Below are 112,956 nucleotides of genomic sequence, written 5' to 3' on the forward strand. Positions count from 1 at the left end.
CACTTGCAAGCAATAGCAAGTTTGTGAAATATTGCTAGAACAACTTGTACCACACCATCTGCTACATGTGGAGAACTGAGAAATCAGAGATCTGTCTGGGCTTTGAAATTTGATTTTTAAGTTAGTTCTGACTAACATCTTTTGAAGTAACTTCATTTCAGTCTTACCTTCTTCAGACTGTGTCCCCCTGTCTACGTGAAAAGTACACAGGAGACATACATACGGCAGGAATTATAACACATCAGTAGTCTGTGTTATAATCTCCCTTCCATTGAGGTAGAGTCCTCTCATCTGCAAAGTACAGTATGCAAAAATCCCAACTTCAGGTATAAAAGCAAATACTGAATGCAACTGGATCTGCAGGAATAATTTATGTATCTTGGGAGAATGATGCAATAGAGAACACGCCTACAATTTCATGTTCTGCAGATCTTCCTCTAGACACTCAGATGAACTATCCTTTATTCCCCAAATAATTAGTTAAGAGTTATTTATATGTTATGGTCCCACAAGATTTCTGATTTACAGTACAAAGAGTCAGGCACTGAATACAGTGATTATATTCGATCTGCATAGGGCATTTACTGACAGGAAAGTCTGCGGGCAAGTGGCCCTGGCCCGAGCTTGCTGCATTACACTGGGATGAAAAATAAAGAACATTTTAGTTGGCCCACAAAGTGCAGTTGTTAAACTGACCCTATTTTCTCTCCTTCTTTCCATTTTCCTGCATCCAGCCCTTCAGTTTCACTGAATTTCAAAGGGGTAGTGTTATTTATGCTTCTTCCTATTTTAGAATGTTTTTATCATGTGGCATAGCACTGCAACTGCCTTAGGGGAGCTTTAATGATAATTTTATTTTTAAAAGTATAGGCTTATCTTGCCTGACCTTGATGCACATAGTGAAAGGTTACTAAACTCCTCCTCTAGAAAACAAAACAGGGAACAAATGTCCTGCGCCTGCTGGATCAAAAGCTCAAGTGTGTCAGAGCCTTCCGCTGCCCCAAAATATATCACCAAGGCAACTGTAGCAGTATTGCAAACAGGTATTGCAAAGGCTTCCCAGTCAGGATTTAAATAATCTGATTTTCCTGCAGTATGTTTTCTACAACACTCAGCAAGTCTTTTCAGAGATGAAAAGCACGCTAACACCATTCCAAATAGTATCTTGGTACAGTAGGCAGTTATCACTGCTCTTCAGAAAGAAAATTAGAGCATGTCACAGTTCAAAGCTCATATAAGGAGCTGAGTAGAGCCCATGCAACTTGGAAGTTGTTGGCTGTCATCAGTTGCACCCCTTCCCTCAAACAAACTACTGACAGGATAAGGAAATAAGCTACTTCCCTGTTCTCTCTCCTGTTCCTTCTCTGAAAGGGAAAACAAGCTCACCCAGAAATGGCACCAAGTATTTCTTTTCCTTTCTGGTTGCACTGAACTGTAAGAAGTTGATCATAACTAGCATTTGCTACAGCTTCTCCCTCCGGAGAAGCTGTCCCTGTGGTACTAGTTAATTCTGAAGTAGTGTACACAAGAACACTAGCGTTTGAATAACCCTTCTGCTTACACTTTTCCCTTCTAGTACATTACTGGCAACCAGCGTGCTTGATGATCCATTGCTTGCTTTTATAAGTCACAGATTACTTGGTAGGAATGTTTGCAAAGGGGCGCTTTGACAGGCTAATTGCAAAAGGCTGCAAAATCCATTACTATCTTTTACATCTCAGAGAACACTGCTCCACGGCTAACAAATCACACCAGCGTATCAGTTTGTGTAGGACTTCTCTGATCAACTTCATAGCAGTGCTCAGAGATGTTAACACTATGGTGAGCTGAAACCCCCAGGACTCTAGGTATCTGTTCATACGATAGAATAGTAGGGTGCCACAATACAGATCTCCTTGTTCTTTCCAAAAAAAAAAAAAAAAAAAACAACAAAACAAAACCATCTTCAAATTCCTTGCATCTTTCAAAAATACATCCTAAAGTAGGTAATGCCTGTATACCTGTAGTGTTTTTCCTACACAACTGTAACATATCAAACATGCTTGGGACAAACTGGTTCGACTCACTCTCTCAATTTTTCAAGGACAACTACACTTCAAGTTAGTTGCGTAAAAAAGCTCATCTCAGGTTTTTGGTAGCCTAGCATAAGAGACTTTACACTTCACTGATTTGACACGAGCTGTTCTTCAAAACCCTGTAGCAAAATGGTTCTGAGGCTGAAAACATTGTTTACTTCCATCCTTTTCATAAACAATCTGGAAGAAGCAATCCCTCAAAAATGAACCTTGGCAGGAGTACATAGCAAGGTTCACATCACTCCTGACACAATATAGTATGAAATCTGCCAACCTGCCCCTTAAGGCAAGGGCTTACACCTGCAAAGGTCTAGCATAGTCAAGAGGTTGTCTTCCTCACATCAGTGAATGTATCAAGGAAAGCTAAAGAAGGTAGAGAATCCAGGCTCATCCTTAGACGGGCTGGTTTAGTCACCGGTCCAAGAGTGCTAGCCAATAATCCTGCGCTTCTCCATCACTCTTCATACAGTGTGAACACACGTCCTAGAGACAGGATGGAAGGTTCAGGTTCAGAAAGAAATTACTAGAAAAGTAATATCGCCAGCAACCACAGCATCTCGGCTAAAAAAAGCATAGCACTTAAAGGTAGCAGAAAACCAGGTTAAGTAAAACAGAAGAACAAGGTCGGTAAATGAAAAATAAGAATAGAAGCTGAGAGAAAAAAATTCTCTCAGACAAGGGGAGTCAGGGTCAGAAGAAAAAATTTTCTCTGAGAAAGAAAGTGAACTCCAGATACAGGAACATGACAAAAATCTTTGGTTATTGCCCAAGACAATTATTTAAATAAGTACCCAACTTCGGCTAGCATTTGGTACAGATTATTAATAGTGAGTTCTTCACTCATTTCTAGTAAAATGCGCATGGAATCAGGGAACAATTTAACATGGCTGAGGTATTCACCGATACAGGATAGGAGTTTGCAGCCTGCCCTAAATCTCTCAAAAACTGGATTGCCAAAAAACTCCACCCCTTTTACATAATCTAACATTAAAGAGCTGTATCTTATTTTCAAGAGAAACATCTTTCTTTACTGTCGGCAAAGAAAATAACAGAAGCAACAAAAACCTAAGTAAAATTATATCCATTAACCTTACTGCTGAAGCAGATAACCTAAGCAATATAAATACTAATTAATTTAAAAGATACAATTGCTCTTATCACAGAGAAATGTTCCTTTTTATGTCACTGAACAGTTTTATTCAGAGCACGTTGGCTTTCCAGGTTCATTCTTGTTTCTAGTTCTAAGGAAGACAGGGTAGAAGGGCTGGCAGAGCACATAATTTGTCTATTTGGTGCACATGCATGCTTAAGAAAGCTTTTTCTCTCTCCATTTCCCTGCCACTACATGTAAATAATTCTCCCTACCTTCTATCTTTAAAAATTAGTAGGGTAGAGGGAGGAGCTAGAAGGATTTGTTCAGGATGCTGTACTATATTACTACTAAAACATGCAGCAATAAATGAAAAGATGCGCTTGAGTCAGTCTTTAACTGTGTTATTCTGAAGTAATTACACATCTCCATGTGCTGTACCGTACTTCCCACAAACGTCCTTTCTGTCCTTGTCTTGTGAGAGCAAGAACAAAACAGTCATCTTGGTACCAAAACACAAAATGACAGTTTGTCAGTAGCAGGAGCGCTCTTGCCTGCTAAGTCACACTTAGATGTATATACAGCAATTTTGCTCTGCTACTAAAGCCTTAAGACTTCAGCGTACTGAAAGAACCAGGGTACATGCAAAACTTCTGAGATCTGCTCCAAACATTGTGCATTTACAGTGTTAGTTAAAGGACGCAATAAAATAGTAATCCTTAGTTTTAATTGTAGTAATAGCAGGTCAGGCGTTTCAGCAAGCATGGAGTTCTGTTTTGGTTTTAAAGTTGGTACTGCTCCCTGAACTCAAGGGCTGTGTTAACGCTGAGATTTTAAGAACCAGATTCAGTGCTGCGCTCTTGTTTTGATAGATACTTACGTGTCAGCAGTCACAGCAGATGATATTTACATTTAGACTGCTGGTTGCATGTTCCTTAATCTTTTTGCCTATGCTCATTCTATTGAGCAAAAGAAAATATGTATTGTCAGAAGCAGCCTTGCTCTATAAACATTGAAATCTCTCTCCACTTAAAGACAAAGCAGCCAAACTCTTCAGAGCAGACTCAGTTCCTTGGGATTAGAGCTGTATCCGCGCATCTATTCTCAACATGCTTGTCAATACCTTCCAAAATTTGTGCATTATATCAAGATGTTGCCAAATAGATATAATAAACAACCCGTAGTTACAACGGGGGATTTGAAGTTGTGGGGTCCTCCTAAGAGAGACTGCAGAAGCTAATCACGTTGCAGCAAACATTTCCGGTATCAGTTTACAGCAATAAGAATAGAAGCGGACAGGCAAAAACTTCAACTGAGAATCAGATGGCAGCTATAACGCCCCAGTCAAAGCAAAATTGCTTGCTCTGTCAGGAGCTATATAGCAACAGAGACTTGCAGATCTAGAAGGGCAAGTTGTTAGCGCCTCAGTAAAGAGAAAGACAAAGCACATGTAACGTTTACCCTTGTAAACAAACCCAGAGCGAGGAACCGCTGCGGTGACAGCTACCAAGCAGCCCACGTTTTGATTCCCGGCGGTGACACCTCGCTCCTGCGGTGGACGGCGGGCAGCCCCCATCCCCAGCTGCGGGGGAAGTTTCTCCGGCCCCGGGGGACGCGGCGGGGACTGCGAGAGGCGCCTCGCCCCGGCAACTCTCCCCTCCCCCAGTTCAAAACACCACCAACCACCGAGGAAGGGCGATCCGGAGGCCCCCCCCACCCCCCCCCACCCCCGGTGAGGGGCGAGCGCCGGCCACCCCCACCCACGCACCCCCCCCCCCAACCCCCGCCGTCCCCCCACCCCCTCACCGTGCTGGGTGAAGATATTGAAGCCTCCCTCGGCGGTGCGGCCGGCCGCCTCCCGCCGGCGGCCCGCCGGCCTGGCCGCGCTGCTCCCCCGCGGTCGCTGCTGCTGCTGCGGCGGCGGCGGCTGGTGCTGGAGCCCGGCGCCCGGTTCCCCGACGCGGCCCACCTGCTGCCCCATCGCCGCGCTCCCGGCCGCGGCCGCCGCTCACATCACATACCGCCGACCCCGCCTGCCCCGGCCCCGGCCCCGGCGGGCTGGCGGCCCTCCCGCTCCCGCTGCTCCCGGCGCGGCGCTCCGGCCTGGCGCTCACGGACTCGCCCCCTCAGCCCCCGCCGCCATCTTAAACCACAGAGCGCCGGGAGAGAGGGGGCAGAGCGGCTCCCGCAGCCACCTCCGGTCCTCCGAGGGAGGCCGCCCACGCACCCACCCCGCCCACGCACCCACGGACACCCGGGCGGGGGCGGGCGCTTCGAGGGACGAGAGGAGCGAGGCGCACACGCACACACGCACACGCACACCCCGAATCCCCGGGTTACTTGCCGCATCGCGCCCGCGGAGGGTCCTCCCGTCTCGGCCACGACTTGGGGCCAGGCGCGGGTGGCCGGGCCGAAGGCCGCGGCCACGGGCCCCACGCAGCTCCACTCGTGGCGAAGCTGAGCCCCGGCCCCATGAACGCGCTTTCCTTGCAGGCTAAAGCCGGGCGGGTTCACCTAGAAACCCAAGCAGGCGTGAGGTGTGAAGCCAGGGCGGTGTACCTGGCAGCGGGAGGGCGCGGCGGTGGGCCTGGCCCGAGCCCTGCACATCTCCTCCTCCTCATCCTCCTCCTCCTCATCCTCCTCCGTGGCTCACCAGGCCCCGGGCAAACTCGCCAGGCTCCCGCTGGGACCTGCTCTCCTGGCCAAGGGTGTGGAGGAAGAGGAAGGCACTGCTGTGTGAATAACGCCAGGCACGTTGGTGGCCAGGCGTGGTTGGCAGCAGCGTCTTGTCATCGGGCGGCTGCACGTGCGCTCTGTTCTGTCACTAATTGGTAAACTGCCTTCTTTCAGCTTCTGTAATATTAGAATAAGGCTCTGCAATCCAAAACAGAAGGGCGGAGGTTGCATCCTGAGAGATAATGGCGCTTGTTGCAGTTTAGAGGACCGAGGCACTTGGAAGTATTTCGCTTTCCATGCTAGCTACTATTTTCAGCAATGCTGTGGCGATACCGCTTCATTGTGGATGAGCCACAATGCTGTTCATCTCAGGTGCCCTCACTGAGAACTGACGTGCCAGTGACAAATTGGCTTGGTAACACTCAGAGCCAGCCAGCTTCCAAGGAGCCACAACAACCTGGTGCTGTCCTGGCATGGGAGGGTGAGGAGAAGCTGCTCTCTGAGCTCCGTGAAAGTCAGCTTTCTTGCATGAAATCCCTAGTGACAGGAATTCTGAGGTTGTAGTCTACCTTCCCAGGGTCATGAGGTGCTACCAAAATGCGATCCATGCTGTCACATGCACCTTCCTGCTGCAATAATAATTCTGCCTAAAGTAGGGTTGGCTCATCCAGCTGGGCCAGTGTGTTCTCTGACACAGGCTGGAGTGAATGTGAATGGGAGTGAGGAGCATGTGGAGTCAGAAATGCCTTCACTCACTAAATTAATGGATTAAGAACATTGAGGAGATCAGGAATTACAGACTTGCTAATAACACACAACAAAACAGTTCCTAAAATAGTGCTGGGAACATCTGGGGTGTAGCACGGGGTACTCATTGCCAAGTCCAGGACCTTGTATGGGCATGACTACATGTATATGAGCAGAGGGTGCCTCTGCAGGATGGGCAGTCTCGTGCAGAAATGGCCCACACAGGTAAATTCTGCCATAGAGACATTTTCTGGTCTCATTCCAGCGAGAATTTACAGGGTTTGGCATTTATAAATGGCTTGCCTTGTAAACAAAATACATGTTCTCTGAAGACAGTAGAGACAACAAACAGAACTCCCTCATGCCATTTGCAGTTCCCATGTAGGATAGAACCACTCTTTAAAAATCAACAAAACTACTATTTTTCTTTCCTTAATGCCTTTTACTCGTAGATCCTAAAGAACTATCTAGGGGAAGGTCATTAGCATTTTAAAAGAAGATGCCAGTGTCAAGAGACCATTATACATAAGTGCACTAAGGAGAAGTGGGTTTAAACACTGTTTTTATTCCTCAGATCTCATGAAATCCCTCATTCTCTCTACCAGCAGCTTGTGCGCATACAGCAGCTTGCTGCGGGTTGCATTAATGTCAGACTGCATGGAACTTGTCTGACACACAGACACGTCTTAACTGAGGATGGAGTCGGGCAGGAGCTTTCTAAAAAGGCCTGTTGCAAGGAGAACAGGGCTGCAGCATGGTTACCATTCACTGTTGTGTAATGGTATTTTAAGATCGTGTTGTACCCCATTAAAAATGCTTCAAAACCAGTGCCCCAGCCATTGCTGGTTGTGTGCTAAGCAAGCCATACCCTCAGACCATACCCCACTTGGTCCTCTCAACAACATTGTTTATATGGTATCATATAAACAGGGGATGCCAAGCCCTGCTTAGTGACCGCTCTCTAGAGTGCCTGCTAGAAGAGCAATGGGGATATAAAGAAGAAACTCCCCAAACGGAAAATGACTCTGTGCTACTGAGTCACCGATGACACTGAGCTACATCATTCCTTATTGTTAAAACGGGGGCTAATAAGTATTTACTCCAGAGTGTTGTGGTTATTAACCATGCAAACATTACAAAGTGCTTTGAAGAGGTAAAATCTGTATCAGTGCTACTTATTATTAACAGCTGTGATGTTATCAGCCTCATGAAGTATCAGGAATAGGTTGTTTTTCAGAAGGTAATTTCTTTTGAAGAGGTCTGGCACCATGCATTAATGAGCCATCAGTATCAGTTAGTGTCCTCCTGGCGATCTTGGGCTTCCAGTCAGTCTGCCATCTCATGAGCTGTTCAAGTAAGGGATAAAAAGGACCAAGGAACAAAGGCAGCATTGAGGTTACAGTAATGTGCCTGATGAGAAATGTGATATTTCTAGAAACGCTTCTGAACTGACTTTAAATATTCACCATATATTCATTTCTTGAAGCTTCTTCTAAGCACTGACAATGCATTGCTCCACATCCACAGCGTGCTCCAGAAATCACACAATCAAATAGTTGCTGGCTGAGCAGTCTTATGTGCTCTGCATTACATGTCATGAGCCTACTGCTGTCATCTGCCTGAAGTAAGGGTTCTGTGCCAGAAGAAGCCTCTGGACAAATTGGAGACTCCCGAGCCTAAGTGTTGAGTCAGCTGGGCAATTTCTGTTTGTAACTGAGGAAAAAATAACTAGCAGTACTCTGTTGGTGGCTTGAAAATGATTTCTAGGAGTAATCTTCGCTATTCTTCCAGCTCATATACCTTCTGTGTATCTGAGCTATACAGAGAAACAGATTTGTGTTAAACATCTGACTGATATTTAGAACAGGGATGATATTAGTTAAGGTACTTCTTAACTACCTGGAACAACAGAGGCACATTTGGAGAGTTCTCAAAAGTAAGGGATACATGTGCATAACATGTCAGGATTTTTATTCTTTTATTGCAATACCAGAACAAGTCGTGGAGCTCAGGACAGCGGTAACTCGACTGGGATGTCTGCAAAAGCCATGTGTAATGTCCACTAGATGGCCCGTGCCATTGCTGCCCCGCGTCCCTGCAACACCCCTGACTTCACCCGCCTGGAAACCAGGCAGCCACCTCCCCGCCTTAATGGAGGGGTTGTGGGGAAAAACTTTAAAAAAAAAAAAAAAGAGAGAGAAAGAAAGAAACATTTAAAAATCTAATAAAGGCTTTGTGACACAAAGTTAGTTACTCTGCAATAAACATTGAAAGCTTGTAAGTGCTGAGCCATTTCAAAGGAGAATGTTGTTTCTTGGTGCAACGTGTATAAGCACTCACCTTTTCTTCTCGGATTGAGAGCTCTTAAAATCTGCTGTCTGCACAGATCTTTCATGGCATAATGGGTAGTGTTTCAGTGTTGTCTTAAAAGTTACTTTGAATCATTACTCTGATTTAAAGTAGAATTTATGTACAGTGCATGCAAGATAGCTTGGGGTACTCACATGCCTGTTCAATGAGAGTCTGTGAATACAAAATCTTTCTGGGGAAGTACGGTTTTCTAAGAGATTTTGCCCAACAGCACAGAAGGGTTCACGTGCAGCCCTTGACAGATGAAATTTCCCCCGTTAATAGCTGTTCTTTCTTCCACCTGAGTTAAAACAAAAACTCCACACGCACCCCTTCCCGCAAATGCTGCATCCATCCCACCACCCGACTCAACCCTGTCCTCCATGCAACCACCCTTTGGTTATCTCTTTGGTGCTGCTTCAGCATTATTCTCATTCAAACAGCTCTTCTGGCACTGCCAGCTACTCTTCTAAACACAGATGCCTACCAGGAGAGTGAGCAAACGAAGGGTGCTGCGGAGGGAGGAAAGGGCCTGGGTATACGGTGTTGTAGTGGAACAGATGAGTGTGTCTGTGTGTAGAGACAGCCAGCTCACAACAGCATCTCAGGCATCCTGATTCTTCTTTTATTTGGTCCTGTGTTTTTGTGTTAGGTGTATTGTGTAACTAACCACCCTCACGGATCGTAACTGCGTGGCCGGTCCTTGTGTCCATATTTATTAACTGTAAGCAGCAACACATTAACTGTGCTAAGGTTTTGCAAGAACTACACCCGTCATGGTATAACCCAAAACCTTTTCACAGCCTCCTTCAGAGTAAAGCCAGAGGTGGGGAGACACAGAATAATCAGATTATAGGACTTCTTCAGTAATTGTCTTCCTGTCTGATATATTTCTGCAAGCCATACAGCTGCATTGCCCTTCCCCAAGCAATCTGTTTAAGGCACAAAAAGTTGTTGAAGGGTATGCTAATAAGGACATTAAGAATGTTGTTTGTTTGCCTTTTTCCGTGGAAAATGTTGCCTCTACCAAACAAAAATGATGACAAGTCTCTGCATCTGCTGGGAATTGCAAATTAGTACTCAGCTTGCACAGTGTGATCACTGATAAAGTACATTTGCTGAGGTAATATGAGGTCCCTCGACAGTGCTGGTGATGATTCAGGCTTTTAGGCATTTGTCTGCAGGTGGGTCAGTAGGAGTGTTTTGCCACCAGAGATCCTGGGTTGTCTTAATTCATGTTTAAGAGCCTAATTTTTTTTGGTTCCTAATTTGAAAACTTACTAGCTTGTTGGACAGCAAGGGGGTTCTATAGTTTGCAGATGGAAGCTTTTCTTCCCGTGTTTTCTGTTTTCACTCCCTGAGAGATTTGTAGCCAGAAAGCTGACATTTAGATAAGGGATAGCAAATGCTTCAGAGCCAATACTATGCTGCAGTGCCTCCATCAATGCCTCTGAGACCAACCTCATCCCACCTTAGATTGCTCTGATGACAATCGTACTGTATTTGAATTAGAATAACCACCATGATAGTCCAAAACAAAATAAAGGATACATTAGCCAAAAAAAACCAAACCAAACCAAAACAAAACAAAAACAGATGACTTATTTTGTATTTCTAAGACATGCAGCTGAAATAAGATGGAATTAGAATCGTAGAATCATTTAGATTGGAAAAGATCATCAAGACTCCAGACTTCGCAGTGCTTCCTCTCCATGCTCTTTGCTTCATGTGCTACTTTCCCCCTATACCTCCTTCACCTCTATCTTCTTGCCTCCTCACATTGTCACTCATGCTCAGAATATTTTGCCAGCCAGTGAGTTCCTGGCACCCTCACTTCCCTTTTCTAAATCATTCTGAAAACTGTGCCTTCCAAAGTTGCCCTTGTTACAGTAATTAATCTCTTTGTGATTGCACTGCTGGTATTGTTTTCAGTTGCACACACTTCTGAATTTAGTCTTTGATCTTGTAAGAAAGCCTGAGGGTACAACTTCTTGCAGGGTTGGTGCTCTGTGTTATAAATTTAGGGTGGCAGTGATCCAGCCTTGCTCTGGACCACTTTGATAAATGCCCTGGCCGTGAATGGTGTCATGCTTTATGCAATGGTCCTAAATAATTAAATCACTTTTAAAAGTCCAGGTTTGGTGTAAAATATTGTTATTGTTTCATTCTGCAAAGTCCAGATAGAGTCTTCCTTGGGAGGTTTTTTATTTAATTATGCAAGAATCGTGATTACTTTATCTTTCAAATGACATTGTGTTCCTTTCTCACAGTTACATAGTATTAAATATCCACGCTTTTCAGCATCCAGCTTTAATGTTACTTCTTTAAAAAAATGCTCAGTAGTGTGAAACTACCCAAAGAAAAATGTAATTGTACAACTGAAGCAGGAGAAGGCATCGCATTTTTGTAAAATGTTTCCGTGAACGCGCACGCATGTGTGCATGCACAGAATAGACTGCTACCCAAGAGAGCAGCATATACATTTGTAATGAAATCTCACTTAAATTTAAAACTTGTTCCTTCTGTTAAACATGCAAATATTTCCATTCTCTTTGCAAATTCTGCCTCTCTGCTCATTACCAAACCTTTCAGAAAAGACATAAGCCCAAATCTTCCTCTGATCAGGCTCCTAATGTGTTTTGTGTGGTCTTTATTTAGACTGTAAACTTGCTGAAGTAGGAAATGTCTTATAAAAAAACAACTACACTGTCTCATTTCACATCCAAATTCTTCTCCCATACCAGCTGTGTGTGTTTGCCTAGCAGCAAGTCTTCTGTTAATGAATGACTCGTTCTCATTAGCTTGTCAGGCTGGATATGTAGCCTGTAGTTCCCACTCACATAGAGCAGCACTCCTTCCCTTGTAGCTTCTGGTAAATCAAACAATGAGATATACAAAGCTTTGTGTCTCTGAGCCTGACCTTTGTACTTGTAATCATTAACTAACACAGAATGCCAAAATAAAGTAACTAGCTGCTGGTTAAATGTTTTTAACATAAGCAGAGACCTGTGGACTGCCTGGTGTGAAATGGATTGTTGCAGGCTTTACCATCCGCTGCCACTTCTAAACCTTCTTTAAAAGAGGGGAAAATTAATTCCCTGACCAGCAGAGCCAAAGGAGTTGGGCTCGATACATTTGTTTTGTGAAGCTGAGGTCCAGAGTGGATTCTCTGACACCTGGGAGGTTTTCAGAATGAGGCCCTGAGCAGCCTCATCTAACTTTGAAGCTGGCTGTGCTTTGACTTAGGAGACTGGACTAGATGAGCTCCAGTGATCCCTGCCAACTTAAATTCTTACTCTAATAAAAGTTGAGTTCATCTGCACGTTTCCTCCATTCAGAGCATTAATTAAAACTCTGTCCTCTAACTAGGCTGAATTTTTCACAAAACTCATAGGAACTGAATGTTTTTTGGCACCTTTGTCTCTCTGTCTGATTTGCATAAAATTGGCCTACAGGTTCAAAAGTTACTGTAAAAGATGTAAAAGACTGCTGGGGCAGACAGACAGACATACACACCCATCCTCACACACAGGACAACTGTATAAGCCTTGTTTTCTTAAGAAAACCTTTCTTCCCTTTATGTTTGTGCAGAAATCTTGTCAAGTGTGCATCTAATGAGGCCTGAAGTCATGCTACGTACTCCCAGCTGCAGCCAACCTGAAATAATACCTCCCCAGAGCCGGCAGCGCATTTCATACAGCTGAGGCATTTACTGTGCAATCCGAACTATGCAGAGAAGTTGAGACATTTAGGAGTGAAACCCGGGCATCTTCTTCCTGATAGTCGGAGATTATATCGCCGTGCTCGCACGAGTGTATGTCTAAGTCTGCCTGGTGCCTTGTCCGTCTGTGCCAGCAGACGCGGGAGTGTGTCTGTTACCTCTCTGTGTTGTCCTCAACTTTCTCATACCCGAGAGTGACAGAAAGGGGAATTTGACCTCAGCGTGCTAGAGACCGCCTGGCTGTCTGCCTTTCCCTTTTTGTCTACTCCTTCTTAGGATGTAGTCACACTACAAAATTACCTTGAGTCATCTGTCTTGGAAGTTTTTCCCATGGGTTGCTTGTGATAAAGGGCAGACATACTAGGCTCATTAATAACCTGTGCTGCTAGGGAAGACGCTGATATGGCGTGAATCCGCTGTGGACTCCACGTGCTTCTGAGACTTCTGTCTACCTGAGACAAATTCACATCCCACCCCAATGCATCTTCAGCAAGGGACCAGTTCTATAGCTTTAGTCCACAAAGCTTGCCTGATCAGCTGAGAGACTCCTTTAGCAGCCATGGCAGCAGATTATTCTGTTTCCCTTTCTCCCACTTTGCAGAGAACACACCTATCTTTCTCTGCTTTTGATGGCGCTGGAAAATATTACTTCTGTGTTCCTGGAAAAGAGCTTCAGAGCACTACTATTTTCTGCCTCACAGGGAAGCAGAAACTGTGAAATTATCAGCATCCTCCCTTTGTATGTTCCCTGGAGCTGTTATACTGTGCAGTCTGAAATAGAGATCTGGCCCCAGGGATTTGCTAATGATGCATTCAGTCTCAGCATGGCACATGCTCATTCCTGGGGAGTTACTGAGTTAGCATTTATAGTTCTACACTTTTCCTCTGAGTAGATGAAACCCTCTGATTTTCCCTCAGTGCTGAGGTCTTTCTTGCGTGTTGGATTCTCTTCTCATGACAGCTTACTTGGAACGCCCCCAGAAAGCTTTCAGCCTGGATCTTTCCTCCTAAAATCATAGACTACAGTAGCATTGCGCCAGTGATTCTCCCATAACTTGGTGCCTGATCAGCAGGCAATGGGAAAATGAGGTCTTATTAGACACATTTTCAAAATAATAAAACAAAGACTACTGCGCTGAAGATGGGTGATGGTTGTTCCAGGCTCTGGAAGACTTTTGCAACTGGGTGAATAGGGTCACGAATAGGAATCGAGGAGCAAGCAGTCAGTGAGGAAAGCACGAATGGAAAAATTGTGGGGAGTGAGCATTGCTGGTTGTTTTGATGGTGCTAACATGGGTCCCTACTGTAGAGAAATGGCGGTGGTAAAGGATGAAGTGAATTCGCTCCAGGTTTACCCTGTTTTCTGGTTGGTTTGTCAATTCATGTTTCTCCAGCCACTTTATGCAATGAGGGAATTTTTTTGTGTGGGCAAGGGTTGAACCAACAGGAACACTTTTACTGTATTTCATATTAACTTGCTAGTGAAGACAAGACCTCTCTTGCATGACCTGCATGCCTGAACTCAGAATCCCTCTCCTGGGCCTGCCATCTTCAGATTTAAATCCTTTAAACAAGCTCAAGTTTTCATCTCCTCATCCGTATTTCCAAAGCATGTAAGCCTCAAGGCACTAGGCCAACAACGGAATAGTGCTGAGCACAAAGATGTTTTTGTAACCACATCAACTCAGCCCCGTGCAGATCAACTGCAGTAAACCCTGCAGATTGCTTCACCTCCCAGTGTAGTCCCATTATAGCCTCCCATTTTTGCTAGTCCTCAGCTGATAGCAAAAGCTCATTTTTCAGCTTTGTAACTCTGACTTTTATTTTTTTCACTTTCAGTGAAATTTTGTTGAGAGCTGCCAGAGACTCAGCTGTGACATAGATCTATCTGAATTCAGGGTTTTGGAAGTGTTCCTTCACGCCTGTCATCTCCCTCAATAAGCACTGCATTGTACCAAGTCTGTACATTCTTTACTGCTCTACTTGTTGCTATGGCCAGAGGTGCCAAGTTTCAGTCCGATTCTTTTGGGAGACTAGACAGAAATCTGGATTTTCTTTCTTTCTGCTTTGTTTATGCTTCTGGCCTCTACAGTGTTCTCCCTTACCATCACCCAAAACTTCTTTCCAAGGCAGGAAGGTTGGAAGCCCCTGCCCTCTCCAGTCCCTCAACTTGTTTAACCAGCAGCGGTCCCTCCTTGGCTTGAATCATTGCAGCAGAGAGCAAACACATGGATGGATTCGTTCTCTATCCAGGTGTTTCCAAAATCAGGGAGAAGCAGAAAGGAACAGATGGGAATGGCCCTGAGCAGAGAAGAGGGAAGATTTTGGCTACAAAAGCATGGCGTTGTCGGTTCATATCAAGCTTGGGAAGGGCTCTCGCAGAAGGGAGAGCAGCAGGATGCACTGCCTCATTGCTATGGAAACAGCCAAATAGCTGGCTGGGCAGATTTAGAAATGTCTCCTGCTTGGGATGACTTTCGGTAGATGTCATCTATCTTTGTCGATATTAAAACAAGGTAGAAAATCAGACATTTGTCTGGCACTGAATGCTGAAAATGTGTTTTCTTCCTTAGTTTACAGTGGAGAGTCTAGTTTACAGTGGAGAGTCAGTCTTCCATTCTCCTCTGAGGAACATTTCCTGGTTTTGATGGGGATTATTTTTCTCCAGGTCCTCATATTTTGGGTGTCTCTCATTACAAAGATCAACCATTTTTGGCATTATGATTCTAGCTGCCATTTTGGTGCTCCCAAACTTCTCCATGGCGTTCCCCATGTGTCTTGCAAGCACACTGGCTACCTACATGACATTTCTCTGTAAGATCTCTACTTGATGATGACCCTAAGGATCTCGTACCCCCTTAAAGAGGCTGATCTATTCTCACCATAGCACCTCATTGTTTTTTTCCCCACACCTTTCAAGTCCGATACCTTTCCCACAGCCTCATAATGTCATTTTTGAAGACAGTCTAAGTGATTACAAAAAATATATATATTACAGCTTGTGTATGAGAGCCCCACCCTAAGAACAAGTTTCTGTTTCTACAGCAGGGGAATGGAGACAGCCGTGGAAATTTCTGACATTAGAAAGGTGAAAAAGTTGATTACTGCACACAGAAAGTTATTAGTCCCCATAACCTGATCTTTGCAAAGTACCGAATAGGTAGGACCGTGTGATTACCTGCAAACAACCATCTTGGGAATCATCTTGGACCAGTCATTCCATAAGCACTAATTCTCTTCCATGTCCATCAGCAGTCAGTGCGTTTATACTGTAACAAGTAAATGGGAAACAACAAAATGGTAGAAAATACTGGCTTACACTTTTCTCCACCGAAGCACCTTAGCAGCTACAGCAGGAGAGCAATAGCAAACTATTGTATTTACTTAGGAAAAAGAGAAAGGATGCATATTTTTATGAAATATGGAGCGGAAGAGATTACTACTACAGAGTAGTAAGCAGTCATTAAGCCAGGTGTAAAATGTCTACTCTTGCAGCTGCTGTGTCTTACCTTCACAGAGAAGGGTCCCAGCTGTGTAACACAGCTGGCGATCTGTGGAGTCCCAAGGAATATGTGCAGTTGCTGCTGTAGGAACGGGAAGGAGATGCTGGCCAAGTTCAGTGCTGCGTTTCCACAAAAATATTTAGAAAGCCCTTATAAGCAAGAGAGTCAATACTAGTAACTAGACCTGTTTGTTCTGGAACTAATCTCTCCAAAGTCACCCTTCCAGGGCTGAATGCACATTTAATGCCGTGTGTTCCTGCTGAAACAACTTCAGAGACACTCTCATTGAGGCTGTTCAATATTTTCATGCAATTTTATAAAGCAGCAGAATAAGCTGCAAAATAAATCTGAGATTGGTTTGAGCTGGTGTCACAAGGAGAACGATGCTAATATATAATGTGGTTGGGAACCAGGTGAAGTTGTTTCTGAGCCTAAAAGAAAAAGAAAGCTGGTATGTCACAGCGGGCAAAGAGCAGTTCCAGAAAACACAGTTCAGCTTAGCAGAGTTAGATAGTAGTTATAACTATACAGATTCAATACCCTTCATGATTTGATGTTTAGCCAGATTAGAAGGATCTTCTCCTTTTTAAATATACCGGAGGAGTAACCTTCTCAATTTAAACAAACAAAAATCCAGCTATTACACCAGCCCAGCTGGCAAGATTCATTCTATTACTTCAAAATGTTAGGGAAAGGAAAAATTATTTGCTCCTCAGAAAATAATGCAAGTTTTCCTTTTCAGCAATGGAATCACGGCAATTAGGTTGGCTGTTGCACCTCCTCATCGTGGCAAGAAGCTCAGCACTTGAATTTCTGAGATGGAGAGGACGGCAGCAACCAGCCAGCTGGCAGTAGGGTGTAACTTTTTTTTTTTTTAAAAGGATGATTTCAGTTCAGCAGCAAGAAATGATGTGATGTGTGAGTAGGGATACCACTGCCCTCTGCTGAGAGAGATGCGATTGTTTCTTTCTGACTATTTCATCTGCCAGCAAAACTAGCAACTTCATTGCTTGGAAACTAACTGAGTGAAGAATTGCTCGCTGAAGTTGGAGTTTATTTCCTGCTGCTTCTGTGTTTTCTCCAAAGTTTGCTGATATGAATCTCTTTCACCAAATATTTTGAAAACTCTACGCCTCACAAAAAGTAAAGAGGAGAAAGGGTAATTATATGCAAAATCTTGACATGATGATAGAAGGAACTGTGAAAACTTTAACCGGAGTTTTTAAAAAGCAATCTTTATGATTTATAAACACTTCAAGCATCCTTAACAATGTGATATCTGCTGGAGCTAGTTTTCAGTTTTCCTGCCAAAATTCAATCATGCATCATCCGATCAGGCTGAAGTCCTCTACAGTTTCCTAAATTTACATTTTTTTTTTAACTGCAGCACTTGCCTGACTGAGTTTTGGCCTCTGTCTTACATCCACACCATTTTTTATGGTTATGTAAAAAGGAAGATCATTCATTGCTACATTTATACGCGGTTTTACATTATAGATCTAACATTACTGTAATTTTGTTTTGTTTTTTTTAGAAAGAATTTAAATAAAACTTGTAATAATATTTTTAACCACTTGAGGGAGCTCTTTCATTTCTGCATTAGGATGTTGCTATTCTGCATGCATCGGAAAATTACAAACCATACTTTTAGACAGCTTATTATAGGACATATTACACTTTACTGAAATATGTGGAAGTATTGAGGAATTAATCTCTCTGGTCAATAAATGCAGGCATCAGAGACAGCCACATCTGCTTACTCCCCGGGCTGGCTGACACCAAAAATCTTAAAATAGAAAACAGAGTTACACCGAATTATAAGTAGGCAGCCTTAATCACATCTGGTTTGCAGCAGTGCCAAAAAATGACAGGAAGGAACGGGACCAGCCACAGATTTTTACAGAGAACTTGTGAAAGCTCCAGCCCTCTGCTCGCCCTCCCCTGCTGTCCCCAGCTCTCCCTAACAGTGGCCAGTATGGGCCATGCCACTGCCCCCCCAGTGCCTCCCCTGGGCTGCCCAGGCCCCACCAGTCACCGTGGGGTGTATCGTCCACCCTGGGCAGCACATATGCGTTAACAGCAGAGGCTTTTCTATATGTCCTCCCCAAGGTGATAGGCATATTGCAGGCTTGGCCAGTGGCCACTGCATGGAGAGTGTCTGCAGCCACCAGCCACAGTGACCGCAGGTAATGTGTGCAATTGTAACTATAATTTGCTATGCAGACAGCCTGGGGCGGGGGGGGAACAGAGAAAGACAGACAGACAGGAAGAATGGAAGAGTAACAGACAGTGTCTTCTATTAGGGGAACGGGAAGGGAAAGAAGGGGAAAGGAAGCAGTGCTGCAGAAGTCAAGGTACTGCCTGGCACTGGGTAGGTGAGAGCAAGTGAGGCTGAAACAAAAAGTTGGAGTTTCAGGGCCACAGGTTCGCATGTCAATAAATGGAAATGATCACGCAGTGATTCAGCCAGGAGTGCTCAGGAACAGTCGTGGTTAGGCAATTGTTGAGCAACGCAACCTGTAGGATTACTGTAAAACACTCCAGAAAATCAAGATTGCAATCACTGTGGTGACAAGCAGAGTAAATGATGAAACAGCGCAGCAATTTGGACCTGGGAAGAGAAGCAGAAAATGGGTGTCAGTGGCAGGAAGCAGAGGTGCCTTCTTCCAATTTCTTGTGTAAAAGAAGGGAAGAAAGGTAACAAGAGCTTCGCTTTTCACCCTTGGTGAGCTGCAGGTAAACAGCCTCTAAACATAAGGGGAGGTAGCCTGTGAAACAGCTCTGCTAGGGAAAGAGCGAGCCACCGCTGTGCTGCTTTGGCAGGGGAGATTTGTCAAGAGGTACGAAAAAAACCTGGTGGCACCTATCCACAGCCTCTTTAAGGCAAAATAAGAAAAGCAAACTGACTAGCTCTGAAAGTTAGGTGCACTTTTCCTTCTATTAAAGGTAGCTCATTTTCCTGCCACCTAGAGTAAGGGTTTTACTAATTTGATGAAACAGTTTCATCATCAATTTTTTGAACTTTTGGAAAGTCTTGGATGTGGTAATTTTGTTTTTTGCTTTTTGACTTGCTCACCCAGCCCATGCTGGCACCGCAAGACACTTCAGTGTAAACAGCTAGCACAGCATTTTCAGCATCAGGTCACAAGCGATCGTGTATAGCCTCACTTGACAGTATCTCTAAGCAGCATTGTGTTAAAATCGACTTCTTAAGAACGGGGAAAGTTATGTAAAAATTCCTGGTGCTATCACCCATGCAGCTATTTGCATTTCAGCAGTGATAGGATTTTTTTTTTTTTTTTAATCTTTTAATTTTAACAACAGTTTTCCTATTAAGCACCATGAAAGATGGGTGCTGGGATAACAGTGTGAACACACATTGCAAACTGAATCTGTTTCAGACTTTTTCACTCAGTGGCTCAGCTCTGAGTCCCCACAGATTATTTAAGACAACTTCTGAATAGTTCCAGCAGAGTTACACATTTAAAAGAGTGTGACTCAAGTGTGTTTTGGTCAAACCAAATTTGTTTCATTAACGGGTCTGGTAAGGTGAAATGTGATAGAAATGTTTTAATATCTCATTGTAGCTTCGTACTTCGGTTTGGGACAACCTTTCAAGGTGCAGCTGGGTACGTATCGTGCATAGCACAGCCCTGAAGTCATGAGGAGAAGGAAAGACACGTACTTGCCAATAGGAAATTAGTGGCTTAGTTCTCCTGACTTTGGGAAAACTTTCCCATTTACACAGTGAAATGCAGCTACTGAGAGGTTACCAGAGTTTGTTGGCTGGTGACGTGTTGCTGTGACTCACCATCCGTCACGAGCCTGCGTCTGCTTGGGGAAGGAGACAAAAGCGAGGGTGCAAACCCCAGCCTTTCGCCCAGATTTTGACCCTCGGGAGTACAGGTTGGGACTGAAGGAGACCTCACCAGCCAGCCCCCTTCTCAGCTCCCCCCCAACCAGTGAGCTGCAGGTCAGGCTCCCCCGGCAAACCTTGTGAGGGTGAACAGCCCCTCGACACAAAACCCCTCTTCCCAGGCGACAGGGAGTGCTGCTCAAGTTGGCAGGCATTCCATTTGTACTTCCCTGTAAAAATATTTGCCCTTGCTCCTGTAAAGCTGTTTGGAAGAACCTCGCTGGGGAGGACGCGTGTTTGTACCCGGACGCCGAGGGAAGCGCTTGTTGAGCAACTCGGCCTTCCTTCTCAAGGACGAGGACAGATAAAGCCACCGGGTCCATCGGGCCTCCCAGCCTTGACTTCTGTGTCCTGCCGGTTCCCTGAAATAAATTCTCCTTGTTCTGAGGGAGAAGTGGGGGGGTTGCCCCCTCAGGGCGAGGGCCGGCCGGCCCGTGGGTGCTGACTGAGCGAACCCAGGGCTCCCGGGGGGGGTGAGGGTCAGCTCTCCCTCCGATTCGCTTTGCGCCTCAAGGGGACCGGGATGAGGTGGCGGCCAGCGGCCCCGTCCCGCCACGACGCCTGATAGGGAAAGGCGGGAAACTCGGGGAAGGGGGGGAGATGGCGGGGGGGGGGGGGGGGAGGGGGGGGGAAAGGCGGGAAATTGGGGGGGGGGGGGGGGAAATGTGCGTCCCCCACGTGCGCCTCACGTGCCGCCTCCCACCCGGCTTCCCACCGCCCCCGCGGCCCCGCCCCACCCCCTCACGCGGAACGCCTCCCAGCCAATGGGCGGTGCCGCCGCTCTTCCTCCCTCCCCCCCCCCCCCCTCTCTCTCCTTTCCCCCTCCCCCTCCCCTCTGCGCGGTGACGTGCGCGAGCCGCGGGCGCGCGGCGGAGGCGGGAAGCGGCGGCGGGGCGGTCGGCGCGCGCGCGCGCGGAGGAGGCGGCGGTGGCGGCTGCTGCTGGTGCTGCGGGCTCGGTCGCCCTGAGGTGACGCTCCCGCGGGGTGAGGGCGACCGGTCCGGCTCCGCTCCGCTCCGCTCCGTCCCGCCGCCGGCTTGAGGCCCGGCCGGCCCCCCCCCCCCCCCTCCTCCTCGCCCCGGCGCGGTGCTGCTGAGCGGGGGGAAGCTGTGCCCGGAGCCCTGCCGCGGGGCCGTGAGGCTCGGGGAGGGGGGAGCGCTCCGCAGGCCTCCGGGCGCCCTCAGGGCTGGGGTTTGGGTGGGGGGAGGTGCGGGGGGGTGTCGTGGTTGGCAGCGGGCACCGCCGGATAACACTTCCGCGCTTGTTTCCAGGGAGTTAGTGGGGAAGGGAGCTTGACTTTGGGTTCTGGGGTGTGCTCAGAGCCCCGGCAGCGCTTTAAGCAGCTTCCATGGTTATCTGCAGGTTTCGGTCTTTTTTTTTATTTCCCCCCCCCCCCCCATCTTTTTCCCTAACGAGTGTTTTGCGCGTTGCGGTTGAGCTGTGGAATGACCTTAACTTTGTTTTGGTACCTGCCTGATTCGTGAGGAATTCTGCGGATGCCGAGGATGTAGCACACCGGGTCTGGTAGTTACTGTAATGCCCAAGGGCGGGAGGAAAACCTTGGAGGTCCGGAAGGTTATTGTTATTAATAACCTTATTATTAATAATTATATTTATTATAATAAAAATATATTAACAATAAGGTTATTATTAAGCATAAGCAGTATTGGAGGTGGAAGATGTGCCCTCTCTGCGCTACCAAGCCTTTTGAAATGCAAAGGTGTACTTCGTATAGGGTGTTGTCTTTCTCCTAAGGCACGCTTATAATTACCTGTGTTTCGAAAGGGAAGATGGAGAAACTCAAGGTTTCTGAGACCTTTTACGAGTACCATAATGCAGTCATGCCTGTAAAATCAGGGAGTTTCTGTTGGGCAGTCTGATAATGGGACACATTTGTGGTTCTGGATGTCTTGTAAGTGCCCAGAGTGGGGTGAATGGAGTGACTTTATTAATTGTGAGGAGCGATTTCCTTTTTTGAGGGGGATGGTGAACGTTTTGGCGATTTCCTGGCATTGTGTCGTGATTGATTTAGCTCTAGCAGAGATTAGAGGGCAGGCCTGATGCCCTCTTTTATGAACTGATGTGCCGATAGTTGCTTAGGTACAGTAGTTGTACCTCTCTTCATATGGAAACTAGACTAGGAAAATGTTTGTTTTCCTAGATTTTTCCCTAGCACGGTTCTTGTCTTAGTGTGAAAAAGGCTTTTCTGTGATCACTTAGCTTATCTGAATTCAGTTACTAAAGAGTTATTCAACTCCTTAAGTTAATTGCTTTAACTTTTTCTTTTCTTCCCACATAATGATTTTTCCTTTCCCCATCCTGAAATGCTACTTTTAACTCTTTTCTGCTAGCCTTGCAGTATGCACTGTGGAGTAGAGAGGAAGGAGTGCCTTCTTCACCTCTTGAAGAAGATGAAAATTGTATTGAAAAAGGAACTAAACTTGCGGTCCTCTGTTAGAGCTGGAAAACCTGCACCTTCCAGGACAGATGTGGCTCACGAGAACAGCTTAACTTGGATCAGAAGGCAATACAGAGGCTCGCTAGTGGCCCAAGGAGTAGCTTGTCAGTGCGTGAATTTATAAGGCAGCTGTTCTGTAGACCCTATCATATGATTAGAGTGATCCATTCTTGTCCTTTGATAGGGTTTTAGGCATCTTCCTTGTGTAAGAGGAGAAAGACTGAAATGTTTGCCTGTCCAGGATGAGCACGTAGTTGTAAGGCCCAGGTGGGCAAAATGATCCTTTGCTCTTAACATGATGCGGCTGTATCTGTACTGGGAACCTTGTGGGAAGAGTCATGTCTTCATGTGTTTAAAGACAAGAGGGTTATTCAGGAGAGTTGCAGCAGTAACAGGGCTGGTAGGAAGTGGATATGTCCTGCCAGCTACTTTTCTGTGACGGTGAGCATAGTTACTGTAGGAAGACTTACCATATTCTTGCCTGGTTCCTTCAGTTCTTCATATAAATGCTTTTTACGTTATGTAAATTATGATAATGTGAGCTATCAGGTGTTATACAAAGCCAGCTGGGAAGTTTGTCATTTTTATGGTCTTTGTTTTATAGCATGTAGACCTGGCTGTGATCTCTTGAGACAGAGAGAGCCAAGAGAGACAGTGCTGCAAGAAATGGTGTTGGTGATTGAATTAGTGAGTTCTTGTTTGGTGGTACAAAAGGTTTTTTTCCCCTATATGCTGTGATGGCTGAGAGGAGAATGGGAGACTGTTCTACTAGAGGGATAAACATAGGAAGCCGAGTACTGAAAATGTCTGATCATAGTCTTATTTCCCTTTTGCAGAAGTGCCATCCTCAATATTCTGAGGAAATCCATTGTTAAATAATGATGTTCTGCCTTCTTAGTTTTTCTGTAAGAGCATGAATTTTCCTTGCCTGTCTCTAACAGCTCATCTGTGCTGGTGCATGTATTCTGTTCACTAGCAATGAAACACATGTCTAGTTAAGAGTTTGTGCCAAGGTGGAAAAAATATATAACAAAGAAGCGTTGGTTTGAAAACGTTTTATGCCTGTGTGGTTTTCTACGAGTCCAGCTCTGAAAATTGCCTCTGGTTGTAGCTACATCTCTGAGAGCTTCTTGAACTGAATTTTGTGGGGACTGTGCTGGAGTGTCACTTTGTGACCAAATTAGAATCTCCTCCTCCCTTTTTCATTAACTGAGGATTTCTTATTTTCAGCCTGGCTTTGGTGGTTCAGGTGTCCCCTGCTAGCAGCTCTGTCCCCAGCAGTGACCTTTGTCACTGAATCTGGCGTAGTTCGAACCTGATTCTCTCTTCCTGTTTTTCTGTGGTTTGCAATGCAACTGTTGTCTGGCCAAGCAGAGTACAAGGATCTATTGAGGAAGCTGCTCTTTCAGTAAGAACTGAAAACTTGACAGTAAGGGGCTTGGCTCTGGAAAAATAATGTGATTCTGCAAAGCAAACCTGCCAGATCTCTCGGAAGACAAATTTTGCTGTCCAACAGACTATCAGAAAGCATTTGCAAGGGCTTTTTGGCCTTTTAAAGATTTCGCAAGCACTTAAGTAATTTCAAATACTTAGAAGGTCTGTAGAGACAGGAGGAAGCTGTGGGGTGATACTCTGGTAGTGGTGGGGAGATTTGTTTGGTTACTTTGTTCCTTTACTGCTTGCAACAGGGGAAAGGAAGTGTGATCCACAGTAAATGACTAATAGAAATGTGTGCTTAATTTCCCCTACCCTTGCTCTGAATTCATAACGGAGGGAAGAAAGTCTTACTTTAGTGTAAAGAAGGATATGTATATTTATTCTTGAACAATGTAAAGAGCAAATGAGTTTCTTTTGTCATTAATTATCTGCTATTCTTTTCTGGTCTAGCTAGGCAACAATGGCAGGTGAAGATTGTGTAAGAAAACGCCAGTCTGGCTCCGCTACCACCTGCAAGACTCCTGAGAACGAAGAAACTCAGAGGAGACCTGAGAGTGAGAGGTCGTTTCAAAACTCAAGCAATGGTGAGACTCTTTCGCTTGGGATGAGTTGTGTCTCTGGCGTGTGATCTCCTCTAAGGTGTCCCTTCTAGCTCATGGCTCTTGCTGTTCTTCAGCAGGTTTAGGATGTTTGAAGTGCTGCCTGCATAACTTTCTCTGAGGGACTGTGTGCTGCAGTGCTTACAGGGATCTAGAGTAAGGAAAGGGATTAATTGTCACAGGACAAATGTGTGTGATGAGGAGATGCTTTAAATGCTGTAAATTGTACAGATGCATCTTGTCAACAATTTTGAGTAATCCTGTTAAACGCTTTTTATGGGGACTGCATCTTGCTTCCTTTACAAGCTTTAGGTATGTGACTTCCTCAAGACTGAACAAAATGGTCTTTAACATACCAGGCTGAGCTGGTGTATCCATCCTGACAGACAGATGGAGATAGGATGCCACAAAAAATGTTTCTCTGCTCCTGCGGGGCTCTGTTAATGTCAGAACAGCTCTCTTCTATCCAGTCTCAACCTTGGCTGCCATAAAATAGAACAATAAACAGTTGGGTCTGTATTCATTTGTATTGTGATCACCTTAAAAGTTATGTGGCTTATAGGTGGCTTTTTAGAAGGGTCACTGCTGCCTGTGTCCAGTCCCTTGAGTTGCAGGGACAGTTGTGTGGCTGTATGAGTGGTACTTCTGCCTGTGGACTCTGTGGACACGGTGACTGTCTCTAATTCCTGGCTTATGTTGTACCACATTCCAGCCTGGTGATAAGGAGGTTAACAGTGACATTGCAGCTTGTTTCCTTTCTCTTTGGGAGACAGAATAAGCAAAACAGTGAAACTAGTTCATCACAGTGTGCCATGTGAGTCTGAGTTCCAAAACCCTGGTCCCAGTGACTCAAGGAGGTAATTCTTACTGGTATGCTTCTGAATACTGTCCGTATTTCATAGTACTTCTTTAAACTGAAACAGGAGTTGGAGCAAATTTAAGTTTAAGACAAGTCAGGTTTCCTCTTGAAAAAAATACATTGGAGGGAAAGCCATCCCACAGGCTACTTGGAGAACTGGGATTGTAAACTGCTGGTGGTCATTTTGACTGAATGATATGGGACTTTTTTTTTTTTAGAAAATTTCTTGGAGTTGATGGTTACTGGAAAACAGTTACAATGGGTTTAGAAGCAGACTCCTTCCTTTTTAACTGTGGAAACACCTTAACTGTTATGCGTGAATTTGTGCAAGCTTCTGCGTGAAGAATAAATATAGCTGTGATAATTAGCGCTTGATAGGTGGGTGTGCCTGTCTTTAATAGCCTTTCATTTTAATACCTCTGAGATGTGGTATAATGTCACCGCAGGTGATATACTGTGGGCACGTAGCAAGTAAATATTCTGGGGCAGATCTCTTCAAAGTATACTGAGCTTTCGCGTGTGTACGTGTGCCTGATGTGTTGGCTTAGAACAATGCAGTGTGTTTTAATACAGTACAAACTGCAGTGAAGGACAGCAAGGACAGTGGGGAAGAATCCTGGTTACTTAAGATTAGGTGTCTCTTACCTTCCAGAGTTGCTGCCAATTCAGCAGTGTCACCAAGACCTAAGTGTTACCATTTTTTGCAGACTCTTTGCTCAGCACAGTGATGGGGACAACAGGAACGCCACAGGGAGGTAGGAGGCGTGAATCTGATGCCTGACCACATTATGGGCCCAGGAGGAAGGTGCATCCCTCTGGTCAGGAATTCTTCCGTACAGTGGGGTTAGATCAGCATCTGACACAAAGGTTGAAGCTTTACAAAGTTGAAGTGTTCACCTGTTCCACGTAGCCTCTTCTTGTAGCTCAGTATGCTTGCATAACTGGGTAGGGCTTTCTGTGAAAGAACAGCTGAGGTGGAAGAATTTCTCAAAAGAAGTAGCCAGACTTCTATTGTCCTAGCTATTTACTTCTGAATAGCAGTTTTTAAGGCATTAGCCCTGATTTGTACAAAGGCAGCAGGAGGCTAATGAACTGCTGTCTGGCAACATCCTTATTACACTGTAGCATCTTAACACTGGGTGTTGTGTAGAATTTTAGACAAGATCTGTGTTTATTGCAATCAGAGCATTCTAGCCAGGTTAAGACAGTATCTTGTATGCAAGGAAATATGTAGTGTCTTTGTGGCAATTATTCCTGCAGAAAAACTAAATTGCTAGTGTGATTTCCCACTCTCGATCCTCCCTGATTAGCAAACACAATCTACTTTTTAACTTAAGAGTTAATGTGTCAAGGACCAATTGAGTTGTTTGCAGAAGTGTATGAACTTTCTACAGAAACTTCTAGACCATTAGTCCTTTCTTCATTAAAACTCAAATGCACTGGCTGATCTGCAATGGATTAGAGGAATAATTTTAATCCGTACATTGGCTTTAGAACTACATTAGGTTTGACTCTTTCATTTGTTTAGTTTAGGTTTGTTTTTTTTCTTGCCTCTTCAATGCTTCTAAGAACTGTCTCATTGCTTGAATTCTAAGACAGAATAGTTTGTACTTGGGTACCCCCAAATTTATATCCATGTGGAAATATTCATAGCTTTGAGGTTGCCAGAAGAATTCTTCCGTCTCTTGATGTGTCTGTATCTTATAATCATTTAGTCTGTAATTTCACTTTGACAGAGTAGCTGAACTTCAGTCTCATATATCACTTCTCCTTGAATCGTTTCCACTGTCAGAACTAAACAACTAATTTGGTTTTGTCATAGTCAACAGCTGATCTAGGCAGCAATAATCCCCTGTCAAAAGCTGGGCTTCCCTAATAAGATTAGTCTCACGTTTTCAGCTGGAGATATATAAGGAAATACAAAACTCTTCTGCTTTATGGGTTATTAGTATTGGGCAATACCAGTTGCAGGAAAACTTACCTGGAATGAGCATAATAGAAACTGCATGGGCAGATCTTAAAAGGTTAGAGAGGTCATGATGCTTAATCGTGTATCTGAGTGTCTCTAAAATGCTAAGATTAGACCATTAAAAACAGTAAACTGATGGTTTTGGAGTCTGCCTGTGTTTCCTCAGAAATCAGAAAAGGATTAGAAGTGTCTCTGGAGGCTGATCTGCAAACAAGCTTTGTGGCGTATCGTTGGTGTGAGTAAGCTTGTTGGGCAACGCTGATCTTAGCATTGTTATCTTCCAATGAAGAGGTTACTATTGATCATTCTTTGTGCAAAAGTTCATGACACTGCATGAATTGTGTGTACCTACTGATAGATGGAGGAGGAGGGAGCTCTGAAACAGGGAGCAATTTGGAAAGCTTTAGGGTTTGCTGTATGACTCACAGCAATAAGTGTTCATTGTATCAACAGGCTATTTCTTACGGTTTAGTGAATTTGGTACTAAGCTGCTTGAACTGCGTATCTTGGATATGTTTCCAGGAGAAGAATCAAACAGAGCTGTCTTGTCTGAGACTAGCTGGATTCTGGTAATTCTAGGCTCTCACTTTTTGCAACCTGTGGGTTTAGGGAAGGCTGAGCAGTTTTTTTGTGAAGAGCCTGAGGACGTGCTGGCATCATATAGAGAATCCTGGTGTTTCTTCCTTCTGGTGAAGAGGCTGTTTAGGTCCCATGTCCATGCAGAAATGACTTTAACTGAACTCCTTGCCCAGCTGCAGCGCGGTGACCTATGGCCAATGCATTCTTTAAGCAGATCAGATGAGTTCTGGGAGCAATCTAGTTGTAACTTGCCTTTGCTGAGTGGCCAAATGAATTACCATAAGTAAGAATAAGGCTTATTAGTATCAAATTATTCACATATGTTGTGTTGTAGCAGATATGGAAGACTTCCCCTCTTTACAGTAGCCTTGAGCTAGGTTGGCTTTAACATTGTTTTCCTACAGATAGCATCTTCAGTGTTTTTAGAGAGGGAGCCTTTGCATCCAGGTATCTGACAGTAATGAAGTCCTTCTGCCTACATTGCTTTAACCCCTTGAGTGGTAAGTTGTCTGGTCAAGAAATAACGAAGATAATATTTTTAAACACTTTTAGAGAAGAGCACTACTGAGTACTGTTTGTATCTGTGGCTTTCCATGAAGATCCTGAAGCTGAACAGATCCTGTTATTAAGGGAAAATGCTTCTGAACTGTGAGTGGTGTGCTTGGCTGTTCTGAAAAGTGTCTTTTTTTCTGAAGAACATGTGGCAATACACTGCAGTTTGTTCGTATGCTTTTCCTAGCTCCTCTGCAAAGAGGCGTTTTTGTCTTGAATGCTGTGCAGTGATTTAGATAGTCTCCCAGGGTTGTTTGAAGTGTTCAATAATAAGCTTATTGCCACAATACAGGAATGGCTTGAGTGATGATGGCTCAGAGCACAGGGCTGCAGGCAGCCTCTGTGGCTGGTGAAGTCACTACAGGCTGGAACTGTAACACTGCATGCAAGCCACGGCTTTACTCAAATGACTTATTCCCACTTGTGTCCTTGGTGGTAATTGCAGACTCCAGTGGTTAAATAAAATTAATGCTTCTTAACACAGTTAATTTTTGAGAGCTTGCCTAGTGCTGGCTAGTGTCTTATGTAGAAACTGTTTTTGTTGGATCCCAAACTGCACCATTAACATCATATGAACGGATGCTTCTCTAGTCATCTCAAGTGTCACTTATCTATAACATTTACAAGAGTAGGTTCAAAAAGGGACAGAGATCCTTTACGGAAAGTAGTTTGTAAGTCTTTTGTGAAACTGAAGTTGCTCAAGTTTTCAACAGTAAGAAGCTTTTTCAATCTTCAGGTGATATTTTATTAGGCTGATTGCCTGTGGAAACAAAGCTTACCTATTTAAATTGCTTATTTTTTCATTTCTGACACTTGAACTTGCTGGGAATTGGGCTGTGCAGAGGTGTCACATCCTACGTGTAGCGGTTTCTACAAGCCCAAGACAAGTAGCCAGCTACTGTTGATGGGAAGGAAGCACAACTCCCATTAAAACTTCTCCTTGTGAGCAAAGCTCTTTTAAAGCAAACCCTCCTTGAGTCTCCTGTGAAATTTGCTACTATTTCATACTAGTTTTCAAAGGTTTTCTTCCTTATGACTTTAACTACGTTTCCTCTGAGGGCATATCCCATCTCGTTTTAAGTGCTAAGATGTGCTTGCTTGTCCTGTGCAGCCTTGACTCCAATTTTGTAATGATGTTGCAATGCTAAAGTGATACAGAGGGATCTAGTTTTCATTTTCAATGTTAAATGAAAATGAAGATTTAGACTTCTCAGCAGTGCACAATTCCTTTCAGACTCAAAATCATGTGCCGATTCTCTTCTTGAATGACCTCAGAGAACATAAGTAGCAGCTTGCACAACAGAAGATGAATGATTCACGAAGATGATGAGTTGTTCTCTGGTATCTGCCTTGTGATGCAGCTTGAGTTTATGGGGCGATGCAACACAGCAGAATAAGTTGTTGTTTTGGGGTGAGTTTTTTACAGGAGACTGTTCTGGAAAAGAAGCAACAAGCTTACAGGTAGTTTTACTTTGTTATATGAGCTGCATATACTAAAGACACAGAGATCTTGATTTTAAAGCCTTTTGAAAGATGCTGTGTTTCTAATCTAGCCTGTGCATTACATGCTGGTGTGTGGGTGAATAAATAAAGTGATAGGAGGAACACTGCATACAATTTAGCAATTACAATGTCAGCAGCTCAGATACTGGCCTCATTTCCTGTACAACCATTAAAGTTGTACGTTAGGTATCTGTAAAACTATATCCATCTTTAAGGCCTTGTAAGTTAAAAAGGGTGTTTTATTTCCAAAGTGAGCCACTCCTGGGTAGTTATAATAACTGAGGCTTTGAATGCAAGATCTGACAGGAAATACATGGTTAAAGTGGTTATTTATTTATAGCTTAGCTTACAAAGGAAATAGTGCAATCCCTTAAGTGTCATGTGTCTTGTCCTCTTTGACCGTGTTGGATGGCTTCAAGCAAATTTGACAGAGTCTTGAAGACTGGCATCTGGATATTCTTACATTTTTCAGGAAAAGGCTAGTTGTACTTGACCTCAACAGCTCTGTCTAGCTCTGCTTTCTAGCAGGTAAACACAAGGTGGTTCGTAGGGTAGTAGTAATGGGGGTATGGGGTTATGAATATAATTGTGAAGTGGTGCAGTAAGGGAGTAGAGCCACTGAGATGATATGAAGGGGATACAGTTCTGCTGCTTGTGGACAACTTGATTATTATTATTATTATTATTATTTTTTAAATTTATTGGAGGAGAGGGAAGGGGGAATCCATTTAAGACCAGCAAAGTGCATGAGCTGAGTGGGACAAGGGATTCCGTAGTGCTATCTTACACTCTTCTCTCAAATTGTTTTCCAAACTGATGCAGTTCAGAGAGTGTAACAGCATGAGGAGCTTAAATGCTGATGTAATTCTTTTTGTCTTGGAGGTGAGATGCTTAGCAACCAGGAATTCTATTTTTGTAAAAATAGATCTTTGCATGCAGCCAAAAATTCATGGTGTTAAGCAGTTTCCTTCTTTGTTGTTGCATTACAAGGCTGCTAAGTAATAGGCTGTTGCTGCTGCGACTGTTCCTAAGTTTATAGTTTGTGTAGCAGTTTTTATAGACAAAAAATGATCTTCCTGCTTGATTGCATGGCAGAGGGAGAAATTAATGCTAACAACTGAGCATAGCTTCATTGAAGATGTTCTCTTGTTTCATTTAACTCAACTCCAGTTCCAATACTGGAGAAATCTCTGAAGCAGGTCTGCCTAAACTTCTTACAACTGGCTTGCTCATAAGAGTACCTTCAGAGTAGTGTGCATCACAGGAGCACTTGCTTCTATTAAAACATCACACTGCATTTTGTGTGCATAGGCTGCACATGTACAAGGAGAACAAGACAAGAAGGCCGCATTATGAACTGTGATACTGCTATGAATCTGTCATCTTGTCACACAGCAGCACAATATTGACACCTCTACTGCAAATCTGTTAGCTCATGCTTCACTGGAAATGTTACTAGAGAATCACTTCAGTACTCTCTTTTTTCTAAAAGTCGTAATGTTGTCTTAGATGCTGAACATGTAATGCTTGCCATGTGTTACTGCGTAAGGTACTGTTGTAGCTGTAATTGCCAAAGGACATGCAGAAGGAAAGGTTTGTTGCTATCTTTTTTCACCCTGTCTAGTATTTTAGGGGGCGTGGATATTGCTGCTTTCATCTTGCTTTTCCTTCATATGCAAGACTGTTTTAAGTAACTTTATCTTCTGTGTTGTTGTTATTGGAGAAGTGAAACATCAGCTGGCTTGTCGGAACTCTACAACCATTGCAGACAAACTTTGTCTTAAAATTCAACTAGTCTGAAATGTCTGATTTGTGTATGTTCTGCTCAATGTAATAGAGGCATCTCAGAGGTATATAGTTCGTTATGCAAAAGAAAGGTGATATTTGAGGCTTTACATATTAGCCAATGGTATTGGTACTGATAAAAGTCAGATGATGTTCATGGCATGGTTAGACCTGACTGCTTAAGAGATGAAACATATTGGGGAGTGCAGTCAGACTGATATCTAGCACTTCTCCTGGGAATGAAAAGAGCAGCTTGAACCTTCCAACTTGACTTTTAGCCTGGTTACTTTATTTTACAGATAGTCATGACTTGACTGCCTTGGCAATCAGATCTATTGGCAATACAGAGACCTCTAGACAACCTAATCTTGTGCCTAGTTCACTGTGCATAAGATAAAGCTCTGATAAAAGATCAGCACGCTTGGATATGACCTTCTAAGGGTTGTTCTGATTGCTGCTTCAAGGCTGAATATGTTTAGGGACCTTGGGAAGATTTGCAGAGTTGCTGATGGAAAATAAAGCTTTCGAAAATCCAGCATGTTATCAGCTGTTAACTACCTTATAGCACTGTGATCCTAAATGGCTGTTTAAAATACTTGGTCATGGCTTATGAATTCAGAAGTCAGAAGCGCTAATGAAAAGTCAGTGACTAAGCTACTGTATGTTGTCCTTTCTGTGCAGCTCGCATCACTGAAAATGCAAATGTTAAATGTTTGCTTTCCTTCCTTAGGCCGAGTTGATGTCGACCATGTGATAACAAGGAAAATGCAGCTAATAGCAGAAGCTGAGGTAAATATACTCTAATGCTTGCTTGTGGGGAGGAGTGGGATAATTGATGCAGAATGCCTTTTGGAGAGTCCCTAGTCCTGGAACACAAATATCCCTATTCAGTCATAGCTTGTGTGCAGTGACTTTTATACATCCTTCTTTCTCTCCTCCTTCTCTCTTATGACTTTGCACGAGAGGAGTAGTATTATCAAATGCAGTTTGGTCTTACTTGACCCCAGTAGGTTGAAGTCCAAAGATAAGAATGAACTTTGAGGCTTGTAAATGAAATGGAACTTCTCTCACCACTAACTTTTGGCAGTGTGGTTATCAGCTAGTCTGCTTGCATATTTAGTCTTCCAAATGCTCTGTGTCCTGCTATCCATTGGATAAAAGGCTGGCGTGTAGCCTGTATCCCACAGCTGCTGTTGCTCTGGCTGTGGAGGTGACCTTCCTGAGCCTTGGTCCCACTCTTTCCGTCAGTGAGCAATATTCTCAAAGAAAATAGCACTGGGTGTATCTAACATCATCTGCGTCTGTGTAAGCTGCCATTGTCTTAGCTTATGTTAAAGTGATTTATGCCCAAATTAAATGAAGTTAGCTAACAATGAACTGCACCCTTCTTGGTAAGCATTGTTTTGTAACACACGTTCTTCAGGGCAAATCGTCCTGCACTCTTGCTTCATTTTGGTAAAGATGAAGTAATCTAATCGTGCCAGCCTTATGTGAACATTAGGGAGTGGATACTTGGAGAAGAATATCTTGCACCTTTGAGATGTTTTCCTGTTTAAAAGTCTTTTTCACTTTTATAGGTGGGATGTAATTTATAACAGATGCAACTAAAGTGTACTTAAATGCCTTCTGCAAAGGGTGTACTGCTTTTTGTGATGAAATTCTTAAAATTCAGCACATTATATGGGTTGTCATCTCTGAATTTTTTGTACGTTGTCTTCTCTGAATGATTCTTACTGAGAACATGATAAAGCAAGCCTCATATCATTTCTCTGCAGACAAAACAGCTGCGGCAAATCACTGTTGGCAACAGATACTTGCATGAGAAAGCTTTGGCTGTTAAGCACATGTAGCTTTGTAAGTTCCAGAGGACACTAGTTGACTGCAAGGGGAAACATGGTCTGGGATTTCTTTCTTCAGGAATGTCTCTAGTTTCTAAATCTTTTCTGGCCACCAGCTTTGAGACATGCTGGTTTGTAGACAAACTTGTTTGTATCTGCAAAGAGAATTGAAGAAAACCAGCAGTGGCCCTTTAATTACCGAAGTTTTTCCCCAAAACATGGGGAGTTCAGGTTTTAAACCCCGAGTTAGCCAGCTTGCAAATTTGTTTAACATGCCGCAAAGCCATAATAATGGGTATAAGGCTAAGTAAGAACCTTCATGTACTGTAAAATTTCTGAGAATTCTGGAGCCTTTTTGCTGTGTGAGCCACAGAACAAAGGCTTGGATTGCAGTTTACCTTTTAGGTGACAGGTATCTGAGGTCTAGACAGAGGTTTGACTTCTGAAAAGTGCTGGTCACTGACAACTCCCACTGGTTTAGATTGGATTTGTAGGTGCTAGGTATTGTTCATGCATCTGCAGTCCAGTCTGAAAACCTAGTCCTTTGTTCATCCTGAACTGAGTTGAGAATGGTGTGTTCTGTCACTGGGTCAGGGCTGGATGTTGTCATGTTTTAGTGACTGAAATGATTAAATCTGTTAGAATGAGTAAAATGCTGGGGAACTTTTGCAACTTTATAAGTAAGCTACAGGCTTACTTTCCTCAACTTTCTCTGCCTGCTCATGAATTATTGGCCAGCTTCTGCTTTTTATGGAATAGCATTTTTTTTCAAACTTGCCCCCCTTTTTGGTTTTGAAATGATCTGACTTTTTTTGTTTAAAACTTAATGGTGACAGCTGATCGGATCTGCCCAGTTCCTTGTCTGAGACTTCAAGCACATTTTAGGAAACTCTTAGTTAAGTGCTCTCCATTGCGGGAAGCTTCAGCGAAGCCATCTGTGCATCCATGCCCTGGTATAGTGAAGGCTGGTGGGAGAGACATTCTCTTAAGTGTCATTTCTGTGGTGACTGAGTGGAATGCACTTGGCTTATTGAGCACTGACAGTTACTCTGGCAATTGCTCAAGTAGATGATTGATCTTTGAATGGCAGTAGTAATAGCTGATAATACAGCATGAACTGTTGTGCAGTTTTTTTGTACAGAATTACAATTACTGTAGGATCTATGTTCTGGTTGTATTTTGTTTAATGAGAACTCAGGCCCTGCTCTCCCAATCCAAACACCTGCATATGTTGACATCAGCCCTGGAGGGTTGTATTAGCAGGAGGCAATCTCAGCAGAGTGTTAACTAAAGGGAAGAGATATCTTAAGGGAATAATTTCTGTTAGACTCTTGCTGGGAGGAGATTAGGCTGAAAAAAAGGGGAGAGACTTTAAAAAAAAGGCAGAGTTTTGGTAGGAATTATTAGTGCTTTGTTTGGCATAGAAATTTGAGTGCTCCAAGAGGAGCAGGAATTTCTATTTGTCTTCTTTGGTAGAGGTAGGTGCATGCATGCTGTAAAAGCAGGCTGTGCCAGAGAGCACTGGTGTCTCCTGTTCGTGGTTGTAGTTCCAAAGTAGTCAATGTTGGGTTTGTATGTTTTTTTTCTTTTCTCTCCTGTTTTTAAAGGAACAAGTCCACATTTCTTCCAGATACAGTCCTCTTCTCTACCTCCCAGAAAAGCAATAGCTAAGAGTAGCCATCTCCTAAGTGCTTCTGTTAAGCACTGGTGAAGCTTGTTTATTCTATGCTGGCAGCTGCCAAATAGGGGAAAAATGTTAATCTGCTCCTCCTCCTACTGCAGCTTCTGTTTCAAGAGATATCTCTGCATCTGACCACTATGAAACAGGAGGAATGTAGAGTTCTTATCCATCTCGACTTCAGGGTCTTCTGGTTTTATGTGGTATTTCCTGCCAGAGAGTTAAACTTGCTTGCTTGGCTGTTGTCACATTAAACAGTAGCACATCTCATCTATTAATATATTTTGTTAGCCTAGAGGGCTTTTTAGCTTAGTATCTTGGGTGATCTGCTGTATAAAATGAATCCAAGTCTGCTTGAAAAATGAATGATATATCATGGATGACAAGTGTCCATCAGTGGAAATAGACTCCATAAAACATAGTTGTGGAAAGAGGTCCATGTAAGAGGTGAGCATATCACTGCTGCAGCTCAGAGCTAACAGATCCTTTCAGCTATCTGGCTTTTCCTTCTTTTCTTAGACCTTGTGCCTGTTCCTTTTTAGCAAAAATTTGCTGCTCCAGCTTTCTTTAGCATAGTAGTTAGGCACTGAAACATAAACACCTACTGACAAATGAGCTCAAGTGTCACAAATGCCTTTTTGAGGAAGCATCATTTTTGTGCACAACTTCCAGGCTCTTTCCCTCCTTGAAAATAGATTTCTTGGTTTTGTTACTTTTCAGCCTTAAAGATTAGAAAGTTAGGTAGCAGTCAGGAATACTGAAGGTGATCAGGGAAAGATAAGTGTTTCTTAAGCAGATGATCAGTAGGAAGACTACATGAAATAATATGTAGTTATAGTGTAGGAAGACTTGGACCTTGAATTTGGAGGCAAACTTAAAAAATCCCAGGCAAAAGGATGGTCAGACAAATATTTTTGGTAGACACTTGCATAAAGAAAGCAAAATACAGTATGCAATTAGATTTGAAGTAACTTCTTGAAACTTGCCAATCTCCTGTTCTGAAGATGTCTGTCTGGCAAAGCATTCTCAAAAGGCTTCTGGTTCAGGAACTTGGAGGTTAGCTTTCAGCCATGCTTCGTCACTAGGCTCTCAAGTGTTGGGAGAGCCGTTTGGTGTCTGAGGGCTTGACATTAAGGAACTGAATTCTCAGAAGTCTTACAAATCACTGTCTTCTGAATCACCAGAGATCTTAGGATCTTTAGATTGCCGAAGTTCTCACTGAAATAGAGCGACTGCATATAGCCTTTTTCTTTCCTTGAGGGAATTAATTTTGCCTGCTGTTTTTCTAGTCGTAAGAATAATACTTACACCACTGGAAATCTCAGGGTCCTATATACATATAAAGAGTAAGAGAATTTGTACTGCAACAAAAAGCTATCCAGAGCTCAGTGTAGGACTTTATGCAGAAATAAGTAACTTTGAATATTTTATCATTAAATGTCTTCTAAATGCATCTGGTTTTAAAAGCTCTGCTTGGGGTGTGGGAGACCAGGTCTGTGAAAGTTCATGTTATGAGACTGAATAGCAGATCCAACTATGTTGCGGACAGGAAAATACAGGAATGAATTACACATGCTAGTCTTCAGGCAAGACAAAAGGGATATGAAAGCATCTTAACATTTTACAGTCTGCCTTTTGAAGATGAATTATAGCCCTTGTCTGGCCAACTTATTGGGCAAGTTAAGCAACATTTTCCTTTCTAGAAAGGAAACTCTTTATTAGGTGAAGCAAGCAGTCTTTGACCAGGGTGGCCTATGCTTTATCCACAACTGATTATCTCCTTTTTTTGCACTGTATCAGTACATTTTTCCAAAAAGATGGTTGAAGGGGGGATGCTCATTGTATGTTTTTTCATGAACCCTTAGAAGTCAAGGTCTCTAGTAAACCAGATGCTTCAGAAGTTGCCTTAGTCTATTAACATGAGAGAAGAAAAACATGAATAGACTAAAAATGGTTCAACTTTGTCATAACTGGCTGTAATAGAGAAGATAGCCTGTATAAAGCTCTCTGAAGAAAAGGGAGCGTAGGAGATTCATCTGGGATATTTGATCCCATGAATTCTTGCACTTCAGTCTTGCTGCCTGCCGGTCTTGTCCCTCTCACTGCTCAGTCTTAATGCTTATCAATTTTACCCTCTTTGTTGCTTCAGCGAAAATTTTCTGTGCATTCTGTAATTTCAGTGGTACATGAAAGTTTTCATCCAAACAGTGGTAGCAGTGGAAGGGTAAATTTGGTCCTTCTTCCTGCAGTCACATCATTGAAATCACTTCTGCATTATTCATGAGAAATCAATGATTGCTTAGCCACAGGCATGAAAAGGTCCATTTTCCCCTCAGTAACACTAGATGGCCTAAAGTAAATCTTGTTGTACTTATTTTGTATGCTAAGGATGTAACTTTGGCTAAAATTGGGAAATGTTTTCTGGGGCTCATGTATTAAATTTGGCTCAACCTTCTTGGCTCCATAAAATATGAAACATCTGCCACTCCGGACATATATGTGAAGATCAGTATGTTTACTTTGCTCCTCTGTGTTACATCTGATAGAGAAGATAAACATTATTCAAAGTCCTCTGGCATGAGGTGAGTGAACAGGCCAGGATAAGCCCCTGGTCTTGTCCAAGTTGGCTCCAACTGCTGGCAGATGGTACAGGAGCGTTTTCTTGATGCCTTGCTCTGTCCTGCTCCAGGTTAAAAGGGAATACAAGTATTTTATCAAAATGTATCCAGAGTTAAACAACTTTCTCCTCTGTTTTCGCTCTGTCAGCAATTGAAGCCAGTTTTCATGAAGGAAGTGGACAGTCACTTCACAGAGTTTGTGAACAGTTTGGTGGCAAAATCAGCACTCCTGGATTCCTCATCTTCAGCCTCCCTCTTCCCAGCTTCCGGCTCAGAGAAGGAACTGCACAAAGCCAAGTCAGTCAGTTTTAATCTGTTGCTGTAGCAAGGTTGTGTTTCCTGGAAGCCTTATTTGCTTTCTTGTCTCAAATGTTCTCCTCTTCATTTGCAGGACCTTGAGGGCCCCTCCAGAACATGGGAAGATTTTTACTGCCAGGAGATCCCTCTTGGAGTGAGTAACTTAAGTTCACATTTTCCATTAAATTGACTGAAAATACCCTTGATAGCAAACTAACTAGCCTTTGCTTTGAAGTATTCTCCCCACCACCACTCGCGGTCCTATGTTTAAACAGATTAGTGTACGTGGGTTTGAGCTTCTCTGTTGAGACTTCAGTCTCTTGAATTGGGATGGCAGTGATGTCATCTTACCTTACTGGGAAAGCTGACATACTGGAGGTGTGATGTGCTATGCAAATGGTCTGATAGCATTTGAATCTCTCCCGTAGTGAGCTGTTTGAAGTGAGTCACATCAGGACAATCTACCACATGTTCATCGCTCTTCTCATTGTCTTCATCCTCAGCACACTTTTAGTAGACTTCATTGATGAAGGAAGGTAAGCATGCTTTGCAAAGACAAGGGACCAGGGCTGGGAAATGCTCACTTCCAAAGCACCAGAGTTCCATGAAACTGTGGCATGGTGCAAAAAGAAGAAGGAATCCTTCCTTGAGCTGTTGTTGGAAAGGGGGTTTTCAACGTGACGTAATTAAAATATATGCTGGGATTCCTGCTGAGGGGTTATGGTCATTTCAAATCAGATAGCTAGATGTTAGGAAAAGACCTACAGGTTGGTGTATTCTGTGAGAATTATGGCCAGTGCAGTTCAGCCTAATGTGCTTAGTTCATCATAAGTCTGGCAAAAGAGAGGGGTCTGCTTTAGTTTTGTATATTTAATGAAACAGTAGCTTTCAGCTGCTTGTGTTGCTGGAAGGAGGACTGTGCCTCAAAAAACTTAAAATACTTCAGCAGTCCTTACTCTGTTTGAAAACAACAGTTCTGGAACACTGTACTTGTGCTTAAATAAAAATAGAACTTTTTGTTCTTCCTGGGGAAAAAAACTCAAGGGTATTGGCACAGCCTTTGTTAAGATTGTGCTTTGCAGGTAGCTGGTTGTGAGCAAGATTGTGAAAGACTGCTTTCCTCACACTTGCTTGCTGCTTTAAATAGTATTTTTTTGGCAAGTTCTATCCCGTGTACACAAGTAGGATTACATGTTTATCTTGCTGCTTATCTGATCTTCAGTGTAAAAAAAATAGACCTGTATCTTGATTATAATCATTGTCCCTGTTGTCTAGGTATAAGAACAGGCTTGTGCACTGTTGAATATCTTTTAGCTGATCCTAACTTAACAGTGTATAGACATTGGGGGAGAATAGGTATTTACCTCTCAAATCAACTGGATTCTCTGATTAGTTTAAAAAAAATTGCTGTGTTCTCAGCTATCTCTGATAATTTGGATCCAGTTTGCAATTGAGCCTCCCCATGAGAACAAATAAATTACCTTGGTGTTATCTATACTGCCTTTTCTTCTGACCTTAGTTCAGAAGAGCTGCTTGTGCATAGGAGTAAGCTCTGGTGACTTTAATAGCCAGTAAGGTTGAACTTTTGGTTATGTCCTTATGTTTTAAGCTTGATTAATGAACTAATGTACCTGGTGCACACCATTTGGGCATATTCGGACGGACCATCTAATGACTCTAAGACTTCTGGGTGACTTGTAAACGGAATCCACATGGAATGCCTACAGATTTCACAAGGCAAAATTAAACTAGGTTTAAGTGCTAAATGTTAAAGTACCTCAGGCCTATAGAGGTGGGGAAAAAGTCTCTTTAGGTGTTAAACTCCTGGGAGGAACTGATTCTTAATATAATAGTGATGATGTCCTGGGAATGTTCCCCAAAAGCTCTTTTGGACCCTGTTTCAACAGTGGATCATTTAGTCATGTGCTTGTTAATGCAGGGATGAGCTTGAGCATACTCTAAAAGCACATGCTGGCTTTAAAGATGTGCTTAAGCCCTGTGGGATTTGAAGGTGAGCTCTGCCTGACAGCATTGATGGCATGAGTTCTTCATCTCTTAATTTGTAGTGTGCTTGTGGGTGGTCACTTAAATCTGCCACAGACAGCGCTCTGTTTCTGAGCTGAAAATTGCCACAGTCATTTCTATCTAAACCATCAAACAGCTGTGATCTGGAAGCTTTGTATTTTGTAGCCACTTTGTGGAGTAGAAGTATTTCTAATGAAATAATGGACATTGAATATTGTCTCTTTCCTTGTGCCTTCTAGGCTGGTCCTAGGATTTGATCTCTTGGTCTTTGTTTTTGGGAAGTTCCCAGTCGTCTTCTGTACCTGGCTGTGCATGTTCTGTGCCACGGTTTCTGTTCCATACAACCTTTTCGTCTGGTGGGCCCAAGGCTACTGCAGTTCCTCCCATCGTGTAATCCGCTCTGTTTTCTATGGGATGTTGTTCACGCTCTTCCAAACAGCTGGGCTTGGATTTGGACCAACCTATATTGCTGTATCATATGCCCTGCCTCCAGCTTCCCGTTTTATTGTAATACTGGAACAGGTAAGTCCCTACCCAGTATCTTCGTAGGTACTGAATCTTCTTTTCAAAATGGAAAGAGTCCTTTTTCCTAAGGAGTCAAGTGTTGCTTTCATTCATTAAATTAAGTCAGGGCTGTGGATGGAGTTTGTCTTTGACTTGGAGAGACAGGCAGCAAGTCTAATGTGAAAAAGTAGATAGTAAACTTCATTTTGACCTGGAAACCACTTGGGATTTTTTACCCTGTATTTAAAATTTTACTGTGTGTTTTTTTTCTGAATGTACTTCGTGGCTGAGACTTTATTTCTAGTTGTCTTGTGGTTGCTAAATGCTTAAAGCCAATTCTAAGAACCTGTTGTGCCATAGTTCACAAGGAAGCTGTAACATTCCTCTTAAACAAACAAACAAAAAAAAAGGCACGTATATATTCAACAAGTGGTTCCTGTTTCCCTTCCAGTTCCCAAGAAGCAACTCTTTGTGTTACAGTCAGGACTTCATTGAAAGTGGAATTTTCTTTCTCAGGGGAAGTAGGGGAAGAGTGCAGGAGTATGGAGGTCTGGTCAGGCCATCAGGTAAAAACAAGGATGGTCAGAGATGAGAGTGTAGGCTTAAAGAATTAACTTTGAACTAGCCCTTCTTTTGGTCCTTCAGTGTTAAACAAAACCCCCTGCTCAGCAGCCATGGACTGTTTGTGGGGCACCATCTTATTCCAATGTAGTGGTAACTGCTGTAGAGCACATCTAACTTAAAGGAATTGATTTCAAGACCTTGAGACATACTGGCCTACTGAAATGGATAGGGTGGGGTTTTTTGCTTCAATTTTAAGTTAATTGGGTAGTGACTTACTGGTGTGCTTTGGAGTCCTTCTGTATGCCATGGTCCTGTGAGTGTAGATGAGATGTGTTTTGACTCTTCTGAGCTATGGTTGTTACTGCACGTTTCACCTTGCAGTGTTTTAAATTCATGTCAAACAGGTCTGTGGGCAGCAGAAGCAGCCTTTTCTTCATAAAAGGGGTAAACTGGAGAGAAACCAAGATGTTGAAGGAGTTGCCTTAAAATGCTTGATCCAGTCTTTATTGGGAAGTTGGGAAAGTGAGAGTATTAAGCTGATATTCTCTTGGTCTTACAGGTTCGCCTTGTTATGAAGGCTCATTCATTTGTCCGGGAGAATGTGCCCAGAGTCCTGTCCTCTGTAAAGGACAAGTCCAGTGAGTAACTTGCCCTACGTTTTTTGCCAGCAGTGAATAACCAGTTCTTGTGTTCCCTCTATTGATTTGAGCTGCCTTCATGCATTGGAGAGGTAGGATTTGAGTAGGTGACTTTGGACCTTCAGCATCGTCATTTCAGCCTGAACCTTTTCATGTGGTAGTAGGCAATGAGCTGGACTATTGTTCAGGTTTAAGTTGTCTCTGTGCCTGAAGTCTTGCTTCAACAGGACTTCTCGTTTCTGCTTTTAGGACAAAAAGTTGTGTAGAGGCTGCCTGCACAGCCCAGGTTCAGTGGTCTAGTTGAAGTGACAGCAATTGTAGAAGGACAGAAGCTCTTTCAGCAAGGCATGCCAGAGCTGAGCATGAACCCACCTGTTGATACAGGCCTTACAGCATCTTCTCTAGGAGGAAAAGAAATGTGGTATCAGGGCGTAATCACTGCGCTACCTGTTAGTCACCCTCACTTGTTACTTATGCTTCATGACAGGGTGACTCCATCTGACAGGTCTCGTTTGTTTTATTCACTGCAAATCCCATACCTTTAGTTCCAGACTGAGGGGTTTTTAAGGTCATAAGGGTTCTGTGTTGTGAAAGGGTACTGGGGGAACCAAACTGTCAGTGAGCAAAAAGATTGCAGTGTTCGTGTGATTGTTTATTTTTATTTTTCTCCCCTCTTCCAGACACAGTACCTATTCCCAGAATTTCTCAGTACCTCTACTTCCTCTTTGCTCCCACCCTCATCTACAGAGACAACTATCCCAGGTAATGTGAGCAACAGAGCAACACCAATAGGACATCAAAGTAGTCTAAAAACTGAAGCCAACATTAAGCATCCCTGGGTGTAATCTGTGCAATTTGAGTTAGAGCTTTCATAAAGACATGGTTAAGTCAGCAGCCTGGCAAGGGCAGGACTTGGTCATGAAAACTCACTCTAACACTAGTAGTATTTTGACTTTACAGTTCTGATTTTATTTCTTTGGGAAGTGCACTTGAAGTGAGACAAATTAAGAACTTGCTACTGAATATCTAGTGATAACACAGTTCATGCAGAAGGCTTGTATGTTTTTTCATGTGGTGATAGTAAGCAGCCCTGTCTCTTAAGTTTGAGGAGGTAGGCTGAAGCCTTTAAAACTGGGAACTCTCAAACTTCTCTGTACATTGCTGGGTTGCACTTTGACAGTGTCAAATCAGCAGTCCTTTGCATGACTGTCAGGCAGATCGCCACTGCCTGCGTAACTGCGTAATGCTGCCCTCCAGATACTTTTCCATTTATGGAATTGCCGCAGTTGTCCTGCTGTAGTTGAAAGTGAGGAACCAGCAATTTAGGCAGACATCTCTTGGATGTCAGGAGTTTAAGATCTCTGGAATTCAAAAACCATTTTCTTTTATCAGAGTATGGGTCAGTGAAGTCAATAACTGAAGGGCGGTTTTTGCTGCTTTGAGGTCCTATTTAGTTATGATACCATGTGTTCTTTTTCCTAGGAATCCCACGATAAGATGGGGCTATGTAGCTACCAAATTTGCACAGGTGAGTAGCGCAGATTTCTGAAGAATGCACTTTCAGAGATCATCGAAACTGTGTTGCTGAACAGTTCTCCCTTTGGCGTTAAATCACAGTTTACTTGGTGTGGGCTTAACAGAAAAGAATATTTTAGTGACTAAAAAAAGAAACAGTGATCTTGCTGCACATACGGTGGTGTCAACGAAAAAAAAAATCCTTGCTTAAACAAGCCTTTAGATTTTATTCCATACAAACAAAAGCTGCATATGGTGGGGAGTGCAATATCCATGTTCTGACCCTCTTTCTTTACGCTGATGTTGTCATGCACTGGCACAGCTACCTGTCTGCAGATATTTGGAACAATTTCTAAATAATAAGGCCTAGAGTCCAAATCTTCAGTGTTTATTTGAGCTTCAGATTGACCTGATGGTCACATTTCTGGACGTGAGCTTTAATAGCTTCTTGTGGATATGTTGCCAAGTAATGGCTTTGTGTGATTGAAACTTTCACTGTCACGCAATGCATTCATGTTTTAAAAAGCAAAACGATAAAAAAATGGAAAAAACAAAGCGTGAAAAGGCCTTTGGCTGCTTGCTGTTTGACAAAAGAGGGTGACAAAGCGCACACCTGGCTTACAGCAGTCAGAGTATTTAAAGCTGTGGCTTACATTTTGACCTCAACTTCCAGAACATAGGTTCATGAGCCAGAGAAGGGCTGAGATGATTTGACCTGCAAACATCTCCTTTGGAATAAAAGAAAACTAAGCTTTAATATTAGGTTTAACTACAATAAATATTTTTCAATTATTTCTGCCCTTGTCTGGGACCTAGATCACAGAGTACTTTCTCCACTTACTTTGGCATTAGCATAAATCTTTTGTGTCATTATTTCTGGGTCGATAGAAATAGGAGAAACTGAGAGCTGCTGTAATAAAAAAGAGAAGGTGATTTTGCTCCCGACTGTCAACATGCTAGAGAGATGGCTGTGGCTTGCTTTCTGCCTGGACCCGTAGGGAAGTTTATTAGCAGCAATGTGAAATAAATTATGTTGATTGGTGTTGGCAGCTGCTGTTCCTTTCCTAGAGCTGTCAAGTGGTGATGTGTTAATTGTGCATTTTTCTATATGGAGTCAGACATTTTTTTTTTAAATTGTTTTTCCAGGTGCTTGGTTCACTTTTCTATGCCTACTACATCTTTGTGAGACTCTGCATTCCTCAGTTTCGCAACAGTAGTCAAGAAACCTTCAATCTTCGAGGGCTGGTCCTCTGCATCTTCAACTCCATTCTGCCAGGTAAGACCCGGATTTCTGAGTGACTGTATCTTTATGGAAGAGGCGGAAGGGAGGGGAAGTCCTTCGAATGAGATGCTTTCTGGACAGGCAAAGATCAGCAAAGGAGGTCTTGTGGGCAGACTTCAGCATTACAGTGTTAAACTTTAGAATCAACAGCACGAAATAAAAGCTGGGATTGAATTTAACTGTCTTCTGAGCCAAGCTCTAGGCTCTTTGGCAGCCTTGCTGTTGCTCTCTGGGGTAAGCATCACCTGGTGTGGTGAGAAACTGAAATGCTTTTACTCTTTCATATAGGTAGCACAAAACTCATATGTCAGTGTCTATAAGAACAATCTTGACTATTACATGTTGCTGCTTATAGCTGAGAGAAAACATTACAGAATTGGTCTGACTCTACCTTGTTTCTAGGTGTACTGATTCTCTTCCTGGTTTTCTTTGCGTTCCTTCACTGTTGGCTTAATGCATTTGCTGAGATGCTGCGCTTTGCAGATAGGATGTTCTACAAGGTAAGAAGCAGGAGTTATAATTTATAAAGCAAGCTTTATAAAGCTTCTAGAATTCATTTTCCTAATGAAAAGGAAAGAGGAGGAAACTGAAGATTATTGTTTTACCAAATGAAGCATCCGCAGGGTTTTGCTTGTTTTATGCTGTTAAAGCTTAAGTTTGTTGCTGTGCTGCAGAATAGATCTGATTTCTACTTGACAGTCTGAATTATTTTTAAGGTAGTATGCCCTGCACATGAGCAGAACCAGGCACCAGACTTACCCAATAGCTCTGTTAAGCACTAGTTTTATTCTTTTATCATCCACTGCAGTTTGGGATAAAACCAAACTTTGATATACAAAATAGAGTGTTGAAAGTGCAACAGAATGCATTATTTCGTGGTATAACTTGTTATATGAGCTTGGTATGATCATGATCAATATTTTTCTACTTAATACCCAAGAGACCTGTAAAATGGTTTATGCTTAATAAGACTTACACTGTTTTAACTGTGCTTTCAGGATTGGTGGAACTCCACTTCCTATGCAAACTACTACCGAACATGGAATGTGGTAGTACATGACTGGCTCTATTACTATGCCTACAGGGACTTCCTTTGGGTGAGTATCAAGTAGATGTATTCTTTTTGTTAATTAAACATTTAACCACTTATCAAGACAGTACGTTTGTCAAGATGTCACTGTCCACTGAGAAGCACAGAAATGTCTTGCCTCAGCTGCTGTGGGTGTAGCCACTGTGCTTTTTAGAAACCCGTTGTTCATTTCCAAGTCCTTACTGCACACAGAAATGTGAGTCTGAGGAGTAGGAGTGCAAGGATTGACTCAACAGTCTTGAACTCCTGTTGTGCTATTTTAATGAGTTGTGGTAGATATTTCATGAGTGGGGTCAACCTGAGCATTTATGCAGGAGATCAGAAATATGCCTGAAGAAAAACACCTAAAATCCAAGGTACTATGTAAAGCACTTTGCATTTTGTATATGTTTCTTGGCTGGAGCAGGCACTTCTTAGCTTGGGTAAAAAAACAAACCAAACAAAAAAAAACCCCAGTGTTGAAACAGCCAAACCAAAAACATGGAGTAGCTTATAATACTTGGTATTCTTCTCTCTTCCAGTTTTTTGGTAAGAAGTTCAAAGCAGCAGCTATGCTATCTGTCTTCACAGTATCAGCTGCTGTGCACGAATACGTTCTGAGCATCTGCTTTGGCTACTTCTATCCAGTCCTCTTTTGCCTGTTTATGTGCTTTGGAAGTAAGTTCCCAGGGGAGAGTGTGCAAGTGGGTTGTGGGTTTTGTGGCTTTTTTGGATTTATTTTAGGCAAGCCTGCTTTGCTGTTCTGATGCCAGTTATCCTTTAGGCACTAACACACAGAACTGTTTCTTGTCCAAGAGTTGCAGTTGTGGGTCCAAACTTCGTGAATGGATTTTTGCAGCCAAGTAGCTCAGTAGATGTATGTACACACACAGCGGGTTTGCAAGGTTTGGACTTAGAGGAGCAAGGTATGGATGGAGAGGAAGAGACAGACAGACCACTGTTCATGTGATGCTGTACATATTTTAATAGCACTGCTTCCTCTTTGCCAAGCCTTAGCTGAATTGCTGCGTATCAGCAGGGTGGAAGTCTTCGTCTTTAAAGCATAATCAGAATTTCTGGCACTATACTGACCTCACGGAGCAGCCTTGTTGCTCTAGAGATGAAGTGAAGGGAGGGAAAGACCCAGTGAAACCAGTTGGTCTTTGATTCTTTAATCCTGAGTTTGTTTCTGAACAACGCTTCTTGTTTCATCTCTTTCCAGTGGTCTTCAACTTCATCCTTAATGACCGTCGGAAAGGGCCCATCTGGAACGTGATCATGTGGACGTCCCTCTTCCTGGGCCAAGGTGTCATCATTTGCCTCTACAGCCAGGAGTGGTATGCCCGCCAGTACTGCCCTATGGAAAATGTGAGTGGCTGACCTTTTCTGGGGGATAACTCGCCATGCGAGTCCTTTCTTGCTGTGGGGACAGGGCAGAAGTTAAGTGACACAAGCCTTTCTGGCAGTGTGCTGTATCGGTTCATTAGGAGTTATTTAGTCTAGAAACTGTAGAGAATCTAGGAAAGCTTTTTCTAACAAAAGTGCTTTCAGTAGTGTTCTTTCTATGCTGATAGAATTTCACTACTTGAAACTGAGGGTGTCTTTTCACACATTTCTGAGGACATAAGCCACTACTTGAGAGTATGCTAGGCCATTCAGGCTGTGTGAATGGAACTGCAGCACTTGGCTAGTGAGGTCAGGAGAAACTTCTCTAGGAGGCCCACAAAAACTGAGCCTATTGTGCCTCTCCCAGGCTAGAGTGGGTGGCAGGGAGAATTGGTTGCCTATGAATGGTCAGTTGGGTTTTGTTGGCGTTGGTTTCTCTGACTTAGAGCTGATTTTCTTGGTACCAAATTCTGTTCTACTTAAAACTCGTTGTTATCCTAGTTGATTTTGGTTTTAACCAAAGGTACCCTTAGTCAAACTATTTTAAAGTTTGGTTCTCTTCAATTAAGAGTTTGTCATCGTAAATGACTGGTTTCTTGATACAAGGTGCTACTAGACACAGCATTTACCTATTGTATCAGAACTGGGTGTCAGGCAGACAGCTTGTGGCTGTCGCTGCACTTCCCTACACTGTTTGGTCAGGATAAAAATAGGGTTGCAGGATGTGAAAATGCTGTTTGATCTTTCCTGTTAGGGAAGTTTGACTTCAGCCACAGCTGGTGCTGTTTGCCTGTGACTAACTTACTGCCTCTCCATGTTTTGCAGCCCACGTTCCTGGAGTACTTAAAACCACGCTCATGGTCATGTCATACGAAGATGTAAAAATGGTATATTCTGGCCGTGTCATCACAGAAAATCAGAGTTGTCCTCCAAGTATTTGGACCAATGACCTAACTCGCTATGGACTTTTTCCAAGGAAAGTTGTGCCTCCTGATTATTGGGGAGAAACTGTAATTTTTTTAAACATTACTGGGGCAAACCAGTTGACCTGGATTGCAACAGGCTTCACAGGCAGCATCCACTACATGCTGTCCTACTTTGAGCCATTTCCATGCCAGTAAAACATTGAGCTGAAGGTGGAGTCTACTGGAATCCTACTCATCCAGGGGTCCCCCCATGTTGCTGCTCTTCTGGACAATAGTCTAGTCAGATTTTTGCTAGTAGCTCATTGTTGGCATCCGTCCATCTTCCTTAGCCAACTACTTTTTGCATTTTTTTTTCTCCCTTTTGGTATTGGGATGTCTACAAAACTTCTATTCTTTGTGATCCTGTCTGCTGCTATGATGCAGACAAGTGGCAGAGCAACAGAATATTTGCCTCCTTGCTCTGAAAATAGCCAAAGTATTCCTGGATGGCTTTGAACTGTTTTCTATGCATGTTGGCTGCCTACAGATTTAAAATGGGCAGAGGAAGAGGGGATTGACAACTTACTTGTGGCTGCACTGGAGAATCAGGTTCAGAAGCAGGGCACAGTGTGTGCAGCCTTTGTATGACTTTTTACACTGAAAATTTATGTTTTCTTTGTATTCATTAAGTTTCTAACTGACAGCATTTTTGTTCTCTGAAGACCTTTGTGAGGAATAGTTTTTCTTCTAGCACTTTCTTTCTCTTGCTCCAGATAATCACTTCTTTTAACCCAATTAACTGTAAAAGAGCTTTTGCTTTAATTTGGCAGGTGCTTTAAGGTATACAAGTTATTAAGGCTTTCTTTAGTGAAAAAGATTTGAAATGCTACGACCCAACTGTAAGAAAATACAATCGACTTTGCAGGTACATAGCGTGTTCCCATCTGAAATGGCCACGTCCAGGTCAATGTGCCGGCACGTCCTGGTGCCTCTCGCCAACGTGTTGTAGCAGCTCCTGACACAGTTGGTGGGAAATGTGGGGTGAGCCAGTTCCTGGAGTCAGAGCTGCTTTTTTCACCTGCCCGTGTCTGCTCTTAGGGCAGTGGGGGCTTCAGGTGGAGATGAGTTTCCTAGGTATTGCCCTCTTCTTTCTGAAGAGGTAGGACATCCTCTCCTACACACGGCTAAAGAGAGAAGCATTATGTGGATTTGGTGGTTCAATATCTATTAATTGGGCAAAGTCCCCTTCAGTTTCCTTGTTCTGTCAGATGCTAAGCACAAAAGGGAACTTAGATAGTGTCTGGGAATGTGTATCTCCGGTTTGACAGGAACTGCAGCTCCTATTATCGGAGAGGGAGGGTGACCTAGTGGAAGTACCCTAACTTTGGTCACAGGGATTTCTAAATTACTCAGATGTTCTTTGCTGGCACTTTTTAGTGACAGCTTTTCCTTACTCACCTACAGCCTAGGTATTTGACACCAGCAGTATTGGGACTATTGAGGGACTAGTCTCCCAGTCCACTACAGACTATCTTTTGGGCTTCTGTTTTTACTACCCTGAGACAAAAGTAATTTTGTGAAAGCTAGGCAATACTTAAACTCTTCCCGGTTTTCAGTTTTCTGAAAGAAGGAATCCCGCTCTTCAGAAAGGACATTGTGTCAGGTCAAATTTGCCAAATACAGTGTTGGCGTGTGTGGCTCTCCTCTGGAAATATCTCCTACAATAACTTGGTTGAAACAGGTGGGTTAATTTCAGAGGAAGGGGATTCATGTATATACTCAAACTTGGCAGTATTAGTATATAAAACCCTCAGAATTAAATGGATTACTTTATCCTCACTCAGTTTGATTAATCCTGTATCTTTCACTGTACTTCTTGTGGGAGGAAGGGACAGAAGTGTTGGAGCAACTAAGATTCCTTTTTGAAAAAAATCAAACAAAAAGCCCCACTCTTTGGCCAAACTACTTTGTCACCTCCTTAGTATAGGATGAAATTTAGTCCAGTACTTTCTAGTTGTGGTGCTCAAAAGGCTTTTGTACAGATGTAACTGCACTCAAGTAGGGTGTGATGGATTAGGGACTTGATTTGTCTTCTTGATGTCTGTCTCGGGTCTTGCTACTGTCTCTGTTCTCAAAAGCAGATCAAATCATGGCACTTTGTGCCAAGTTTTGGTGTTTCCCTCACATCTGGCACTGTCCTATTCCTAGTAGAGAATATCAGCATTTACGGTGTTGGCATCCTCACTGTTTGAAGCCTGAGGGCTTGAGCATTTGGCAAGCAAAAAGGGACCAGAAAGGGGACCAGCTGTTGGAACTAGCCTTTAATTTTTCACAGGTTGAGGTTTTTAGCCTCTTTGATCAAGGCATCTGGCAACTGTGCTGTCAGGGCATTAACTGTTGGGATTACTTTCAATTTCATGGGTTTTTAAAATTGCTTTTGAATGTGGTCTTATTTTAATTTTTCTCAAGAGTGCTGAAGGGGAAATACTAAGTCTTCTGCACACTGCTTGTTTAATTAGAGTCAATTATACCATGTTTGTTTGAGTTTCCCTAGGCTCAGAGTGCCAGAGCCAGCAGTATGGTGTGCTGGTCAGTAATGATGATGGTAAGGTTCACAACCTGCCCTTTGCAAGTTCTTAATAATAATACATACTGTTTTCTGTGGTTCTTTCCAACACAAGAGCTGTGCGTGCAGCTTGCTTCCATGGTAACTCCCTCGGTTTTGAGGTGGGAAGCTGCCAGCTTTGGAACGGCAGCCAGTACAGCTGCAGCTTCTTGCTCAAGAACATCACAAAAATCAGTATTAATAAGGTGACGCGTGTCCCGGCTTTCACGCAGATGACAGTTTGTTCTCAGGAAGACTGAACCTGTGCAGAGCCTTCATGCCTAGTACGTCCTTTCCGTAGGGGTATTTACCTTCCAGCCTCCAGAGGTGAAGCAGCCCTGCATCTGAGCTGCTGCTTGTATGCTATCCCATGGCGCCCCTCTGAATAAGACCTCTGTGGTGGTGGGTGGGGGGGGAAATCCTGATGTATTTTTTTAATAAGAAAAGGCATGGATTACGTGCGTCGGCCCGCCCACTAAAGGAAAACTGAACTGTGTGAGCTCCCGCTCTCTGACTGGGGCCGGGCTGGAAGGACGCGGCACGGCCTGAGCAGGGTTGCGAGCCGGCTCCCTGCAGTACCTCCGAGCCAGCCCCCTTCCCTCTCCTCTCTCCTCCCTGGGCTCACAGCTGGGGTGAAGCCAAAGCCCCCGCGGTGGCAGGGGAGAGGGCCACAAGCAGCCCCCGTGCCCTGCTGCGTGCCCAGGCCCCGGCACCCCCCCCCCCCGTTCCCTCTGCGCGACCTGTACCGTGTCCTGTCACACAGAAGAGCTGTTTATAATCTACTGTATTACAGCAGTTGAAATATATTTTGCTATTAGGGGAGGAAACAAAAAAAAAAAAAAAAAAAAAAAATCGCCTTGGCTTGTTTCTTGGAGGCTCCTGCTGGGGGGTTGGGGTGGTGTAAGGTTGTGAGGAGGTGGCTGCTGGGGGGAGGTGATGTGGGTCAGAGCCTTGTGGGGAGGGAGGGAGGATGTATTCCAGAAGGGGGGGGGGTGGGGAAGAGCCCTGTGTTTCCATGGTGATGGAGCCAAGGTGGAGATACCTGGCAGGTACTGGGGAGCCCCTCTGCTGCTCCCTGTATAGGAAGGGGGGGAGCTGGGCTAGTTTGGGGGCAGGGGGTGTGGGGTGGGCTGAGGCTGCGGAGCCCCTGGCACAGCTGTCTCCCTCCTTCCAAGGGCCAGGAGGAGAAAGGGATGGGGGACAGTCGTGCCTGGAGGTGCCGGGCAAGAGGGCTGCAGGGCAGGGAGAACATCTCCGTGGGTGGGTTCATAGCAAGGAACTTCTAGACAAGGCTTTCTTTAGGTGGTAAAAAGCAGCAGGAAAGGTCAGAGCTAAATAGCGGCTGAGAAGGGTAGTTGGGGGTTTTAGAAGCTGCATATCAGCCATCACATCTCTGCGAGAGGGGAGAGGACGTCCTTGGGCGTGCTGGAGAGGAGCACGGGGAAGGAGTTGATAGCTCTTGGAACAGACCGGAGTTTCTATCCTCTCCCGATTTAATGCATATTAAATTTGAGCAACTGCCAAATGTGTATCATGTTGGTGATTTCTGCCTTCATTTTGGGCCTGAAAAGGGTTTGTGTGCCAAGCACTTAATGTGATATTTTCCAGCTGTGTACCACGTGCTCTAAAGCTGAGTCTTGTCTGTGTCCTTAAGCTTGTAGCTGCTGCAGAACAGTGCCATTAATCTTCCCATCCTTTCTGGCAGGAATATCATGTACTGCCAAACAGAGCTGTTTAAGGAAAGGGGGGAAGTTTTCTTCTGTCAGAAGTTTGTAGCAAATTTTTGTATTTTCTTTCCAAGAAACTATTTGTGCAGCAAGACAAGAAACTACCTGGCAAGATGACTCCTAGATTATGCCTACACCCACGAACATGTATCTGAATGCAAAGAAATGTAGTTAACCTAATTAGAAGCTGCTGTACACAAGGATACAGCTCATAGGGAGGCCAAGAAGTTTTAATACCAAGAGGACTTTATAAAGAATATATATTGGCAAGGCTGGGGGCAGGGGGGAAAGCCTTCAGATGAGAATTCATGGAGATCATAAAACTAGTGCAAATATGATTTTTTTTTCTTTTTTCAATAATAAGATATTGCTAAGAAGAAAAGTTGTAAGATGATTAATTGGAGGCAAATATAATTAAATCTCTGGCCCAATTAAATGTATGAAAGAAGCAGTTGTTCTTAATGCAGTTTGTAGATGGAAAAACAAGCACCCCTATGGAAGATGTAGCAAAGCATTGGGGGCTTCTTCCTGATGCACCTAGTATCAGGCCTAAGGGGTTTTTTTCCCCACAATAAACAATAACAAAATAAGCTATTAACCCTGTGGAGTACAAATGCGAGTTTAATTCTGTTTCTAGATCTTTTGTTACTGCAAATTTCCTTGGCTAAGCATTAATTCACCATGCCCACGACTGGAGCGCCAGTTCCTGGACCAAAAGCCGACGGAAGGAGAGCGAGGGGTGCCTGGCAGGGAGGCTCGGTCGCCGAGGACGGGACAGGTAGGGCTGGGCTGGGGGCTGGGGGGGGTCATACTGCCGGCTCTCTGTCCTTCCAGCCCCACTTTAACAGCATGATGCTTCCCTGCCTGAAGTTTTGCCTGGTTTTTAGGCAACTGCTGGTATTTTAGGGCATTCGTATCTTTGCTGAAAGCTGACTGCTCGCAATCCACAAAAAGGGAAATGGCTTTCAGCCACAAGCAAATTTTAGTTGTTTGCTGCATCCCTTGGTGTCTGTGTGCCAGATAGTTTGGCACACGGTCGTGTGAGCGGTGCTTTATCTCCCATAGGTAGAAGGTAGCTGATGTTCTAGGCTTCACCAAAGGTCTAAAAACTGCTAAAAATGGGATTAGCTGCCTGTGTTTTAGGTCCTGCTTTGGGATAAGGGAGTAAACATCTTGTCATGGTTTTTCTCAGCTCTCTGTTCTATCACTGGCTTTGCTTTCTCTTTCAGCAGCAGAATAAATGCTGTTGAAATGGTTCTGACATGCTATTTTCCAGAGATCCCCAAGCTGAGGGGTACCTCAAGGTTGCTTGACCACATCAGGCCTGTTTCTTCCTCCCTGGAGCACAGTTTTGTTCCAGAAGAGGTTTTCCGAAGCCTGACCTGTGCCAGTAATTCCCTCTGCAGCCCGGAGCACTTACAATCCCCACAAACCACCAAAACCCCAGTGGGCTTCAGGGTGAGTGTTATTTCCATCTTCTGCCTTCTTCTGTCCAGAATTGTCTCTTCACCGGAGGGGGTGTGCTCACCCCCTGGGTAGCAAAAGGATAGTTTGCCGACCTCATAAGATAAATTTATCTTGTATCACATCATTTTTCTGACCACACCGTTTGATGCAGATCCAAAGTGCTGCCTTCCAGTCCTTGCAAAACCTGCTTGCACCCTGGTGCTGCTGTGAAGCCCTTGCACAGAGGCTGTCTTGTCCACATTGATTTCTTTAGCCCCAAGACAGAAATAATGGCACAGAGCTTTAGACAGCCACCCCGACCTCTCCTGTTCCTTGGCATGTTTCTCGCTAAGTGACAGCCACGTGTGCCTTGTCTGCAGGGCTGCCTGCAAACCCCTGATCGGCTTTGGCATTATCCTAATCGTCGGAGCAAGTTCAGACACCTGACCGACCACCCTGTCAGTCTGACAGGCGCTGGAAGGTAAGCAGAGAGGAGTTAAGGAGCCCAGGGCGATGGAAAGACATTAGAGCTGGGAACTCTGGAGAGGCATGGAGCTAGATCTCTCCCTTAGTCTATTCCTATGGTAGGTGGCTGTGCTGCCTGATGTGGCTGGATGAATGGACTAGCTGTCCCATCCCAGTTCAGGCTGGAGAGATTCAAGGGAAAGATGTTTTAGGAATAATAAATAAAAGAGTTGCTGAGTGAGCAATTCTTGGAACCATCCTTCCAAAGGATGCCAGGCTCATAGGGGGAGGCTCTGTGGTCCATGATTAAGAAAAGAAGCTCTTCTGGCTTTAACGGGCTTAGCAGGGAATAGCTTTACACTTCTTTGTAAATAAGTGATGCTTAATGGCTTTAGGAAGTGAAAAATATTGTGCTGTTTATCGGACGTCGGATATGCATGCGATAGGGCATTGGCAGCTGACATGAAAAATGGTCTTTGGCCAGCAACAGGCAGCGCGAGGTTCATCTGCCTAAAAAAGATGATCTCACTTGTCATTTTTGGCCCAGGGGAGGGAGTCCTGGCAGTAAGCCTGGCCTCAGGCTGAGCAGAACAAACCCACGCGTGGTTTAGGCCAGCAGTAAGGGAACAGTAGGCTGCCTGCAGGGTGGGTCGGTAAACAAGTTCTTCCCCTCTATTTCAGGGATGTCTCTTACCTGTGTGACATTGCGACTGGCCAAGAAGCTAAAAAAGCAATGACTGGTGGAAGTTCTTTTTCCGAGGATCATCAGGACCAGAGAGAGAGCTGTTGTACAGCCCTACGTACCCCCGTGAGTGCTGCTGTTCAGGTGTTTTCCTATCACTAGCGGGGAGAAGGGGGACCCTCATACCCATGTCCCAGTGTTACCCTCATCCTAAAACTCATCAGCTCTCCTTGCAGTTCCAGATCCCCCACCCCAGTTCGGTGTTAGCTGTTTCAATTTGCTTTCAGACATATTTTCTATCGGGTGCTGGATGTGCGGAGCGGGAAAGGGAAAAGCAGCGTGAAAAGCCACTATGTGAGCTTCCCTCTCCCAGCTGCCAAACCTGTGTCCTCTTTGGGAATAAACCAGGAGATTGTGCACATCTTTTATGATGATGTTCCATGATCTCTCTTTTTCCATCCCCAGCGAGCAAGCCTAGCAGATAGTCTGGTTCCTAAGGAATTTCACATCTTGAAGAACCGGGGAGTTTTGCCCTTGAAGTACTTTGATGAGTGAGTGATTTCTGGTTTACAAGGGTTTGTCCTCAGCTGTTCAAAGTGGGGGGATAAAGTGAGGAGAGGCTGAGGACACTGCCCAAATACACCTCTTGCCTTTGGGAAGGGGAGAATATAAAGGGGAGGTTGTGGGAGTCCCGTGCTAATGACCAGGCTGTAGTTAACCCTGCAGAGCAAGGTTTTTCTTTGTCCCTGCTGTGCTGAGGTGGCTAACAGAGAATTACCTGTACACGAGTACTGCTTCTCAGCGGGGTTTTGGTAGTTGGACATGATTGTAGAAGCTGAAGTCTGGTTTGAGCCCTTGAGACAACTTTTGGAGTTTTTGCTTTTTTTTTTTTTAAAAAAAATTTTGATTAGGTTTTCCATTTTTCTTTTAAAATTTATTTCTGCCACAAAGCTGGGCAGGTTCTGGGTAGCTCTTACTCTCACTTTATGCTTGTATAGACCTGTTAGCATCTTGAATCTGACTACTCTGGGGTTTTGGTGGGGGGTTTGTTTGTTTTTGGTGGGGGTTTTGTGATTTTTTTTTTTTCTTTTTTTACCCCCCTCAGTATTTCAGGCTGTGAGTTCTGAATTGAGTTTACTAAGCCTTGCCTAAAAAAGGCTACTGAGATTCCCCTTGATGTATCCAGACAAATTAATAAACTTAAAGGTGGTTCCTTCTCATTGTTCAATGATTCAAATACTAAAATTAGGAGTAAAATCCTCACAGCTTCTTAGCCAACGTGATTGTGCTGGGTTTGTGTGTGCAGAAGGGTTTTTGGTAGCAGGGGAGGAGGCTACAGCAGTGGCCCCTGTGAGAAGCTTCTGGAAAGCTCCCTCGGCTCCAAGTTGGACCCACCTCTGGCCAGGGCTGAGCAGTCAGTGATGGTGGCTGCACCTCTGTGAGAACATATTTAAGGGGAACCTCAGAGGTGGTTGGGACCTGTGAGGAGGAATTATGAGAAAGACGAACACCCAGGTCAGTGGGAGGAAGGAGGAGGAAAGTGGGGGAGGTGTGCTGGAGCTGAGACCCCCTGTATCCCATGCTGAGATGGCAGGGCCACACCCCTGCCACCCATGGAGGTCACCAGTGGAGTAGAGGCCAATCTGAAACCTGTAGAGGACCTCACACCATGACAGGCATCTGCACTTAAAGTAGGGCAGGACTCTGAGAGGAGAAGCAGCCCCCACTGTTGTAGTTCGGCGCTGGGAGCACTGCAACACGCAGGGGGTGACCCACACCACAGCAGCACGGGAGCGGCTGCATCCCGTGGGAAGGACTCACACCAGAGAAGGTTCATGAAGGACTGGCTGCAGTGAGAGGGGAGCCATGTGGAGCAGGAGAGGAATGTGCAGCATTCACCCCACCTTCTGAGAAGGAAGGAGCAGCGAGCTGACTGTAACCCCCGTCCCCTGCGCCCTGCACTGCTGAGAGAGGAGGTTGAGAGATGGGGAGCAGAGCTGAGCCCAGGAAGAAAGGAGGGGTGGGGGGAGCTGGTTTTGGATGTGGTGGTGCTTCTCACTGTCCCACCTTGTCTGTTAAGTGTTGTCTTTGTTAGTGTTTTGAATTCAAGTGATGTTCTTTTTCTTCCCCTAACAAGTCTGTATTTTGCCCACAACTGTAATAGGTGAGCCCCTCCCTGTCCTTATCTCAATTCCCAAGCCTTTTCCTTGGTACGTGTGAACTGCTGCGTGGTGTTCAGTTGCCCTCTGGGCTCAAACCAAGATAATAATGGAACAGGACATTATCTTACTATTTTGATGGTCTCCTGTGATCAGCCCCTGGCTGTGTGTGATGTGGATATGTGGTGCTTTTCTGGCCCTACCAGTAACTTTTAAACCCATTGGCCACTTCTTGACCAAGTACCATGAGAAGTCTTAAAGGGAGAAGGTTCCTACAAGGTTTCTGTCGTTAGTGGCAAGAATAAGGAGCTCCAGTTGGGGGAACAGCTGCAGGAGGTCCAGTTCTCATGTTAGGCTCTGGCTGTTCCCACTGAAGAGCAACTCTGTAGACCCTTCTCTGCCTCACCAACCTTCATCAGCTTGTGTGTGGGACAAGGAGACTGAAGGAGAGGGCAGGATGCCTTAGCTAGCACTGGAAGGATTGCTTTGTAATCATGTTCTAACATTTGTGTTTGTTTCAGTAAATACACAACACTTCTTGAAGACCGTGAAAAGAAACTACGGCTGTTCCCATCCATGTATGTACCACCCCACATGAAGTTGTTGTTGGAAAAAAACATCTGTTTGAATCTCATTTCCTGGGAAAATACCATAATATGCTATGCTGAATAATGGTGTGTCTCTCTCTGGTCTTTCAGAAAACCTTCTGGGAGGCTAGAGGTCATCCAGCTGATGGAAGTGATGGACAGCATGTTGGAAAAGGCAGGAGTAGACAAGCTAATCAGAGTAACAAGACCTTCACAGGTGGATAACTCAGTTCTATCCAGATAACTTTCTTGTACCCACAAAAAAGAACATCTTGTTTTCCCTATTGTGTTTAAGGTACCTGCTGGAAGCTAGTTTCTGACCCAGCCAGCTGTCTGTAGGTCCTGTAATAACCAAGGGTTTTCTCTCCTGAGGTTCTCTTCATCTTTGTCTGATCCACATAAACCAAACATTTAGCTTGCTGGTGTGTGAAGTTACATTTCTGGCAAAAATTCCAGAAAGGAATGCATTTGGCTTTATTACTATGGAGGAATGAAGGCAGTAGCCGTCTCATCTCTTCGCTGGGAGATAGGCTGCTGTGTTACAAAATGGGCCATTGAAAACCTTCTTACACCTAAAAAGCAGATGTCAAAGAACATCTGTACCTTGTTTTGCCTTATTTTCTGTTATTCTTGCATGGGGAAGGGAAAGGAATTTAGAAAAATACAGACCGTTGTCTTAGCAGGAACCCCAGCTGGAATTAGCACAGAAGTTCTCATGGACGTTGACGGGAGCGTAGTCAGGGTAGTGCATAACATGTTTGAAAATGAACCTGTGAATGCATGCAGGATGGCTGTTTCTCTCCCCCTTTCTAGCTTTAGTAGTGTTTCGTCCTCAAAGGGAAACCTGCTTCAGAAGGAATGAAAGATCAGTGCTAATCTCTTGTTAAAGGAGTAGGCTGGCCAGGCTCTGCAAGGCTGTGATTTTTCTTGCCTGTTTTGCCAGCTGCACAAAGCGCTGGAGCTGATGAAGGCAGAGCAGAACATCTACAACATCATTTTCCATGAGCTGATTCGGCAGGTCAGCGTGGACTGCGTGGAGAGAGGACAGCTGCTTTCGAAGCTCAGGTCATCATCAGCCAACCCTTTGTCCCCCTCTCGTTTCATGGCAGTGTCCTCTCAGGAGTGGCATCAGTCATTGCAGATTGATCCTAATGTCCTTGCCCAGCAAAGTTAGCCCGTTGCGATGTAACTGGCATGGCCTCGGATGCCAGGATTGATATAGGATTTCCCCACCTAGTTAACAGCTGCAGCTAACGAGCCTCTGTTAGGTAACCTGGAGCTTGAAGTCAGTGGAGTTCATAGTGTGGACACCTTATTGGTGTGACATTTCAACGGAAGCTTTCACATGTAGAATAGCTGTTACTTCCCTCATGGCCAGGGTTCCCATGCTCACATTACCACTATTTGTAGCAATTAAATTGTTCCAGAATGTTTAAAATCCCCAGTCCAAACACTCAAAAGATTACCTTCTAGATAGCTTCCTGTGCAGTGAAAGGAAAGGGTCTTCAGATGGCGAAAGAGATCTGCACTCTCAGGTAAATACCCTTTTTTACTCATTTTACTGCAGGCAGAGGTACGTGGGTCTCCTGGAGCGGATTCCTGAACAGATGAAGAGCCTCTACAAACAAATGGTGGCACAGAGGTTGGCCAACAGACATATTACAGAAGAACTACTCTATTTTAAAGAATCTGTTGGACAGCTGGCCAGGTCTGAATCCTGCCTGATCCTAAGAAATTATGCCCTGGGCTTAGTCCATTGATTTTGTTTGGGTTGCTAATCTTCCTCCCATAGAAGCAGGAAGACAGTGTTATGATCTGAAGCAAAGCTACGGGGACCACACTTGAGCATCCTCACACTCTCACAGCACCCAAATCTCACTGCATTATTAGTGCCAAATAATGTCAAAGCCACCGCCTTTCCTTGGCACACTGGAGGTTCGTTGGTGGGGGACTGCAGAAAGGGGTTGTTGGAGCAACATGTGTCCATGGGAAGAGGAGGTCTTCAAGATGCTTTTCACCCCTACAGTGAGATGATTGTGTTGGAGGAAGAGAGCCCTGCATGATAGTGTAGGGACCACCAGTCTGTGTTTGCCAGAGTAGAGACCTTTGGGTGGGGTTAAGCTGCGTTAAGACTGTTCCTTGCTGTTTCAGTGAGCTGTACGAGGTACGAGAACACGACCACAAGGTGACCAAAGAAGCTGAAAAAGCTCAAGAGGAGCTAGCTGCAGGCATGCAGGAGGCTAAGGAAAATGCCAAGTAAGTTGCTTTCAGAGTTGAGGTTGGGAGATTTCTGCAGTGTGCTGGTATCATTCTCTCAGGGTTGTTGGGAAGGAGAGGTGAGGGCTGGTTTTCTTCTGTGGAAAGAGAGCTTGGCTGTTTATGACAAATGCTGTTATTTTGCTATAAATGCTAAACTCCTCAAAGAGATAGAAAGCTGTTCAAAGCATTTCTAGTTTTAAGTTATGAAAGTTGCATTTCCTTTTCTTCAACCCACATTCACAGCCAGTGAGTCTTCATAGTCTAGCAGAGCCTGGACCTCTGAACTTCTGAAGATCTTGCGGGCATCTTCAGATACCTAAGAAATCAGGGATTTAGGTGGTTGGCATCAGAGCTGTGGTGAGTGAGTAGGCACACAGATTTACTTACAGGAATTGTGTCATGAAGATAACAGCTAGCCTAGTTCCAGCAACGATCTGTATTCATACTGATTGGAATATCAACAGAAGGGTGTTGTAGGGGCTCAGGGAAAAGGACCTGTGAATTTACAGGCTGTGCAGGAGGTGACTGAGGAAGGAAGGAGGAAGAGAAAATGTCTAAGAAAAGCTCTAGGAATTGGGAGAAAGACAGTAAACGTGAATGAGAAACATAGGTGCACGTATTTCATTGTCTTTCCTTTCTTCTAGCCTTTTGGAAGAGTATCAGGAGTTATATGAGTTGCAGAGAAGACGACTGGAAGAGCAAGTTCTGCTGCTAGCCCAAGAGAGAGATGTTTGGAGCTCAGCTGCATATGACCTGGCTCTGAAGGTAGGTGCAGGAGATCAGTCATACATTGCAAGGTATAAGCTGTCATAGCTAGCAGTCTTCTTTCAAAGGCAGATTTTGTCCCAAAGAACGTTTTTATTCAATGCGATTGGGTCGTAACACATCTCATACCTGCCCTGACCTCATTTCCTGAGGTCTGTTGTGTTTCACATGTGTGGTTTTAAAACGGGAACCAGTTAATTCACACAGCATTTGTGGTATATACCTCCAGGCTACATGCAGGAAGAACTTCCGTGATTTCTATTAGTATTTCCATTCAGAGATGCGTTTGACTAAAAAGTTTCCTATTCCTTATAATTTAGAATATCATAACCAGATTCCTTACACCTCCTCACAAAGTATCATTCCTGGTTAATTCTGTGCTTCCATGTTTGTGTGCCCCCCTTGTTTATAATCTCCTACTTAATCCCATTCAAGTTTAAAATGTGTTAGCAGAACTTCTGAGGCTGTCTGGAAGAGCAGAGATTTAATTGTAAGGAAAGTGGACTCAGCCACTTGATCTCCATTTCATTTATGGTGAAGCTCCCATGTTACTGTCAGATGCTTCTCCTCAGAAGAAAACGAGGCAGATAATAATGTTTCTTTCAGATAATAGACAGAAACCAGCTGGCATTGGTTCACAGGCTCCATGTTAGTGAAAAGACACTGACCAACATTCTCAAGCATTTCCTAGTCCTCTTGGAATCAAAGGTAGGGACCTGCCTGTGACAGGTACCTGTTCAAAGCGTGTGTACGTGTGGTTTATGTAGCTCTACGGTTCTCAGTCAAGCATTCAGTACTTTGACTGTTACTCGAACTTTCAAATCACGGTCTAGTTTCAAACGAGCATTAAAATTTGAATGAGTTCACTCTCTCTGCATTTATCTCTTTACTCCATGTCCCCTTTTCTCTGCTTCAAAATTTCCCCCTTTTTTTGTGGCTTTCTTTCCTCACCCCGTTCCTCCTCCATAAAACCAAAATAGATCCAGGCCATTGTAATTTTGGCTTCAGAGGTAGGGGACTGCACGGTCTCTCGGTAGCACACAAGCAACAAGGAGTCGAACCCTCAGTTCTGACGTGCCTGGGGAGGGTGAGCTGCCCTAGTCCTGTCTCAAAGCGTTTGTGAGGGCCATGCTGTGGAATTACAGACATTTCCCAGATCTCTGATACGTACATATGTCAAAATAGCCAGGGCAAAGAGACAATTCCTCTGATTTGGACCAAAATAATCATGACAACGGTCCCTTTTCCCACTCTATTGCCCAACGCCTGCAGGACACGGGAGACCTGGCAGATCTGCAGGAAGAGACTGAGCAGTTTAGGGAGAGGTTGGGCTGTGTTGGAGCGGAAATACAGCGTTCCGAGGAGTCCAGCCAGGGAAAACTGCAAACTGTCTGCAGCAGCCTCCACAAGTGGCTTCAGTACTTCCACAGCAGCGACCCGTGAGTGTCCCGGAGGGACTGGGGGTAGCAGTCAGCCCCCCCAAACCTTTGCCTTGTGACAATAGGTCTCACTGGCCCAGTGCAAAGCATGCACTGACTCTCCAGTGTGGTGAGATTTGGTATGATCTGCAATTTGCACGTCCCTCACTGCTCTATTTTTCTGCTTGACACATTTATTTTGATAACCAGGTCCCTAATGGTAACTCCAGTTTGTGGTTGAAATGAGTGGATCGAACCCTCCTGCTGTGAGCCAATGTCCTTTGTGCAGCTGCCATTGCTGTAACAGAATTCTTCTATTTAGTTTGGTTCATTTTAACTTGAATGCAGACTTTAGTGCTCCAATAGAGCATTCAGTTCTCTCATGTACAGACAGATACGAGACTCTGAGACACATGAGGCTTCAAACTCAGTCTTTTTCTGTGCTAAGGTGATTATAATTTTTAGGCTTTTTGTTATTTCATTGTGATACGTTAAATAAAACAACATATAAATGCAAGTATAAAATGCAGAAATATACATGGTGTGTGCGTTAACAAAAGACATCACTTTATAGATTTCAATCATAGAATTGTTAATGTCTGAATTTTCAATATATGCTTGAATTTGATTTTCATCATTGCTGGAAGTAACTTTGACACCCAGTGTTCGTATTATGTTGAGAGAGCAAAAATCCCTGTCTGAGTAGGGCCTGGTGGTTTTTACTTCTCTTTCAAGTTACAGTTTGTATCACAAATCACCTGGTATGTGTAGACTATATATCCTGACTCTCGGTTTTACCTTGGCTACTACAGGATTTTCTTCTCTCAGCTCTCACCCTTTCTTTCCCTCTGCTTTAGCTCATCTCCAATGAATGAAAAGCTACTGGATGAAACCCTACAAGATATCAAGAACTTGATAAATGTAAGATTTGGGGGGTTGGACATATTATTGAATGGTGTCCACTCAGCAAATTACCACGTTAGCTGAGCCCCAGTGGGCATCTCTGCCCATCACAAATGTGAACGAAAACACATCAGCTCAAATCTTTTGTGCTGAAGCTTAAGCTAAGAGTCTACACATGAGAAGTTATAATTGACCAATATCATGGTTCAGCCAGTGCATTAAACTTAGTTGTGCATTTGAGCACTGTCTGACCAACAGCTCTGGTGACTGATAAATTATATTAATCCAGAGAAGTGCTCAGATTTATCACCAATAAGGTTCCAATTTATTGTGCTGTCTACTCACTGCGACATCTTCACACTCGTGGATTCCTCACACTTCTCTTACCCCATTTCCATCACCTTTCTGTCACAGCCATGGGGTGGTCCAACACGGCAAGCTTGCTGCTTTTCTTTCAGATGCTAAAAGAAGACCTAGAGCAGTACAGCGGGGAGGTGCACCTAAGAAAGACAGAAAGTCTGAGGAGCGCTGCCAGCCTGCAGGAGCACTGGATGGGGCTGGGAGAGACAGTGCTGAATCGACACCGGGACGTTGCTGGAGCGTTGCCTCCACCGCACGCTGCCCTGGAAGAAATCAAAGAAAGGGCGTGTGAACTCTACCAGCAATACAATACAAGGATAAGTGGGAATAACGGTAAGGAATGGCCAATTCTACAGTTCAGTCTTTCCTTAGAGATGTCAGGAAAAAGTAGTGGATAATAAAGGTAATAAAGGACCAGCTGACATAATCTTGTACTGGCCTTTTGCAAAGATAAAGTCTGGCCCCCGGGTACGTGCTGGGAATCAAGAGCATTCGAGGGATGAACTCCGAGAAACTTGACTTGCAGTCACACGTAAAAAGAATACCTGAAGTTTTAAATGTGATACAGTGCAAAGAACATGCCATGTGAATATGACACAGGGAAGTCATGTTCAGAGGGAGTGTGGGAGGTTTGTAATTATGTGGATAATTTATGGAAAAGAAAATAAATGTAGAAGGAAAGAATGAATGTTTAAAATGTAAAGTAGAACATTGCTTTGAAGATCATTAGCCAGATAACACTGTCTCAGAGGGTCATACTTTTTTTATTACCCTATCACTAATGCAGAGTTATCGTTATCTAGATATTGGATTATCCTGATAAAAAAGTATGCAAATACATGTTTTCTTTGCTTATATAAAGTTATCATGTCCTGTGTAAGATAAAAAACAATCGTTGGGTAATTTGCAACTAACCTTCTCAACCTTTGCCTCTGCAAGACCTTGACTCATGTCCGATTTCAGAATTATTTCATGTCTGATTTTTTTTAATCATATTATTTCCTTTTATCAGACTAAAACTAAACTGAGCATGTGCTGTCAGGAACTGCTACTCATGTTTGCTAAGCTGCTGCTCATACTGTCATCTTATTCTTTCACTCAGGGTTATTCCATGCTTTTTCCCTACATTACCTTATACTACTTGTTATGTTTCAGCCTACTAAAGGAGCTGGGATAGACTGATAAGTCTGTCCATCCTAAGAGACAACTAAAGGAAACAAATATTCCCAGTAGCTCTCATTAGAAAGAGGGAGAAAAAAGAAGGAACGGGGCCATAACTGGCCAGACACCAGCATGGCAAAAAGTTAACAGCAGATTGTCAGAAGCCTTGATAGTTAGTCATGATCTGAACAAAGGGCTAGGCAGCACAGCGCAGATGTCTGATCCAAAATTGCTTCAGACAGTAAACTCCAGAAAAAAAAAGGGATTTTAGCTTATTTTAACAAAGTCTGTGGGAACTGGACCACAGAAAAGACATTCTCTTGATCCATAAAAGGCACTGTATTTTAAATGGCTTGGATTTGTTTTTGCATTGTAATATAATGGCCTTTCAGTAGAAAATACAAAAAAAAAAATATTCCTTCTCTTTACATTGCATCTTTAGTAAGAAACAGTGAAAATGAAAGAGATTGTAAAGAATAGGTAAGGGACAATACTGAGAGTGTGGTAATTTTGTCCTGTAAGGCAATGGCACTCAGTTACCTGAAGTATTTATTATCTTCTAAGATCTGATTACCTGGTCTCAAGCAGCATGTGCCAGAAATACAAAGGATTTGATATTTGATGACAAGAATTAGAGATGGAGAGAGAACAATGAGATATGAGATTGCTTTTAGACGGGAGATACAAGGACGGACTTATATGAAATTTATAAGGTTTGGTTTAGGGTCTTTTCTTTTATTCAGTCTTCCTTGATCACTTCTTAAAGCCTTCCCAGTGTACCTTCTTTGTGAGAATAAGATGGTTTTGACTCTGAAATTGGCACTTGGGACTAGAGTGACCTCTTCAGTTAGGTCTTCTCTTTTGCTGGGGACTTATTTAAGTTTATAAGATAAAATGCAATGACACAGACAGCCTTCCCAAAGCAAGCTGCTGTTTAATAAGGATTTGGAATACAGTGTAAGGTCTAATATGGCTAAGCCACATGTAAGCGATCAGAAGTGACTGTTTTCCCTCATCCCATGCCCTTCTGTGACCCACATCTTCTTTGTTCTTAAGCTGATGCTGCATAGCAGAAAAACTTAAATAATATAACTCCTACTACTTCTTCTTGGCCTTCTGGTTGTTAAAAACTGATGTCTGGTTGTGGGGCTCTCACAGTGTGCTCTGAAAGGCTCCGCTCTGCAGAGGGTAAACTCCTCTCTTTCTTACCAGTCTGGACATCCCTGCTTCATTGCACTTCTAGTCCAGAGGAGAAGCTAACCAGTTCTACTCCACAGCTGTACATGCATCAAAATCATTGAAGTACTTAAAAAAATTGTCATCACCTCCATATGCTTAACATGCCATCTTCGCTACAAGATGTCCTGGAGGCCAGGACATCACCAGGATTTAAAGAAAGCTTAAACACTGGGTATCAAGAGCAAGCATTGTTACATTTCAAGCATATTCCCCAACAAACAGAGAACATCCATTGGTATGTGCCAGATGAGTGAATGAACAAGTGATTTACTACCTTGTCCAGGCATTTTTGCACATCTGTGCATACCATCTCACCTGCACCTTTGAAGAATCAAGCTGTAACTGCAGAGCTGTTTTAAAAAGAGTTATATTAAGTCTATGCAACGAGGCAGCCAAATCTGCCAAGACAAGAAGGAAAGTCAGGGCTTCAAATCAAGCCCATTTTCTTTCAGGTTGCTTTGAATTCAGTGCTTACTGAACAGCTCATTCTTAGTCCTAAGTGTAGCCAGTTCCCACATATGCTGTTCATCCCCCTTGGCATCCCTCTTTGAATTCAGCTTTGTTTTTGTTGGCTGAAAGAATTGTAATTAAAGATTCGTATTTTCTTCCCCTGCAGGCACAGCTAGGTTTTTGACAGCCTTGGTGAGAAGTATGGAAGATTGGTTATTCAAAGCGCAAAAGCTGAAGCGAGGTTCTGGCATGCACGAAGCCGAGCTGCGGGCATTTTATCACAAGATTCCTGCATGGCTGGCCCAGGTGGATGCAGTGATGAGCTGTATAGGCTCCAGCCAGTTGCATGAAGATAAGAGTGATAAGAAACCACATTATCCGTAAGGACAGAGGGGTTAATTGTGTCTGGGCTGGCCTTGTATGTTAAATGACACTCGTAAGGAAAGAGAAAAGTTCCTTTGTACTGACCCTGGTGCAGGAAACTGGTAGTGGGAATAAACGTGATAAGCATGAAGTGTTAAAATGGTTGGTGACTGTCTTTCATTTGATTTGATTTGGCAATATCTGTAGAAACAGTTGTTGGCTTCAATATCACTCCTGGAACATCACTGTCTCCTTCAGAACTGCCACCTGCTTGGGAAAGCTTGACATTTGAAGAGCCACCAAAATACATGATTCATTTACAGTCAGATTTGTGGGGGCATATTCTTCCTCACGGTGCTCTATTGTATTTGATAAATATCATCAGGAAATAAATTATTTGCAGAGCATGTGCATAGTGTATATGTAAAAGATTTCTTGCAAATGCCAAGTTTGCTCACAGCTATAGCATTAACAAAAATGCTTGTGTCATGTTTCCAGCATACAGCGTACTAAAATATGTTGTTTTCCTTCAGCTGGGAAGCGAAAGGTGTCTGGTAGAGAGGAAATATTTGGGTTTGGTGTGCTAAAGGTCAGTTTGTTTCTGGATTTGTTTTTTTTTTTCAGGGTGGAACTTAGAGACTTTCTTAAGATGATTCGGCGATGGGTTCTGTCCGTGAATAACGAGGTTGAGAAGAACATCATGCATCTTAATGAAAATGTAAGTGCAAGAAATTGCTAGGGATAAGAGCACTATATCTACTATTCACCCTTTCCTTTAATTTCCATCTGGCCAGAGCGCAGCTGTGAGGAATGCTTGTTTCTCTTTTGACACCTTCTTTCCTGTTTGAGTTGTGGCTTTTGTCTTCCAGCCAAAGGAGCAGAGAAGAACTCCTCTAAAAATAGCTGTAAGGTCTCCTGTACAGTGCATGAACATAATTTTATTGTTTCATCTTTAGCAATCATTTCCTCTGGAATAACATTGATATTTCCTGTTCAGAGAGCTGTTTTGGCTGCGAGCTCTCTGTGGTTTTACTTCTTTCTCCCAGGATTGTAGAGTAGAGGCTCTCACTATGGATTTTTTAAATGTTCTATAAGTGTGGTGTGTGATTTTTGGTTTGTTGCTGAATTCTGGAAAAGAGAAATCACCATGTGGCTGATAAGCAGTATATGATCCTAAACAAAAGACTGAAGGGATAGATCCATGACAGGAAAAGATGTGTTAGTAACAGAAATGAATACAGGAGGAAAAATGGTAAAAACAAATGTTTCAGTCATCAGGTCAGTCTGCAAATTGAATTAGGTAGGACATTGACTTATGTGAAATGCACTGACTTCAGACTACTTGGCAAGACCTGTCATTTATTACTGGTTTAGATATGCTCCAACGTTTTGTGCAGGTGACTGAACTGCACAGAAATCTCACCCTGTGGCTGGTAAATTTGCTGAAACACATTACAGCAGACCGCTTGTCCCGGGAGTGTCTCCAGCAGCAAGAGTCAGACACCAAGATGGACGAGGAGCTCAGACTTCTGAGGGCTCGTAAGCTGCATCACGAAGCTGAAGACCTGGTTGCAGAGATGGGCAGACTCTCTGGTTCTATAGTCAGGTATCAGCAGAGGTTTTAAATTTCATCTAGGGGGGGTTTCTCAAGAAAAAATATGTAGTGTGCTGAGAGATTGATCATGGTGACAAATCCCATCAGTTGGTTGTCCTTGGACATTTTCCCAGGTCCTAAATGGGCCTTACTGGAATCTGTAGGGACTCTAGTAAGACAGGAACACCTAAAGAGAATGGCGGTGCTTGCTTTATACCTAGTGCTGCTATAAAAAATGCTTGCATCTGTGACTGCATCTCACACTTCTGAGGATGACCTCCAGAGGATGTAAGGGCAGTACAGGCAGTGAGTCTGCAGTCCAGGACACCTGGAGCAAAGCCCCCACCTGATCTGGGACCTGAGCTCACACGTCCGCTGTGGGTTAGCACAGCACCAGCACAGACAAGCTGTCCGAGAGGTCATTGTGTGAGTGGGGCAGGCAAGGCTTGCTCTTCTGGAGACTTGTCTTCTGCAGAGGTCTGCAAATAGCTCCTGTGCCTTGCTGACAACAGCAGGATCCTGGCTGAAGGGCATAAAGCCTTTGAGGGCACTCCCGCAGGGCTGATGACATTCTGCATCTTTGCAGCTCCTGCCGTGAGATTGTCAACGCAATTGTTAGAAAGAAACGGTCTGAGATGGATGCAGAAGCTGATTTTGAGCTGGAGGAGCTGAATAAGATCAAGGTATGTTTCCAGATATCTAGGTCTGGGGTATATAAGACTGTGTTTGCTTTGGAAAAGGTAGAGAAAAATATATGTGAGGGTTTCAAGGAGGAAGACTCCTGCTACTCCAGTGGATTACCCTGATCCCCAAATTACCTACTGACTCTGCAGTTCTGGAAAGGAGATAAACCTGGGTCAGGTCATGTTCAGTTTTTTATTTTCTTTACCCTGTCTCAAGGTATGTATGTAAGGGCTCTCCTCTGAGATTTATTCCGTATGAATGGCAGTAGCTTCACCTCTGGTTCAGAGCTTGTCAGAGCCACGTACCTCCAGACTTAAGTGGTGCTTAGGAGTTCCTGGAGGCACTTGGTGCACTATACCTTCATACCAATGCAGTTGAAACATTCTGCAGTCAACTGACCTACTTGCCATTTCCTTATTCTACGCTTGCAGGTAAAGCTCTTAACTGCTACCACTATCACTGCCAGTGTTTAGCTGAGCTTTGCCTGAGCTTTAGGGATGTGAGAGGTAGATCCTTCCAAAGTCCAAGGCCTCCTCAAGCACAGGGCAAATGGTGTGGCTTCAAGGAACATAAGAAGCTTCTCTGTTACCTTAGTGAGTGAAAAGTTAAACTCTGGGATTTACACTCATTTCTCCCCCCACGGGCTGGGGCAGTGGTTGTGACAGAGATGTTCTGCACTGGCCTGAGGAGCCGCTTGTTGAAGGAGATAGTTGGTGGGAGTGATTAGCTGGTGACAGATGCCATGTCTGAAAGCTTGGAGAAATGTGTCTTCCTTTTCCCTTGTGGGGTGAGGGTGGAAAGGTCCAGGTAGGTCCCTGGAACAGATAAAGACAGAAAGGTGGAATTATTTAACTGGCTAAATGAATATACTAACAGCTATATTTTCTGCTCAATAATTCCTAAATAGTAATTTTCTATTATGTCTTCCCAGACTGAGTGCTGTGACTGGATTCAAGCGTGTAGTCTTCTCCTTTCAGAGGTCAAAGGGACTCCAGTCTCCTTTCTGGATTTAGAAGAACTGAGAAACCTCTTTGGATCAGAGGTGTATATACAAACTGCATTTGCTGTTCTAGGTTGAATGAAGGTCTGCTTCAAAACTTTTCCTTAAGGAAGCAGCTACAGTTCAGTTTGAGGGAAGATTTCAAAGCGGCAGCTAAGAACTACAAGGTGTTACAACTGCAAATGGGTTAAAAATCACAGCCCTTCCTGTGAGGGCAGGTCTAAAGCAAAACCAGAGCTTCAGTGGAGCTAGATTTTACCCCACTGGTAGGTCAGTTCCCCATGGGGCATGATAGCTTTTGCTTCACCCATTGGGGTGGACTTTAGCTGGAATCCTGGTGGTTGCCTTGCCCAGGAGATCGGGCTGAATTGCTAGTTTAATTCCTTATGTTGCTAGATGGATGTCTGAGACTGCCTGTGACAATTGGATGTTTTTTATAGATGGCTGGCCTGGCATTGGTCTACTTTCATGAAAAACAGGTTAAATTCAGATGATGAGGAAATGGATTATCCTGAGCTGCATCAAGCAAAGTGTGGCCAGCAGGTCAAGGGAGGGGATTCTCCCCCTCTGCTCCGCTCTAGGGAGAACCCCCTGCAGTGCTGGGTCCAGCTCGGGGGCTGCCCAATGTGACAAGGACATGGAGCTGCTCGAGCGGGGCCAGAGGAGGCCATGAAGATGCTGGGGGGGCTGGAGCAGCTCCCCTGGGAGGCCGGGCTGAGAGAGTTGGGGGGGTTCAGCCTGGAGAAGAGAAGGCTCCGGGGAGACCTTCGAGCGGCCTCCCAGGGCTTAAAGGGGGGACAGGAAAGGTGGGGAGGGACTTTTTAGGACATGTAGTGATAGGATGAGGAGTAATGGCTTTAAACTGACAGAGGGGACACCTAGCTTAGATATGAGGAAGAAATTTTTCCCTGTGGGGGTGGTGAGACACTGGCCCAGGGTGCCCAGAGCAGCTGTGGCTGCCCCCTCCCTGGAAGGGTTCAAGGCCAGGTTGGACGGGGCTGGGAGCACCCTGGGCTGGGGGAAGGGGGCCCTGCCCAGGCAGGGGGGGTGGGACTGGATGGTCTCTAGGGTCCCATCCAACCCAAACCAGTCTGTGATTCTGTGATTTAGATTTATTATCTTGAACAATTTGTTTCCATCAGTTCTGAACTCAACCCCCAAGCAAAGTGACATTGTTCATGACTTTGTGTACAGTCAGTGCTGTAGTTCATGTGCTGCCTCTCTCTTTCTCCCTATACAAAGCAGGTATGTCACAGTGAGTCCTGCTGATGTAATGTTCAGTAATTAGCATATTAATTTGTGATTTAAAATACATTCATACTCGGGACACTCCTAGTTGGCTGAAATCCAAGTCTAAATATGTGCAAGAGAAAGTCAGAGACCAGTTAGTTTTGCCTAGGTTATTCAGATGGACAAAGGGACTGTGCTACTCACCTGATCCTTATGGTGCTTTACAGGAATTGAAGTTGAAGCTTAAGGACACTACCATTTCTTCAGCTCATGAAGAGCTTGAACGTGAAGATGACAACGGCAGTAGGAAACATGTAACAGAGGAAGAAATATTAGAAGTAAAGGAGGAAATTGCTATTATGCAGGTGACTCTAGTAGCTGCAATATGCTACTTTCCAGCAGAGCCTTTTTAGTTGTTGTTTGCTGTATGTGACATGAAACATGGCCTTAGAGCTGCCTTGAATGCCCCTAGGCTAGAGGTATGTCCTGTTTCTTGTTCCTTTTCTCTCTCAGCAGCAGCCAGGTGCTGGTATGGATTATCTGATTGAGGACAACGAAGATACTGCAGACATGATCAGATATGTAGGACACGACTCCAATGTCCACCTGAAGTCTCTGAAGTCAGACGTCGTGTCGGTTACAGGGGTAGGAATCTCCACCGTGCTGATGGTTTTAGCCTGCTGACAGAGATTTGGGGCTGGGTTTTAGCTGCCTAGTCAGACTCTGCTATGAGACCCCCCCCTTAACATTTGTGTCAGACCTGCTGGGGCAGTGCAAGGTGCTGGTGTTCTCTCTGATTCTTCTCTTCTTGCCATTTTAAATAATCATTAGCAGAGTTACCACAGCTGCAATTTGTCCTCTTGACTCATGCATTATTGCCATGGCCCCAGGATTTCTGTGGGACCAGTAACGGGTGATGTGTGTAGTCTGAACCAGGACTATCTGCAGAGACTGAAATGATGAAAATTATTTGGTGCTGAACATGTGGGAGGAGTTGAAGAGGGTTCAGAGATTCAGGGAGATCCCACAGCAACAGGGGATCAAGAAGTTCATGTTGTTTTGGCCTCCTACGTCCTTGTTTTCTCCACTTGCCTTTGGGATGGTGCTCTTTGGTAAAGTTGCTCTTCAGAAATCACAGGGCCTGCCTTTTGCAGCCATTCCCTGGCCAGTCAGTCATCCAGAGACTAGAGGCTCAGGATTTGTGGATCTTTAGCAAACTGTCACTGGATGGTCCTGCACCCTAAGCGTGATGCATTGCTGGGTGTGCCTTGCCCTTCAAGCTTTAGAGGTGGGCAGCTAGTGCAGAGTGACAAGGAGAGACACTGAGGCATTTATTTATGGGCTTTGATTCGTTTTACAGAAATGAATCCCTGGAAATCAGTTACCTCCAAAGCTTAGAGTTAGGAGCCTCTCAACAGTTACTTTTACGGAAAAACCCTGGTTGTCTTCTTCAGATAAAGAAAACTGATTTCTGCCTGTTGGATCCTGTGAGGAGCTGCCTCTTTCTGTTCTCTGAATATTGTTTTGTTGTTTCTTTCATTCCTGGTCAGGCTACAGCCATCTTCAACCTCTGTAACCCAGTAAATGCACCAGCAACCCAAGACTATGAGCCAGTGAGACTTTCATGTCTGAGTCAGAAAAGCATTTTAGTCTATTTTCACTGCCAGGATCATTTCAGTGCCTGCACTAGCCTCTGGTTTTACATGTTTTGCTGATACAGAGCTCTTGCCTATGTTGTGACTGCACTGAGACACCAGCACCAAACCAGGCACATGCTGCAGATGAGATGCGGCTTTGTTGGTTTCACATTGGCTTATAGAAGGTTTTGCTCTTCCCAAACAGAGGGAGATGACTGCCACCAAGTCGTCGACTCCCTTTTCTCAGAAAGGGTTTGAAGCCCTGGCAATGCTGGAACATCTGCAAGTGCAGCTCCTGTGAGTACTGGTCCAGTGTTGGAGGCTTGAGCGGGGCAGGGTTTCATACTATGCCAGTGCCTGTTCTGCTCTCTGATAAGGTTCTGCTTCATCCAATATCTCGGGGCTTAATTTTGGGCTTCCTTCCATTCTGATTGCCTTGGGCCGTTGACTGTGATTTGTTAGCTGAAGACATGACCCATGTCAGCTCTCCTTCATCTGTGTGCAGATTTTCTGTTTTGTGTACTCATGAGGTACATTGCAGAAGTACTCATGTTGGTTTTCTGAAAGACTTCTTAATACTTCGGGTTCTGTTAGCACTTGCAGGGTGCTATGTGAATGCAGCTGAGCACTTCCAGTGCCTGCAGGTGCCCAGGAGCTTGGTAGGTACAGCCACACAATGTTTTGCCTAAGAGGTGGGAACACAATGAAGGGACACCCAAGGGGCTCCATCAGTGTTTGTGTTTGGTAATGACTTCTTCCATGCTTGAACAGGCTTGGGCTCTCTGAACTTTATTCCCTCATACTTCTTGTTTTGTCTGTGAGCTTGCATTTTCCAGGGTAAGCCCATCTCATTAGCTTTGCTAATAGGATTGACTGTGCTCTGTATTTATCTTTGCACAATGAAGATCAGCATCTCACTCTTTGCTAGCAAACACTGAGTTTTAAAATTAATTCAATTTGCAGGGTTTACATAGATGTGCTATGAAGTCCCTTATGGATCTTCTAACAGTGCCCTTTTCTGAAACCATAAATGTATTTTACAGAGTCAGTCAGTCCTACTGAACGCTTCAGCTTTCTAAATCTTTCTTTTGGGTATCCTACCAGCCACTGCTTTGATTTCATGTTTCATCATTATCTTTGCTTCTGTGTTTCAGAGAAACAGAGATCCGTGCTCAGAATGCAGAGGAGAGATCTGAAGGTCTTGAAGAGAAGCTGGAAGAAGCTCTGCAGAGAATCAAAGAGCTAGAGAGTGAGCTGGAGAAAGAGGAGAAAGTCACCCCAGAAGCAACATACAAAGAAGGGCAAGGTCAGGAGGATCAGTATTCTGAACCCTCTCCTAAACTCAGAGAGGGAAGCAGTCTTTGAGGACACCTCATGTGTCTCCCGTGTAGTGCAGGACCTTCTCCTCCTGGATACATCCCAGCGTTTTGTCTAGACTCTTTGTCAGAGGCCAAGTAAGGAGGCTTTTACCATGGCTCTCTATCGGGACAGAAAGAACTGCTGAGTGTGGTCTGTTTTTGAAAGAAAGTAATTTTGTTTGATTTTGACATATGACACAAGGTCTGTATCTAGGAGATTGCTGTAATTGGCTCCATCTTCCTTGTGAGTGAGTGTTCCCTGTTATAGTCAAGAAGATCTGTTTAGGATCGATGATTTTTGGGGTAGAAAAGAAGTAACATTTCAGGTCCCTTCACTCTTAGAGGCCACAGACCTTTTGTGTTCATAGCACAGGACACTCTTCTTGTCCCCAGGAGTTATTTGAACATTGCTGACCTACTGATACTGCCCACACAGTGCAGCTGGGAGTTCCCTGGGTCTCATGTTTGTTGTGGATGAAGACATTTCCTTGTGTCCTTTCTCAACTGGTTCCACACAAATATAAGATGTGGAGAAGGAGAAAGAATGTGAATTAAAACTTCTTCCCTTAGCCTGCCAGTGTATCCAGTCTCTCTGACATCAAAGCGGGAGGAGAGGCTAATTTGTTTGTTAAGGATATGACACCTTGGGCCCATTTTAACTCTGGTATTTTTAATGGCTTTGGTTTGTTGTTTTGTTTTTCTTTCAGAAAAATATTTCCAAGAAAGTGTCTCAGAAGACAGGGCCTGCTCAAGTCTCAAAGCGTCTACCTCTGGTCAGTCCAAGGGATCCAGATAAAAGCAAACATTAAAGAACAACAATGTCTGAGTAGTTTCTTGGTGCCCTCGACCCACTGCCGTTATTCCTTACCTACTACCCCAACACCTCTGTGCCATCCCAGCATTTAGGCCGCTCTTCCAGCTGGCTCTACCTCTTCCACATCTGTCTTGCTTATCCTCTGTCTCCTCTCACAGCTCTAATATCTTTACAGCTCATCTTCCTTGTGTAATTCCATTGCTATCTCGACTTTCTCATACCCACATCTCTCCTGCCTGGGCACCCTCCTCCCCTCCCCTCGCCATGTGCTTGCCTCCTGTTTGTGTTCATCAATCTCTTCTTGCTGCTCTGTCTCATTCTGCCTTGTCCCTGTTGGATCATTCAAGTAAGTCGTTTGCACCTCTTTCCTCTTGCATGAAGAGGTTTTTTTCTCAGTGCCAGCACAGCCTGGTTGTGTAGCTGATAATGGATACCTCCTTCATCCTCCGGGCTTCAGATGGTCCAATTGCCAGCTAACTGGTTAGAAAATTGTAGAAAGAAATTGTACAGTAATTGTACAGAACTGTATGGACAAATTTTTGTTCATCTTTGAATCATCTTCTTTTGAAAGTTTTGTCCTTTCAGGAAGCATGAAGCAGCCTGAAGCTGTGCATGATCCTGAAGGCCTTTCTCAAATTGCTGCCACAGGGCAACTGCCTGCAACCATGATCACAAAATCAGACTTCAGATGATTCCAGTGTACCCTCCCAGTGCACTGGGATGGTATTTAGATGTTCTATCTCCCTGTGATTTCTGTGTTTGGCATCTGAGCCCCCCTGGCTCCCATCTGCAATACCCTTCTGGCCTCAACAGGCCAAACTGCCCAATGAGGTGGCCACCTGGGGCTTCTGCCTCTGTTGGGTCCCTGACCCAGGGCAGGCTGCATAGTTACAAGGTTCTACAAGGCCACCAGAACTGCCTGGGTTTGGCGTGACTCTGCAATTCGACCCAGTCTCAAGTTGGAAGAGCAGGCAGTGAAGCTGTCAGGAATTGCATCGGCTCAGACAACCCCTGCCAACTCCCTCAGAGAAAATTCTATTTTGGAGACATTATATATCACTAATCCTGAAGTACTTTTTTAAATGATGTTTTCCTTCTGCAATTTTTTTGAACTTAATATCTCCTGGAGGTAAAATGACAAGTTTCTGCTAGCTCTGTGTATGTAAAGGAGAGAAGATCCTGCTGGAGCAAGGTGTGTTCTTTGAAACTGAGGATGCTCTTAGCTATAATTTGCATTTTCTGTAACTGCAGAAAAGTTAAATGTTTGAAAAAGCTATGCCTGACTTCTGCAGAGATGAGAGCAAATAACGTGTGTGCCCTGACGTTGTGCCGAACGTCTCTTGACAGCCATTCCTCAGGCTGTTGTTCCTTTGAGACGTTTTCTGTAGAGGTGCTGGTCCTTGATGGGTCAAGGAATATTGGTCTGCATGTATCATTTTACACAAAGCTAGAAATGCAGCCAGAGAAGCGTTCAGAGAAAGGATCATTTTGCCCTAGGCTAGGTAACAGGGGCCTATTCCAGCAGCATGAGAAATAACCAGAGCCAGCCTTAGAGAAGTAACTACACAGTTCATGTTCACCAGTGGAAGATGACAGAGCTGTTCCACTTCCCAGGGCTAGTTTTCCATGAGTGGATCACTCCTGAGATCTATTGCAGCCACACAAGCAGGAGCCACAGCCATCCTGCCGCCCTCTCCTGAGAGGGCTGCAGTGGCAGAATGATTTAGATGTGAGATCTGGAGCTTGGAGGCTCCTGTGATCACCAAGAAGTTCACGGGTGGATTTTTTTCTACTTCCCAGCCACTTGTAAGGGGGCTGGTTTGCCAGGTGTCTTTGCTGTAAGAAGGCTGGCAAATACTTGTAGAGTGAGTATTATGGAAGCACTGAGCGTTTAGAAGGGGGCTCCAGGGAGCTGAAAGGTCTAGTTAAATACAGAATATGTGGTACTTAGTAGAAGTGGGGTCCTCGTGCTTCACAGCAGTATTAAGCCAGTACCTGCAGGCCATCCTCGTGACACAGCTGCATTTAACAGAAATGTTACTGATGATACATGCCAATGTGCATGAGTGTTACCAGGAGGCAGAGGGACTGAATAAAACGGGTGAAAAATGCAAGAGTGAGCGACCCCTGCTAAGTACATCCATGATGGCCAACTACTGTGTGAGCAATTAAGAGAAGGGCCACAAAGTGCCCCCTATCTTGGCCTCCCCAGGGCACCAGCAGCAGAATGTTGGGCCTGGGAATGGCTGTGCAGGGGAGGTCTGCTTCAAAGCAAGGGGAAATGCTGCAGGTCAAGTGAAAGGGCAGGAGCAGAGCTGATGTCCACCCAAAAGGCACCAGAATTGAGCATTGTGATATTTCCTTTGAGAATGCTCTGTATCTTTGCCAAGAGAAAGGATTGCAGTATCTGTAGGTGCGTGGGTATTTCAAATAGCTTTAGCAGGAGAGAGATGTAGGAGTTTTGAGTATTATAGGAGTTTTGAGGACTTCTTCTGTTCCTTCCCTGTGTGTAGAGGCAGCTGCAGCGGGCAAAAGTATGTCTGTTCTCGGGGCTCTCAGCTGGCTCTTCCCTGGTGGTGCTGGATTCCCCCTCGTCTGCTTATTGGGAGTTGGTTAAACTGATCACCTCTAAAATTTTAAGAGATGCCCACAAGCTCAGACCTTGTCCTGCCTCACCCCCCAGTGGAAGCAAGCAGCAGCACAGCCTGTTTTTTCTCTGCACAGCTCATGTGCCTTTCAAGGGAGTGCCAAGCATTAAAGGCTGCCCTTTCCTTCTCTTCCTTTCCCTCCTGTTTTAGAACTAGGGCTAAATCCCTTGGTTGCCTGTGTGTGTGTGTGTGTGTGTGTGTGTGTGTGTATGCGCATGGGTGGTGACCGAAATCCTACATCCAGGACTGTGGGACCCAGCTCGTTCCCTTGTTGCAGAACCACCAGGCTGGCAGCTCCCACCGACCTGCTGGCGTGCCGAGCCCCTTCCTGTTCCCCCACCGACAGTTGGGCTCCCACCTTTGCCTGTCCAGCTCTTCAGTTTGGGGGCAGAGGGCATTTAAGTAGTTAGGGGCAAGTCTGTCCTTCGTGCTGAGGTGATGGGGCAAGATGGATCAGACTCCAGGGGCCAGGCCCTCGGGTGTCAAGATGCATCTGGCCCCATGAAGGGGAAGGGACGACACCCCTCTTCCCTCAACCCCATGCTCACGTCCCGGCCCTGCTCCCTGTGCTCCATATTTTTCCCTTTCCAAAAAAATCAGAGGCTTCTCCCATGTACAATCCACTTTATATTACAGACCTGGGCTGCCTTCCCTCCTGCCTCCAGACCAGGACCTGCTGGTGGGCTGCCAACAGGCCAGCCAGCCATCTTGCCCCTCTCTGAGCAGGACTGACCAGGGCCAGCGTGGCAACCATTTCTGGGACAGCTCTTAGAGCATGGGTGAGTCCTTCTTGTCTTTCAGGCTTTCTGGGAGCTTTGTGGTGTCTGTGAGGAGACTGCTCACTGCCGGAGGACTGTGGGTAGCTGGAGAGACCAGGTTCATGGCATCCAAAGGCAAGGGCAGGATGAAAGCAGCAGGTTTCTCTGCAGTAAGGGAGTGCAGTGCATGGAGGTAGCGGAGCTGAGCAGCAGCAGGGGCACCAGACAGGATCTCAGCTGCCATCCGCAGGGACTCAGAAGCAGCCTTTTCCCCCTCAGCAGCAATCACCTACCACAAGGGAGTAAAAAAAGTTTCTGTGAGGCTGGGATTAAGAGGGCATGGACTGTTCATTACAGAGGGAGGTTGCCACCATTAAATTCCTAGGGCCTGTGTGATTATAACTTTCCCGCTTTCTGAAGATCACAGCATATAGTAGACCACTTGAAGCTCCCAAAAGTCTGGGAGCTCATGTCTAGCCTGTTTTTACTAGGCCCGTCAGGGCTCACAATTGGGCAAAACTGCTGCAAAAGCATGGCAGGGCAGCCCCCAGTCTAGGCTTGTGGGAGTGCTGCTGGACACCAACCTCATCCAGGCTCTTGAGCAGCTCAGTGTAAGGGATGGAGACCAGCCTGGGCTGAGCAAGGTGCAGAGTACATGACAGTGGTGACAGCCCTGTGCTGGGCTCCTAGAGGGTGAAACCCTGAGGAAGAGGTCCCCATGGGGATCACTGTGGGCCTGAGGATAACCCCAGACCTCTTTGTGTGTCTTTCTGTCCTACCTGTAGGCCAGGTACCAGATTTGGCACTCCACTGGGCTCGCCCAGACTCTTGCTGCAGCTCCCTTTGCCAGACACAGCTCTTGAATAGGAATTAAAGGAAATATAGCTTCCCAGAGCTGTATCTTTGTGTGGAATGTCTCAGGGACCTCAAACCAGGGGTGGAAATGGAAGGAGGGATGCTTTGGAAGGAGATGAGAAATATTCAGAGTTGGCATACCCGCACTTTGGCCTGTCTCTGGGCCTCTGCTTCCACAGCCAGGGACTGCTGGACTTCAGCAGGCAGCTGCACGTTGTTGCTGTGGTAGTAAAGAAGAGGGATCAGCTGGCCTCTAGGCTCTCTTGGCAGCACTGCATGGTCAATCTGAGGCTTGGAATGGGCTCATCAGTCAGTCTCTGCAGAGCAGTTCACTCGTTCTCTGCTCCCTGGGTGTCCCTCTTTGCCTGTCTCACTTTAGCCCTTTACCTCCGTTCCCATCCTTTTTTTCCAGCCTGGTTTTCTGATGACCAGGCTTGCATGCTCACTAGGCAGAAGAGACACCTCTCCTCTCTGTGCCTCTGAGGCTTGAAGTCTAAGTTCACTCTTTGTGAGACAGCAGAGGATCCACTGGGAGACTGCTCTCAAGACAGGCACAGGAATTTCCTTCTGCTCATTGATTTACACATTCACCATTGGACGTTCTCTTCCATGACCCTCTACGTGATAAGTGAGTCCCACCTTTCTCCATGGGCTTCTGAGTGATGAGCCCACTCTTACCAGCACTAAGACCCTGGGGCTTTTGATCTAGAGTGGGACACAAAGGGTTCAGTGCCTGCTGCACCTCTTGGGCTACCAGAATTGGGTGCAAACTCTGCCTGCAGCAGCAGTGAAATGATGACAAGACCCCAGCTAAGGATCCTGTCCTGGCTGTCGGCGCAGGAGCAAGCACAGTCTTCACACGTGGAAGTTTTACATGAGGCAGAGGCTGAAAGGGGGCAGGGAAAACAGGATGGCAAGAGGTGAGGTTCTATCTTCTGCAGAATAGCAGCAGGGAGAGAGTCAGAGGCAAAGCAGGAGACGGAGCAGGGGGCAGGACAGGTGCTTGCAAAGGGCCAGGGAAGTCCCCTATACCAGCATTTCCTACCTACATTTCTGTTCTCTCCACTTTGATCCCCCAGCAGCCCGTGACTGCGTCCAAAGCCACCTGTGAAGAGGAATATTTTTAGAGCAGGGGGAGAAGACCATCCCTGCCCTAGGCCCATTACAGGGAATAAGACATTAATTCAAGGCAGTTAACTGAAGGACTGTAAGGCAGTTTTATTAGTTTTTGTGTGCTAGTTTGTGAAGCCCCTCAGAAATAAAATTCCTTTTCTCACTTCCAATTTGTGTTTGCCTCGAGGGTTTAGGACAATTTAACTAGTCCATACTGGTTCAAGTGTGGAACTAATTCACTTCCATAGGAAACATTCAGCTCCTGACTGGTATCATCATGTACACGTGTCATGGCCACAAAGACCTGCTGCTGGAGATCCCATGTATACTGGGTTTATGGCAACTCACTCAGGCTGCAGAATACATTTGTCGTGAGAATCTCCTCTCGGGGGTACATACTGAAGCAGGGGTACCACAAAGCACTGATGAAGCCGGTCTAAGTGGTTCCTTCATGCCTCTCACACCATCCTGTCTGCTACTCACCCTGGCTGCCTGTGGGGCCCACACTGTGTATCCTCCCCCTAAAGTGATCCGAGTCAAAAAACAAAGAGAAGAAAAATCTCCCATTTTTCTGTGAAGGAAACACACGTTGTTATTGCACCCTTCCGCAAACCAGTGTGTGTGATTTTTAAGGGACTGGTCAACTGAGCTGCTCTGAGGAGCCTCAGTTCACCCCTTGTCCTGCTGTCTCCCCCTGTGGAAGCACCTTTATCTCCTGGCTGATGCTCTTCCTCTCCAAAAGAAGTTCAGAGAAGGCTCGATGTGCTAGGAGGCGCTTTGTGGTGGTCTGCACCAGCAGCTGGATGGCACTGGAGATACTGGTCAGGGTGGTGAGGAGAAGAGAGGCATTTTCCAAACGGTAGTAGCAGACAGCATCTATCTCCAAGGTAACCATGTCTTTGGTCACCACCTAAGCCAAAGACATTAGGGGAGATGGGATCTGGCTTTTCAACTTGGAGGCAGCAAAGAAAAGCACATGATTATGGAAATGATGAAAAACAGCTAGATGGTTAATCTTTGCAGTTTCCAGTTCTCCTACTGCCTGACCTCGGGCAAACTATATTAAACTGAGATACCTCTGTATCTCAGTTCCCAAGCAGCATCTCTGTGTCTGTCTCCTCAGTAAAGCTGCTGAGCTAAGGACAATGAGCAGGTCATCATCCTACATTGTGCTTCCCTGCCTGCTGCTGCCTGGTCCATTCCTGTTCTGAGAGCACAAGCTGTGTCCTGAGGTGTGTGCTCAGTCACTGTATTTCCAGAAGGATTGGCTGTACACCATGAGGAGGAGCCTGAAGATGCTACCAGACAAGGACAGTCCTGCTGGCAATGCAGCAGCACAGACAACAGGTCCCAAAAGGAGAAGAGGGGCTGAATTTTTAGCCTTCTGTTTGCTGAGGTGTTAGGGTTACTTTGAGACGTTTTTTCAAACTTTTCTATGCAGGGATGAAGGCTGAAAGTGTAACAGCAGGGAAACAAGTGGAACTTATCATACATTCGCAGGAATCCAGGAGCTGGGGCTTTGCAAATAAGGGCCGATGTAAGATCTACAATGAGATCCTGAGAACTGGATCTTATGGCCAATGAATTGATGCTGTGTGACCTGGGACCAGAATCACTATCTCAAGCATAAGCTGCTTGCTTAATATCAAGGCAAAATCAGTGCTGTCATCAAGTAGATGACCAGTCACAGGGAGATGTAATGATAGAGACCCAAAAATTAATATAGAGAGGAGGTGTCAGCCATACCTGATGGAAGGGGATCTCTAGGGTTTTGAGGCGGAGGTCTACCTTGTGATATGTGTCCAGACAAGGAAGGAAAAAGAATAGGCCTGTGGGAGGAAGAGAAAGTCAGCTGGTGATCATCAGAACCACAGAAATTGCCTCTCCTGCTTTGGCTAGGGAACAGGGGAAGGCTTGGCATGCAGAACTAGAAAGGAACAGCAGTACATAGGCCCAAATTCTGAGGCTACTTCTGTGGTGGGAAAAGCCATTAAAAGCTACTGGCCCTGAGAGGAAGGGAGCAAAGACATCCCATCTTCTGTCTGGCCATGCTTGCTTGGAGGACACCAGCATGTGAGCTTTGGTAGAGCATGAAGAGGAGGAGTGCCATGGCTGGGGGGAGCTCGGTGAACACCTTACCAGGCCCTCTGGCTCTGCCAGGAAGGAGATGCCCAAGTCGGAAGACGATGGCTCTCTCATACTCCCGCACTACCTGCAGAGGGAAACAAAAGCTAGGCTGGGGAAAGGGGCCTCATTGGTACAAAAGGAAGTCCGTTCTGGAAAAGCCCTGCAAAGGGAGGATTTCAGCAGGTGTGAGCTAGTGGAGTCACCTGTCACTGAGTCCCCTTACCCCCACAGGGAACCTGCCCGGAATTGCTGGCTGGCCTTGTCTGTCAGCAGCATCCGAGCAGCCCTATGACAGCCCGAGATTTGGTGAGAGCAGCCCATGTTAGAGCTGCCCCATGTTTCCCAGGATAAGGCCAGCATTCTGCTTCCTTAGAGCTTGGCCAAACTTCAACACCGAGCTAAAATTTTACATGTTGGTTCTTTCCCTGCAAGGGAACCATGTGTATATGTGCTCACATGTGTTAGATCTGACCCATAATAGTGACACTTGTTGAGAACAAGATGCACATGAAATTTCCTGAGAAGTAGGAATCAAAATATGCCCACTTGTAGCCATGCTATAAACCTGAGAAAAAGGGAGGAAGCAAAGAAAATCTGCTATTAACAGAAAGATCAATCTTTTAAAAAGTGTAACGCAAAGCCTATTGTTTAACCTGCTGCTGGTACTGCAACACAGCCATCTCTGGGCTGGGTAGGCTGAAGATTATGTTTGAAAGTGAACAGACTTGCAATTGGTTTTAAAAAAGAGAAACCTAAGCCACTGCATGCTGATACTGCAGCAGGAGTACTTGATAGGCAGTGGTTGGACCCCTGTGCAACCCTCTATGGGAGCAACATGTGATAAAGCGTAAGTCAAAATTAATGATGAGTTGAAGAAGTGTAAATGGGGCCTTACACCAAAAAAGGTTTATGCTCATGTCTGACACAGGCTGAACCAGTGGGTTACATTCACACCAAGACACCAAACACTAAACCTAAAGAGGCCCCATGGCTATTCTCACCTTCATGCAGAACCAGACAGAAATGGGGAAGGTCAGTATGACGAACAGCAAAGACAAGATGGTCAGAAGCCACTCACAGATGCCCAGACCCGGAGACTTTACACCTAGGGAGAAATCCAACAGGACGGTGTTAGGAGAGGACTGTTCCCAAAATACTGACAGCCTGAGAAGTGCCTGCACAGATCAGCTTCAGTGTTGTCCTTTGCCTAGACCCAGTTTGTATGTGAACGCCTTGGCTGTCTCTGGAGCTGGGTTAAAGAATACTCCCTGTCCCAGGTGGCCAGGAGCTGCCAGGATGGACTGACAGATCTTGTCTCTGCTTTACTGGCAGAAATTGAGCCATGCTTCTCCACAGTGCCTTGACTAGAGAACAGCCTCTAGCTTGAAGACCTGTGGCTACCACACAGTGTTGAAGGGCTTGGAATGGGCAACTTGTTGGCTGAGCTGAGATCCCAAAAACTTATCTGCAAATATAAGCTAATGGCAAAGAGAAAGACTGTAAATAAGAAATAGCTTTCAACACACAGCCTGAAGTGCCCTTCCCTGTCAGAGTATCTTGGGTCCTTTTGGACAGGATTTTAATTGCATCTCAGCTCCCTAATGCAGTGGGACTGAGCCACTGATGCTGCTGAAATCTCTGGTGTGCTCTACAGCAGCCACACCAAGGTGATGGAGGCTGACTGAGTTGTTAGCCCTAGGTGAATGTTACCTTCTACAACTCCCCAAAGTGTCTGTGGGTCATCTTGATCTGGCTGCCCTTTGTTGTGCTCCTGCCTGAGGGAAAATCTGCAGGTATGGCATGAAAATAGATAGATTACTTCTGGGTGTACCTAGACCTGTTTTCTAGCAGTGAAGTTAGCATCCCTGCATCCCTACCATTTTGGGATCCCTTCTAGCCCTTCCATCTAGTCCTTCCCTGCCCCTTTGCCTTTGGAGCTCTCTGCCGAGCCACCGGGTCCTGAGAGAGGTTCAGATCCAAAGAACCTGTGCGATCACTACAGCTCCACAGCATCACTCACTAGCTGGGATTCCTGTAATTGAGGCAGAAAGAGGCAGTTGTGAAAAATTAGTTCCCAGAGAGACAGGAGCAAGTCTGAACCTTTGTGTCACTCTAGGGCAGCAGAGCTGCTGGCACGGAAGCAGACAAGTGATGCTGGCTTCTGTAATACACATCTTGTAATACAGCATCTGTGATGATGCTGGGTCCAAAGAGGCCCAGCCATCTTGCTAAAAGACTCAGGATGCTCCCTCCTGTCATGGCAGGCTGAGAATCTGCCTAACAAACACATGGCCTGGAGAGGAGTTGCTCTTAAAGGTTATCCGGAAGGAGAGCTACAAGTGTGCATGTCAAGCACAGTTCTTCCCTGCAGTGCAGTTCTTTGGGCTGTGAAGTGGCATTAAGGCTAACTCCAACCACCTAAAAAAGGACAAGCAAGAAAAGGAAGAGAATAGAACATGAACAGAACTGGGGAGCAGTGAGCTGAAGCGTGAAGGATGCTGTAGATGTAACTGCTTGTTGCAAAGTTCATTGCTTTGCTGTACAGCCTGGACTGAGTGCAGAATCTGGCTGGGAAGCTGGTTGGAGTCTCCCATATCCTGTCCTGAGGATAACTACATGACTGGGCAAGGTGGGTGTGATGACACCGTGCAGAGAGCAGAGTCATACCGTGACCCACACAGGGTCAAAAAGCCCATAGCTTTCCAGCCCCTTCCCTTCTATAAGCCATACCTTCCTCTTGCCGCTCGCTGTCCAGCAACGCCATTGCCTCCATTTCTTCATCAGATACCACATCGTCCACGTCCACCACTGTGGACGTGTGCACCCTACCGTCAGTCCCTGCGGTGCTCTTGATCTCCTTTGCTTTCTCTTGCTTTACATCTTCCCTTCCTTTGCTGGCTTCTCTGTTGCTCTCCCTCTTCTCTCGTTTGCTCTGTGTAGCTGGGGACCCTCTGTGTCTCCTGTGAGACTCCCTGGAGGAGCTCCGAGACCTCTTATCCATCCTCATCTGTGCCAAGGAGCGTGCAGCTGCCTGTGGGAGTAGGATGAAGTCGTGCTTGAATTTATTACTGCAGGCAGGAAAACCAGGCAGGGGAGGAGAGAAGGGGAGGTGTCAGATCCAGGAGGCTTGTTTCAAATTTATCACAGGCCTGTCAGACGTAATGGACAGTGAAGTGAGCAAGCTGTTTCCCAGCTGCTCTGCTCTCATTGCACCCTGCTGTGGAGATGGGAAGGAAGGTTAGACCTGGACAGAGTGGACTCCAGGAGGACTTTCTGTTTGTATCTTTCTGCCTTTGGAAACAAAATACAATCTAAAGCACTCAGATGATTTTTAGTAGATGGTTTCTGCAAAGCTGTTAAAAGCAACCTAAAAGTAACTGTCAGACATGTGGCTCTGAAGACCTCATATACTGAGAGTTACTCACATTGCCCAGAGCAATAAGTACCAGGGTGAAAAACCTTTACTAGTGAGACCAGTGGCTTACCTCAGGAGTGTTTGGAGGGGGTGTTGTGGAGGATGACTGGGTGAGTAGCATCCCACCCTGGTCTGCTCTCTAGAAACCCTTTGGCTGGCACAGTGGTGGGATGTTGGCTGCAAACTCCCTCTCTCTAGGGTCACCTCACATTTTAGTAGGGAGGGAAATTAGCTAGTCCCAGTTCAGTCATGAACTCTCCTGAATGGGTGCAAAGCATGGAGGCCATTGCAGGGTTAGAGCTGTTGAAGCATCTGTCTTCTAAATTGCCTAAAGAGTTTCTGCATAAAAGCCTCCATAGTTTTCCACAGTAGGAGCATGGCAGAGCAAACAGGAGCTTTTTCTTCTCATGCCACACAGCCCGTGGTTACATCTGCAGAAACCTCTGCAAGAAACATTTTTAAAGTGTTTTTAAGTCACTGACTGTATTAAAGAAAACAGCACCTGGCTAGAAATCATACTATAGCAAGAGAGGGCTGGAAGTGATGACTTCCCTGCCAATGGGGCAGTGCTGAGCTCAGGGATGTCAGTCTCTAGTGTGGAGGAGCAGCTGGAGGGAGCCAGGAAGCCAGCCAGGGAGGTGCTGCTCTTGTTTTTTCATGGATTCCTGTTTTATTGGAGGCTTGTGGCCCGCCTGGAGTCAGGATATTGCAGGCAGGGAGGGCAGGAGCACCAGCTGCCTGCTTTCTCTGCTCTGTCATGCTAGGTGCCTCGTCAGCAGGTCACCGGGGAAGCGATGGATGGAGAGAGCAACTGGCAGAAAAGTTGGACGGAAATGGGGCATAATTAATAAATTCATACAGTATATTTGCGTGGAAATGCTCCAGAGATCTATTTCACTTTGTGTTAATCACTGGACCAGCATGGGGCAGGGGGGTGATGGTCTCCACCTGCTGAAAGGGCAGGTAACATTTTAAGCAGCAGCAGTAAATGGAAGCTCAGGTCTAGTTTTAGCTGATAAGCACGAACTCTGGCTGATTTCTTGTCAAATGCACCACGGAATATTTAACATCTACAGACCTGCAGCTTTCTGGTCTTGTCTGATGTTTAATTAGACCAGTGGGTGCCAACTCCTGCATCTCCCTGCGATGTTTTCGGCCCCCACCTTGGGATGGGGGAGATGATTTGAGAGCGTGTGCTGATGGTTTTTCAACCTTTGCAGTCCCCAAATCCGCAGGCTCAGCCCCTCTTGTCATGTGGAAACATCCCCACGTGGAAATCAACCCCACTGTTGAGTGGGTTTCTCAAATGACTGCAAACCTTTAGAAAATGGCCATTGCCATCCAGTTTGCCAGGCTTTGGCCTTGGGAAAGCCACTCAGCACCTCCACTGCGGATTTTCCCCTCTCAAATGGGACTGAAAAATACAAGGCTGCTCTTAATAACGTTGGTATTAGGGTTTAAACATTGTTGCCTTAAAGAAATTGGTTCTTTTCTGTCCACGACTCTTCCGCAATGTGCTAACTTTTCCTGTTGGAAGGGGTGCGCACCTAGCATTTTTAGTCGGGGGAAGGGCCGGGGCAACACCTCCGTGCAGGCCCCCGGGGGTGGGGGACAGGCTGCCTCCCCGGTACGGCGGCGACACGCCCGCCCGCCCCGGGGCTGAGGGGAACCATGGCCGCGGCGGCTGCAATGAGGGGATGGGCCGGGGGGGGGGGGGGGGGGGGGGGGGGTAGCGCCCCGCCCTCGCGCCGCGGAAGGGCGGGAAAGGCAGCGCGCAGGCGCAGTGGTGGGAGGCGGGGGCGTCTCGTGATCGAGGCGGCGCGATGGCGCGGTGGGTGCTGCGGCCATTGGGGGCTGTCAGTGAGCACCCGGGCGGCCCCCGGGGTCGGGGTTAGGGGCGCGGGGGGCTCTGAGGGAGCAGGGACACGCTGGGGGAGGCGTGTATGTGTGCGTGGGGATCCCTCAGGCAGCAGTTGAGGCGCGCAGGGGTCTCTGTGGAAGGGCGAGGTGGTAGAGGGCGATCCCTGGGGCGGGGGTTTAGGGGCACGCAAAGCTCGAGGGGTGCCGCTCGCGTAGGGGCCGCGATCCCATGGGGACAGGCAGCGAATGCCGGAGGAGCCGTGATCTCAGCTGAGACAGAGGGGGCAAAGGTGGCACCTCCAGGGGGGCAGGCAACAAAATACAGGGGTTGGTAGGTAGGGGCTGTCAGGGAACCTGGCTTGCTGCCCTCTCCCCCCACCAGCTTTCAGCTGCTAAGTGGTAAAAAGTCTTTTGCCTGTGTTTGGGCAGCTGTGGCACGAATTGTCTTCTGCTCGCTTTTGTTTTGCCTTTAGGGCAGACATGTCAAAGCAAGCACAGCTTATGGAGTTGCTGAAGAAGGAGGTGAGATCGCTGCTGATGGCTGCTAAAGAGGGCTTGACCCCAGCACAACTGGAGGAGGAGTACGTGACCATGATTGGCAAACCTCTCCCTTTATATGACCTGGGCTTCCAATCCACCTTGGAGCTGGTGGCAGCTATGCCTGAAGTTGTCAGAATCTGTCCTTATGAGAAAGACATTTTTATCCTCAAAGGTAAGGTTTTGTTTCCTTATGGGTGGAGGAGTTGTTTGGAACCACGTACCGGTATGAAGGGATGCTTCAAAACAGGGATGTGCAGGATGACTTCCCAGAGCTGTAGGTCTCAGACCTCTGTTATTCTTCTTCTCATATAGCTTTGTTTAATTTATTGTCTTTGATGTTTCTTCCTGTATTTAGATCTGCCTTTTAATGCTTTTTTGCTCTTTCCTTTTGAAGAATCACATAGGCTTCTAGTTGGTTTTGTGCATTTTGTCTTCTGCACTTAGTTTAGAAACTGCAGGCACATTTCTAATGGCTACACTACAACTGGTAAGCATCATTTTGCCTGTAAATGCAGACTACAGCATGAGCCAGAACCAGCGATGGGGCCTCTCAGGAGAAGCTGTTAATGTTTCCCTACCTGACCCCATGGGAAGTTATCAAAGGACCATTTTAATTTTCCTTTTCTTTGGGGAAGAGCTGTGGAAACAAATGGTAGGTGCAAAGAGTTGATTGGGAAGGGTAAAATGATATGTTTTTAAAGAGTGCTACAGTAAGACAAGAAAAAAAGTTGTTTAAAAGCATGAAAAAGACCTGGGCTTCTCTCCAGGGAGACCTTGCCTGGGCAGGTGGGTGCTCTGTGGTGGGGGTTTACTGTGATTCTGGCTGAGGGGAGCACTGAGCTGTTTAGTGTTTTCCCAACAAAACACAGCAGCTGGGTTTCCTGTTCGGACCCCATATTCAAGAATTTGACCTGCCTTCCTACCAGGATCTGGATTTTTAGAGATGAGGGCGCAGATTGGTTGTTGGCTGTTAAAAATGGTTCAGTCCAGTTTGCGATGGGAGAGGAAAAGTGTTTGCCCTGCTGAAAATCAGACACGATTTAGCGTGATTGCTTTGGAAGGAGACACCTGCTTCTGAAAAGGGTGAGGAGAAGATGAAAGGAAGGAAAGAAGGGGAGCTTTGCCTGTCTAGAGCTTTTAAGGGTTTGCTGTTTTGATAGTCTAATAGTTTATGTCTTTCTGTTGTAGCCATTGCAGATGAGACCACCAAGGGGATTGCCAAACTGGTTGCCAGACAGAAGAGAAATGCTAGGGCAGGGAAGAGTGCTGCTGCCAAGGCAGGTGCTGCTTCTCCCTCTAAGAATCCCCAGGGTTTCCGTCGGAGCAGGGCTCCTGTCCTGCCAGCGACAGTGAAAGCTGAGCTGCAGGATCTACTGAGTTCCTCGCCACTTCTGCTCTTGGACTTTGATAAGGCCTTCTTCAGACGCTTTGGCCGGGCATTCCAGTATACGCAATATGGATTTTTCTCCATGTTTGAAGTCCTCAGAAGCGTGTCTGATATCATCACGGTTGAGCAGACAAGAGCAGGTTCCTTGCTGACCCTGAAGAAGTACATGGCGAGTGAGATAGAGAAGGAAGAGGTGCCGCAGGGCGAGGCGCAGGAAGGAGTGCTGCAAGGTGAGGTTGTGTGTTACTTAACTAAAAGCTCATAGCTCTCACAAGTGCTGTGGCCAGGCAGCAGTGTTTCAAGTGGATGTCACTGCGTTTCCAGTTGCTGTAGCAGTCCCAGTTCCCCCAGGTTTTAGCACAGAAGGGCTGTGGGGTGCTGCAGAAGCAGCTGTCACAAGGGAAGTTGTCTTGGTAGCAGAGATCTTAACTGGAAGTTTTCTGCAGGTTTCCATCTGGTTTTCGTGTGAGGTGAAAGAAAGGATGTTTAGCCCATTCAGAGTAGGGACTTTCTGAATGTGTATGTAGGGCTGGAATTTCTAGTCATTCAAGGCAATAGGTAACAAAACTAGAAGGATCTCCTGAACATGTGCTCTGCAGGCTGGTAAAGTATTTCAGATGGGCTTTTTGGGACTGAAGGTTTAGCACTAGTCTGAAAGTTGCACTGCAGTGTTCCACAGAAGAAAACAGAGGAGACTGGAGATGACCACAGTGTTCCCATAAGAGCTATGAGAGAAGGTAGAAGATCACATACCGTTCCTACCAAACTTCTGACTTCTGGAGAAAATACCTTTTAGCATCGTTCTAGCTAATGATTTAACCCTTAGCATGTTTACAAGAGCCAAGTGGGTTTGGTTTTGTTTTAATTTATTAATACAGTGAAGGATGCCTCTCCAGTGAATCCTCATGACTGTGGTGGCTGTGAATGCCACAAGAGATGAGGAATACAGCAGCACCAGTGCTTTCGGACTTTAATTTTCAGATGTCTTTTCATTCTGCTTCGTATGTAACACTGCATCAGTCCAGCAAAGAATAACAGCCAAATTATCATCTTTGCAGCACCACCTGCAGTTGAGATGCCTCCATTGGAACCCTGCTATGAGAAAGATTGCTTCCACCTGACAGAGGAAGAGAAGGCAGAGCCAGTGGAAACACAAGCAGTAAATTTGGGTGGTGGCCTCAAACAAGTAAGTGGTTGGACAAGTGATCTGTAGTTTTTTCATGTCTTAATCCAGGAGGTGATACTCTTTTTACTGCTTTTGTTTCTGTTGAGTTTGCATTGTTGATGTGCTGCTGCTTCCAAAAATTTTTGTATCTGTTTTACATGAGTCCGGAGCTGACTAGACTCATACTGACCTGGTACTCAGCTTTATATGCCATCCAAACCAGATCTTTTCCTTGTCTCTTTCTGGTCTTGAGATCTGTGTTGCAGATCAGGTAAGCCTGGTCTTGCTCCCTGATAATAGTGGTGATACTTCTTCGTGTACTTAATTGTAATTGGACTTTAATAACTTTGTTCCAAGACTAGCTGTGTGGAATTTGTCCTGCTGCAGTAGGCAGGGCTTAACTGTCAAGCAGCTATGTGACAGAGCTGGGGAATGGTTCTCAGAGATCTTGATTTCTATAGTCTCAACTCTGCTATTTGGTTGGACTTCGAAAATTGTATTTATTTTTTTGTTACTGTTTAGCAATGTATTTTTAGAAGGGGATGGAGAAGAACAGTACAGAGGCTCTGAACTGCCAAACCTGATTGGGAGAATGTTTATGTCCCCTCTGTTTTTTCATTTAGAGCATGTTTAGGCCTTATCCTTCTGAGGAAGATCGTCCTACAGAGAGAGTTATTTCCTCTGCCAAGCTCGTCTTGTGGCTGTATGCATCTGTACGGTTGGAATGCGTAGGCAGGGGAAGTGCCCCAGGAGTTCTTCCTGACTTTGGTGTTTTGGGTAATACTGAACAGGGAAGCCCAGGACTATGAGTTGGACTTTGTGCGGCACTTCATAAAACATACACTTTAGAGATTTTTGGCAGGCTCTTCTGATTCTTTAAAGAAATTTTGGTTTGGTGTGATGAAGTTCACAGGGAATTCTCCTAGATGAAAGGAAGTCTGCTTGTGGGAAGGGTAAAAAATTGGGAGATGTGGTCCAGATAGCCCCAGATTTTTGTTCTTATGCGTTGCAAAGGGAACCTGTTTAAAGATCCTAGCAGGATGTGTTTTGGAAGATGTTTGTACAATTAGTATTTGTTACCAAGTTTGCCATTTTGTTTTAAAAATGCCCTTAGGGGGAGGAAAGCAGGTTGAAATGCATGCATTTGGGTATGTAATGAACTCTCATTCATCATGATGCTGCAAGGTAGAAGGGAAGGATGCGACCTGATCTCCGCCCTGCTGCAAGGTATCCAGTTGCAAGAGACTTAACAGTGGAAGTGTTGTAAGGGACAAATGAGGGACAAGGGCCAAGTCAATCTGCTTTTTCTTGCTGCTCTCAGCAGAAGAGGTGTCATCCACACCACTCTTAGCAGCTGCCATTCTGGCTTAGGGCAAGGAGTTAGCCAGTCTTGCAAGCCATATCTCTTGTAAGCCTAGTTTTAGTGTGTTTTGTTGGGTTATGGTTTTATAATTCTGTTTTTTTGTGAATGTGTTTTTAAGTACACATCTTCTACATATCTCAAAGAATGTTTGTTGTCACTACTAATGTGTGAGCTAGTTTATAAAGATCATATGTGCTCTTAACTGTCTGATGTGAAGATCATACCTGGAGCAAAACTGTCGCTTAGAAATGCCACTATTCACAGGCACATCTTAGGAGAAGCCCATGAAATGCAAGGATTTTTTAGAGATGATGCTGCTGCTCAAGCAAGAATTCCCCAGGTTGCCCTTTAACTCAAAAATGTTAACTCACTGTTTAACTCAAATATTTTAGTCAAAATTTTTAACTCGTAAAAATTCAAGGGCGTTAGCCCTTGCTCAGTTTGCAGAAGGAGAGACTCTTATCTGCTTCTTTAAAAAACAGTTAAAAGAGCCAGTATTGCAAAAAACCACATTGTTCGCAGTTGAATTTAGCCATGTAAGCAGTGGGGTGTGTGCTGGAAGATAAATTTCCCATACATTGCCTGATGTGTAACGCAGTGGTAACTTGTAGCATATTCACAATGCATAAAATTGGAATAATTTTGACTTCTGATCATTGGAGGAGTGCTGCCTGTTGGCATAAAAGAAAGCTCTTGAGTCAGTGAAAGCAGCTGATGGCCGATTAAAGTTCCCCTCCACAGTAGTTCAAGTGAAATAATGTTTTCAGCAGTTAAAGAATAACACAAAATTGTAAGTTGTGCTAACAACTCACTCGTGTACAAATTTTTCTTGAATGAGAAAACAGAATTTTTAGGTTTTGTTTGTTTTTATCCTTGGGAAATAGCTCTAGTGTGAAAGTGTGATGTGTTTGTGCCTTCTGTCAATTTTGAATCATTTTCAGGTAGAGTTTTTCTGGTTGTCATGTACTCTTTCATGGTCACAGAACATAGAAAGAGCATCTTTTGGCTAAAATCCAATAAACAGCTGGGTTGTGTTTAGTTTGGGTTTTTTTGTTGTGGGCTTTTGTTTTGTTTGCTTTGGTAGCAATAGCCATTTAATACTTTGTCTAAACATGTGACATGACTTCAATTCCTCTCCTTTATTCCTTGCAGGAATATGAGCAAGGTATTTTTGTTGTACCCCTCTTTACACTGCAGGGAAGAGAGTGTGAAAATGAATGCTTCTGTCACAGGGAAAGTTTTAATCTGAGTTTGTACAACTTGTTGGAATTCTCTGATATTCAGTAATTTACAGGTCCCCAGGAAAACAGAACTATATTTTTACCTTAATGGAAAGGCCAGTTATGTGTGTTCAGTGCATGATGAGACATCTGAGTGCCACCTTCCTCTTCTCCCTTTGTAGCTTCAAGATTTGGAGCAGTTCCTACTAGAGAAGATGATAATGACTCCAGAAATCCCCCCAGATGCTGTTCAGGACAGAAGCCTTTGCAGTTTACCACCACTGGGGAGAAGGTACTTGGTGGGAGTCTTTGTGGAGTTCGTTGTCTCTCCAAGCCAGTTCTATATCCACGTCTGCAGCAAGGAAACGTCTGATAAACTGCTGGATATGATGATTGAGATGAGGTGCGATCATGCTGTGCAGTTTTAGTACTACTACCTGTTGTGTGTGTGTGTTTGTGCTGAGGGAACAGGGCGCCCAGCTGTTAGTTATGGTCACTGGTAGCTTGATCACTTGATACAGAGGTGCCAGTGCCATACTGAAATGCATACTCATAATGGTTACCCATTCCTTTTAACTAGCAAGCAGTAAGTATGGCTTAATAGCAACTCGTGGTAGTTTGGCTGTGTCCTAGACAGTCCTAAACTTTAAAAGCCTGGAAAGATTGTGGAAAGAAACTTTAGGCTTTTACTTCCATCTCCCAACACTTAAAAAAAAGCAACAGGTCATAGGCCTTTGTCATATCTGTATTTGAAAGCAAAACCCCATCAGTGGCTTTGTGTCAGTTATATTATGCATTTAGGATCCTGTTGCACCACGACAGTGCTACAGTTGCTGTTAATTGTGTACCAGAGTATATGCTTGATGTCCGTGGGGCACATGTAATTGTGATTACAGACCCTGCAGTCAGATACTCTGTATGTGATCCAGTACTCCAGAACCTGGATCATAAGCACTGATATGTCAAGGTAATGTTAAAAATTAATTACTAGAATGACTATATTTAGCCTCTGATTAATCCCCATTAATTAAATATTTGTTGGACCCCAAGAATATCATTCAAATGGTAAAAGTTTGGGTTTGCATTTTTTATTGTCATTTCGGTTTAAGTGTAGCAGAACAGAGGTATAAAGCATCTACTAAACCAGCTCCTGAAAATTCATGTCATGGGGACTTTGAGGAATCAGGGTTCTTCTGAAGCCCTGTATATTTCTCTTTGCTCATCTCCTGCATTCTACCAAGCACGGTTTTTCATTATGATCTTTTGCAGACACTGTTACTCAAATAAAATTGTTTCTGATCGTTATATTATGCCTGAGTCTTCAGTACAGCCTGGACAGCTTTGCTGTGTAATGTCTGGAAAATGGTGGTACCGTGTTATCATCCACCGTGTGATCAATGACCAAGAAGTAGAGGTGTTCTACACAGATTATGGAAACCTCGAAATTGTCCGGAAGTATTGGCTGAGATTCCTCAAGTAAGTAAATTCCACATGGATGACAGAATCACAGAGTGGTTGAGCTTGGAAGAGACCTCTGGAGGTCATCCTGCCCAACCTTCTTGCTCAAACAGGGGGCCATCTAGAGCAGGCTGCCCTGGACCATGTCCAGATGACTTCTGAATGTCTCCAAGGATGTAGAACCTGGGACCTCTCTGGGCATCTTGTTCCAGTGCTTGGTCACCCTTATGGTAAAAATGCTGCTTTCCAGCCAGTTGGCCCCCAAGATGTACTGATGCATGGTGGTGCTCCTCCCCGAGTACAGGACTTGGTTGAACTTCAGTAGGTCTCTGCCCATTTCTCTGTTCTGTCGAGGTCCTTCTGAATGGCAGCATGACCCTCTGGTGTATCAGCCACTCCCAGTTTTGTATCGTCAGCAGGCTTGCTGAAGGTAATCTCTCCCTCATCATCCAGGTTGTTAATGAAGATGTTGAACAATATTGGTCCTAATATTGACCCCTGGAGTATACTGCTAGTTCCTGACCTCCAACTAGATTTTGTGCCACTGATCACCACTCTCTGAGCCTGGCCCTTCAGCCAGTTCTCAGTCTACCTCGCTGTCTGCTCATCCAGCCCAAACTTCATTAGCTTCTCTGTGAGGATCTTGCAGGACACAGTGTTAAAAGCCTGACTGAAGTCAAGGTAAACAGTACCCACTGCTCTCCTGTCACCTACCAGGCCAGTCATTTCACTATAGAAGGTTGTCAAGTTGGTCTGTCAAGTTGGTGAATCTATGCTGACTATTCCCAGTCATTTTTTTGTCCTTCATTTGCCTGGAAATGGTTCCCAGGGTTAGTTGTTCCACTGCCTTCCCAGGATCGAGGTGAGGCCGACTGGCCTGTCTTTCTTCAGAAAGACATTCCAGCATGCATATTTCCTAGAAAGGATCTGGGTTTTTTTTTCCATTAATGGTGCCTTGCAGGCACTTACTTGCTTACATGCTCATGCTTGAGGTGACAAGACCCATTTGTTGACCACTCCGGGCCATTTGTACATCAACCCTGCTCATCACTCTGTCGTGGTGACTTTGGACTAAATAGTTCTCTGTTTCTGCCTTCATCCCTTGGTCTTTTCCCTTGCTGCTTTCTGTCACTTCGGGGTAAGCTCCCTAATCCTCCTTCCTGGGCTCAGTGAATGGTTGTGAACATCCTCCTAAATAGACACCACTCCAGGTGGGATGCATCAGCAGTGTCAGAAGTAGGTGTTCTCCTCTGCAATTCAGTATCCTTTCCATTTTTGCTTCTTCCCTCTCATTTGCCTCTATTCATGCCTGGCTATTGGCTGTCTTTGGTTCAAAGGTCGTTGCGTTCTGTCCATAACTTTGTAATCATGAGGGATTTTGATGGGAGGATTCTTGCGCAAGAGAAGCCATAAGGAACCAGTTGTTATTGCTATTTCTGCTGTCCCCATTCTCTGGGTATGGAGTGTTTTCCAAAGCTGCTGTTGGGTTTTATTCATAAGTGCAAAATCCAATATGTGCCTCTATTCCTAAGCTGATTTTAAAACCCAGAGAGGAGGGAATTCTGCTCTTCTGCCTGGTTTTGCTCCGTTTATTGCTGTAAAGGTGATGGCTTTGTTTTGTATTGTAGGTGGTCCTACTTGAAGCTCCCTGCTCAGGCCATCCCATGCTCCTTGGCACGGGTAAAACCCGTGGAGGTATGTGTTCATATGCAGTTTTGTTTATTGACATATGTATGAGAGCTACCGAGTGAAGGTTGTCTTTTTCTCCTGATAAGGGCAAACATTTGGATTAATTCAGGTCCTGTTGATGTTTATGGCAGAATTGCCGCTATTATGTTCAGCAGAGTATCAGCGTATGTTTGATCACCCTTCTGCTGTCTGTTTTCTTTATGATCAGATTGGTTTTTGCCTATATTGCTGCAGAAACAGGTAGCTACTGTCAAGCAAATGAGCAAACTTGTTCCTTCCCCTGCCAGTAGTTTTCCGGGATCTTTCTGAAGCCTTAGTAGCTCCAGCACTCTCTGTTTTAAAAATTTCTTCTGCGACTGCTTTAAGTGAGTTGGTTTCATACAATCAGCACAGCCAAAGAATTACAGAGGTCATAAGAAAGTTCCTCTGTGCTGGGAAACCTCTTGGTCAAGAAGCCTGAGAAATACAATCTGAAGGAAAGCATGTCAGCAGAGTTGCTGCTTCTGTGTTTTAAAGACATTATTTTTAAAAAGTTATTTCTTCCGTTTTTTGAGGCTTACAGAATCATAGTTATCATTGAGGTGAGGCTTAGCAGCTTCTTAAAAACTTTTGACACTTTTAACGGCTATAATCACATGATTCTAGGAATAAAAACAGAAAACCCCAAACAACTGTATTTTAGGCAATTGTGGTAAAATCACTGGTGAGTGCCATTGAACTGTGTTTGGAAATAGGTATTTAGGGTGAAAGGGCATTCCCAGTGTAACCAGCCTTGCGGGCTTTGGGGTAGTTTGATTTGGTTCAGTGCTGGGAAGCCCGTCTGCCTGACTTTCCTGTATTTGTCCCTAGCCTGACCTAGCTTAATTGCCTTTCTGACAAGTGCCCACAAGGGAAGGCCTCAGGCAGTAGACATTGGTCTGTTTATAGTACCTTTACATTCTTGTTTCTTCTTCAGGGCACATGGTCCAATGCAGCAACTCTCCTATTCAAGAAGCTGTGTGGCTCCAAGCTACTTGTGGGCATCGTGGATGAATATGTGAACGGCATTTTGCATCTCTTTCTGTGCGACACATCCACCAAGGAGGATGTCTACTTCCACTGTGTCTTGAGGGATGGGGGATGTGCTGATGTCTGCACAGAGAACGTTCCTTCCCAGGTCAGGAGGGAGACGTGTGCTGCTGAAAGGAAAGGCAGGGAAAGGACCATTTGGGTGCCTGTAATTAGAAGATCTCGAGCTCAAAGCAAGTAGTTTTGTGAAGAGCAAAACTGCTATTCCCTGCTGTCCTGTAACGTATCATTTTGTGACCACGTCCCATGGTGTCTAGCTGTCTGGTGAGAGCTTACACCATCAGATTCCACCTTAACCAAAAAGCAACAGAGACGTTCTGGTTTTGTAGAACAAATTATTTTCATGCTGTCTTCTAACAGTGGATTAGAAGATTCTGATTCTATTTTTTTGGATGTTGATTAGCATGTTAGAATTGCAGATTCATCTGAAGCTGATGCACATCTTGTATAAATAATATGGAAAAGTAAAATAGCTATAGATGTTCTCGGCATAAGACCAGACTGAGATGGAATTGAGAGGTTGTTAAGAATTTAGGTACTTGACTCTGTGTTGTTAATTCCAGCAAGCTTTCCTAGTCGTAATTTAAGAGGCCCCTGATTCATCCAAACAATTAATGAGAGCAAGTTGATTAAGATTTCTAGTGTCTCACAGTAGTTTTATATAGTGGCAAGGGCAATTGAGTGAGGAACAAGATAGTTAAATAAATTGTTGTGGCCTCCTCTGCGCTAGACATTGAAGATTGGTTATGCCATTAACAAACTGAATTAAGAAAATGATGTTGTTTCAAAAAGACTTTTACTTTGCCAGTGAAATGTACAGTGTTGGACAGCGTAACCATGGTAGATTGCACGTTGTGCCTTGGACAGACATCCGGGTTGTAAGCCAGTGCAGAGAGCATTTATGATTTAGGCCCATCTGTGTCATTGTCTGAACGTCTCAGCTTAGTTTCAGTAAGAGCTGTGTGGATATGAAAACTCTTAAAGAAGTACTTCCACAATTTTATGTCTCATCAGAAAGTCAGGTTTTATAACCCAGAGTGCTTGTATCTGTTGGGTTATTCAGTAGATGCAGAATGCTTGTTTTGGCAGGATTGGGTCCTAAGATGGTATTTTTGCATGTGTATGTCCAATTTGGCAGGGAGGAGGGTATTGCTGCGTAATTTTGTTGCTGGAAGGAGGGGAGTTGATTTTTGTAGTAAGATAGCTCCAAATTCTTGCAGAAACTAACTTGTGGGTGGTGTACCTCTTCATAAAACCTATTAGAAATTTGCTGAATCCTTTTTATTCTTGGTGGTAGTTACAACGTGGTCTTCTTGACTATACTGGGTGGGGTTTTTTTTGTTCCTAGGGATTCAAGGAACTGAATCCTTCAGCCTTATATATTCAGCCCTATGGAAAGCAGGAGAATGCTGAACTGGTGGAGCCAGACCTTCACTTACAGCAGGAATCTCTAGGTGCAGATAGTGAAACAGCAACCTCAAAGCTGGATGGGGATGAGCTGTGTGACCAGGTGGGAGTTTGCCTGTGATGTAGCTATCGTTCAGTGAAATCGGCTCCCGGGGTCTGTAGACATGTGTTGGTTTAGTCCATGCAGTTTTTTGTGCTGCTGGTTTTTCGCTTGTATAAAAGCAAGCAGAACCATAATAAAAACAGTTCCACATGGACCATAAATACATCTCTAGCTGCTTGTCCTCTGATCCCTTTGCAGACTTCAGGGAGTCTCTGTGCTCAGTGATTTCTCTCACCTCCCCTATGCACCATAATTTTTCAGTTAGAGCGAGAATGGGCTCAGAGAACTCAGACCAGCACCAGATCCTTGAGGAGATCAGTTTGATTTGGCATTTTCATGTTTTGCACCCCGGGAGCCAAGAAGTGGTATGCTTTCCTCACGCATCTCTGGGGTTTAGTAAATGATGTGTAATAACTCGAGGTATCATTTATATGTGGGAAAAGACCGGAACTAGTGGTGTGTTATTTGCATGAAGGATCTTGCTCTTTCTAAACTTAGCTGAAAGGAAGTGATTCGCAATCCTGGTTGTTTCAGGGGGTAAGGTTATATACAACTACAATTTAATAAAAAGGTAACTCTAAAGGTGAATGATATCCAGATCTGGATACTGCTTTACATCTTTGATTTCAGAGCATGTTAAAAAGAGGAGCCCTTTGCTATTTAAGAGATGGAGAAACTGATAGACAGAGGGGTTAAGCAGGGAATAAAGCCCAGGTCTTGAATGCAATCTAGTGTACCATTAGAAACACCAGGAACACTTTACAGGTGACTCTTTACTTTTCTGTGTTATCTAAGTTGTAGTATTTTCATGACACATTTTACTACAGGGGCCAAAGCACCTTTCAAATAAATGTCAGCTGTTGAAGTGTTCAGCAGCGGGCCTTCTCCAGGGCTGTTTTTCTGACATTTCTGTGAAATAAAGAGTAAAAGCTAGTGTAATGTTAGTAACTTATAAAACAGTCATTTTACCTAGGTTTTGGTTTAGCCAGCTGTGTTTCTGTGCTAAAGAAACTTTATATAAGCTGTATATCTTGGATATTAATGGCCATGCACTGTCGATAAATCATCTGAAACGAAGGACACAAACCAGCATCTTAATATATGTATTTGGAAGGAAATAATATGACAAAGGCTGCAAATGTGAATGTATTGTGATTTTTTTTTTTTTTTTTTTTAATGGGAAGATCTGGAGAGTACCCTGACTAGTTAACTGTAGCAAGATCATTTGTGTAAATGTTAGATATAGCTGGTGATTTGGAGACTAGAGGAATGTAAATGCATTCAGGTTTTGTCATGTCTGATTTCAAGGGTCTTATTAGAATCCTTCTTCAGAAACTGCAGTCCCCTAGATCTCTCTTTGAGTAAGACTTTAAACATTTCCTTCTCTGCTGTTCTGTTTAGCTGTCCAAAATGTTTCCTTCTCTTCCTTGGTGCATCACTAACATTGGTCACCAATGACAGCTATAAAACAGCTCAAAATGTTTTGAACTGGAATGAAAAGTGTCTAATATGACACTTTTTACTGCCTAGCTAGCGTTTTCTGGTAACTCCTCTTAAGCAGTGGGGAACTTCCTTTGCATTGTCCAATCTTAGATTTGCCTTGTCATGATTAATAGCTTTTTTTCCCTCCTCCCTCCTTAAGTGCAAAATGGCTGGACACTGTAGTATCAGCTCTGCTATGTTAGGACACTTCTCCATGGTAAAAATTCTCAGAAGACAGCGTGCAGTAACCAGAAAACATTGCTTGAATGAAACTACTTTCAGACTGATAAGTTTTACCGTGGAGGAAAGAAGTTAAAGTGATGGTTCACATTATTTCCTGTCCTTCCACGTTCTTTCTGTCCTTTCCAAGTAGCCTGAACTTCTCCAGATAGAAATGTTAAAACTTCTGAGCAGAAGAGAATAGCTCCTTTGTATTTCTCTCGCAGTTAACCTCTGAGTGGAATCATCTGATTGCTCTGTAATTTGCTTTGGTTCATCCTGCTTTCTTCTGCCCACACTCACTGCAACTTTTCTTGCTTCATCCATCTCCTCAACAGGAACACCTGCCTGCTAAGAAGGAGACATGGGATGATGCGTGGCCACTCTTGGATGAAGTGAGTGTCCCAAGTACAACAGACCAAGGCCCTGAACTCGTGCAGGAGAATACAAATGAAACTCCTGCAGAGCTTATGGCAGTGGCTAAGTGTTCTGGTTCGGGAAACGACAACGCTGAGGTAGGGATGTTTTTCTCCTCAATTGCTGTTGAGAGGTGGTTCTTGTTTTTAAATTATTTAAATAACCCTTTGATTGCTTTGACATGTATTTTGTTTAAAAGCAACTGGCAGTTAGCATGGGCTCAGAGCTCTGTGTTTTCCTCATTGCTGCTGTTTCTGGTGTTGTTGACGATCCTCTAGTGCTCCACTGGCAGGTCAAGGTATTGTTTGAAACAAGATTGACCATTTCAGGACTTTATAGATCAAACCTGGCTCTTCTTCACTACACTCCTTTCCCCTCTGTTCACAGTCTTCAGGGTTACTGGGAGTTGCTGTGGGGCTTTTCTAGTTCACTTGGGCCTCTTCCTGAGTTAGGAGGGTGGGTTTGGGAGTGCTATGTTTTGGGCGCCCTGCTCTGAGGCATTGTGTGGCACTGGTGTCTCAGTTTGCTCCTTAAATAGTGGTTAATGATGATTCTAACAGGGCCTGCAGTCTGACCTCCTGCAAACGCTCTGCTCTGGGTTCAGCAGGGAGCCAGCTTCACTCAGGGTTTGTTGAGCCACAGAAGGCATTGCAGAGCTGGAAATGGGAGTGTACCTCCAAGGTTTTGGATAACCACAGTTCCTTATACATCTAGAGGTTGATAGTGGCTGAGATAAAACTCATTTTAGAAGGATGAGGGGGGGAAGTTGGTTTTCAGATAGTCTAGAGCAGAGCTGGAAGAATCGATGTCTTGGTGGGATGTTACCTGAAAGGGATGGAGAGAAAGCAAGCTGGGAAAAGGGACCCTGAGAGAGTGAGAGAAGAGGAAAGCTTTGGGTAGCAGGTGCAGGGATAAAGTACAATGAGATGAGATGAGCTGGAGGCAGGCGGGTAGATAGCAATAGGGTCCTTGTGAGCCAACTGAAGCACTCCCCTGGGGGTATTAAGCAGTGTGAATTTTGAAGCATAGGAATTTCCTGACTGTATCAGAGAAGTCCTGAGCATGTTTCCTGGCCCTGGCTGGGATCTCTGTTACAGCTTTTAGAAGAAGCGACAAGAATTTCTACTGAGGAAGTCGTGGGATGAAAAAATAATCCTTCCCATAGACATTAGGGAGTTAAAAATGTACCGGTCAGCTAGTTATGAGCACACACAGGAGGATTTCCTTCCTCTGATTCCTGCTGATCTCTTGGCCTCAGGATTTTGTGGCACTTGCAGCATCACCAAGTGATTTTTTTTTTTTCCCTCCTTTCCAGTTTTCACTGCTCATGTTTTCCTTTTCAGTGGTGGTATTCTTATGTGAATCAGGAGGAAGAGTAGATACTGCCTTATTTCTTGTCCCTCATAGCACTCTCTAGGTTATCCTGTCTAGTTTGCCTCTTCTGTAAACTGAACAACCTCCTATTTTTTAATTATTTTCCTCCTAGCTTTTTCCAATGCTGACATTTTTTAATGTCCACCCTTGCACCCTGTCTGTTTCTGCTTTGCCCTGGAGTGGCAGTGACGCTGCCTGTCCCCAACAAGCATAGTGTGGGTGGCAAGAGGAGATAATAATAAACTTTTAACCTTGTTCTTTTTCTTTTCCTAACACCCTGGTTTTTACTATGTGTTAGGCAGAGGTTTTCAGTGGGCTGGTTGTATCAAGCTGCGTAGTTGGTTAATTGGACTCCAGTGATGCCTGTCATTCAAATGTTTCTGTCTTAGCATCCTGTCAGCACTGGATTTCTGTTGCCCAGCCATGTAGCTCTCCTTGCTGCTTCAGAGTGCCTTATGGTCCCCTTGTGGGGGCCAATTTAAATTGCTTAAATCTGCTTGTGTAAAAACCATTGTTCAGGGCTAATCCTCTGAACATGCTCTCACCAAAAGGGTGAAGCACCTCTGGATGGTGACTCACTCCTGGAGATGGATGCCTTTCTTCTGCTGCCTGGACAACAGAAGAAGCCTAGAGAGCAAGCACCTAATTTTTGAACAGTGATGGCTGGCCAAAGTGAATTGCTGCTTGTCTGCTGTTTCACTATTTTTCTGCTCTACACTGAGTTAACAAATGCAAACGTTGTCTGTAGTCCCTGTCTGTGGTGGAGACATGGGTAGTCATCCCTGAAGCTTAAGTTTAATTTGTATTCCTAAGCAAAAATGCAGAGGAACTTCCTCTGACTCGGTCGCTGCTCCCTTGCAGAAACTCCCTCTGTCATTACTGTCATTTGTTCTGTGTGGGTCTGCTGAGAGATGAGCCAGATGCTAATTCTTTGCTAAGACATGGTGATTTGTATCTTGTAATCTATCACTCTTTTCAGCTTGCTGTGCAGGAAAAGCTGCCCTTTGGCCAAGGTTGCAACTAGTTTTTGTTTTGATTTGTGATTAAAAAAAAAAAAAAAAAAAATTATCCAGTTGCTGACATTCCAGTTTTTTGTGGACTTTGAGAGATAATAAATCAGGGCAGCTAAAGAACCAAGTGTGCACTAATCACACCCTCTCCTGAGTTTTTTATATACATCTGCAGACACCTCATTCTCCTGGAGAGTCCTCAATGCCAGCTGTCTTACTCAAGCCAGTGGAAGACACTTACACCTCCTTTATCGACTCCAAGCAACCAGCAGAAATGAGCCAAGATGACCCTGATCAGATGGAAAGATTTTCCAACAAGGCCCAACTTGGTGAAGCTGTACATCCCTCTGTTCTACTTATGGCAATACCGTTTATGCTGGACCACCGTAACAGTACGAATCGATTCGTCAGTAAAAGTTAACAGAGTGGAAAGCTGAGCAGCCTGCTGCTGTGCTATGAATCTTGTAGTCACTGTTGGGTATCCCAGGACTGCTACTGCTTCTTTGCTTGAACAGATGAAAATGTTGGTGTTTCTGTGGGATGGAGATGTGACAATAAGAAATGGCTGGATGCAATGTATCGGTTTGACCTTTGTGCAGCAGAATGGATTTTTAAATTTTTAATGGGAACAAATTAATTTGAGGGTTATTTCTCTCTCGGATATTTGTTGTCTTTTCTAGACTTTCTGCTGCTTTCATGCAGAAGCCTTTGTTTTTCTGCTCCGCATGTTAGCCAGCATTCATTACATACTGAGAGTCTTTCAGTCTCCCAGCCATAAGGGACAAAAGCATTTTTTAAACCTTATAAGGTCCCTGTGTGGGCATTCATCTTCCAAAAGATGAAAGAATTTACAACGCCCATGTGAAAGTTGTCTGATTTACGAGGTAGATTAAGTGACTTGCTGAAGGCAGTGCCTGTTTGTGCCTTGGAACAGCACTGTCTACCAGTTATCCAGACAGGAGCTACTCAATTCACACCCGATTTCCCACCTCTGGGGAAACAGGGATGAGCATTGGGAGGAGAGGGAGAAAGGCTCTTGGATTGTACTGTGTCGGGCTCATCAAATAGATGTGCAGTAGAAAGTCCTCTTGCCATGACCTGGTAAGATCCAGGGAAAAGGGCTTTCCATCTGAACCGGAGCTCTTAGAATTGCCACTATTAGATACCAGCTTTCTTTTCTGTGTCCCTCCTTATGCAGATGAAGAGAAAATGAAGAACAAAGACCTTCCCGGGAGTCTTGCGGTTGGCCTGTGCAGTGCCAGTGGGCTGTCTGACCAGAGGCCATCTCAGAAACTGTATGTCCCTCGTACCACCCTGTCTGCGGTGTTGGCAGCTGCACGCTTGGCCGCTTCCAGTGACTACTTCCAGTGGCTCCCCAGCGTGAGAAAGAAAGTGTGAGAAGAGGGGAGAAGCTGGAGCAGCTGCCAGGGAAGGCTGCCTAGGGCAGCAAAGGCCCTCTGTGTGACCGTGCTATCGTTTGCTTTGTTCAGAAACATTTAATCCCTTGAAAAACTTGGAGTCTGACATATCTCAGATGTCCCCAGTATGAGTGATATATGTTATTTTTACTTTCAGGAAAATAGTTTGGTTTTGTTGTACTGGTGTTGTATGTACTGATTTTTTGTTCTTTAATGTAATGGTTCAGGAGAACATTTAAGTGTCACATTGTATTATATATCCTTTAAGTTTAGGAGAAGGAAACTGGCTACCTATCCCTCCCTCCTTCAGAGCTCGAGCAGTTTTGACATTGTGTGGGGAGATGTTTTTGTTTAACACAGTGGATGCTGTACACACCCCTTGCTGTTAGGAGCAGTGATGGTATCCCAGCTCAGACCTCAGTCCATGGAAGTGCTGATAACTTGCAAAAAGAAATGTCCTTCTCCAAGAAGAAGACGCTCTGATTTGTTGGTGAATTAGGATGCCACACACATGAAGTGTCAGGAATCCCATGTTACAGATACCAAATGAGATCTAGAAAGAATCCAGTGAGAGAAAGCTTGAAGCTTGACGCCGGCTGTGTCTATGTAGTTCCTTGCCTGGGGCAAGAAATCCTTTTTTGTTAATGTTTGTTAATGCAGAGAAAAGCTGTGAAAATAGAAGTGCCCTCGTTATGAATGATGGCATTCAGCAGGTTTGCTGGTGCCTAGACTGTTCCTCAGGTCTTCTGGGGCTTCGAGGGCTGCTCTGTGCCCACCTGCAAACCACCAAAAAAAAGCTCGAGATAAGGTTTAACATTTGTATTGGAATGGATAAAAACCCAGCATAAGAAATTTGTTGACTGGACTAGATGATCTTTAAAGCTCTCTTCCAACCCAAACAATTCTGACTATTTTTGTTTTAATTACAGCGTTTAGGGGTGGTTTTGGGTGTAAAAGGGCTAAAAATTGTAGCGAGAGAAAGAAAATCTGGGTCTTATTAGGAAATGACCATGTGGAAGGCCAGTGAAGGAGATGGAAGCAGGGAGGTGAGGAGTGATGGCCTGAGCAGGGGCCGTACAGCCCTGAGGGGAGGTTCAGAGGCTCCCTGGCTTCTCGGGTCCCCTGTTCAGGCCGGGACCTTGCATGGCACGTGTTTGTCATCTGGCCTAGGGAGTGACTAAAATGGAGCTGAGGTTGCTCGGAGCTCTCTGGGTGATGGAGGGCTTGTCTTGGAAGTCCTCTTTTGGTTTCAGGGAGGTGAGAACTGGGGCTGGGGTGTCCCGAGGAGACCCCCCACGCCCTCCCCTGCCTGTCCCCAGGCTGTAGCGGGGGCCAGCAGACTGGAGGAGCTGTCACCCTGTCCCTGCTGCTGGTGGCTTGGCTCCCTTCAGCCTAAACCCCCCTCTTCTCTGGGGGTCTGGGAGGGTGAGGGAGATGAGGAGCTGAGGAAGACCCTGATGGGTGGGCAGCATCCCCCTGCCTGGCTGGGGCTGCCTCTGTCCCTGCTCCCTGCCCGTGACACGGCGGGTCCCACAGCTGCCTGGAGCTGTAACTGGGGCCTTTTGGGGCTGGGTCCCACCGCTGCTCGAGATGGGCTGTCCCAGGAAATTGGGGATGGGGAGATACTGTGGGGGTCTGGAAGGGGGGGGGTGTGGACACCGAGAGCCTACATGTGTGCAGAGGGGGAGCAGGCAAATTCGTGGCAGGGAGCTAGCAAGCGTTAAGACATGTCAAGGCATCCCCTGTGACTTTGGAGCTCCCTAATCTGCCGTTTTTTGGAGAGAGGGAGCATATTCTGGGCTGTGCATCGCCCCTTCTGCACGCTGTCCCTGGGTACCTGTTGGCGCAGGGTACAGGGCTTCGCCGCGATCCCATGTACCTCTTCTGATGCTTACCTGGTCAAGATAATTTTTTTTTTCTATGTGTTTTTGCATTTGACATGCTGTCTGCAAGTGCTTGATTAGTTTTCCACCCCCTCTCAATCAAGATAATAGGTGTGTGAAGAATTGAGCCTTAACCCTGAGCCTGGACCTCGGCACCCGAGGGACAGAAAACCTACCTGGAGCCTCTCCCCTGCTCCAGGGTGACCTGGGCAGATCTTCCCAGCCGTGCAGTGGCATTTCCCTTCCGGGAGCAGCTCAGGTCATGTTTCTCAGGTCGTGTTTCTCATGCCTGGCGGGTCCCTGTTTGTACATTTGTTGCTTAAGGCAGTGGAAAAAGAGAAAGATGCCTCTGGGACTGGAAAGTGATGTATTCATGTCACCGGCGGCGGCTGCGCCAGGCAGCAGGGTAAAAACCCAAGCAAGCTGTGGAGTTTGGAGGGACCCCATCCCACAGTGGTGTCTGATGGAAAGGAGGGAGATGTTCTGCCCTGTGACAACCCTGTCTTTGCAGGTGTTGGGTCCCTCTGGGAGGGGCTGAGGGTCTCCCCTGCCCTCCTCGAGGAGCATCTAAATGGGGCGCTGGGGGCACTTTCACTGGAGCACCCAGTGTGGGTGCCCCTCCTCCCGGGGTGTGCGGTCCCGCTCCTCCAAAGGAGAGCAGCTCGCCTCGAGTTTCCACCTTCCCCATAGCGCTGGGTGGTGCTGGCAGAGGTTATTGACTGGGAGTCCCCCGGGGGAGAGGGCCAAAAATGTTTAGAGTGAATTAAAAATTGAAAGGCGGCGCAGCTCTGCAGCTCTTCCTAAAAGCCGGGGTTAAGCAAAACGCCGGTGAGGTATGTGCCCTGGGGACTCGCTAATGGACTCGGGGTCTGGGGTCAGCCCTGCTGGGGGGGGGGGGGGGGGGGGGGAAGCTGGGGCAGGTGGCTCTTCCCCCCCACTGGGGTGCTGCCGTTTTGGTGATGGGGTCCCCTCAGCTGGGGCCGTGCGTGTGGGAGCAGAGCTGAATCCGGACTAACTCAAGAAGGGTCCTGGTCCCACCAGCAGCCCCCGGGTGTGGGTGGCTCTGGGAAGGGTGAGGAGTGATGCTCTGGGCAGGGATATTGGGGGCGGGGGGGGGGGGGAAGGTTATGGAAAAGTTTCTCTCAGTGCCTGCGAGCTGCCCGGCCATGGTGGTGATGGGGTGCTGTGAGTTTTAAACGGGCTGGCGGGAAGCATTTGGCTGGTGGGGAGGAGGCTGGAAAATGCCAGCTGGCTTCGGGTGAACCAGGTCCCTCCTTCCCGGCACGCAGCCGGCCTCGGCAGGGGCTGCTGGGGTTGGGGTACCCGAGCAGCTGGTCAGGGACACGGCAGGGGGGGCCGGGCTGGCCCCTGCGGTGGCTGCTGTGGCTGGTGCTGTATCACCGTGGTTGAAATTTTCCAGATTGATGCATCAACCCATCCCCACCCCTCTGCACTTCTGGGTCGACCTGTGCTTTGCAAAGTGGGGTTCAATTCAGCAAGTCAGTTGGGCTTAAAAACCAACATTGAGTGCTTCTGACCCCAAAAAACCTTTTGTCTTTTTAGCTGTTTTTTTCAGGTGGAAATTGAATCTTTTCCTGGTTTGGGAGGGATAAAAGCGCACTCAACCTTGCATCAGATTGTTTCACTTGACCCATGAGTAAATGCTTTTCTTTCCTCTGACCTGGAAGGATTTCTTTCTCTTTCCATTTGGCAAGAAAAAGGAAAAAGCCAGTTCTTGATACAGGTCACTGCAAAACAAGGTCTGGAGCTGCAGCTAGCTTTACATCCTGAGCACTGTGCCAAAACTCATCAGCTCTTCCCGCTGCTCCTGAGCACATGCACCAGTCCCTGGAGTGACTCCCTTTTTCTTGCAGGAAAAAGTCCCGCTTTTACCTGAATTTTGCTGGGAGCAAACGTCAGCTGGGTGGGAGAGCAGCCGCTGGGTTTCGGATGAGCAGAGCCAGGGACAGTGCTTGCGCCTTGCTGGCTTTCCAGAGGGTGACTTAGTGGCCACCCCTGGGATGGTTCGTGCAGGCTAACTGCCACCCCATCTCTGTAAAAGCCGGTTTGGGTGGGACTGGGGGAGACGCTGAGATTTTCCTGCTGGGTGGGGAACGTGGTCAGCGCTGCCTTTTTGTTGAACCCGGGCTGTGCTCCGGGGCGGATGAGGTTTGGTGCCGGCTGCGAGGGTCTGCACACCCTGTCTTGCAGAAATAGGGGCTGCGGGTGTCCTGCTGAGCACCCACTTGCACCCGGGGGAGCCCTCCCAACTCCTCTCCCGTCTCCATCTTGGCCCTGGCTGCTTGGGTGGTGTTTCCAGTATCGGTGGCCCCGCTCCAAGCGCAGCACCCAAAGGAGAGGGAGAAGGGTGGGGAGGGGGGGGTCCCTGTGGGTGCTCTGCATTGCTTTGAGCTCGCCTGGGGCGAGCAGCGTCTGGTGTGGGCTGCTCTGCATCCAAAATTTAGGGCGGTAGATGGACCAACCCACAGGGACCGGTTGGAATTGGGGCTGTTGCTGGCAAAACCCTTCACCGGCGCTGCCAGAGGTGGGGGGAGATTGGCTCCTTCCTATTAATGATGTGTTGGCAGGGCAAGCGAGGAGGGCTTGGGATGGGTGAGGTTCCCCCTGGCCCCTGCCGCCCTCGCCCTGCATGTGTGTGGGCTCCTCATCCCCTCCCCGCTGCCAGGAGGTTTCTTTTCTGGTTCACCTCTTCCAAGGCAGAAGCCGACTGCAAAGGGGCTGCGATCTCACTTGTGCTTTTAATCCCACTGCTGTCAAGCTCCATTAGGAGGTTTGGCATCATCTCACTACCTCTAGGGCCGGGCCGCTGCTTGCCCAGCCTGAAATGAGGACAAGCCTAGGCTACGCTGGAGCAGGCAGGGGCCAGGGATGCTTTAGGGGCCGTCGCTGCCCCTGCTGCTCTCCCCAGTGCTTCCAGCCATCAGTGGGGCTGCAAGGAGGTGTGAAACCAGCTCGTTTTGGTGGCCTGGTCACTTTGGGAGAGGAATTGGGGTGGCAGGAAGCGCCATCCCCTAGGCAGTGCAGACGTTGGAAAACCTTTTGGCACTGCAGCCTCAGCCCGCGCTCTCCTCCACGCCAGGAGCTCGGCCGCGGTTCGGTGACCCGCTCGCGACCTCCCCCAGCTCCCCTCGCAGCACATGTGCCTGTGTTCACGCTGATTGCAGCCGGGCATCCCTCCCCGTGCTGCCGCACGTGGTTCCCAGGGCCTCAGCGGGAGGTAAAGCAGCCGGAGAAGGTGATTGCGGGAAGGGGAGCTGATGGGCCAGAAACTGGGGCTGAGCATCCTTCCCAGCCTTGCACGATGGGCCGCGTGCCTCGGCAGTGGGAGGGAAAGTGCTGTTGCTCATCCCCACCCCAGCCGCTGATGCCCTGTGAGCACCTCCTGGGATTTCCAGGGTGCCAGCGCTCCAGGCACCCCTGCTGCAGGGAGGCTGGGGGCTGCCCGACGCCCAGCCCGGCTCCTCGTTGCTCTCCTGAGCTTGTTCACAGCAGTTTTGCAGCCCCGTCTGCCTACGGGCTTGCAGCTACCTGAGAAGGAGCTGACGTTTGATGAGAGCATGAAGAGGGACAGGCAAGATGGGAATATAGAGAACTGGAGCCCTAAAGGTGCCTGGGGGCTGGCTGGGTGGTCATCGGGGTAATGTCTCAATTTTCCCCGACCTCTCTGCCAGCTTTGCCCAAGGAGAGCAGAGCTGGGCTCATTTTCCCGCAGCCAGAAGCAGCCAGCACCAGGGTTGGGCAGGCTTTGCAGTGTTGATTATGGCTGGAGCGTGGCTTTGAAAGGCTTCTGTGCAGCCAGGGAGGCCGGGCAAGACTCCGCTGCAAAAAGAAAGGGAGGAGAAAACCTTCCAGGGGGCTGCCACCGCAGTGAAGGTCTTCAGCCTTGCCCTGTGCTGGGGCTTAGGGATGCTGGTGCTGGTGGGGGGTGAGGTTAGCACCTCTGTACCCCCTGCCCCTCGCTGGTGGCTCCTGAGCTCTTCTCTGACCAGCACACAAGCCCAGCTTTGTCCCTATGTGTCGTGGTTTGAACCACGGAGCTTGCGTTACCCTGAGCAATGTTTGGTGAACACGGGGTAACGTCACGCTTGGCTGGAAGGAGTTAATTTTCTGCTCTGTCTGTATTTCCTTCCCACTCCCCCAGCATCACCCAAACTCCCCCCCTGACCCTGGGCTTGTCCCCAGTTGGCCAGCTTGGAGCCAACCCTGAACCGCAAGTCCCCCAGGGCATGTTTTCCCTATAAACCCACGGGCGATCTGAGCCTCTGCCAAGCCAAGCAGGGCTGCAGCTTGGCAGGCGGGGAGACCCCTCAGCCGATGGATGCACCAGGATGTCCCCAGCTCCCGCAAGAGCCGATCGGCGTCACCTCCCCGCAGCCCCTCTCCCCTAACCAGGGGGATCTTTCACAGGCATCGGGGCAGGGCGATACCCCCCAAGGGCTTCTTTTCCATGCTGGAGAGCCCTGCCTTGCTCACACGGTGCAGCTCTCCCTTCCTGGCACCAGGAAAAGCTGCTCGGCCCCGTCAAATATTTAGGCTTCGTGTTCGTGGGAGGGCTGAAGGGAAGATGCGGCTCGTGGCAGCGCTGCACCCACTAGTGATGGGGAGAACGGCAGTGCTTTCCCCGTGGGACCCCTGTGTTGGCTGGGGAAAACCCTGCCTTCCCTCAGGTGCTGGGCAAGGGGAGATGAAAATCAAGGTTTTTTTCAAAATTTCTCCAAGTTTTCCATGGACGCTGCCATTTTGAGAGCCATCCCAGTGGATACAGCTGATGGTTTTGCCACACATCTTGACCCTTTTCCTGCTTTTTGTCCCAAACTCACCCAGAACCGCTGTGAAGAAGCCTCCCTGTGCACAGCTCATGCTCTGTCTCCCAGAGGGATGAATCTGAAGGGATGTGCTTATCCAGCTCAGTGTAAAGGTCCCAATTTTTGCCTCAACAGTCCAAAATGTGATATGGGATGTTTTTCCCCCATCTTGTCTATCTCAGGGTAAGGTAAAGTGTACCCACAGCCCCTGGCAGGGCTTAGGAGCACACAGATAAAGCTTCACATTGCACATTTGCCACTAAATGAGGAAAATAACTAAGACAGATGGTGAGCAGCCAACTTAAAAATCGCAGCACGGGGTGGGGGGGAAAACAACAACAAAAAAATCTGCCCTGATTGTTCTATATGTGACTTTAAGTGGCTCATAAATCAGAAAAAGCAGCCCTGGCCTGGGTCTGGGAGCGTCAGCTGTGCGGGTACCGGGCAGCCGGGGTGCTCTCTGGGTGCCTTGCTTTGCACGTGCTGCCGACGGCCGTGAGGGCCTGAAATAAAAAGCCCTAAACCATAGGCCATGAACTAAAGTTGACTTCTGAGTGAGCCTCCCGAGCAGCAGCATATCAGCATGAAATATGCCTATGGGAATAACTCCTGAAAACTATAAGGGATAGGAAGGAACAGTTACTTTTAAACTTAAGCCAGGAATTAAGGAGGGAAACGGGAACTCCTCGGACGTGCCCGAGTGAGGCGAGCCAATCCATCACATGTTTCTGTGCACTTTGTCATACAGATTTGTAGATTTGTTAAACTGTATAAAAGCAGGATCCTCTCACAGCGACGGAGACCTCACCTACGTGTGGAGGCACTGTGCAGGACTTCCCAATTGCCAGGAGCGGTTCTCTGATCCTCGCTGTGATGGGACTCCCCAGATGAAGCACGGATCTGGACGCTGGTAAAGCATGAGGGCAATTGGTGATGTACCTTAATCACTACGGTTAACTTGGTGTAGTAATGAGCAGGTGCATTACCTTGCCTATTCTCTCTGCTGCTTTAAACAAAAGCAAAAGAAGTGTCTGTGTCCTTTGTGTTTATCCTGTCAATTGGCAAAACAAATTTATTGTCACAAACAGGACACCAACAAAATGTCACTT

At 45.5% G+C, this 112,956-nt stretch overlaps 5 protein-coding genes across 11 annotated transcripts in view; 3 read left to right on the forward strand and 2 right to left on the reverse strand.

Annotated features, from left to right (window-relative positions):
* The window catches only part of ABL2 (ABL proto-oncogene 2, non-receptor tyrosine kinase), a 48,339-nt gene extending 43,083 nt beyond the window's left edge, over positions 1 to 5,256 (reverse strand). Inside the window, exon 1 of the mRNA XM_042784060.1 lies at positions 4,972 to 5,256. Within this exon, the coding sequence (XP_042639994.1) occupies positions 4,972 to 5,146 (175 nt within the window). The 5' untranslated portion in view covers positions 5,147 to 5,256. The remainder of the gene's footprint in view (positions 1 to 4,971) is intronic.
* A 15,681-nt stretch (positions 5,257 to 20,937) lies between these two features.
* Positions 20,938 to 49,975, forward strand: SOAT1 (sterol O-acyltransferase 1). Of its 5 annotated transcripts, none has more exons than XM_033004465.2 (16): positions 20,938 to 21,045; positions 24,422 to 24,555; positions 32,548 to 32,606; positions 38,100 to 38,248; positions 38,343 to 38,402; positions 38,677 to 38,784; positions 40,513 to 40,795; positions 41,901 to 41,979; positions 42,660 to 42,741; positions 43,462 to 43,507; positions 44,641 to 44,770; positions 45,179 to 45,276; positions 45,775 to 45,873; positions 46,388 to 46,523; positions 47,068 to 47,213; positions 48,057 to 49,975. In XM_033004465.2, exons 2-16 carry the CDS (start codon positions 24,432 to 24,434, stop codon positions 48,111 to 48,113), a joined length of 1,656 nt encoding a protein of 551 aa, XP_032860356.1. In that variant the 5' UTR covers positions 20,938 to 21,045; positions 24,422 to 24,431; the 3' UTR covers positions 48,114 to 49,975. The 5 variants fall into 5 exon arrangements, with proteins under 5 accessions (XP_032860356.1, XP_032860357.1, XP_032860360.1 ...); XM_033004466.2 differs by having other exon boundaries at positions 20,966 to 21,061; XM_033004469.2 differs by having other exon boundaries at positions 20,971 to 21,045; positions 24,426 to 24,555.
* A 1,906-nt stretch (positions 49,976 to 51,881) lies between these two features.
* On the forward strand, positions 51,882 to 75,054 carry AXDND1 (axonemal dynein light chain domain containing 1). The gene is made up of 25 exons (XM_033004459.2): positions 51,882 to 53,246; positions 53,745 to 53,926; positions 54,295 to 54,395; positions 55,061 to 55,187; positions 55,527 to 55,612; positions 57,742 to 57,798; positions 57,919 to 58,024; positions 58,751 to 58,872; positions 59,375 to 59,515; positions 59,959 to 60,063; positions 60,711 to 60,831; positions 61,438 to 61,539; positions 62,104 to 62,270; positions 63,107 to 63,170; positions 63,611 to 63,845; positions 66,529 to 66,742; positions 67,350 to 67,443; positions 68,123 to 68,331; positions 68,906 to 69,002; positions 69,935 to 70,045; positions 71,461 to 71,598; positions 71,747 to 71,878; positions 73,076 to 73,167; positions 74,025 to 74,176; positions 74,936 to 75,054. Exons 1-25 carry the CDS (start codon positions 53,150 to 53,152, stop codon positions 75,022 to 75,024), a joined length of 3,141 nt encoding a protein of 1,046 aa, XP_032860350.2. The 5' UTR covers positions 51,882 to 53,149; the 3' UTR covers positions 75,025 to 75,054.
* TDRD5 (tudor domain containing 5) lies at positions 74,956 to 106,040 on the forward strand. Of its 3 annotated transcripts, none has more exons than XM_033004462.2 (12): positions 74,956 to 75,001; positions 88,292 to 88,530; positions 89,547 to 89,975; positions 90,804 to 90,931; positions 93,676 to 93,896; positions 94,763 to 94,969; positions 96,580 to 96,646; positions 97,596 to 97,796; positions 99,057 to 99,218; positions 101,258 to 101,434; positions 103,896 to 104,112; positions 104,919 to 106,040. In XM_033004462.2, the coding sequence occupies exons 2-12, from the start codon at positions 88,299 to 88,301 to the stop codon at positions 105,116 to 105,118; spliced, it is 2,241 nt and encodes a 746-aa protein (XP_032860353.1). In that variant the 5' UTR covers positions 74,956 to 75,001; positions 88,292 to 88,298; the 3' UTR covers positions 105,119 to 106,040. The 3 variants fall into 3 exon arrangements, with proteins under 3 accessions (XP_032860353.1, XP_032860352.1, XP_032860354.1); XM_033004461.2 differs by lacking the exon at positions 74,956 to 75,001 and adding an exon at positions 87,776 to 87,789; XM_033004463.2 differs by lacking the exons at positions 74,956 to 75,001; positions 99,057 to 99,218 and adding an exon at positions 87,776 to 87,789.
* NPHS2 (NPHS2 stomatin family member, podocin) lies at positions 78,300 to 85,550 on the reverse strand. The gene is made up of 8 exons (XM_009972185.2): positions 85,274 to 85,550; positions 83,545 to 83,648; positions 82,556 to 82,628; positions 82,163 to 82,245; positions 81,123 to 81,326; positions 80,353 to 80,408; positions 79,445 to 79,523; positions 78,300 to 78,737 (listed from the first exon to the last, which is right to left on the reverse strand). The coding sequence occupies exons 1-8, from the start codon at positions 85,548 to 85,550 to the stop codon at positions 78,459 to 78,461; spliced, it is 1,155 nt and encodes a 384-aa protein (XP_009970487.1). The 3' UTR covers positions 78,300 to 78,458.
* Positions 106,041 to 112,956: the final 6,916 nt, after the last annotated feature.

This window comes from Tyto alba, unplaced genomic scaffold (genome assembly GCF_018691265.1).
Source record: "Tyto alba isolate M040663 unplaced genomic scaffold, T.alba_DEE_v4.0 Super-Scaffold_1000006, whole genome shotgun sequence".
In the NCBI taxonomy this organism is placed as follows: domain Eukaryota; kingdom Metazoa; phylum Chordata; class Aves; order Strigiformes; family Tytonidae; genus Tyto; species Tyto alba.

Excerpts from the sequence above, each read along its gene's own strand:
- SOAT1 (XM_033004465.2), top strand. The coding sequence starts at position 24,432 with ATGGCAGGTGAAGATTGTGTAAGAAAACGCCAGTCTGGCTCCGCTACC. Across the intron at positions 40,796-41,900 it reads TTATTGTAATACTGGAACAG|GTTCGCCTTGTTATGAAGGC; the intron begins GTAAGTCCCTAC and ends TTGGTCTTACAG. Across the intron at positions 47,214-48,056 it reads AGTACTGCCCTATGGAAAAT|CCCACGTTCCTGGAGTACTT; the intron begins GTGAGTGGCTGA and ends CATGTTTTGCAG.
- AXDND1 (XM_033004459.2), top strand. The coding sequence starts at position 53,150 with ATGCCCACGACTGGAGCGCCAGTTCCTGGACCAAAAGCCGACGGAAGG. Across the intron at positions 53,247-53,744 it reads GGTCGCCGAGGACGGGACAG|AGATCCCCAAGCTGAGGGGT; the intron begins GTAGGGCTGGGC and ends GCTATTTTCCAG. Across the intron at positions 60,832-61,437 it reads CATATGACCTGGCTCTGAAG|ATAATAGACAGAAACCAGCT; the intron begins GTAGGTGCAGGA and ends TGTTTCTTTCAG.
- NPHS2 (XM_009972185.2), bottom strand. The coding sequence starts at position 85,550 with ATGAGGATGGATAAGAGGTCTCGGAGCTCCTCCAGGGAGTCTCACAGG. Across the intron at positions 83,649-85,273 it reads CAGCGAGCGGCAAGAGGAAG|GTGTAAAGTCTCCGGGTCTG; the intron begins GTATGGCTTATA and ends ATTTCTCCCTAG. Across the intron at positions 82,629-83,544 it reads CTGTCTGGTTCTGCATGAAG|GTAGTGCGGGAGTATGAGAG; the intron begins GTGAGAATAGCC and ends TTCCCTCTGCAG.
- TDRD5 (XM_033004461.2), top strand. Across the intron at positions 90,932-93,675 it reads TGGGTGGTGGCCTCAAACAA|CTTCAAGATTTGGAGCAGTT; the intron begins GTAAGTGGTTGG and ends CTCCCTTTGTAG. Across the intron at positions 101,435-103,895 it reads CGGGAAACGACAACGCTGAG|ACACCTCATTCTCCTGGAGA; the intron begins GTAGGGATGTTT and ends ATACATCTGCAG.